Consider the following 142569-nt stretch of genomic DNA (forward strand, 5'->3'; position numbering starts at 1 on the left):
ATTGAGTAGGACTTGGAATATAGAGTGCAGACATTTGACTGAAGCGTACTGATTTTCCTCACCTGCTGTCTGTATTAATTACTGGATTACAATACCATGAGAACTACTGCCATTGAGCATGGTTTGCAGCAGCCTACAGTACAGCTTTAACCATTTTGTGTGATTTCTTGCAAAGAGCTATCAGAGAAGACAATAGATACATTTTACTGATTTCAGGTTGGAGAAGTTTTAAGCAATAGGGAGATGTCAACACAGGGTGAGGAAGATGATTGTGAAAAGGAAATGCTTTCTTTAGAGCCCTGTCTCAGCCAGGTTGCAGGAACATCTATAAGGCGTTTGAAATAATGCAAAGAAGGGTTTGTTTTTTTTTTTTTTTTTCTCAGTGCTGAAAACTCTCCAAAACAAAGAGACACAGATTGACGTTTCCTCCCCCACTCCTGCACAGTGGCTGATTTCGGGAAACACTTGGGCAGCTACAGGGGGTCATGGCGTGGCCAGGCTTCTTTGGGGTTTGTAAAGAAACACCCAGGGGCAACTCAAGCGTGAAGCAAGAGCTCAGCTCTTAACAGGGATATTGTTTGTGGCTCTGTTACTGGAAAATGCAGTGACCTTAACAAGGTCAAAGTTGTGTAGACACAGCAATTACGAAACCCAGAAGGGGGTGGAGTGAGATACCGGAGGCATAAAAGCATCAGCAGGTAGCCCCCACAGCACTGCTCTTCCAACTGGCAGGACAAACCAAAGATGAGGTGAGTCCATGGTTCTGCCACTTCCCTCCTTGCCTTGCTCATGTCATCTTTCTCTGTGCACATCTTGTACCCACGGGACAGCTCAGGTATGGGGGGAACCAAAGGAGAGATGGAAATCAAGAACAAAGAAATAGGGCCACTGGGCTAAACTATAGCAAATTAAGGGGTTTAGTTTAGCGTGCTAAATCTTCTGCTTTTCTGCGTCCATGAGAATGTGACTTACTCTAAACAATATCTTTTTCCTCGAGGTTACAAAATTTTCATCTTTACAGGGGATGCCAGAGGCTCCCATAGTAGGCTTTCTGGTATTTAAGATGTGTTTATTAGCAGATTTTTTTTTGGTTGTTTTAAAAAATGTGTAAGACCAATAGTAACACATTTGAGTGACCCAATTAAGGCACTGAGATTTTATCAAAGCAAAAAAACCCAAAAAAAACAAACCTTTTTTAAAGGTTGAAATAACAAGACTACATACTTAACTAAGCAATCTCTGTACGGTTGGCTTCTGTCAGCGAAACGATTACCTGGTAGTGTCGCCTATGCGTCAATGCCCATGTCTACGGTCATGCTTTCAGGAAGCCCGTTATCTTCCTGGTGACCTTTTGGTGTTTTGGGGTTTCCTAAAGGCAAATCATCATAAATAGGAAAACCATAAATTCTGTATATTTAAAACATCTACTTATGGAAAAAATTAAAAAGCCTAGGGAATAGCATAAGAAATCCCTACTTTTCTGTCTTCAAGTTACCCACACTTTATTAACTATTATCCTGTAGCCCAGCACCTTTGGTGTCTGAGGCTTTTTTTTTTTTTTTTTTTTTCAGGAGAGCTCATTTATTATTAGCAACTTAATGTTTCCTAAATGCTGCCAGAAATTGAGGCCCACATGCCTATGTACCTTCCTATCTTGGTGGTTCCTCTCTGAGGCTCATGTAGAATTCCCAGCAGCACGTACCACACTGGAACCCAAGTGGACTGTGTATATGGGTGCTGGCAGGAGGCAACTTCTTGGTTCTAACACTTCCATGTAGCTTCTTCTCTGGCTGGCTAATGGGAGGGGTGTGTGTGTGTGTGTGTGTGTGTGTGTGTGTGTAGCAAGGAGACCAGTTGTGCACCCCTTCTTGTCCTGTCTCTGCAGAGCCCTGGGAGCTGTTGTTGCCCTCCTGTTCTGGGGGCAGCTTTTCGCAGTGGACACTGGCAATGAGGCCACAGATAACACAGGTAGGTCTTTGGGTTTGGGTGGGAGCCGGATGTCCCAGCACTGCTGGGTCTCATTGACCCTATCACATCTGCACCCTCTCTTTGGGAAGAGCCACTTCCTCCTTCTCATCTTAACCTCTGGTATTTCAGTCCCATGAAGAACACTGGAGAGCCATCCAGAAAAAAGGGGAGATGGCCTTCCCTTTGGCTTCCATTTGACGTGGAGGGCAGTTGATACGCAGAACAGCTTCTTCTCAACTCTTTTCATGGGTCTCTGGGATGAGTTTCTGAACATGAACCGCCTCTTCCTATTGCATTTCCTTTGCAGAGGTCAGCCTTCCAAAGCCCCCAGAGATTGAGAATGGCTATGCGGAGCACTTTGTTCGCTACCAGTGTAATCCCCTCTATAAACTGCGCACCGAAGGAGACGGTAAGACCTGGACCATGTCCCTGCACCCTCCTCCATCCCGGCCTTTCCATGATGAGTGGGGCCAAGGGTGATGGGCCAGAAAACTTACATGTTCTCCTTGGAACCAGAAGAGGTAGATTCTAATAGCGATTTTGTCACCAGTAGCTGTGGCCTTTTGGGCAAATTAACTTTAGCTCCAAGTTTTCTCCTTTGTTAAGGGGAGGTGATAACATGTAGCCTACTCATCTCAGAGTGAGATCTACATCTCCAAAAGGAGATGTGGTAAAAAAAACCAAAAAAAACAAAAAACAAACAACCAAGGGTGGTGCCAGTGATGACAAGGGGTGGTCCTTACTAGTGAGTACTGTGTTCCCAGCACTGTTCTAAGTTCTTGATGTATATCTGCTCACTTAGTTCTTACAAAACCCTCTGAAGAGATACTGTTACTCTCATTTTGCTGATGAGGACACTGAGGTACAGACAGGCTGAATAACTTGCTCAAGTTCAGGTAGCCTGTAAGGTGAACAGGCAGAATTTGAACCCTGGTTCCTACTCTGTAGTGTGTCTCCATGACAACAAATCTGTCCTGCTGGGCTTCACTGCCCCCCCCCCCCCCCCCCCCCCCCGCACTTGGCTTCTAGTACACTGCTCTTCCCTTCCTCCCTCCCTCCCTTCCCCTCTCTTTCTCTGATTCTCTTTAAACACCTCCTCTCTTCATGCTGGGTCCAGATTCAGTGTCTTTTAACTCTTTTCTATCCTTTTGTTTCAGGAGAGTATACATTAAACAGTGAGAAGCACTGGACAAACAAGGCCATTGGAGAGAAACTTCCCGAATGTGAAGCAGGTAGGAAGCCAGGGGCCCTGGGAAGCTGACCAAAGGTAGGTGTTGAGAGTCTAGTGTGTGGGCAGGCACATCCTTCCTAAGTGGCTTCCTCTGAGCATCACAGGGCCAAGATGAGGGACCTGGGAGAACCCAAAATGGCCAGGCTGATAAGTGAGCATTTGGGTGATGGCTCTCCAAAAAAGTGCACTAAGGATCTCCTTCATTTGGGTCTTTGGGGTATTGACTGAATCCACTGTCCACATTGCCCCCAGAGAATCAGAAGGCCCTATGTATACAGAGAGGCCGCCTAGGCAGCCCAGGGTCAAGTGTACAGCCAGCTCCAGGAAGAACTAGTCATGGGAGGACAGAACAAAAAGAAATCCATGGAAGTATGAGGCAGCAGGTTGGAGACGGGTTAGGACTTCTAGTTCCTGTTATTAGGAAAAGCTACTGCTCCTTCCCTTTCCCTCCTGGGACGGGAGGATTCTGTCTGCCCTCTTCTATGACTAGTGGTGTAGAATCACTAAGCTGCCTTCTAGCTAAAATCTGAGTTCCAGCCAACGCTGCAACAGATGGCTCTTTATTTAGGGAGAATGAATTTTTATAGCTTCTCACCCTCACAATGACTTTTAGGGAAAGTCTCAGCATTGAGATTTGAAAATCTCAGCACTACTTGTTTTTTTTCATGAGTTAGAAAAGCAGGAAATAGAACTGTGCCCTACTGATGTAAACAACTTTATAAAAAAGAGCCACTTTAAACTGTCAACAATGGAAATGGGGGGAGCAGGTGGTAAGGCAAGGAGTGTAAATATTCCTAGCTGTGCAGAAATTAACACAACAGTTTAGACAGCAGCAATTGCCAATGCTTTGCCCCTCTTTCCTACACTGGGAGACTCACATTTCTGCTCCTGACTTTCTTGCTTTCCTTGACAGTGTGTGGAAAGCCCAAGAACCCGGTGGACCAGGTGCAGCGGATCATGGGTGGATCAGTGGATGCCAAAGGCAGCTTCCCCTGGCAGGCTAAGATGGTCTCCCACCATAATCTCACCTCGGGGGCCACACTGATCAGTGAACAGTGGCTGTTGACCACGGCTAAAAATCTCTTCCTGGGCCATAAAGATGATGCAAAAGCAAAAGACATTGCCCCAACTTTAAAACTCTATGTGGGGAAAAATCAGCCTGTGGAGATTGAGAAGGTGGTTCTCCACCCTGACTACTCCAACGTAGACATCGGGCTCATCAAACTCAAACAGAAGGTGCCCATTGATGAGAGAGTAATGCCCATCTGTCTACCTTCAAAAGATTATGCAGAAGTGGGGCGTGTGGGCTATGTGTCTGGATGGGGGCGAAATACCAACTTTAATTTCACTGAGCTACTGAAGTACGTCATGCTGCCTGTGGCTGATCAAGAGAATTGTGTGAAGCACTACGAAGGCAGCACAGTGCCTGAGAAGAAGTCATCGAAGAGTCCTGTAGGGGTGCAGCCCATACTGAATGAGCACACCTTCTGTGCTGGCTTGTCTGAGTTTCAGGAAGATACTTGCTACGGTGACGCTGGCAGTGCGTTTGCCGTTCACGATGAGGACGACAACACCTGGTATGCAGCTGGAATCCTGAGCTTTGATAAGAGCTGTAGGGTTGCTGAGTATGGCGTGTACGTGAAAGTGCCCTCCATCCTGGCCTGGATTCAGGAAACCACAGCTGGCAACTAATGCTGTCTGGCTGGGAGCCCTAGCCTGACAGCAAGACTTTACTCTGGAGGAGAGGAAACTAGATGGGAGGAGAGGGGATAAAATGGGGTATGAAGCAGTGCTGAGTCAATCAATAAAGGGATTTCTTTTGAGTCATTTCTGTGCTGTTTTTAGCCTCAGGCCTTTTTTAATCTCTCATTTATGGTACAGCAGCAGCTAAGTGGTATAGAGTCTACTAGGAGTGTGGCAGAAAACACCCCAAGCCAACTCAAAATCCGTAAGATGAAACAAACTTTCCCACCCTGGGGATCATACTCATTGACTGAGTGCCTACCAAACAGCAGGCCTCAGAAAGGTCACTGTTACCCTGGTTTCATAGACAAGAAAACAGACTTGGAGAAGTTAAGTGATTTGTTTAAGGCCATACAGCTTAGATAGTGAGTCTGAATTCACTTTGAACCCAGGTCTGTCTGGATATGAACTTCAGCTCTCTACATGGTATCCTCTTCTTTGAAGTGTGTTAGGGGAAAGAGTGCGGGCTGATGAGGAAGAGGCTAGCTCAACGTGGGATGAAAACAAGGGTTTTGGCACAGGCAGTATTTTATTATTTGTGCTCCAACACACCAGCACTTCAGAAAACAAAGTAAGATGGAGTAAAGGCAGGCAGGACTTCTGGACTTGCTGAGTCCAGATCATAGTGTGGCCACATGTTTGCCAAGTGCCTTCACTTCCCTGCCATCGGTCCCTGGTTTCCTTCCAGAGGGGCTTAAAACAGCTGATCCCTAACATCCCTATGAACATTCTGGAACTTGGTAAAGAGTTACAAGTCTCTTCCTCAATAGGGTATGCTTTTCCCAGTTGGAAGAAACCTATCCTTTACTGGGAGCCAAATGCAAGCCACCTGAGTCTTCCCTTTCACAAAGACAGGGTCTTGCTATTAAGGGTCTCCCAGAAGAAAGGTTTCAGAACCCCTGTAAACAGAAGGCTCTTCTTCTAACTTCTTCTATTCCTTCCTGCTGTTTAAGCCTTCAGTACACTGACCTTTCATTAATGTACCTTTGTGTCCTATGAAAATATGGCCTCTCCTTCTCATGGTATAAAATGCTGATGTCAGTATTCTCGCACCAGGATCTGCCCTTCACTGTGAAGTTGTCCTCAGGTGTACTCTCTAGATCCATCCACACTTTTCAACAGGTTAGAGCTAGTAGAGACCAATGAAGATCTTGCATCTATATTCTAAAAGCTGTGAAAGAATAGCCAGAAACTGAAGAATTATACACACACATAAACAAAATATCTCTCAATACAGTTCTTTTTCAGTTGGTATAGCTTTAGCACTAAATTTTCTTGAAGAAAAAACACTCCACTTGTCTTGAAGAACTATCTGATTGCACTAAGTGGCTTCTGGCCACTGTCCCGAAGAAAAACAGTAAGAAAAAACTTTCAGCATTTTCTCAATTCACTTATCATTTCCAGCTTCCTCCCCAGCAGCACCTCCTGCCCTCCTGGTCTACCCCTTGGATTTTAGTGAAACTGAACTCCGCGTGGCTCTCTGAACATGTTCTGCTGTCTCCAGCATCTGGGCTTCTTCCTCCTGGCACCCTCTCCTGAATGCCTCTCCCTTTCCACACAAGTACGTCCTACCCTCCTTTGAGGTTTGGGCATTGTCTCCACTAAAAAGCCTTCTCCCATTCAGGAGTCACTTGTATTTCTGTAGCATGGAGCACAGGGAAGGGCATTTGGTATGAACTCAATCAATACTTGTGGAATGGAAAGTAACTAAGATAGGAACAAAAACAATAAAAAAAAAAAAGGGGGTGCCTGGGTGGCTCAGTCGGTTAAGCATCCGACTTGAGCTCAGGTCACGATCTCACAGTCTGTGAGTTCGAGCCCCGTGTCGGGCTCTGTGCTGACAGCTCAGAGCCTGGAGCCTACTTCAGATTCTGTGTCTCCCTCTCTCTCTGACCCTCCCCCGTTCATGCTCTGTCTCTGTCTCAAAAATAAATAAAAACATTAAAAAAAATTTAAAAAAAATCAGGACTTCAGAGAAACATTCCCTAAAGACCTCAGGAAGAAAGAAGATATGAGAATTTTATGCATGCAAGTTCTAAGTTTTTGTTGGTATCTGAGCACCTACCACATGTCAAACACTGTGTGACTGAAGTTGTGACAGAAAATCCAACTAACAGTGATAGGCAATGAAGACATTTTATTCTTTCTGGAGGGAGGCAGGTTTAGAGTTCACTAAGCAGCTCAATAGCATCATCAAAGACCCAGGTTTTTATTGTTCTTCTCCACACATTCACGTTTCATCCCGGGGCTGGTCCTAATGGTCCTGGGATGGCTGCTACGGTTCCACGTCGTATCCCTGGAGCGGCTCTCTCCTGTCGTCAGCAAAGGATGCAAAAACCCACAGTGGCCTTCCTTCTCTGCCACGTCAATGAGAATCAGGACGGGTGGTCATCTCTTCTTGCAGAAAAGGCTTGTAAAGGAAGCGCCCACTAAGGGGAGAATGAACTTGCAGAGACAGTGTTGGTCTGCACAGAGCTGGGACATCAGCGTCTGGCAAGCAAATCCACGTCTGGCCCACTGCCCTCTGGGTCTGCATCTATTCTTTTGTTCTACAAAGTCAGTATCCAGAGGCCCAGCGAGGTTTTGAGAGAAGCAGGGACTTGTCAAGTGGTGGCAGGTTATGCCAGGGCTGCTGGCAGAGCAAGAATTCTTCATAAAGTTATTAAAATGGGCAAATACCACAAAGATGTTATTTCTAACAATTCTGACATCTCTTTCCAGTCTTGAGTCCTTGAAGTAAAATCCTCTGCTTCAGAAAGTGGCAGAACTTGGACTTCTGGGAGAAATCTGCTGCTACTTACTAATTTGTTTAGCTCAAATTGGGTGCTGGATGGTAAAGGTTCAATGTCCCATTTCTTGGGCAATTTAATAAAAGCTAGTCAAATGAGCAAACTGGGATACTGTTTTAAAAGTTCAAGCCAGATGGGGCACCTGGGTGGCTAAGTCAGTTAAGCGTCCGACTTTGGCTCAGGTCATGATCTCACAGTTTGTGAGTTCGAGCCCTGCGTTGGGCTCTGTGCTGACAGCTCAGAGCCGGGAGCCTGCTTCAGATTGTGTCTCCCTCTGTCTCTGCCACTCCCCAGCTTGCAATCTCTCTCTCAAAAAATAAAAATAAATAAATAAAAGTTTAAACCAGAAAGTTTCCAAAATAAAACATTTTTTCACTATCTGTAGAGAAACATTTATTCCAAGAGAAACTGAGATAACAGGGACTGGAGACAGGAGAGCATGAAATAAATACATGAGTGGAGAAACGGGTGAGGGGGAGGGTGTGTGTGTGGGTACATTTAGGGTAAAAAAAATAAGTACTTCTGCTCTTACGGGAAATGATTTTCTATTTTACTTGTATATCAAAGTCAACATAAATATACTAGCCAATGTTTAGAAGGATTCTGTATCATCTTAAGGAATAAAGAGAAGCACAATAAAAATTAAAAAAAAAATCACGCTGGGGAAATTGACCCCGGTGGTCTTGACTGCTCTGGGGTTTGCAGGGAATAGACATTTAAGCATCTCTGCCCATCGCAGTGCCAGCGTGGTCTTCTACTTGCGGGTGGGGTATTTTCTACCCAAGTCAGCACTCTTCTCTGCTGGGATGCTGAACACATTTTCGAAGGACTCCAGGAAAACGGCACAGCTGGGTTCAGGTACTGTTTCTTTTTTTTTTTTTTTTTCCCAACATTTATTTATTTATTTTTGGGACAGAGAGAGACAGAGCATGAACGGGGGAGGGGCAGAGAGAGGGAGACACAGAATCGGAAACAAGCTCCAGGCTCTGAGCCATCAGCCCAGAGCCCGACGCGGGGCTCGAACTCCCGGACCGCGAGATCGTGACCTGGCTGAAGTCGGACGCTTAACCGACTGCGCCACCCAGGCGCCCCTCAGGTACTGTTTCAAGATGTGCTTTTTTCTTCAACTTTGATAGTCATGAATGCGTTAAATGTCTTGATAGAGAAGGTCATATTTGGGAATATTCTTGGGATCAATAGGACTTTGGACAATAAGCTTTCCCCTCATTGCTCCTCGATAAATTACTTCAACCAAATCTATGAAGTCTTGCTTGGTTTTGAAACTTCCCACAAACTTAGTGTGATCGGGAGACCTAGAGAGCACGGGAGAAAAACAACCACGCTCAGAACTTTTAGCGATTTCTCACTGCAGACCTTCAGGATAAACAAAATGAAGCACAGTTCTGATACTTTCTGTTCCTGAGGGAGACTTCAGACATAAAGCCTAACATTGATTTCTCCGTTTGTGAGTACAGGGCCCATTTGATACAGGATTAAACGCAGAGCCATGGGCCACTGGAAGGGCATGTGAGCCCTACCAGGTGAAGAGCCTTCCCTTCAAAATCTACCTCAATTTCTTCTCAGTTCCTTATCAAGTAGAATTCCCTGGGTGTTGGGATGGGCATAGTTGGTTGCCGCTGCTGTTGGCCTTGCCGTGAAGAACCCGTTAACTGGTCACCGTCTCTGAGTTCCCCTCACTTATACTTTTGAGTGGGGGGGTACAAAATCGTTTTTTTTTTTCCCTATTTCAAACATCGGTTATGTTTATTACAGAAATTTTTTAGAAAAAAACATTACCAGTGAGGTCAAAGGCCGCATTTTGGTACATATTCTTCCAAAGTGTGTGTGTGTGTGTGTGTACACACACGTGTGTACACACGTGTGTTTTTTTCAAAATCATGGTAATTATATCATGCAAACTATTTTGTAATGTTCCAACTAACATAAAACCTATTTCTTTCAAAGTCATTAAACTTGTATTTACAACATCATATGAAACTGACATCTAGTGTCCTTCTGTGAACATCTAGTTTCTTTCCAAGTATTTTGCTTTCTAAATAATGGTGGGATGAATATTTAGGCAGCCAATTTTGCCCACTTTCATGATTATTTCCCTTTAGATAAATTCTTGGAAATGCAATTGCTAGGTTGAAATTTTTACATATTTAAGTTGGCAAATAGTGTCATAAATCACATTTTAAAAAGACTGCACCAGGGGGGTGCCTGGGTGGCTCAGTCGGTTAAAAGTCCCAGGTCATGATCTCATGGTTGTGAGCCCTGTGAGGGGCTCCACATTGGGCATGGAGCCTGCTTAAGATTCTCTCTCTCTCCCTCCCTCTGCCCCTCCCTATCTTGAGCATGCTCTCAAAAAAAAAAAAAAAAGATTGCATCAAATTAACTTCTATCACCTGTATCCTAGGAGAATAAACAGCTTTAAAATAAAACAGGTAATGGTTAATGCACTTTCAAGTAGATAATGACAAAACAGATACAAAGATCTAAACAAGCAGACACCTGAACCACAGTGAGAAGGGTTAAGAATTATGGACACACTGAAAATACATGTTGAGTGCTAGGATGCTGACTGGATACAATGGAAGATGTTAAAGATTTCATGGTGCTTATTCTTGACAGAATTGAAGAATGACATCAGAATTCTCTGAGTAGCAGAAGATAGGACACTTGGCTAGAGAGAAACATGTCTCAGTTTGCCGGAAGGAACACTTCTTTCATAAATGCAGCCTACCAGTCCCAAAAGTTTAAGAACAATGACACATTTTGTATTAAATGAAATTCCTAAGAAACTTTTAAAAAAGCTGTTCTATATTTTCTACACCAAAGGGTATTTAGTGCTGCACAAACTGTTCAATTGTTTCCTACTTACGTAGGAGGTTAACATTTGCCAATCATACTGGATACACTGTCATTTTTGTGCCAAAGTTTCACATGACCAAGGAGTGGGTCACCTGAGGACACAGCACCAACACAGGGCTCACAGAGCCACCCTCATAGGCAGGTGAGTTACTGGAACTGCTTGGTTGAAAGAACCCCTCCCAGCTGCAATGACTTCAGGTCAATCTAACTTACCCATAATCCACTTTCATGTGCTGCCCATTGAAGAAGAACACAGTAGATGGAATATAACTGATGTCAAAATAGTGCGTGTAAACGGGAGTTTGGTCCACATCTACCAGATATATAGCAGCCATTTTACTCAGGTCAGAAGACGTCTTAGAAAGCTGCAAATAGAGACATGCAGGTTACAATGAGAGAGGCAGCTAAATCTCCCCTGAGTTCCACATTAGACACAATGTAACCTTATCATTCAGACAGGGCCCTGGGTAAACTGTGTAAACTGTGTGAATACATTTCTCTCTCTTTTTTTTTCAATTGATTTTTGGTTGTAAAAAGCTTTTATAAACTTCTTATAGATTTATGAAATCCATGTTCGCTTAAAAACAACTCAGAAATACACACGGCAGACACTGAAATTCCCCCCAATCTTCTGCCTTCCAATCCCCCCTTAAATGATAATCATAATAAAAACAGTGAAGGCTTGTCTGGCGGGTTATTACACGTTAAGTGTCCAAAGTGCTTTATGCTTATTAACTCATTTGGTCCTTACAACATTCATATGAGGTTATTATAGTCCCCACTTCTTAGATGAGGAAACTGGGTAATCTGCCCCTGGTCACACAACTTAAGCAGTACAGCTGGGATTTGAACTTGGGCAGCTTGGCTTCAGTCTATACTCTTGGCCTCTGATACTCCCTTCCCTCTATGGCTGAGGGTATAATCCTCTGGCCCATTCCTCCCTCAGATTAACACATCAGCATTCATTTTTCATCACAGAAATAAAGATTCTTATACTGGATCCACACTGTGTGTGGCAGCAATAGAAATGGTGTGAAGAGGTGTTAGTTCTGGGATCAGTCTCTCTCTATAACAGAGACAAGAATAACCACATTTTGTCCCATACTCCCCTCCCTACTCATCAGAGTATGAAGACGTGTTATGAAATCAGATTACCATCAGGCACACACTGGAGGCACCACACTGGAAAAGCTTATTTGCAGGCAGAGAAAAAGAAGTTCGAACCCCAGCTCTGCAAGTTACTGGTCTGTCCTGTGGGAAGTCACCTGACGTCCCTGGCATTCATCTCCCTGTGTGGGAGTAGTAACAGTGATGGTAATTATTCCACTGTTGTGAGCACAGAGTAAATAAGTGCTTCTGGTCCTCTACTGCTCTGTTGGTGAAACTGAACTTGGATGGCTACTGGTGGGGAGGGACGTCTAGGACAGATTCAGCAGGATCATGGGTCTGGGGGCTTAGCTCAGGGCAGGCACATGACCAGCTCCTAGTGAAAGCGTGCCAGCAAATGAAAAGCAGTATCTCCAGGCCCGGCCACTGCCTTTCATGCACTTTGTAGATGTTGAAGTGAGAACGTACAGATTTTTAATAAAAACCATTTATTTAAAGAATTCACTTACAATATCATCTAGCTGCAGACAGACTGGATCCTCATCTCTCCCAAATCGGAGAACTAATACCTTCTCTGCAGTACTTTTTATTGCTTGGTCTACTTCTTTTTTGCTAGTTAGCTTGGGCAACAGGAAGCTCATCTTGCCATAATCCAAATATTTATCCTGTCAGTCCTGAAATACAGCTGCAATATTTAAAGACAGATTAAGTGCATGAGTCCTAATTAAAAAAAAAAAAATAATTTTGTAGTAGTTAATACACATATATTTTATTCTCAGAGGAAAGAAATAGTTTCATACAACATAGTATCACAACAGTAAAAAAAAAAAAAAACAACACACTAAATGCACAAACTGCTGGCAAGTCCACCAGCTTGAAAAGAAACATAAATACAAAAAGGCGTACTGTGGGGGCGCCTGGGTAGCTCAGTCGGTTGAGCGTCCGACTTCAGCTCGGGTCATGATCTCGTGGTCCGTGAGTTCGAGCCCCGTGTCGGGCTCTGTGCTGACAGCTCAGAGCCCGGGGCCTGTTTCAGATTCTGTGCCTCCCTCTCTCTCTGACCCTCCCCCATTCATGCTCTGTCTCTCTCTGTCTCAAAAATAAATAAACATTAAAAAAAAAATTTCAAAAAGGCGTACTGTGAAAAATCTCCCTCCCTCTCTCCGCCCTCAACTGGCCCTGTTAGTACTGGCCTGTTTCTCCCCACACAGCAGGTAGCTACTTTCATTAGTTTCTCATGTATCTTCCAGTTTTGTTATGCATTTACAAAAACATACAAATGTGCATTCCTATGTTTTTTCCCCCTTTTACCCCAAAGACAGGCTATTCTATCTGCCAGGGTTCTAGCAGGAGAAAGATAACATTCTCAAATTTGGTAATTTCGAAAGATTTTCACTAAGGCAGGGTACAGGCACACACCAGGTACAGTGCTGTACTCGGGCTAGTAAGAGCAGGGCGCCGTTCCCACCCTGAGGCCTGAAGGAGCTATAGCAGGGAGTAGTTAGCACAAGTGTGTGGTGGGGAACGCCGGGTGGAGAAGGCTGTCATATAGGAGGTCAGCCTGCAGTTAAGGGATGCAGCCACTCTTCTCCGTCTGTCTGATCTCCTCCTACTGTGCCCACTGGGTGACTCACACTGGAACCAGAGGGCAGGGGAGATGCAGAGGGCATCCAAGTCTCGTGGTCCTGGAGCAGTCTAGAGAAGGAAAGAGTGCATCTGGAGAGGCAAATGACAGCTGTCCGGCACACATACTTTACCCACTCTTCTTCACTTTGCGCTTTTTTACTTAGCATGCATAGACCTTCCCATATCTATACACACGTTGTCACAGAGACATACTATTTCACACACGCACCACACTTTTAAAACCGTCTTTTACTGATGAAGTATTATCATGAGCCCCCACCCCCACGTGACAAACAGATAGATTAAGAGTGTGTGTGAAAACCACAAAATAAACAAATCATAGGGGCGCCTGGGTGGCTCAGTCGGTTAAGCAGCGGACTTCGGCTCAGGTCATGATCTCGCGGTCCGTGGGTTCGAGCCCCACGTCGGGCTCTGTGCTGACAGCTCAGAGCCTGGAGCCTGTTTCGGATTCTGTGTCTCCCTCTCTCTGACCCTCCCCCGTTCATGCTCTCTCTCTGTCTCAAAAATAAATAAACGTTAAAAAAAAATTTAAAAAAAAATAAATCATAAAATACTCAGATAAAAGGGAACTAATCCAATTCCCTCATTTTATAGACTTGTTTGCTTATAGTTTTGGTTCTAGCTACAGCACGGACTAGAATCAAAGCCACCAAATTTCTTTCCTTCTAAAGTTTTTAATTTTATTTTAGAGGGAGAGAGAGAGCATGCAAGCGGGGGAGAGAGAATCTTAAGCAAGCTCCACACTCAGCACGGAGCCCATCATGGGGCTCGATCCCACGACTCTGGGATCATGACCTGAGCCGAAATCAAGAGATGGATGCTTAACTGCCTGAGCCATGCAGGTGCCCCCAAGCCACCAAATTTCTAGTGCAGTGTTCCTTCTGCTATAATAAGCTCCTGTTCTTATGGTTGAGAAACTCTATTTTTGAGTCCATCCAGAAGAACTCCACCGGGGTACTGATATTTATATTTGGCCCCCAAGTTGGCTAATGCTATGAAAAGGGAGGATTTCTTTATGTGTGTGTGTGTGACAAGTCACATTTTAAGACAAGAGTTAATAAAAATGTATATAGGAAATGAAATTGTTCCTGTAATAAGTCATACTTTAGACAGGCAAGCTGATTGCTAGGAAGGACTTCATCAAATGTCAGTAGCAGAAAAAATTACTGATAAAAGGGAAAGTCAAAGTGAGGATGGATCTATCCCACCCTAGAATTCAAACAGCAACTCCAGTTCTGATAAAGAGGAGGAAAACTAAAGCCACACCTAAGAAAATGTTCATAGCAAGGGATACCAACAGAGACTTCACAAAAGAAGAGGTACAAATAGGCAAAAATATTTGGAAAGTTAAGCTTTACTAGTAAACAAAGAAAAGCAAATGGAAGATTATTTAACAAAGCCATTAAGTTGGTAAAGGTAAAACAATATTGCAAGAGTGTGAATAAAGGGCCACACATTCTTACTTGCTGCTGGAATGCAGAGAAGCAAAAACTTTTCCAGAAAGAAAACAATTTGAGCAACAACTCCATTTCTGAGAATTGACACGTCCACAATGATTTATTACATTCTTAAGGTGAAAAACTGAAAACAACTTAAATAGCCCAAAATAGGAGATTGGAAAAAAAATGATAGTACAGTCCTGGAACATACTATTACACAGCTGCTAAATACTGTTACAGATGAACATTTCACATACTGAAAAGTTCTCATGATAAATAAGTTACAAAAAAGTATATAAAGTGTGATCCCACTGCTGTACAAAACCTAATACAAATGTAAACATTTACACAGAAATAACTAGAAATAAATATCCCAAAACACATAGTGGTTATCTCTGACAGTGAACAGACAGGTGACTTTTATTTACATCGGAGTGAGAGTCTTCTTCCAAACTATTCGATATACATACATACTTAATATATATATATGCTTAATGATGCCTGTGGTCGGGCTGCTCCTGGCCCACAAGTGCTAGGGAAAACGACACCTACTTTCTTTGTACAAGTCACCTCCTTCTCTTCCACTTGACTGTTCGCAACCCCGACCACTTCTCCGAAATGTCGGCACACAGGCGGTTCCCGTCTCCTACACCAAAAGCAGCGACCCTAACTCAAAGTAACCCAGGAGCTGCTGCCCACCAACTCTGGCGGACCATTTATAAAACCGGAAACGGAAAAAGAATACTCACTGGCAAGTAGATAAACTTGCGGTCCTTCCCCTCAATAGTCCCACAAGCCGACGAGATTATTCGTTACTCTAGTCACCGCCCACTTTGCCCGCCTTTGACAGGAAGCCTAGCGTCACTTCCGCCCTTATTAAACATGACCGACCTCCTTCCCTTTCTTCTTAGAGCCGAGGCGGGGCCTCGCCTTTCAGGCTAACTATGATTGGTCGCGATGAGACTCGGAAATGTCTCTGACCAGGGTTCCAGAGGAGGATACTCTAGCGTTGAGTGCTTGGTTGCTTTCTATACCACACTTGGCGCCAGGAACTGGCGGTTTCCGGGCTGCTCTCGATGGTTATCTCTGGACGGATAGAGGGGATCGCGCAGGGTATTATGGGACAATAATGGCCGCGCTCAAGGTTTGGGATTGGCTTTCTGAGGCGATCTGAGTGAGGGGTGGCGGTGCCGGCGCCCCGAAATCTGGGACAGGAGGTCCCAAGAGTCGGATTTGGTGAGGTGAGTGTCCTTTCTTTCTTCTTGACCTGACCTTCGCCAATTACGGCAGCTCCAAGCGGCGGATATGGGTCCTTCGCTCAGGTTCCGGTCCGAGTTTGTGGTCTCGTCCCTGTCACCCAATTTGCCTTTCTTACCCTTGGGATGCTGCACCGGTCCGGGCTTTCCTGTCCTTTCTCCTTGATCTGGTCAGTACTGCTGCCTGGCTGCCCAGGGGTCATCCTGCACCCTTCTTTAGGCCTCTGCATTGGCCCCCTCCCAAGCAGAGGCCGAGCTAAGTAGGGCTCCTTGTGTCTTTCTTCTCTGTCATAGTGGTATCTTTACTATGTGATCTCCTCTACTAGAATGTCAACTCCAAGAGGGCGTGATTTTTGCCTCTTTTGTTCTTTGTTCTTTTCCTATTGCCCAGAACAGTGATTGGGTCACAGAAGGTATTCGATGAAAAATTGTTGAATGAGTAAATCTAGTCTTTCTAAATTTTCTATTCTTAATTGGCTTCTTTGTCACTAATCATTCTCCAGAATCCAGTCCTGTTAATTCCTTATTTGTTCTCAGCAGCTAGTTAAGTCCTATCAGACTCCTTGTCTTGTGCTATTGGTATCTTCCTTTGCTGTCTCTAGATATGTTTGTTTTCCTGTTCTCCATTAATCAGTTTAAATTCATTCATTCATTCATTTATTCACCAAACTTTATTTCACTAGGTGCTGGCTGTAGTAATAGCAAGATAGACAAGGTTCTCTTTGGCAATCTAGGAGTATATTTTTTAGTTCCTGCTACTGTTGAGCATAGCATATATATGTTTACCTTCCTGTTTAGATTTCCTCACATGCACAGAAGTCACCAATATGCAGCTCTGTCTTTTCTCTTCTGCCTGATGGCATTTTTCAAAATGCAACTCTTGTGTCTGTGTTGATATTATGTTTGGCAATATTTCTCTGTAGAGCCGTGCATGTTAATTAGAACTGGGCAAAACATCCTGGATTCTGGTGGTACCCTACACCTTGACAGTTCCTTTGCTTCACTGACTTACTGAAAGAGGAGAATTATCCAAGCACCTAGAATCGGTGTATAAGTGGATGGTGTGTAATGGGACGTAAAGAGGAATGAATTTGATACACGTTGAGTGTCAGAAAATCTTATAATCACCTTAATACTTTTCAGGAAACCATTTCATAACCTAGTGTTTCTTGTTAATATTTTTGGTGAACATGGATTGTTATTAAACAAGATCCCAACTGCCGGGAGGTAATTCTTTTCTACAAAACACAGCTGGTCCAAAAAAATCCACTAGTATATGGATCACATAGTATATGGTAGCTTTATACCCCAGCATGTCTACTCTGCTGTATCTGTAGTTTAAAGGGAGGGAGAGGTAGAAGGGCTCATGTAGAAAATGTTGAGCCCCGATTAGTACAGAGAAGCATGGCAAATAAAATAACGTGACAGTTACTTTTATGTATGGCTTTATGGTTACAGAGAGCTTTCGCATACACTTTCTTGTGGGATTCTTATAATAATTCCGTGGACTAAATAAAGCAAAAAATATTTCTGTTTCACAGGTACAGAAATTATGCCTAACCAAATATTAAGTTATCTGCTTACAATCATACAAGTAGAAAATATCAAAAGCTTGCATTCTAATTGAGGATTCTGACTTCAAATCTAGTGGTATTTCCCCTACAGTGCCTTTCTAGATGCCATCATGTTCTAGTAAGTGTCCTTCGTGAGGACTGTGCTTGCCTGGTATCCTCTTGGATCCCGGTGTTTGGTGGGTGTGTGAATGTGTGTCTGTTTCTGATGTGTATCAGAGTGGGAGTAGGAGGATCTTTTGAGATTGTCAGTGACATAATGGAAAGATTTTGGCAAGAGGTAGCTAAGCAAATCCTGGTCTTGATGGGGAGGTTAACTCCCTGAATATCCCTGTAACTTCAGTTATCCTGGGATATAGCAGAGCTATACCTTTTCTCCTTTTATATCCAATACAAAATGGGTTGTCTTCCTTCCACAGAAATCCCAGAGCCTGTCATGGAGGACACCAGCGAGGATGCCTCGATCCATCGATTGGAAGGCACTGATCTGGACTCTCAGGTTGGTGGTCTTATTTGTAAGACTAAAAGTGCAGCCAGTGAACAGCATGTTTTCAAGGCCCCTGCCCCCCGCCCTTCCTTGCTGGGACTGGACTTGTTGGCTTCCCTGAAACGAAGGGAGCGAGAGGAGAAGGACGATGGAGAGGACAAGAAGAAGTCCAGAATCTCTTCCTACAAGGACTGGGAAGAGAGCAAAGATGACCAGAGAGATGCTGAGGAGGAAGATAGTGACCAAGCTGGCCGACATAGCCGAAAAGACAGGTAAAGGCTTTTGGATGGGTTGACCAAAAGGGAATGAGAATGGAGGCCAGGGAATAACATCCCATGTTGATTTCTGTTTTCTTGTTGGACATATAGATCTTTATGGTTTTATTATGATTCTGTAGTATTGAAGTAGATAGGAACTGATATTTTCTTCAGATGTGTGGGGAACATTCAAAGGTGACTAAAGAGTAGAGCACAAAGATTAGAAATGATTTGGGTTGTTGCCATCAGTAAGCCTGTAGGGAGATTAAGTGGAAAAGGTCAGGTCACCCAGCCAGCCCCCCTTTGGAGGCAAGGTTTTTCTCCTAAGGAGGGGCGTTTTACCACTTGCCCTCTCTGTTTCAGGCATTATCGATCTGCTCGGGTAGAGACTCCATCCCATCCTGGTGGTGTGAGTGAAGAGTTTTGGGAACGCAGTCGGCAGAGAGAGCGGGAGCGGCGGGAACATGGCGTCTATGCCTCGTCCAAAGAAGAAAAGGATCGGAAGAAAGAGAGATCACGGGATCGAGACTCTGACCGCAAGAGAGACAGAGGTAACCAGCCCAGCCTAGTTCCTGTAGCCCAGTAAGCATTTGAGTGGACATATCAGCTTCTTTCCTGTTGCAGGAATTTTTCTAATGCCTGATAATTAGGGAGCCCTGTTGGTGTTGATAGTGTTGGGGTTGGGAATAGCAGGCTGTTTAAGAGCTGTCACTTGCAGCATAGCTGCTTTGCTTGAGTGTGTAGTTCTCGTTTAATTATGAAAATTGGTGATAAAGGCAATACCAGGCAGTGTGTATAAGAAACCAGAATTTACACTGGTGTTGGTGACAGAGAAAGGACAGTGCTGTGAAGCAAAGCTGGACATAGAATCCAACGCTGGCTTTGCTCAGTATTATTTAAATTTTATAGCTTATAGATTGGTAACCATTAACAGCTATTCATTGTAGACTTATAACTATTGTTTTTTGAATTCTTGCAGGAAAATAACTGTTACTGTGAGTTTGAAACTTTGTAGCCAGTAACTATTTTTTCCCCCTGAAAGAATGGGGATATGTGAGTTTCAGGAGCCCATGGATCGCATTAGAGCAGTGCAGGTTGCACCTGTGAGTGAGTGGGAAGGCCTGTCCTTTCTCTAGGGTGAAGATGGGTGGAAGTTAGGATGGGACACACATTTTCTAAGCTCTGCACGTGACTCTTGACAGATGAGAGGGATAGAAGCAGACACAGCAGCAGATCTGAGCGGGATGGAGGGTCAGAGCGCAGCAGAAGAAATGAACCAGAGAGCCCGAGACACCGACCTAAAGGTAGACCGAGCCGTTGCTTGTGGTGATTTGTCAGGGGTCAGTGTATACAAGGCAGCGTCCTCAGTTGATATGCCGTGGGCAGAGTCAACTGCTGGTTCCACTATGAACTTCTTGGAATACTTGGTTCTGAGTCAGGTTGGAAGGCCCTGGACCTCTCTGTTGAGACGGATATGCTCCTCTAAGTTGGTAGGCCAGTGGACTGAATGGCCAGTTTTCCAAATGGCAGGAAAGAATAGGGAGCTGGGGAACAGAAGAATTGATTAAAAATAATTATTTAGGGGTACCTGGGTGGCTCAGTCGGCTAAGCATCCAACTTTGGCTCAAGTCATGATCTCATGGTTCATGGGTTTGAGCCCCGCGTCGGACTCTGTGCCGGCAGTGTGGAGCCTGCTTGAGATTCATCCTCTCTCTCTCTCTCTCTCTCTCTCTCACTCTCACTCTCACTCTCACTCTCTCTGCTCCTCCCCCACTTGTGCACACACAACACACACTCAAAATAAATAAATAAACTTAAAAAAGTTGTTTATATTTAAGAGGAGTATGTTTGCTGAGAGAAATTGGATATTCTTCAAGATGTTGTAAACACATTAAAAAAAAGAAAAGTGTTATAAATACGTGAAAACTGGCCTATTAAAATCCAGATACCTTAAAAATTGTCAAGATTGTGTTACAAGTAGATATCAAGTCTATCGATAGTGAAAGAAAGAGATTTGGGGAATTCACTTTTGGCTGATAGCCCTAGAGCCGTGTCCCAGTGAAGTTAGAGGTTTCCGGTGGATGTGTTCTTTGTCGCCCCAGATGCAGCTACCCCTTCAAGGTCTACCTGGGAGGAAGAGGACAGTGGCTGTGGTTCCTCAAGGCGCTCGCAGTGGGAATCGCCTTCCCCGACACCTTCCTATCGAGATTCTGAGCGGAGCCATCGGCAGTCCAGTCGAGATCGCGATAGGTGATGTTCTGGGCAGAGCAGCCCAGTTTCTCTGGGTGGGTGGCAAAGGGTGGACGTGATGAGGGCAAAGGGATCTGGGCTGGGGGAACAGATGGCAGCTGGGGAACATGTCTCAGCTTAGTGACTTAGTGATGCTGGTTACACGGTCTCCCAGGTCTGTGAGGAGCAGGTACTCAGATGACACACCTCTGCCAACCCCATCCTACAAATACAACGAATGGGCCGATGACAGGAGACACTTGGGGTCCACACCCCGTCTGTCCAGGGGCCGAGGTAAGGCAGGGGGAGGGAGGGGGACAGGGAAGCGGGATCACTTGTCCCAGTGAGGCTGAGCAAAGCTGCGCTTCTGGAGCTGTGCGGTTTTGCAGGGCTCTTGGTGGGGCTGGGGGTGTTTGGACTGACCTGCTGCGTGTTCTCCTTCAGGAAGACGGGAGGATGGCGAAGAAGGAATTTCATTTGACACAGAAGAGGAACGGCAGCAGTGGGAAGATGACCAGAGGGTAAAAACCTTATGTCTTTGAGGCACCGAATGAGGAGTGGTGGACCTCCATGGGTGAATGGGCCACGAGTGACGCTCTAGTGGAATTGGACTTCGATGAGGGCAGTTAGCACTGGACAGTCTCTAGAGCCGAGCTGGATTCAGTCCCGAAGCCTTGGAGTCTCTCCAGAGGCACAGGCTCCTCTGTGAAACTTCTCACCTGCCACTGGCAGACCTGTTTTAGTTAAGCGTTGGTGCCACCGTGTGGTGAATGTAAGAAGTGCCGTCACGATGGGCGGCCACATAGTCCGTTCCCGCCTGTGTCCTCCACATGGCTCGTCCTAGAGCACATGGTCTTCCTCCTGCACCTCCCACAAACATTGCTCCACCACACCAGTGACTTCTCACCAGACACCTCCCCTCTGGTCTTGTCTTGCACATAAACTCGATCTGTTCTTTGTTTTCACCGCTCTGTCACATCGCTGCAGCAAGCTGACCGGGACTGGTACATGATGGATGAGGGATACGATGAGTTCCACAACCCCCTGGCCTACTCCTCTGAGGACTACGTGAGGAGGCGGGAGCAGCACCTGCATAAACAGAAGCAGAAGCGCATTTCTGCTCAGCGGAGGCAGATCAATGAGGTGGGCTGCTGGCGGTAGCTGGAGTGAACCCGGCTGGCGTTGGGCATGTGGGAGAAGTGCGGGCCTTGTGCACATGGTGGCAGCGCAGCTGGCCTCTCATCGCTGAAGTATTGGGTGTCGCTGTGCCTCTAGAGTGTGAGGAGGGTGGGCGTAGAACCTTTCAGTAGTTATCTCCTAACATCTCTCTCTCTTGTAGTCCTCCTTCCATGCTGGGATGGGAACTAGTAGGGTGTTCTTTGTGTCTCTGCGTGGGGCCGTGGACGCTTGCCATTTGTGTGTCTGTATAGAGGTTCTGACTCACATATAAAGGGCTGCTGCTTGGAAAAAATGTCGCTGGTGGTTTGGGATCAGTCACTTTTCTTTCTTAGGAGCCACAGGGTACAGAGGCCTGTGACATGTCTACGGCCCAGGCCTCGCGTGGCCCTTCTCTCAGGACTTGATGTGTGGACTCTCCCAGTGACCTTTCAGATGCCTTGTGGTTGCAGTCTGAGCACGGCCCCCCGTTGTGTTCTCATAGGATAATGAGCGCTGGGAGACCAACCGCATGCTCACCAGTGGAGTGGTCCATCGTCTAGAGGTGGACGAAGACTTTGAGGAGGACAGCGCAGCCAAGGTGCATCTGATGGTGCACAACCTGGTTCCTCCCTTCCTTGACGGACGCATCGTCTTCACCAAGCAGGTGAGGCCGCTGGGGCCTGAGAGAAGAAAGCTCAGATAGAATTGAGCTGAGAGTGGGGGGAAAAAAAGAGGAAAAAAAAGCCCCCATCCCAATAGGATAGAAATCCTTTCATTTATTAGGGCTGTCATGAAGTGGACCTTCCTGTTGAATGTAACAATCAGTGGAGAATTCCTCTTTTTCCCCAACCTACAGCCAGAGCCTGTGATTCCAGTCAAGGATGCTACTTCTGACCTGGCCATTATTGCCCGGAAAGGCAGTCAAACAGTGCGGAAGCACAGGGAGCAGAAGGAACGCAAAAAGGTTGGTTTCTTGTCCTTTGGGGCCTGGGAGTCTGTTTTTTCTCTTTTTAGAAATTGCATGAGATCTCATGGGTAGAGGTCCTCTTGGAAGTTCGAGGACACTCACACAGCAAGAACCAGCTGTTGGAGGAGGGCTTCGTGTTCCTCCACCAAGGCCTTTGTTAAGACAACCACAGGGCCCTATGCTCTGGTGGCTTGAGGTAGAAGAAGGGAATGTGGGCGCCGGGCCACTGCGGCTTTGTGGGAATTTACCACCTGCTAGATGGAGCCTCCTGTGCAAGTGGGATTGGTTTGCCTTGGACCACAGTCGTGTTACACGATGGAGCAGACTTTCCGTATTTTTTTTAGGCTCAACACAAACACTGGGAACTGGCTGGAACCAAGCTGGGAGATATAATGGGTGTCAAAAAAGAGGAAGAGCCCGATAAAGCGCTGACAGAAGACGGTAAAGTGGACTATAGGTAGGAGTCTTGGTCAGCAGTGGGCTGTCTCCTGAGCCTGGGGCCCTCAAGGACACTTGCTGGGGAACTGAGAGAATTTGTGGCTCATGAACAGAAAAATTAGGTCACTTTGGATCTTCTAGTCTGTTCTCATCCCTTCCTCCTGGTCTCTCTTCTACCATCTTCAGCTTTTCCTAGATATTATTCCTGCCACCACCACTACTACTGCTATAGGAGTGACCTCAGTGCCTGTCAGCGTTAAATGCCTCACAGATACTGACTGAATTCTCAGCGACAGTCCCACGAGATAGGTGCTCTCCTTCCCATTTTTTTGTGTGTAGAGGATGAGACCCAGGGAGGTTAAGTAACTTGTTTGAGGTCACCCAGCTGTAAATGGAGCGATGCTCAGACCCAGACATTGTAGCTTTGGAGCCTGGTGTCTTAGTCATGGTGCTGAAGTGCACTTCTGATGTTCAGTGTTGGAAGGTAGGCTTTGCCCCCTTAGATTTCAGTTTAATGGAAGGAAGAACCACTTTTAACAGTGTTTTGAAAATAGGAAAGGTTGTTTTTACCAGGGAGTGGCTTCCCTGTTCATAGAGGTATTTAAGCAGATGATAGATAGCTGCTTGTTGGGGTTCACACGTTGGGTAGATGGCTGGACTCAAATGTCCCTCCTGAATCTCATCCTTTGAACATACTGAAGTCTTACTGAACTGGCATCCAAGTGAATAATTCCCTGCACCCCTCTGAGAAATAACCCAAATGAGAAGTCAGTACTGATGGTCAGCCCTTGTTTATAAATGTAATCCCATAGGCATTAATTGTTAGCTGACTGAGAGTGACGGAGAAATTAGAATAGGAAGCCTGACAGGGTGTGGGGGGAGGTCTGAAAGGGGGACAGGACTCTCGGGAGAGTGGCGGGCAGCAGACATGTGGACGCCCACTGGCAGCACTGAACCGCTCTCTCTTTGCAGTCTTGGGAAAATTACAAAATTTTTTGGAGTCTAGGCGTGTATACATGTGTCAGATATTTGTGTGCTTTCAGTAGAAGCTGGAGGTCACTACTAAGTGGGACTATTTTTTCTCACAATTCTTTGAAAATGAAGCTTTACAGACCATGCCATCCGCCATCCTGCCAGGAGGAGAGAGGAGGTCTGACCCTGGTCAGGACTCTGTAGCCATGACTTCTCCATTTAGCCTTTCGAGCATTGAGCATTGTGCTGGGTATTCTGTACAAGATAATTACCTGGTGATCTCAGTTCCTCTTCTGGTTGAGCTTTTTGGGGCAGAGAACTGGCCCATTTGTTAACCTGAACTCCTCTGAGTCATACTTAGTTTTCTTTGCCCAGGGAATGTTGGGTATGTTGTGGATGATGGTTCTCAGACCGCAGTTCTAGTCCGTTAGGCCAGAGGAGACGAGAAACATCTTGGATCACCTGGCTGCTCTAGTGTCTCAAAGATTTCTTGCGTCTTGTTGAGGTGGGTCTTGTTCTTGGGTGTAGGAAGAAGGACAGTAACCCAGTCAGGAAAAACAGTGTGGGAAATTGTGCAGGGTGCTTAGGCTGCTGTGTGTTCTCAGGACGGAGCAGAAGTTTGCGGATCACATGAAGAAAAAGAGTGAAGCTAGCAGCGAATTTGCCAAAAAGAAGTCGATTCTGGAGCAGAGGCAGTACCTGCCCATCTTTGCTGTGCAGCAGGAGCTACTCACTATTATCAGGTAACTTGTCTAGGAATTCCAGTGTTGACTGGGTGTCCCTTGGGTCCCTTGTGTTTACTCAGTAGCTCTTTTACTTTGGGCTATTGCATCTGGTAGAGAAGGGAGAGAATTTTTTCTTACCTGACCTCCATACCCTGGGCTACTTTGCATGAAGTAATAAGCAAAACGACTTTGCTCTGTTATATTTCATTTGTTTAAACCTCACCATTTTCTTTTTTTTTTTTTAAATGTTTTATTTATTTATTTTGAGAGAGGCGGGGGGCATGAGCAGGGAGGGGCAGAGAGAGAGAGAATCCTAAGCAGGCTCTGTGCTGTCCACACAGAGCCTAATGTGGGGCTCAATCTCACAAACCATGAGGTCATGATCTGAGCTGAAACCAAGACTTGGATGCTTAACTGACTGAGCCACCTAGGCACCCCTAAACCTTACCATCTTCTAGACATTGTAGGGGGTGTCTTCATTCGGGGCTGTTTTCCCAGGGAAATCTGTCTTTAAGCAGGCGTGCTCCTTGGATAGCCAGACATAGGCATAGGAGGTGGCAGCGTCTTGTTGGAGAATTGGAGGTGGCCATCCGCCTGACCTGATTTGCCCTTCGTCTTCTTTCCCTTGTAGAGATAACAGCATCGTGATTGTGGTTGGAGAAACAGGGAGCGGTAAGACCACCCAGCTGACACAGTACTTGCATGAAGACGGTTACACGGACTACGGGATGATTGGGTGCACCCAGCCTCGGCGTGTGGCTGCCATGTCGGTGGCCAAGAGAGTCAGTGAAGAAATGGGAGGAAGCCTTGGTGAGGAGGTGAGTGGGCACGAGGGCTGAGCTGTACAGCTTCCGTCCTTTTGAGCTGACCTCCTAAGGCCTGGGCCCAGCATGGGGTATGCGGGCAGTGAGCTGGGGCCCAGAGCTTCTGAGCTGTCTCTCCCTGACTTTCAGGTGGGTTATGCCATCCGCTTTGAAGACTGCACCTCAGAAAACACCTTGATCAAATACATGACTGACGGGATCCTGCTCCGGGAGTCCCTCCGGGAAGCAGACTTGGATCACTATAGTGCCATCATCATGGACGAGGCTCACGAGCGCTCCCTCAACACTGATGTGCTCTTTGGGCTGCTGCGGGAGGTGAGGGCTGTGGGGCACAGTCTGTCTGCACCCGTGGGGCTTTGATGCATGCCCTGTTGGTAGTTCATGACCGAGGTACTTCGGGTGGGCTGGGGTCTTGCCTGGGGGATCCAAGAGGGTCTCTGACAGGCCTGAGTTTGCTGAGGCCTCCAGGTTGCCAGGTTGAGACCTGGGTTGTAGTTTATTCTGTTCTTGCTCAGCCAAGAGACTCCGGGTTCTCTTGGCCGTGGCTCTATGGGTTTGGTCCTCAGGACTGTTAGGAATCTAATGTGCCCATCTGTCAGCTTCAGCTTGTTTCATCTGTGAGTAATGTTGCTGAGATTGGAGGGAGGGAGCCAAGTGTTCCAAATCTATAGGGAAGCCTCGGACTGACCTCTTCTCCCAGGTGGTGGCTAGGCGCTCAGACCTGAAGCTCATTGTCACATCGGCTACTATGGATGCAGAGAAATTTGCTGCCTTTTTCGGGAATGTTCCCATCTTCCACATCCCTGGTCGTACCTTCCCTGTTGACATTCTCTTCAGCAAGGTACTGAGGCCTCCTTTTTGAACCATTCCTGACCTCTGATGAGAAGTCAGTTGGAGGGCATGGGGTAGGGAACTGAGCCAGGAAAGGTTTTTGGGGTTACTGTGGGGCAGATGGGGCACTCTAGCTCTAGGTCTGAGACACAAAGGAGTGTACTCGGGGGAGGTCTAGTTTTATTCTTTCATTAGAGCAGCAGTGCAGGGTCCAGAGAGGGCAGTCAGGCCCATCTGTAGCCCCGAAAGTCCACTGGCTCTATCCCTATACCAGTGACTGACCACCAGTTCCTGAGGGATGTCCAGCCTGCATTTCTCTCGATGCTTCCCTTTGACCATGTCTCTGACTGGTGTTGCAGACGCCGCAGGAGGATTATGTGGAGGCCGCGGTGAAGCAGTCCTTACAGGTGCACCTGTCGGGGGCCCCCGGGGATATCCTTATCTTCATGCCTGGCCAAGAGGACATTGAGGTGCGTGCCTTGGTCATGACCATGATGAGCAGGTAGGATCCTACATATGGGAGTTTGGGGCTCTGGTATCTCATGGCTCTTCTCTGTGCCCTCAGGTGACCTCAGACCAGATTGTGGAACATCTGGAGGAACTAGAGAATGCACCTGCCTTGGCTGTGCTGCCCATCTACTCCCAGCTGCCTTCTGATCTCCAGGCCAAAATTTTCCAGAAGGTGTGATAGCAAGAATATCTGTCTTGGGTACCCACCTTTGGGTCTCCCTGGATTTTCCCAAGGGAGGACTAGAGAGAGGGGTGGGGTGTGCTCTTTGCCCTGTGGAGTCTTTCCTACCTGAGGGCCTACAGCCTTCCCTCTTTGTACATCCTGCCTGGTTCTAGGCTCCAGATGGAGTTCGGAAGTGTATCGTTGCCACCAACATTGCCGAGACATCTCTGACTGTCGATGGCATCATGTTTGTTATTGACTCTGGTTATTGCAAGTTAAAGGTAAGAAAAGACACAGGCACTAGGGCCCTGGGCCTTCACCTGAAGCTAACTCAATGTAGTAGGTGGTGGGAAGGCAGGCCCTGGGTCTTTAGCCCTTAAACGAGGGATGGACTTGGATTTAAGAGGCTAACATTTGAGTGCTGATTTTGCTGTGCACTTGATTGACTTAATCTTTGTGATAACGCCATGAGTTAGATGATTTAATAACTCTGTGCAGATCCACAGAGCTGGTATTTGTGGGGAAATTTCTTAAGGTTCCTGGTTTCAAAAGGATGGCTGCCAGGGCACCAAGGTGGCTCGGTGGGTTAAGCGACTGACTTGTTAGCTCAGGTCTTGATCTTAGGGTCATGAGTTCACACCCCGTAGTGGGCTCAACACTGGGCATGAAGCCTACTTAAAAAGGAAAAAGGATGGCTGTCTGCATTGCTAAAACACTGTACTCTGTGCTGCGTAGCAACCAGGGTTTGTCTGTCTTTGTCTCAAGGTTGCCTCCCTCTTTCCCCTTACTCTATGCTTAATCAGCTCTTTATTGTCCCCTCCTAGGTCTTCAACCCCAGGATTGGCATGGATGCTCTACAGATCTATCCCATCAGCCAGGCCAATGCCAACCAGAGGTCAGGGCGAGCCGGCAGGACGGGCCCAGGTCAGTGTTTCAGGTAGGAGCCCTGTGCTAGCCTGCTCTCTGGGGCAGCGCTGGGATTGCTGAGTGTGGAGCCCAGGCTGGGGCAGTGGGGACTGGACTGTGATCCAGCAGAGGGATGCTGGCTCTAGGATCCCTGAGGCTCGGGACTGATGGTGGGGCTGCCACTTGGTGGTTTGCTCCTCATATGCTGCTGAGCCAAAGAGTAGCCTTTCCAGATGGCTTGGAGGTCTGAGCACCTTTGGGTGTCAGGCAGTCCCATGTTGAACGTACCTGCACCTGAAGACTCTCACAGGCTAAGTCTGAGCAGATTATATCTTGGCTCCTGTTACACTTCTGCAGTTAATTTTTCTGATTTTCGTGTTTTAAAAAATAACGTATTTGCTACAGAAATTCAGAAAATACAGAAGAGCATAAAGAAAACAAAACCGAGCCATAAATCTCGTCCCAGGCTCATTGGTTCCAGAATTGAAACAAATATGTAGGAGACTCCAGCAGAAGAGTCAATTGGCAGGACTGATTTGAATGGGTAGAAATCTGGGATTCAGAGAGAACAAGGCAGGTGGGGGAAGAAATGAGAACTTGTCCTCCCTGCCTGTGGCTTTCTTCCGTACTGACCTCTGTGGGGTGCAGGTGCAGGTGCAGGGCAAAGCTGGGGTAGCATTGGGTCTTCCACTGCAGGGACCCCTGCGCGGGCAGCTGGGCCCCGAGGCGGTAGATGCAGCAGAGTGTGGTCTTCTTCCCGGCAGGCTCTACACCCAGAGCGCCTACAAGAACGAGCTCCTGACGACCACGGTGCCCGAGATCCAGAGGACTAACCTGGCCAACGTGGTGCTGCTGCTGAAGTCCCTCGGGGTGCAGGACCTGCTGCAGTTCCACTTCATGGACCCGCCCCCCGAGGACAACATGCTCAACTCCATGTATCAGCTCTGGATCCTTGGGGCCCTGGACAACACAGGTGCCGAGCCCCGGGAGCTGGAGATGGGGGTGGTGGTGGTGGTGCTCACGGGCTCTGGCGGTCAGTTTCGCTCCTCGTTTACTTCACTGTGTCCACCGAATGTCTGGATTCGCTCCTCTCCCAGGTGGGCTGACCTCGACTGGGCGGCTGATGGTAGAGTTCCCGCTGGACCCCGCCCTGTCCAAGATGCTCATCGTGTCCTGTGACATGGGCTGCAGCTCCGAGATCCTGCTCATTGTGTCCATGCTCTCGGTGCCAGCCATCTTCTACAGGCCCAAGGTTGGTGGTGGTGGCCACTCTGCTCTCCTTGAAGCTGCAGGGGGCTTTACCGGGTTGAGGAAGGGTTAGAGAGGACTGGTTTCTTTCTGTATCATTAAAATGGAACAGAGGCATGGGAGTCAAAGTTTCCAAAGAGTGGTATTACTGCTTTCTGTTAAGCAGGTTGGGGTAGGGGAAAGCATGGGCTAGATCAGTGGTTTTCAGGTGATTTGGAAATTTCTTATCGTCTGGTATAGTTGTGCCTGCGCTGTCATGTTTTAGAGTAGATGTTTTGTCAGAAGCTACGTTATTTTCCCTGAATCGTTAGGGTAACACACTGATGTGTTTAAAGCTGTGCGTGCAGGCAGGTAACAGTGTGAAAAGCTCCGGGATCCTTGCAGTGGGCCTGGACTCCCCGTGCTTACAGTAAGGGTCCTTTTTCCTTCCTAGGGCCGAGAGGAGGAGAGTGATCAAATCCGGGAGAAGTTTGCTGTCCCCGAGAGTGATCATTTGACCTACCTGAATGTCTACCTGCAGTGGAAGAATAATAATTACTCCACCATCTGGTGTAATGATCATTTCATCCATGCCAAGGCCATGCGGAAGGTGGGGGCAGTCGCCCAGATAAGCAGGATGTTGGGGTGAGGTGGGGAGGCAGGAGAAGGCGGGCTTCATCCTTGCCTGCCCTGTGTCCTTCTCTAGGTCCGGGAGGTGCGGGCTCAGCTCAAGGACATCATGGTACAGCAGCGGATGAGCCTGGCCTCATGTGGCACTGACTGGGACATCGTCAGGAAGTGTATCTGTGCTGCCTATTTCCACCAGGCAGCCAAGCTCAAGGTGAGCCCAGAGGAGCCTGAGGGAGTTGTGGCCCTTTCCCGGCCTGATAATCATACCAGCGAGGAGTTCTTTCATTCTCATTGTACAGTCCTATAGACCTGGGTTTTCCCCACCAAGGCTTTTGTCAAGACCTGGGATGGAGTGGCTGCCCAGATGAGCAGTATTGTCCTGATGTGGCCACCTTTTGTGTCTCTGCCCTAGGGAATTGGGGAGTATGTGAATATCCGGACAGGGATGCCCTGCCACTTGCACCCCACCAGCTCCCTCTTTGGAATGGGCTACACCCCAGACTACATAGTGTATCACGAGCTGGTCATGACCACCAAGGTGAGTCTTCTCTGACGCAGTTTACTTGACGTGGGCCTACCTGGCTGGGCTGGGCCTTTGTAACCCTTCATTGCCTTCCTGTGTGAGCTTTGAGCCTGGGAGACTTGAGGCCACATGTGTTGCTTTGAGACGAATTGAGAGATTTGAGGATTTGAGGATGCTTACTTGGAATTAACCTTCAGATGCCAGTGACCTCAGCTATGCCAGCAGGATTGTTTGTTACTTGCTGCCAGGGATGAGCAACCCCTGTTGGTGTCATTAGAAAGGCTTTCTGGGGAGCCTGGGTGGCTCAGTTGGTTAAGTGTCTGACTTCAGCTCGGGTCATGATCTCACGGTTTGTGAGTTCAGGCCCCACATTGGGCTCTGTGCTGACAGCTCAGAGCCTGGAATCTGCTTCGGATTGTGTCTCCCTCTCACTCTGCCCCTCCCCTGCTCGCACTCTGTCTCTGTCTCAAAAATAAATAAACATTTAAAAATTAAAAAAAAAAAAAAAAGGCTTTCTGAGGGGTTAGGCCTTTTCTCTTGGATACTGGGCGTGGGGGAGGGGCCTTTTTTCAAGCATGGAGGGATTTGGAAGAAAGGATTAAAATTCCAGTGTCTGGGGCTTATGTCTGCCTTTTTCAGCCTCACAGGGCTGGGGGTCAGGCCCTTCCCACGTAGGTCCCGATTGTGGAACTACTCGGTGAGGGACGGCCCAAAGCATTGGCCTTCCTGTGACCACCGCTTTGTGACCCTTCTGCCTGCAGGAGTACATGCAGTGTGTCACTGCTGTGGATGGAGAGTGGCTGGCGGAGCTGGGCCCCATGTTCTACAGCGTCAAACAGGCGGGAAAGTCTCGGCAGGTAAGCATCCCGCGCTCGCCACAGAGGTTCTGTTTGCCCGTGGGACCCATTTTTCGCACAGCCCGGGATTGAAGACACATCCTCACCTGACCCCTGTCCTCCTTACTTCTCTCTCAAACATAAAAGCTGTGATGGAGCCAGGTTGGTATGGTAGATTTTCGCCCATCTGCTCCAGTTGCTTGGTCGGATGAGCCTTTTAAAAAAAACCTTATTATTGAAAAGTCCAAATATTCATAGAAGTATAAAAAACAGTATAGGGAGCTGTCATGTATTCCTTACTGAATCTCCATAATGTTCAGCATGTTGGTCAGACCTATTTGGCTTATTCCTCCTCTTCTCCATATGCTAATTTTTTTTCTTAGAAAAAATTTTAAAGCCTCTCTCTGACACTTTATTTCACCAATAAATACTTGAGTAAACATCTCTAAAAAGACTGGTTTTTAAAATGTAACCTTTTTGCCATTATCACTCAACAGAATTAATCCTTAATGTCTTCCAGTCCTTATTCATATTTTGTCATTTGTTTCAAAGATAAACTCATATGATTTGATTTGCTCAAATCAGAATCTGAATGTTACAGTTAGTTGGTATATGTGTAAGTGTTATGTTCTAGAATGTGCTCTGTTCTCATTCTTTATTATGGCATTGATTACTTGGAGAGACTAGGTCACTTGTAGAATATTCCATTTTCTGTATTTGGCCGATTGCTTTTTGTGATGGCGTTTAACTTGTGCCTCTGTCCCATGTTCTTTCTGTAAACTAGTAATTAATCCAAAAGCCTGATAAGATTCAGGTTCAGCTGTGTTGGGCAAAGATGCATAAATGTGTGCAGTGCCGTGAACTTCCTTTTAGATCCTATCAGGAAGCACGTAAGGGCTGGTGGCCCCACTTTTGGGGATGCTGAGAGTGGTCAGTGGTTCTGCCTGATTCCTCCAGGATAGATTGTCTCCCTGCCACTCCACCTCCTCATGGTCTTCGCGTACGTGGATGGCTGCTGCCTCGAGCTGTCCTTCAGGGCTTCAGACTGTGGGGGGCTTTCCTTCCTCTCTTGTATGTACTGTCCACACTGGGTCTGTGCACACCTTCCTTATGTCTGTTCTTCCCAGCCAGCTGATCGTGTCTTCCCTATTTCTTGTACTTCCTGGCATTACTGTGAACTTGGTAAGAGAGTGAAAGTACTTACGGAATTGATTGGAGAGCTGAGACACGATAGGGTTAGGACTGAATCGTGTCGTGTCTGTCTTGAATCAACAAACCGGCCTCAAAAGAATAGATGGCCTTGGTGTTGGGGCAGGGAGCCACGTGGCCCCGCCTCTGGTTGCTGGCACTGTGTACACGGCACCTGGCTTGTGGTGGGGAGATGGGTGGGACAAGGCTCTCCACCTGCTGGTGGTGGTCCCCAGTACCTCGCCCTCCCTTTTCTAGGAGAACCGCCGACGGGCCAAAGAGGAAGCCTCTGCCATGGAGGAAGAGATGGCACTGGCTGAGGAGCAGCTGCGAGCCCGCCGGCAGGAGCAAGAAAAGCGCAGCCCTCTGGGCAGTGTCAGGTGGGCTGCGGCCTCGGGACCCTGGCTGGGATGGTGCCTGCCCCTGGGAGGCTCTGGGGAGCAGCCCGATAGACTGAGCAGGTCCCCAAGCAGGCCGGTGATCTAAAATTTGAGTGTGTGGAGCTGAGCTGGTCACAGAAGTTGACTGGTTCCATGGAGGCATGGGAGGAGTTCCAGACATACTCTCAAGGGGCAGTGATACATCTGCAGCTCCTGGTCATTGTCATGTTGTACTGAGGCCTGCAGTGGGCTGGAGAAGTAGGCAGGGCTTATAGCTCTACCGACAGGCTAGGGCTTGGAAATCACGTGGAGACGGGAGGAGAGTCTTGGGCTTCTGTGTCTGCTGGTGCCTGGAGTCAGGTCAGACTTCACAGGTGAAGGGCACAGTTCTCCACAAGACTGCCTTCACTTCAGGGGCACCTGGGTGGCTCAGCCAGTCAAGTGTTCAACTGGAGCTTGGGTCGTGATCTCGCACTCTCTGAGCTCAAGCCCTGTGTCAGGCTCTGTGCTGACAGTTTGGAGCCTGGAACCTGCTTCAGATTCTGTGTCTCCCTCTCTCTCTCTGCCCCTCCCCTGCTCACGCTCTGTCTCTCTCTGAAAAAAAAAAAAAAAAAAAAAAAAAAAAAAAAAAAAAAAAAGACTGCCTTTACTTCAGACACCAGCTATAACTTGGGGTGTGCTAAAGATCCCTCTCACTTCTGACCACCTTGCTACATATTTGGGGATCTGCATGGACTCCCCCGCCATTTGATAACTTGCTAGAATAAGTTGCTAGAATAAGTTGCTAGAATAACTCACAGAACTCAGGAAAGTACTGTGTTTGAGATTACAATTTTATTATAGCCAAAGGTTACAAATCAGCACCAAGGGAGAGATGCATAGAGTGAGGTCTGGGATGGTCCCAAGTGAGAAGCTTCCGTTGTCCTCGGGGCCGCATTACCCTCCTGGCCCATTGGTGTGTGATAGTATGCACAGAGCATTGCTAGCCAGGGAAGTTTCAGCGTCCAGAGCTTTATTGGGGTTTCATTACATAGTCACGAATGGTTGAGTATGTATCCATGTGATTGACTCAGTCTCCAGCTTCCTTTCCATAGAGGCTGAGCTGATATCGTGAGTCTCAAAGTATAGCCTTCTGGTCACGTACTTGGTTTTTCTTTAAAAAAAATTTTTTTTAACGTTTATTTATTTTTGAGACAGAGAGAGACAGAGCATGAACGGGGGAGGGTCAGAGAGAGGGAGACACAGAATCCGAAACAGGCTCCAGGCTCTGAGCTGTCAGCACAGAGCCTGACGCGGGGCTCAAACCCACGGACCGCAAGATCATGACCTGAGCCGAAGTCGGCCGCTTAACCGACTGAGCCACCCAGGCGTCCCACGTACTTGGTCTTTCTAGCTGGGCCAGCCCTTACCCTGAGTCCTCTTGTTAGGATAAACTATCACATGTTACCATGTGTAACAGAGACACTCAATCCCTCTGGAAATCTTGAGGTTTTAGAGATGACCTCCCAGGACTGGGGACTAGGGCCAGCCAGATTCTTTATTAGAAGGTGGAGTGGCCGTCTGGTGAGGTGGCTGGAAGACTGCTTCCATAGTTCACCTGGGAGGCATGAAAGGAATTGTTAAAAAATTTAGCTGCCAACAGTCCTTGGTGGGTATCAGAGTCAGGTGGTGCTGTTACTCTGCTCCCCATCACAAATGGGGATGGCAGCAGGGGGGAAATGTGCTGGGGGAGAAGACCGTTCAGCCCCAAAGCCTGCTCACACACAGAAAGAGCAAGGCCTCAGGCTCCTTGCTGTGCTGTGCATCCTGGTTGGCGTGAGTAGCAGTATGATTCCTCACCCCTCTTTCCGTGTCTCCAGGTCTACAAAAATCTACACTCCAGGTCGGAAGGAGCAAGGGGAACCCATGACCCCTCGCCGCACGCCAGCCCGCTTTGGGCTCTGAGCCGAGGCTCTCCCTGCAGAGGATGCAGCGTGTGTTGAGTCCTGAGCCCTGTGGCCAGAGCATCCGGGGCCTGCCAACAAAACCCTTTCATCTGCGCACTTTCGTCTGTGTACATCACAGCCCCCGGGGAAGCTCCTGCAGGGGCCAGCTCTATAACAGAGGGAGTGGCAGTTCCTTGGTGCAGGGGTGCAGGTCAGGGTGCGGAGCAGCGAGAGCTGCCAAGGCAGTGAGAGCTGGCCAGACCCACTGTGTCCAAATAAACCATTCCTGGGACGCTTGGTGTATAAATGACTTGGCCGTAACTATGGTTTTTTAAAATTCTGTGTAAAGCAGCAAAATAGACCTACGGGGAATTGTAATTTGGTTATAATTCAGGATTTGGAAATAAATTTATTGTTTGTAAAACGTTATTGCATTTTGGACTGTTCCTTTTTCCCTCGCTGCCCTAAATTACATAATGATAGAAGATGGGCAAGACGCCGACTGGACTTTCTTTAGGTGGCTCCTTCTAAAATCTCACCTCACCTTATTTCTGTTCTCCAGGCAGTCCTCTTAGAAGAGGGTTGGCAGGGTGGGACACAGCTGGCAGGGACAGATAATGGCCTGGGGCACTAGGCGGGCCAAACTCTGAGGGCGCCTCACTGTTCCCAAGGCTGGTGGGCAGGACAAGGCTGGCCAATGGCCAAGTGGGAGGGAGGTGAGTAGCCATGTGCCCTCTTCCCTTCCCCAGGTGTGGGTTGGCTGCTCTCTTGCTCAGAATGGCAGAAGTTTGCTCTGCGTGTGTAAGGGTGCTGTATTGGCAAAACTAGTGTAACATACTCCTTCTTGATTTTTGTGTAAAGGATGATCCTTGCGCTGAAATCACTAAGCTTTTCTCTTGTTAAGCAGCCTGTATCTGCTGAGGTGGCTCTTTGGGTATTTGGCCCTTTGCATCACGCATGGTCTTTATTTTGTGATCCCCTGGGGTTGGGCTTCTGCTGGGTGTGCTGGTTGCAAGGTTCTGTGTCAGGGCTGAATCACTGCTGGGGTTGGCTTGGGGCTCAGAAGCACCTTGATCCCAGGCCAGCACTCAGCTCCAGCCCCGTGGGTCATGCTGCTATTACTTCTATTCCCTTTCTCACTTTGTTCCTGGGATGTGAATTTAAAATTTAAGTCAATTTTACAGATGAATTTGGAAGCTTGGCTTTGCCAGCCAGCACCAGCTATCACCTCCACTTCCATTCTTTTTACCTCTAACTGCCTTTATTGGGAATTCAGGTAGAAACAGATTTTTCATGGCTCTGGAGTGAAGAAAGGGCTTCTGGCTGCCCCTCTGGGAAGGCTTCTAATCATGGCACCGAGTTGAAGGGCTAGCAGAAGGTGTCTACCTGCTCTGTGGAAAGAAGCTGGGTATGTGATCTATTTACAGATGTGGGCTTGGGATGCAGAAGAACGGGGGGAAATGGAGGTTCCAGTGAATGGCTTTGTTACTAACACACAGGCTGTGACCTTGGTCATGAACTTACCTTCCGATTCCTTAGATCACAAACATGAAGCCAGAGATGATGAAAACCATGGGTCAACCCAAACTTCTCATTTAAAAACAAGGAGCACCTGCAAGGACACCTGCCACACCAGGTGCCACAGGGTGCTTGGGGAGGCTCCCCACCCCCCAGCAGCACTTCCCAAATCTGTTTTGGTGTTGGAACTTCTGCACAAGAGTCTGTCTGGACCTCTGTCTCTAATATTTTCTTTTAAATTATGGATGCTTTCTATTCAGATCCACCTTAAAGTTCCTTCCCACTTTAATATTCTGATTCTTACACCTCTTCCTCAGATAATAACTGATTTCTGCCCCCAGGGATACAAAAGCATGTCTTTGACAAAAACCCTGAAGGGGATTCTGGATATTGGCTTTTAGGTTTTCTCCTGGTGTGAAGGAACAGTGAGGCTGTTGAACTGGACATCTTTCTCGGGGCCCCCTGTTGCTCTCAGTCATGGGCATCTATCCTTAAATGCCTAGTTGATGGTACTTTAGACACATGTCAGCAGTTGTGGGTCTTGGGCTGAGATGGGGGTTCATTCTGGGGACTCCAGAGCTTGTTTGCAAGGTCTTGTCTATGGCAGGAAACTTCCTCTTCAGTTGGGCTGTGGAGAGAAGGCTCAAAAGACAAGTGCTTAGGGGGCAACATGGTGATGCCAATGAACTTCTCCTTCCCTTTAGTAAGACAGCCTGAGGGGGCTGATGTTTGCTCTGGGTTTCTTCAGCTCAGTGGAGAAAATTATACTCCAGGTGGATCCAAGAGAATCTGTTGCAAAGGATTCTGTGGGCCCAGATATCAGAATCTGAGTGACATCTTCTCAATGGGTGGCTGAAGCACTAATTTTTTTTTTTTGTTACTTTTTAGGACAGTTTCCAGTGTGCAGCAAAATTGAGCAGGAAGTACAGAAATTTCCCATATACCCACTGCTCCCACACACGCATAGCCTCCCCCACCATCAACATCCCCCACCAGAGTGGTTCACTTGTTACGACTGATGAACCTACATTGGCACATTATCCCACCGAACTCATAGTTTACATTAGGCTTCACTCTTGGTGGTACATATTTGATGCATTTGAACAAATTTATAATGAACAAGTGTCCACCATCGCTATATCCTACAGAGACCATTTCTAATATCAGCTATTCAAAGTACCTTTTAGAAACCCCTTTGGTTATTTCTTAAAGAATTATAATTAGGCAACACTCAACTTCCCTGCCCTTTGTCTTATCTTTAGAGAAACTACATTTCTATAAGTTCAACTCCTCTACCCCATCAGATCTCCTCCCTAGCTGGGCTCACAGGGCCAGATGGCTGGGGTGACATATCTGTGTTTTCCTGCTCTGCCCTTTGCTCCCCGTAACCCACTACCTGCCATGCTCTGGTGTAGTCACCCCACAGGAAGTGAAAGATAACTTTGAAAAAATGTACAACATTCAAAGTATCCAGCTATTGGGGTGCCCTGGGTGGTTCAGTCAGTTGAGCATCCAACTCTTGATCTTGGTCAGGTCATGATCTCACAATTGTGAGATTGAGCCCCATGTTGGGCTCCATGCTGGGTGTGGAGCCTGCTTGAGATTCTCTCTCACTTTCCCTCTCTTAAAAAAAAAAAGTATCCAGCTATTATTATCTTGGCCAAAATATATGAAATCTTTTCTTTTTTTTTTTAATTTATTTTTTTAATATTTATTTATTTTTGAGACAGAGAGAGACAGAGCATGAACAGGGGAGGGGCAGAGAGAGAGGGAGACACAGAATCTGAAACAGGCTCCAGGCTCTGAGCTGTCAGCACAGAGCCCGACGCAGGGCTCGAACTCACGGACCGTGAGATCATGACCTGAGCCGAAGTCGGATGCTTAATCGACCGAGCCACCAGGTGCCCCTGAAACTTTTTCATAAATATAGAGACTAAATGTCTTTTTTAGTGGATTGTAGTAGGGATTTTAACGACACTGAACTTTTGTTTGAGTGAATGGGCTACAGGGTAGAAGCAGGAAACCATTTCATTAGTACCAGATTCTTCAGTCTTTGTTTACTCTGGAAAATACATCCTTACTCTAAACCCAATGGGGGTACATAGTTAAAAATAAACATAAACAAACAAACAACACTGTCACAGCAGAGACTGTCAGAGATGCCCGTCACTCCTGCCTCAAACTGCACCTCTCGTATTTGCTTTTCCCAGGTATTGGTATGTGCATTCTATGCAACATGTTCCTATTTGGAATGAATTTTCTTGGTTTTTGTTTGGCTGCGGAGTGAGGCAAGAATATTTAAGAATCCTTACCAACCCCTTACCAAGGAAGTGGGTTTCTTCCTTCACTTCTCCTGTCCTCCACCCCAAGATGCAAGCTCTTTCATTTCTTTCTCTAACTTTATCTTAGTAGCTATTTCTGTCAATCTCCTACAGACTAGGAATATATATTCCAGACATATATTCAGTTTAACAAAATCTTGCCACAATAAAATAGTTTAGTTGTGCTTGGAGTTTGTTATAATGGAATTTTACTTGTACTGAGCTGGCTGGGGAGAAAAACAAAATATTAGAAGGAGAAATGGAATATGGCGGCCAAGGAGAAAGCAGATGCTTCTCTCTCCCTCTTCCATTTGGAAAATGTATCACTCATTTCTCTTCCTTTCTTTTGGGTCTCAGGATCACATTCCTTTTTGAGGTCTTTAGATATTTTTTTTTCCTTAAAATTGCAGACAGATGGAAATAAAGAAGGAGTTAATTATCTCTTGTTGTTTTAAAAACTAATACAGGTAATCCAGAAGCTTGCTTTGGGAGTTAGAGCTTCCCCATATATGTGAGAGAGACTGTATCTTTTAGAATACTAAGAAAACAGGATGAACATGTTGCTGGGGGCTTGAGGGGGCAGAGATGTCTGCAAGACGCCGAGAGCTCACTGACACTGCTATGCTCATGTTTTTATTTTAGAGTTTGGGTCTGGAGATGGTAGTACGGTTCCAATGCTCACTCCACTGCAGAAAGTGGACAAAACTCAATAAAATGTTTGCATCTTGCAAAATAGGCTGGGACCTTGAGGCATTCCCATAAGAGCTGATCCAAGAGAGAGGGGCGGGAAATCACTGTCCTCTGAAAAACGTGCGTGGAAATGATGCTCAGGGCAAAGGCGCTGATTCTAGCAATATGAGGAACCTGAGGGAACAGGGAGGAAATGATAGTCTTGATTTGAGGAGAAATTAATGAGGTGATTCCTCAAGGACTGGCCTCATGGCCAGGCATCTCAGCTGTGGGGTGACTTCTTCCCTTGGGGGTAATATGGAGTCTATAGGTGACAGAAAAGGTAGCCGTGGACCCAGGCTGAACAGGGGACTGGGGTGCTCTTTTGGGGTTTTCCGAACATATTATGGGAGGAAGATGTCTATTCTGCCTGTTCCTTCCTTGTCCCTACACTTCCCAAAAGGGACTGGGTCAGGGAGAGGGATGGGTCTGACATATGATGCACTTGGGTATCATCAAAGAGTCTTAGATCAGAACGAGCCTTAATTCACTCACCTCTTCTCTCTACAGATGAGGAAACAATTATCTTTGGTCTAGAGTAGCTGAGCAAAAGATCTGTCCCCCAGCTCCCACTTTGAATTCCCAATGCAGTGATCTCTTGAAAAATAGCATCAGGCTGTTGCTATTTTTTTTTTTTTTTGAACCATGGGACTAAGTGAGATGATATCACATAAGTAGCAAAAGATAAATGGCAGAATACCTGAACAGTGGGGTATCCCGACAAACTTGGTGATGTCCATTCTTTGGTTCATGTCCTGGGACATCCCCCTCCAGCCCAAGGTGGCACACACTTTTCCCTTTGGTATGGGCTCCGTTTTGCTCGGGCATAGGGCTTTGGTGTATAGCCTTGGGTGCCCGGTTTTCACCTTCTTCTCCTCTATCTCAGTCTTCAGTTTCTTGTTTTCTTGCTGCAGATGGACCATTACATTGTGGAGGTGGCTGAGGAAAGGACAGAGGATGTTCAGTCTGCTTCAACTCCCGAGCCACTGTGTCATGTCAGCTCAGGGCCTGTTTTCCTATCTGTCATATGGGGATAATAAAGTCTGATCTGCCTTCTGTGCTTCATAGAAAGATCCAGTTTTACAAATGATAGAAATTGGATTTGAAGAGCCAGAAGGCTATTATGAACAATCACATGTGCTCGGGCTGTCCCGGCTGGCCATACCTGGGAAACACTCTCATCCAGTTCTGATGCCAAAGTCCAGGTTCTTTTGCCTTCCTTTGCTGGAAGGTTGAGAGCACAGGGGATCCCAGCTCTGTTGAGAGCTTGGACAAGTAACTTATCCCCATTTTACAGATGAGGAAATGGTGGCAGCAATGTAGGTGAGGTGAAAGAACTTAGCATATCTCCTGTGGCTCAATAAATGGTCATATTTCTCTAAACCAATGCTCAGGGCAGTGGGTGACAGTGGGCTCTGGAACTAGACTTCCTGAATTGGAATTCTGGCTCTGCCATTTACTATTCATGAGTTATTTAGCCTTTGGGTTCCTCTCTTTCTTCCCCCATGACAGTTTTTTACGGTTTTATGATTTTAATGGTACTGAACTCATGGTTTCTTATGAAGATTAAATAAATTAATACATATGAATCACTTAAATCAGTGTCTTACACAGGAAACTGACAAATAGTATTTGCATTATTATTATTATTAGAAGATGGTTTTCCTTCAAATGGGTTCACTTAAGAATGAGTTCTTTGTGAAACAGAACTTCCTGGAACTGGGCACAATATAAGAAAAAGGATGAAATGCTTTTTTCTGTTACCTTCAGATTCTTACAATTTTTCTTTCAGTTAATCCCTTTCAGAAAATGCTTTTGTCCTAGTGAAAAATTTCATGGTCTTTTCTAGAAGAAATCAAAGAATTAATTCCCAACTTCTCTGGGACTGTGGTTTGTCCTCTTGCTCTCTATAAACCTGGCTGGTGTCCAAGACACTTATTCCCTTGGAGCCCCACATGTCATTGCCATACTCCATATGCCACTGGGCCTGGAGGAGGGGTCCTCACCATGCCCTCATTCCCTGGCTCTCTGCTACTCTCTTTGGTCCACTTCTTTCAGCATTCCCAAGTGTCTTCGACATCCTGTACTTTCTGTCCAAGTCCTGGCCTCTCAGTTGCTTGACTTCTGTATTCCAATTATCTTATCTTCTCCTTAAACTCAGCCACCCTCCTAAGGTCACAGCTCAGAGCTTTCCAACTGGGGCTGAGATATGGACACCCCCAGCTCTTGGGGCAGCCACTGGTTGGTCAACTTTGTCATAAACAACCCATCCCAAATCCTTCCACTGTGCCAAACAAATGTGGTTATTTTCTTTTTTTTTTTTTTTTTTTTTTTTTTTTTTTTTTTTTCAACGTTTATTTATTTTTGGGACAGAGAGAGACAGAGCATGAACGGGGGAGGGGCAGAGAGAGAGGGAGACACAGAATCGGAAACAGGCTCCAGGCTCTGAGCCATCAGCCCAGAGCCTGACGCGGGGCTCGAACTCCCGGACCGCGAGATCGTGACCTGGCTGAAGTCGGACGCTTAACCGACTGCGCCACCCAGGCGCCCCAAATGTGGTTATTTTCTAAGTGTTCCCTGACAAAGGGTTGAGAAACATTGCCCTGGAGCTTATCATGACCTGTTACCTGTACCATCTCCAAAGTCTTGGTTTTAGACGTCCATATGTTCACTTCTGTTCCCAAACTTCCAACACTCCTCCTACACTGCACTCTGCTGACCCAGCTTTGACCAGGAGGGTGAAATAAGGCCACAGGGGAGGTTGGAGCAGCAAGTAGAAGGAACCTCCGTTCGCAAATGACCATGTGAGACAGAGGAACCCCACCACCTTGGACTGTTCACTTCCTAGGGATGTTCCTTCCATGTTCTACATTCCTTCATTCGGAGGTCTCTTTGTTACAGCAGCTTAGTCTCTACCCTAACTAGTAGTGTCTAACTTTCAGTTCATGTTTCCTTCTTAGAATTTTTGACCTCTGATAATCGCAGAAGGTAACAGTGAGAAGGGGCATAGGGACCATTAACCCCTTCCTGTATTGTGGGTGAGGGAACAAAGGCCCAAAGAGGTAGTGATGTGCCCAAGGTCACATAAATGTGGATTCAGTACTCAGAATCTTTCCAAAGCCCCAAATCTTTCCTGAGGTCAGATGCATGTATCTAATGGAAAAGCCAGCCCTGGCTCGTGCCTGACCCTTCTCCTTGGGGCCCAAGCAGCAGCCTGGGTGGTGTGGGACGACTTACTCTTTTTCTCCAGTTAGCTTGGCAATATATTTGACCTGTTCACGGAGCCTGTTTCCTAGTTTCTCGTTGGCGATCCTGTAATAAAATCCAAAAGAGAAACAGTTCCCAGACCTCCATGTAGAAGGGCATGAGCTGGATGGATTGGTTGTTGGTGTTTTCAGTAAGGTGTCTGCTGAACCCTAGACCCTGTTCATTACCCAGTCCCCAGAGCTAGAGCCTCCCTAGCACCTGGCAATTAAGGGGACCCTCCATTCTCAAACTCCCATGCAAGATCACCATGATCTCAGGTGATGTCAAGGGATTCAGGCAGCGAAGCCAGATTCCAGGTTGGGAAGAGGGACTATGACCCACAGCAAAGCATCTCTTTTATCTTGGAGCTGCTCTGTTTCCAAGTCAGCAGATCTTTCTGATTCTGACTGACTAGTTGAGGCCCCTCCATCTTATTCCCAGCCTCTGAATGTGGGCTGATACTGGATCCATGTCCCCAGAGGGCAGTGTGTGTACAGGTTCTCAGCTCAGCCCAGGCCCTGGAACCCTGCCTTACTTTTTTCTCCCTTACTTACTTCTGCTCTTTTGCCCATTGCTCCATGTTGGACATAATCTGATCATTCTCTTGGTGCAGCCTACAGGTAGTATCTTTAGGTGCAGACCTCTGGGGCACACAACAGGGCTTTGGTACAAGAAGAAAAGGAGATGGTTAGGGGTGGGAGCATAGGCCTGTCATCTCCTTACTTCTAAATCAGGCCTCTTCTCTCTTCCCGGAAGAAGAAACATTGATTCTGCCATCCAACCCCTAGGCCAGAGTTGGGACTGCCACAGCAGAACCTCTGCCTCCAGCAGTACAGGCACACAAGGTGGCATCTCTGCCAGGGCACCATTTACAGTAGAGACAAAGGACACATGTATGCTTACAATAATTATTTTTGGGCAAAGGCATTAAAACAGTTTGTTCTACAAAAGCAATACATTAAGCCGCTTTTTTTTTTTTTTTTAACAGATGGAAAAACAAATATCTTGAGGAATGGATGCCCTTTTTTTAATGCAAGCTAAGGCCCTGTGGCTACCCTGAGATATCCTGTGGCCTCCTACCATGCACTTCACTCCTCAGGGACCAGGGCATAGGGCATGCTCAAAGATCTCTTAGCAGATTCTACTACAGGGTAGGTGAAAGTGTCAGGATGGGCTCTGGAGGGGGACTGCCCTGTGGGTTATCTAAGTCAGGGCAGGTGGTATACCTGACAGGGAGATGGCACTCTCTTCCCTGGAATAGGCCTTTGTTCTGCTCAATATCGCTGTCAACAAAGGCACAGGAAGACAGTTGGGTTGAGACAACTGCTATGGGACTTAGAACATTGAGACCCTGCTTCACACTGAATAGAGTGTGGGCTGGGGGTGTCCTTGCCTAGCTCTTAGGTGCCCCCATCCCCACAAGGGCTGTTTGGTATCCTGGTGGTCGTGGATGTGTTGGGAGGGTCTGGGAGGAGGTGTCAGAAGCTGAGGAGTACCCACCTCTTTCTCGTCTGCCAGGAGGTTCTCCTTCAGGGCGGCCATTTCCTCCTGGAAGGCCCTAAGCTGCTCCTCTTTAGCTGCCAGCATCTTGAGGTCGCTCTGGTGCTGCTTCTGCCACTGCAGCACCTGGTTGCTCATCTCCTCCAGCTTCTTGTCGAAGGCATGCACCTGCTCAGGGGCGCAAAGTGAGAAGGGAGACCCCGGCTTGTGGCCCTGACCCCAGAGCACCCATGACAAGGCCTAAGAGAGCTTTCTCAGCTTTGGGGACTCCTCAGGGGGCAGTTTACTTCCAGTACCAGCAGAGGGCGCCCCCGCTCTGACCGTTGCCTCCTCTGCCTGAGGCTCGCTGAGCCAGCCAAGTGGAGGGAGGGAACCGGTCAGCCGAGGGGAATGGCTCAGTGCTAAAGAGATCGAGGGGCAAGAGGAGACCTTGGCGACCTGGAACAGGAAGGCAGCTTGAGCTCCTGACTGCTTCCTACCTCTAGCTCGCTCTGCTCATGGAACCCCTGCAGTTTTCTTAATTCCACGTTGAGCTTTTTCATCCTTTCCTCATAAGCAATGATTTCATCTTCCAGCTGAACTTTCCTCTCTTGGGCTTGTGCCAAGCTTCGGTGCAGGCTCTTGGTCTCCGAGGTCGCATGATTGAGCTTCCACAAAGACAAAGGGGATGAGAACGGCTGTCAAAGCCATTTAGCCCTTTCTGTTGGGTGCTGAATGGAGAAGCATTCCAGTCCCTCCCCATCCTCTCTGTTCAGGGTGGCAGAGACACCCAGTCACTTGCCTAGGGTCCCAGAGAGGGGTGGGAAGTGACAATGGTTGGTTTTCTACATCCTCCCTTTCTTCCTGTTTCCTCTTTTTCCAATTCTATGAACTGATCAGCTAGGCATGATTGGTACTGAGTGGGGCACAAATTACCCAGACAATCTAGGTTTTGGGAAAACCTCGCCCCTGGGTCACTTGTGGCCAGAAAGACTGATTGGATTTGGCCTCCATCTTTGCCTCCCCTTCTTCCCCTCAAAAGAAGCCTCATTAAGAGGAAGCAGGCCTTCTCTGGAAGGATCTCACAGCTTGTGCAAGGGTTTGCAGATGGTCATGGTGGCAGCCAGTCACTCAGGGGATTGACTCTTACATCTCTCATGCTACTCAGATGTTTCTTTGCCCAAAACAGTCCTGGAGATGAGAGGGTATGGCTTACCTTCTCCAGAGCTTGTGTCAGGTCATCTTGGCAGGCGAGTGACTTTCTGGATAATTCCTCATAGGCTTCTTTACTGACCATGGTCTGGAGATATTGCTTCTCTTTCTGCACAGTCTTGTCCAGCTGGACCTGCAGACTCTCTAAGGCCTCCTTCTGAAGGACTAGCTTTAGGGAGGGGAAATATCACTGTCAAGATTTATGCCAGTAGAGGCATTCTCTGTCTGTAGGAAATGGATAAGAGCTGGGCTCTCTTCTCTCTGCACTAGCCTGCAGAGCAGTCTGTGATAAGGCCTACACCCTCCTCTCACTGTTATAAAAGGAACAGCTGCCTTTCCAGGCTCTTCTTCACCCCTCCCCTGACACTTCCCTTCTAAGTTAGCAAGTCCCCCAGATACAAAGAGTACTGGCAGTACTGGACCATGATGTATCAAGCACATGAATAGTCCCTTTCACAGACTCTGTAGCCTTTGATAAAGAGCTGGAACTCAATTCTAGGTTAAGAGACATGATACAACATTTCATTTGTACATTTTGTGCCTTTCTTAGTTCCTGACATAATCCACTAGACTTGCTACACCATGAGAGTGGGACTGTGTGTGCTTCCTTCACTGCTGTATCACTACTGCCTATATAGCTCAGGGCATGGCACATAATATGTGCTCAGTAAATACAAAATAATTTTTTTGATTGAATGTAATATTATACACAGCAATGTTTGGAATTAGGGATACACTGAACATATAGTTATGGTAGAAGTGTGTTTAAAAACCAAAGTCCTTGTTGTAAACTTAGTATTCATGCCAAAGCTAAAAGGAATTAAGATCTGGAGTTAGAGGTCCAGGTTCTGTCATTTACTTAATCTCTCTTAGCCTCAGTTTCCTCTTCTGCAAACCAGGATACTTTCAATGGTTTTGTAGAGTTTTGGTGATGATCAAATGAGATTATGTAGGTAAAAAGGGCTTAGTAAGGTATACATTACTATATAGCTGTATGATCATGAACATACTAAGTAACTAGCCATCTTATTAAATTTTTCTAAGTACAGGGCAGAGATCTACTTCCAAGTCCAGAAATAGGAGAGAGACCTTAGAAATTCACATGCCCAACTTCTGTTCTTTGGTATTTTATATGTTCTTTAGTATTTCAATATACCCACATCTTCTATGTGGCCATATACACAGAAACACACTCTGTTGAGTTTTCTTCAGTAGCTGCTCAGGGCTTGAAGTTTATTATTGTTTAAGATGGAATTTTGAGTATCTTTGACTCTAGGAATTAGTGAGATGAGAAGTGTTAGATTGTACTTCTGACCCTATATTTACATGTCCTGGGAGTGAAACCATTTCTAAAGATAGAATAATTTGGTCTTCTGGAAAAAGAAGTGCATCTTTTTTGGGGACTTCTGAAAACATGAAGTCATCTGGGTCTCCCCAGTAAACCAGGGGAATCACTGTATGTGATTCATTGTAAGTTTTCAATAAATGGTGGCCAAATCAAGATGTGTAACCACAGAGGTGAGATATTGAAAAGAAGGGTGGGACATAAATCACAATGATGCTAGAAGCTAAAATAGAAGCTTAATTAAATTAATTTTGTATTATTTATTTATATGTAATAAATATGTATTATTTATTATTTATATTATTTATTTATTTATTGCTTTATTTATTTTTTAAAATTTTACCAGCAAAAGATGGGTTTATTTGGGAATGAAAGAGAATTGCAATCCAGGACAAACAAGCTGTGGCAAAACCATAGGCAAGTCTGGGGGACAAAGGAGAGATATGCTTTTTTAAGGAGAAAGGGGTAAGTTGGGAAGGCTGTTAAGAACTAAAAGCCCACTGGAGTTTGGAGGCTCTATTTTAAATTTCTCTAACATCAGTGGTTTAGCTTGGAGAAAGGTACTGGAGACATATACGTAGTTATACATAAATTATAGAATCAAGGAGTTTTGATAAGAGTTCTCATAAAGATATACTCTCTCCCTGGCTAAAGGCATTAGGCCCGGAAGGTTTTACAGGTGAGTTCCACTAAGTCATCCTGATTCCTCTCTTCTCACATTCAGTCCATTGTTAGTCTGGTTAATTTTGCTGCCAAAACACATCATGAATTTGCTAAAATTCTAGCTTGAATGGCAATAGCCTCCTCACTTCCATACCTACTCCTCTCTGCAATCCATTTCCACACATTAGTCACAGTTATGTTTTGAAAACTTAGATCAAATCACCTCACCTGCTCTTCTGAGGAAATGTCATCAATGTCCTTTCATTGCTCTAATAATAAAACCCCAAATTGCCTAATAGAGACCATAATGTCCACCCCTATGTTTCTACTTTCATCCTATACCAATATCCTCCTCGATTACTACACTTCCTTCATACTGGCCTTATTTTACTTCCTAGAATAGTCCAAGTATTGTATTAAAAGAGTAATACATGACACACAGTTAGGACTCATACTAGGAATGTAATGATGGGCCCAAATTAGGATCAATTAATTAATTTCATTCACCACATTATAAAGATCATACTGAAACAGATGGGTTCCATTAATGTTCAAAGCAAGAAAAGGATCCTACTGTTGAACACTAAATTATAGGTACTATCTAATGCAATAAGGAAAAAAAAAGAATAAATATTACAAAAGTTTAGAGAATTGTTGTTGCTTGCAAATGACATAACCATCCACCTAAAAAATCCATGAGAAACAACTGAAAAATTATTACTGCTTAGAAGTGAGTTCAGTAAAATGTCCAAATACATAATAAATATATAAAATAAATTAGCTTTCTTATTAACAGTAATTAATTATAAAATATGGTGGAAAAATGTCCTAGAATCAAACAGATGAAAAAAAAATCTCAGGATCTATTGCTTTCAGATGGGAAATTTGAAAATTAAGACATGGAGTGCTGATGAAAGAAAATGCATTTTAGAATGTGAAACTAAACCTCTTTCTAATGACTGTTTCAATTGATAATACGTCTACTATATGTGAGGTATGCTTTTAAAAAGTTGAACATGCTTACACACCAAAAAAACCCCTCTAGCCTCCTGGTTTCCATCAAAGGAATTCTGAAATTAATACTTTTTACTTCTAATGGCTATCTTTCTTTTGGCAAACGTGATAACAGGTGCATATTAAATATTTAGGTAATACCCCTTATATTTAGGGAGGTTCCTTAGGGATCTCAGTAATTCAAAGATCAACTCTGGACCACAGCAAAGGAGAGATTTATATCGCTGGGGGACAAAACTCCAGAAACGTCAGCCTCTGTGTTGTCTAATATGGTAGCCACTAGCCACATGAGGCTAGTTACATTTAAATAAAACTAAAATTAGTTAATATTAAAATTAAAAATTCAGTTCCTGGGGCGCCTGGATGGCTCAGTTGGTTGAGCGACTGACTTTAGCTCAGGTCATTATCTTGCAGTTTGTGGGTTCGACCCCTGTGTCAGGCTCTGTGCTGACAGCTCGGAGCCTGGTGTCTGCTTCAGATTCTGTGTCTCCATCTCTCTCTGCCCTTCCCCGTTCTGTCTGTCTCTCTCTCTCTCAAAAATAAATAAACATTCAAACAATTAAAAAAAAATTCAGATGGGGCGCCTGGGTGGCGCAGTCGGTTAAGCGTCCGACTTCAGCCAGGTCACGATCTCGCAGTCCGTGAGTTCGAGCCCCGCGTCAGGCTCTGGGCTGATGGCTCGGAGCCTGGAGCCTGTTTCCGATTCTGTGTCTCCCTCTCTCTCTGCCCCTCCCCCGTTCATGCTCTGTCTCTCTCTGTCCCAAAAATAAATAAAAACGTTGAAAAAAAAAAACTTAAAAAAAAAAATTCAGTTCCTTAGTCATACTAATCCCTATTCCAAGCACTCAACAGCCACATGTGGCTAGTAGATACAGTATACAAGAGAGCTCTAATATAGAATGTTTCCATCATCACAGAAAGTTCTATTGGGCAGTGCTATTACTTTTTTAAATTATTTTTTAAATGTTTATTTATTTTTAAGAGAGAGAGAGACAGAGTGTGAGTGGGGGAGGGCAGAGAGAGAGGGAGACACAGAATCTGAAGTAGGTTCCAGGCTCTGCATTGTTAGCACAGAGCCTGATGTGGGGCTCGAACTCATGAACAGAGAGATCATGACCTGAGCTGAAGTCAGACGCTTAACTGACTGAGCCACCCAGGCGCCACTAGGCAGTGCTATTCTTATACTTTGCATAGTCCATAGTCTTTTAAGGTTAACATTTTTTCTTCTTAAATTATAAAAGAATGACGGCTGCTTGGTCTTTCATTTGCAACCCAAGAGACCACCTATCAAGACGCTGTATTTGTTTCTTGCAGAAAGATGAAATATATTCAGTTGGGGGAAAGTATTGACATTCATGATGAAGGGGAAAGAGGTTAGTGTTGGAGCTAGATGATCCAGGTTCAAATACTGGTCCAGCTCATCACTTAGTAATCAGTTACTTTGAGCCTCAGCCTTTCTTTCCTCTGTAAAATGAGGATCATAGAACTCTATATGTTGCGGGGAGTAAAGCAGATGGAAGGCATGTGAAGGACTTAAATAGACAGTCAATAAATGATGCCTGATGTCAAGCACAGTACCTTGCATACGTTAGGTACCATTTACATTTTTCTTTCCTCTTCATTTGTGTGATGATAAAGAACTGTCTCTCTTTCCATCCCCTTTTTGAGCTTTGGCACTATTTTTGGAAGTGTACCCTAGCAAAGCGCTCCAAGCCATGGACTCACCCAACTCCGGTCTGAAATGCTGTAGTGGAATACTTGTTGCCAAAGCCCAGGTAGTTTGGGAGCTCCAGCAGATATTAAATAAGACCTTCTACATGTGGAAGAAACATTTCTTTGGCTGAGCAAATGGGTGCGGAAGGGTTACGACTTCAAGGAGAGAAGTGGATCTACAGGCACCATGGATGATGCACGTGGGCTGGGCCGTTAGCTGTGTTTCCGTGGTGGAGGAGAGACAGGTCTGATTTCAGGTCAAGGGTCACAGCATTTAACTTTCTTACTCCCTCGGGGTTTCTGCCAACTCACCTCATTATTTAGCTCTTGGATCATTTGCTGGGAGGCGTTTTGTTTGCTGAGAGAGGAATCCAGTTGCGTGGAATATTGCATTAACTGTGCTTTGACATTCTCATTTTCCTCCTCCAATATTCTCAGATTTTCCTTTGTCTGCTCCCCCATTAGAGAACAAAGCCCAGAAAAGAGGTGTTACCTCAGATTCCTTTAGAAGCCTGCTCCCCCTTCCCAGCCTGTAGCTCCATCCTGCAGCCTGCCTTCTCTTGGGCCTTCTCTCTCCTCCTCACTTGCCTTTCTCACCTTCCCTCCCCCTTCTCTCCTGAGATTTGAGTCCCCATGGCCTCTGTATCCTACTAGGCTCAGTGGGGCTCAAGTCTTGCCCGGGTTCATGACCCAGCTCTTCTTGGGTTCTCCTTCTCACCATCTTTTCTTTCCTTTTTTCCTCTTGTCGGAATGTCTCCAGCTCTTGCTCCAGCAACTTCTCCTGTTCTTTGCTCTTTTTCAACTGCTCCCGTTTCTCCTCCAGTAATCTTGTTACCTCCTGAAGCTCCTCTTCTAGATTGCTTTTGGCGGAGGCTTGCTCCCTATGCTGAGAAGTAAAGAGACTGGCCTGAAAGACAGTCTTAAGGCTCTACGCTTTTGAAACAAAACAAAACACAAAACAAAACAAAACCCCCTTCCCCTGACAATTGTATAAAGGGAATGGCTGAAATAAACATGAGGGCAACTCCTTGGTTATTTAGCATAGATAATAACAGATTCCTTTGATGTTCAGCATTTTTTTTTGTTCAATTAGATATACCAACTTATTTTATTTATAGATCTAGTTCCCACAGCATCAGCCTTCTCTCCCACTTACTCACTAAATCTTTCCACATAAAAACCTCTTTGAATAAAGTTTTTAAAAAAATCTTAGAAAAGCACAGAAAGAATAATTCAGAGATCAAAGACTTTAAAATGACTGACAAGGATGGCTTTTGAATCCTATAAAAAAAAACCCAACATTGTCCTCTGACTGTTTTTAAGCTTAGCCCTTGAACACGCTTATTATTGGTCATGGGAACTAGAGCTGACAGGCTGGCTTAGCTTTCTAACACAAACTCTGGACAATGAGTTTGAATGGATTGGTGGTGGCATCTTCCCAAATAAAGACTAATATATTTAATCTGGAGCAGAGCAAATGCTTGAGCTGGCAGCCTGCTTGCCTTTTATACCTGGTGTTGAAGGAGTTTTAGACGATCTAGCAGGTCAGTCAGCTTCGCGTCCTGCTCAGCTGTTGTCTTCTGAAACTGCCTCTTTTCCTTCTCCGAATGTTCAAGCTTCCTCCGGGCCTCAGAGAGTTCTGACGTCAGCTCCTCTATCCGTTTCCTAAAGCAACATGGCAACAACAGGAGGACAGACTCAGTGTTTATGTTGGCGGATCATGAGCCACCCGCACGGGGCTTGCTGGCCCATTCCCGGGCAGCTGCCGCGGTGTCCCGGCTGGCTCGCAACGGACAGAGCCTCTCTCTAGAGGTGGCGTGGTGGTACCTGTTGGGTGCGAGTTCCTCTCCGGCCATCAAGGAATCCTTCTGCAGCTTCTGAAGTTCTCTCTGCAGCTCCTGGATGGTCTCCGTCTTCTGCTTCTCCATGAATAGGTAGCTTTGCAGTTTCCTCTGGGAATCCTCTAGGTTACTCTTTGCCAGAAGGGCCTCTTCTTTATACTGGGCTGCTTGCTGAGCTGCAGAACACAGGGGACAAGACAGGCACATGTGCATGTGAGGAGGGAGTGTGCATGAAGACCAGACTCCCAAATAAGACCAGTCTGTTCCTTCATTTTGTGCCCTACCTCAATTTCCAACCTGCTCTCATTTCTCTCCATTTCATTATCACTCCTAAGGAACTCTGCTAAATTATCCGTCTTCAGCTATCCCCCAGCCATGGCCTGCTTCTGGACTAAAGTTCAACAAATCAGTATAAACTGCTTGGTATCTCTTATGTGACTCATCCTGTCATTATGGACAAATCCTGACCCTAATGGAGTTTAGAGTCTAGTCAGGGAGACAGACTGGCCCACACGACATAGAGGACACAGTAAGCGTGCACTCACTGTGAACTCCTGTGAAGCAAGATTGGTGGGGATGGACTTATGGAGGAATAGAGGTTGCGCTGAGCCTGAGAATAAGGAGGAGGAAAGGAATTCCAGATGAGGGGATTGTTAGAGCAAACACATGGGAAGGGAACAGGGGAGGCATGTGGGAAGAGGATGGGAAGAGACTGGTTTGATTGGAAAGAAAAGTGGGAAGGGGTGCCGGGAGACAGCTGAGCAGGTACACGGACAAGAGAGGGCTTTGGAGGACTTGGAAAGCCAGAGAGAATGTTCAGAGTTAATTTAGTGGGTTCTTGAGCAGGGACCTGGCATAAAGAAAAGACTATTTTAGGAAAACTAGAATGTATTAAATGGGGAAAGACTTCCTACAAATATCTTTTTAGTCCATTCCTTTGCCCCCACTGGGTGTAAAGGGAGAAACCTCAAATACGTTGCTTACCGGAGTTTCTCTACACCAGAATATGCTCCTATATACTAAAGTTTCTACTCTTGTTTGTAACTTCAACCTCACCCTAGTCTCTGTTTTTCAGCCTTGGAGACCGGAAGAAAGATGGTATCACTTCAGAAATAATTATATAACTTGGAAGAAGAAGGAAGATTTTCTGTTTTTAAGCAGGGAAGAGAACAGTTTCAGTTTTGGGAATGAAGAATTAGAGGGCTAAAGCCCAGAGCGGGCTGCTCTCCAAAATGAGTGACCACAGGTGCCAAGTCAGGGTGGGGGCTCTAGGTTCTAGAGTTGTCCAGAGAACTAGAGCAGAGGGAGGAGGGCAGAATGTAAGGGGCAGGTGACTACTGCCAGAGAAGGAGGGAAAAGAGGAAACAGTGGTGACGTTTGTGAAAGAAGGGACCTGTTATGTCTCCAAAGCTGGGAAACAATGGTTGAATGTGGGAGCCCAACCACACACAGACACACACTGTTACAGGAGGGGAGGAAGGAGGCTACACTTGGGACCCTTTCTTCCCCCGAAATTGATATGTCACTCACATAACATAAAATTGAACTCCTTAAAGCATACAGGTCCGTGGCTTCTGGAATACTCTCAAAGGTGTGCAACCATAATCAGTGTCTAATTTCTGATCATTTTTCATCACCCCAAGAAGAACCCCTTACCCAGGGCAACAAGTTATCGGCCACCTCTGAGAAAGCAGTCTCAGCAGTGGAGCAAGGACACAATTGACAGTGCAGGCTGCACAGAAAGGATGCGTTTGGAGGCAAAAAAAAGGGGAGAGAATGTGTCTAAACCAGGGAGAGGAGAGGTAAATTGTATGATGAAGGTCCTGGAGAAGATGGGGAGGAAAGCAGTGCACTGAAGCAGAATATGGAGACCTGTCCTCCCCAGGATGGGGAGAGGAGAAGACCTTCACCTGAGGCAGTTGGGAAGGCGGCAGGCATGTGAGCTCAGTAGTCCACTTTCCCACTTAGGGGTGCGTGCAGGAGCTCGAGAGGGCATTGTGATCCTTGGGAGATGTACCCTGAGGTCACTGAAGGTTTGGAGTGAAGAAGTGGAGGAAGGAGAGGAAAGTGGCCCGTTAGAGAAAAAAGGGACTGCTCTGGCCCTGTGGGTTTGAAGTGTGCTGGGGACAGGGACACCACCTGCCGGGGCCTCACCAATCAGCTTCTGTTGCTGTTGAGCATCTTCAAGACAGTCCTTCAGCTTCTGGATCTCAGCCTGCAGGGCTCCACACTCTGCCTTGAACTTATCTTGCTTCACCTCCTGGATGGTGATTTCAAGTTCTGTTGTCATTCGTTGCTGCTTCTCCAACTCCATTTCCTTTTTCATGAGGCTGTTCTGAACCTGGGCCAATTCCTTCTCAAGCTCGTGTAACATCTCATCTTTCTCTTGGAGGATCTGAGGAAAGCAAAATGTGGATGCTGATAGAGGCCTCAGTAGTGCCCTGGTGAGGCCAGTTAGAGATTGTCTAGAGTCCTCTCCAGCTGCCGTCTTCTCTTGTGTGGACATCACAGTAGTCTCCTACCTCTGCTTCCTGCCTTAACTCAGGCTGCTCTCAACGCAGCAGCCAGGGAAGGGGTGGAGGGTGGGGGGTCTCTGAAAGTTTAAGTCAGATGTCGTTCTGCCTCTACTCAAACCCTCCGCTAGCCGCATTCACTTAGTAAAAGGCCAAAGTCCTCACAATGACCTCCCAGGATGCTCATGATCTGGTCTGACCTCACCTCATGGCACCCCTACCCTTCTTGCCTTCAGCCTATCTCCTAGAATATTCTAAGCAGACTGCCGTATAAGGGGGTTCTTGCACTTGCTACTCCCTCTGCCTGGAATATTCTTCCTTAAGACCTTTGCCTGGGTGGCTCCCTCACTTCATTCAAATCTCTGCCCAAATGTTACCTTATCACAGAGGCCTTCCCTGACCACCCTGTGTGAAATAGCCACAAAGCTGTTGTAAGAATTTATCAGTACCTGATATTGGCATTATATTATATATGAGTTCTATGATTTGTTTATCGTCTGTCTCTTGGGATTAGAATGTAACCTCCAGGGGAGTAGGGATGTTGCATGTGTTATTATATTCTTTTTAAAAATGTTTACTTATTTATTTTGAGAGAGAGAGAGAGAGAGAGAGAGAGAGAGAGAGACAGAGAGGGGAAGAGCTTGAGCATGGAAGGGGCAGAGAGAGAGAGGGAGAGAGAGAATCCCAAGCAGACTCCAGGCCATCAGTGCAGAGCCTGACAAAGGCCTCAATCCCAGGAACGTGAGATCATGACCTGAGCTGAAACGGAGTCAGACGCTTAACCAGCTGAGCCACCCAGCTGGCTGGGTGCTTGGCATACCACAGGAACTCAAAAATATTTGTTGACTGAATATATGAATGACTCAAAGCTATTTACCCAGACTCCTTGCCTCTTGTGGTCATCTCTCTGATATTTCCATTTTGACTAATGGATCCCCTCTAGACCTTCAAATGGGAGGTTTGAATGACCAGCCAGTCAAGGGGTTGGATGATTTCTATTAGCTCTGATGGAAGTTTAGAGTTGGAATAGCACTGACTACACAAGCTTGCATTGGTTTCACAACCTTTCTGTCCTTACTTCCATTTGTAGGCTTTTCCAGGACCTTGACTTATGTTGGCAATTATAGATCTTCCAAGGCATAGTTCCATTAGTATTTTCAAACTGCCTGATTTGCATATTCATAAGATATTTGTCATTTTATAAATTGAAATTTCTTGAAATTCATAAGTTTACCTTACAGAATTTTTTTTTAAAATATGAAATTTATTGTCAGATTGGTTTCCACACAACACTCAGTGCTCATCCCAACAGGTGCCCTCCTCAATACCCGTCACCCACCCTCCCCTCCCTCCCACCTCCCGTCAACCCTCAGTTTATTCTCAGTTTTTAAGAGTCTCTTATGCTTTGGCTCCCTCCCTCTCTAACTTTTATTTTTGTTCTTCCTTCCCCTCCCCCATGGTCTTCCATTAAGTTTCTCAGGATCCACATAAGAGTGAAAACATATGGTATCTGTCTTTCTCTGTATGACTTATTTCACTTAGCATAACACTCTCCAGTTCCATCCATGTTGCTATAAAAGGCCATATTTCATTCCAGAATTTCTTTCCACTATCAAGTACAAACAAAAGTATTTTATTTATTTATTATGTGCTATGATAAATCCCAAAGAAGTGCTCAGAATTGCCTCTGGGCCTAAGGACGCCACAGTCTCACTGCTCCTGTGTTGATGGTCCCTGGGCTGTCACAGGGCATGGGTACAGAGCTGCAGGGCCTGCTCTGGCCGGGGTCCAGCCTCTCACCTGTCCCACTGGTGGCTCTACCCAGAGGGCTCCTCTTGCCTTACCTTGTCTTTCTTCAAACCCAGCTTCTGGGTCTCAGTGAACTGGATCTGTAGCTCTTGCAGCCGCCGTTGCAGGATGATGACCTCCTTATCCTTCCTCTCCATGTGGGCGGATGTCTCCTCCCGCAGCCCGTGCAGGTCCAGCTCCAGCTTCATCATGTCTACAGCGGGATGGGGCATGTGCTTCTCGCTCAGAGGGGGGCTCCGGCTTCCTTCTGCCTCCCTCCCAGCCCCCACTGCTCCCTGGCTCACCCTTCATGATGTTCTTCTTCTGTTCGGACACGGCCTCTAGCTCCATGCGCAGGTCCTTCACCAGGTTCTGGTATTCCTCCACGTGCAGGCACTGGCTGTCTTTCTGCTCCTGCAAGTGCTTCAGTATCTGGGCGGATGGGAAAGGAGCAGGGCGGGATGAGGATATGGGGGAACAGTGCTTTCTAAAATGCTGACTCTCAGGGAACCTGGGTGGCTCAGTCGGTTAGGCATCCCACTGATTTTGGTTCAGGTCCTGATCTTACATTTGTGGGATTGACCCCATGTTGGGCTTTGTGCTGACAGTGCAGAGCCTGCTTGGGATTCTCTCTCTCCCTCCCTCTCTGCACCTCCCCCTGCTCTCTCTCTCTCTCTCTCTCTCTCTCTCTCTCTCTCACACACACACACACACACACACACATACACTCTCTCTCTCTCTCTCTCTCTCTCTTTCTGTCTCAAAATAAATAAACAAACATTTAAGTTGCCAAATGTCTAGAACTGATGAATCCAGAGAAACAGAGAAGAATAGTAGGTGCCAGGGGCTGAGGGAAGGAGGATGGGGAGTGACTGCTCGTGGATATGGGATTTCTTTTTAGAGTGATACAAATATTCTGGAATTAGTGGGGATGGTGGCCCAACCTTGTGACTATTTTTAAACCACTGAACTGTATACTTTAAACAGTGAGTTTTAAAGTATGTCAATTATATCTCAATTTAAAAATATTAAAATAATAAAAAAATGTGGCAGACTTAGCATCCTCATGTAGAATGTGCACAAAAGCCTCCAGCCCTTCTGCCCTGTAACAATCAAAAGTCACTGATGGAGCACCTACTATGTACTAGGCCCTGTCTCCTTCTGCCCTGTAACAATTGACAGTCATTGATGGGGCACCTACTATGTGCTAGGCACTATCCTAAGTGCTGGGGACAGTGGAACAAAAAACCCCACAGACATGAATCCTTGCTGCCATTGAGCTGACCTTACAGTGGGGTGAGACAGACAAAGAGCCTAAGTAGTCACTTGCAGACAATGTTAACAGTTGATAGGTGCTATGGAAGAAACAGAGCAGCAAGAGGGGAATGGGGGTGTATGGGGGGATGGGGTTGTCATTATAAATAGAATGGACAGGTTGGCCCCACTGAGAAGGTGTCTCTGAGCAGGGAGTGAGCCATGCTGTAGTGTCTCTAGGTATCTGCAGACAGGGGAACTAGCTGGTGACCAGACTTTGGGGAGAGAACATGGGGAGGTCATGTGGTTAGAGGGATAGGTGATGGAGAGAGTAGGGGGACATGAGGTGAGAGGTCAGTGGGTGGTAGCATCATGGGGGGCTTGTAGTCCTCGGGCAAGGACTTTGGCTTTTTACCCCGAAGCAGGAGGCTGTAACTAAGAGAAGGTAGGAAGATGTGGTTGAGGAGGAGCAGTTAGTCATCTGGACATCAAGGGAGAGCTATGTGATTTCAGAGTTGTCAGGAAGAGGAGACTGCAGCATGAAGGTGGGCAGGGCAGGGGACAGCTGGAGGAATATAGGGTAATCACCATATGATCCAGGTGTGGGCACTGCAGAGGCTCAAAAGCTCACTCTATGGGGTGCCAGAGTGGCTCAGTTGGTTAGGTGTCTGACTTGGGCTCAGGTCACAATCTTGTGGTTTATGAGTTCAAGCCCTGGATAAGGCTCTGAGCCAACAGTGCAAAGCCTTCTTGGGATTCTCTCTCTCTCTCTCTCTCTCTCTCTCTCTCTCTCTCTCTGCCTCTACCCCACCTGCTCTCTTTGTGCGCTCTCTCTCTCTAAATAAATAAATAAACTTAAAACAAAAAGGCTCACTCTATGCCAGGCCAGCTGGGACCTGGATAGTGCCATTCCTAATAGAACATCCAGGTAACATGAAAGCTTTGGATAGGACACATAAAATGGCAGTGGAAAGTATAGTCTGTTTCATAGGGAAGTCTGCATCAATTTAAAAAATGTAGTGGTAAAAAGGCATTAGTGTTTCATTGATATAGAGTTTTGGTTTTGCAAGATGAGAATGTTCTAAAGATCTGTTGCACAACAATGTGAATATAACTTAACATGACTAAAATGTATACTTAAATGTGATTAAGATGGCAAATTTAATGTTATATGTATTTTTGCCATTATAAAAAATAAGAGTATGGGAGAAATAAAGACATTTTTCAGACAAAAAAAAAAAAAAAAAAACAACCCAGGAGTGTTATGAGATCTTGCTGTAGGTCAGGACGTGAATAATATGGAACTGACCTTTAAAATAAATATTGACAGATGTCCAAGGAAGAACTCCAAAATTCAATACTGATCCTTCATTCATTTAAACTTTCTGGTGTCAGAAAGTCCTGGAAAGAGAAGAGTCTCCATCCCTCCAGTAGAGGACTCTTGGAGAGGTTATATGTGTTGTTCACTCTCCCTGCTACCTGCCTTTGCCTACCCACAGTATGGCCTCAGGTGGCTGGCTTTGCCTTGGATCCCAGGTTCAGGTATGACTGACTTAAGATCTCACCAAGGAAATGCAAACTGGTGCAGCCACTGTGGAAAACAGTATGGAGGTTCCTTAAAAACTTTTTTTTATTAGATTTTTCAATGTTTATTTATTTTTGAGACAGAGAGAGAGATAGTGTCTGAGCAGGGGAGGGGCAGAGACAGAGACACACACAGAATCTGAAGCTAGCTCCAGGCTCTGGGCTGTCAGCACAGAGCCTGATGTGGGGCTCAAACCCATGAACCACGAGATCAGGAGCTCAGCTGAAGTTGGACGCTTAACCAACTGAGCCACCCAGGCACTCCTGAGGTTCCTGAAAAACTTAAAAATAGAACTGTCTTATGATCCAGCAATTGCACTACTGGGTATTTACCCAAAGAATACAAGGAGAGTAATTCAAAGGGATACATGCACTCCTATGTTTATAGCAGCATTATTTACAATTAGCTGAGATACAGAAGCAGCCCAAATGACCATCAACTGATGAATGGATAAAGAAGATATGGTATATTCCATATACAATGGAATATTATTCAACCACAAAAAAGAATGAAATCTTGCCAGTTGCAACGACATGGATAGAACGAGAGGGTATAATGCTCAGCAAAATATGTTGGTCAGAGAAAGTCAAATGCCATGATTTCACTCATATTTGGAATTTAAGAAACAAGACAAATAAGCAAAGGGGAAAAGAGATAGAGATAGAGATAAAGAGAATCAAAAAACAGATTCTTAATTATAGAGTACAAACTGAAGAGGGGAGGTGGGTGAGGGAGTGGGTTAATAAATAGGTGATGGGGATTAAGGAGTGCACTTGTCATGATAAGCACCAACTGATGTACAGAATTATTGAATCACTGTATTGTATACTTAAAATTAATATAATGTTGTGTGTTAACTAACCGGAATGAAAATAAAAACTTAAGGGGCACCTGGGCGGCTCAGTTGGTTAAACATCTGACTCTCGGGTTTTGGTTCAGGTCATGACATGTCTGGTCTAACAGTGCAGAGCCTGCTTGGGATTCTCTCTCTCCCTCTCTCTCTCTCCCCTTCCCTCGCTCTCTCTCTCTCTCAAAATAAATAAACATCAAAAAAAAAAGTAACTTAAAAAAAAAGATCTCACCTAGGAGAGCACTGAACCTAGCTTTGGCTACTAGTTGGTCAAATCTTGCTATTTGTTTACATGGTTTAAATGCTTATTCACTGTTAGAAACAATTTTTGAGGTGGCTTTGAATTTTGAAAATAATGAGTTTTTGAAAAAAAGGACTGATTGTGAATAGATAATCTTCCCTAAATTTGGTACTCTTCAACTCCAACCAGAAACTAGAAAGCTGAATGGTCCTTTTGAACCTAGCAAGCCAAGAGGAGTCTCTGTCTTATTTAGGAGTACTGTTGAAAGGGGGTTAAGAAGCAGGTGCAATTCCAAAATTCAGCCACAAAATTGAATACTGCCAGACACATTCGTTGGGACTTGGCATACATTGCATACAGTATCTTTGTGACAGGGCCAACCAAGGTCACACAAATACAGAAATGAAAAATAAGCAAGAAAACCCAGAATCAAACTCAACTCCACTCGACACCCCAGGCACAAATAAGCAAAAGTTCGCCTACCTTTTTAATGTCTTCACAATCTTCTGAGGAGCTAGGAGGATGTCTGTGTGTGGCTGTATAGGAAGCAAAATCTGCTTGTAATTTTATCAAAGCCTCTTCACGCTCCAGAACCTGCGTATAAGTGGAGGTCAGTCATGCTGGGTGATCAACAGAATGTGATTATTACTAGACTAATGTTGCAGGGTGTTCCTTTTTTCAGCCTAAGTTCATTGTAATATTCCTGTGTGCTTAGTTCAGAGAAAGAATTAGGTTCTCAATCTTACATTAAGGTTCAGTAAGGCATAGGCAGTGGTTTGTCTCAAGTCTGTCAGTGGCCACATTTTGGACTCCCTCCTGAACCTCTGTGTGGTCTAGTTTATGAGGCAGAAGGTTCTTTAAAAACTGTGATGGAAAAACATACTTGATGTATCAGAGGACAGGATTCAAAGTTCAAGAATTAAAGAAGGAAGTTTCTTATGCAGTGGGTGGATGTGTATGTACTTTAAAAAAATTTTATTTTTTTTTATTTAAAAAAATTTTTTTTTCAACGTTTTTTATTTATTTTTGGGACAGAGAGAGACAGAGCATGAACAGGGGAGGGGCAGAGAGAGAAGGAGACACAGAATCGGAAGCAGGCTCCAGGCTCTGAGCCATCAGCCCAGAGCCCGACACGGGGCTAGAACTCACAGACTGCAAGATCGTGACCTGGCTGAAGTCGGACGCTCAACCGACTGCGCCACCCAGGCGCCCCACTTTAAAAAAATTTTAAAAAGCATGAAAATTTTGTTCTTGTTGGTTGAAAATAATTCAAACAAAACCCAAATCATCAAAAATAAGTGAAATCTCCTCTCCATTTAGTCTCCCTTCTCTCCCTTCCACTAGGGGGCAGTGGGTACTATGGGCAATTTACTGTACGTACTTCCATAATATGATCAAAGAGTTTAAAAAACAAAAGTGGAACTCAACTATTCATAGTATTTTGCAACCTTTCTCAACAATATATCACAAACATCCTTCTACACAGTCCTTACAGATCTACTTAATACTTTTTCTTGGCTGCATATTACTCTACAGTATGGATATCTCTTTAACCATTTTAAAAAAATTTCTTCAACCATCTCCCTATTGATGAACACTTAGGTTGTTGTGTGAGAGATTTTAAGTCTCTTTAGAATCTTGAACTTAGTGTGGGTTCGGGGGATGCATCCATGGAGAATATGAACAAAAGGTGGGGGCAAGTATAATTAAGATATTTGAGGAGTCTTGGGGAAAGAGATTACTTTAGGTGACTCTTTTTCCCTCCTTTCTTTCTTCATGGCATTATTTTTGGTGTCTCAGAAAAATGTTCTAGAAGTCACTTACCAAAGCATTACTGCAGGCTAGTTTATTTCGAAGTTCCTGGATTAGATCATCCTGTTCAGAGACCTTTTGCCAGACTTCAGACAGTCGTTTCAGGGTCTCCTGATGCTCTTGAATCATGCAGGAAGAAGTATATATACGCACCTTTGAATGGTCACCCTTATTCTCAGGGTCCTGGGATATTTAGAAATAATGGGTTGGTTTTGTTCATGATATCTGAGTTAACTTCAGAATAACAGAAGCATGGAAAATCTCTTTGCTCTATATTCTAAAAGTTTATGTTCATATATGTGAATCATATCTCCCTAAGTTAAAGGAAAAAATTAACCAGTGCATACACATGGTGAAAACTTCAAACAGTTCATAAGAGGATACACTGAAAAGTTAGTCTTCCATCTTGACCCTCCATGACCCAGTTCTCTTCTTCTATGACAGTCTGTGTTACCAGTTTTGGGGGGTATCCTTCCAGGGATATTTTATGTATATACATATATACACATCGGTATATAAACTGAGTTGGCACTTCAGAGTAATGGGAAAGAGGTTCAACAAATCAAGTTGGGACAGCTGGAGACCCCTTTTGGAAAACACAAAGTTATGTATATCTATATTTATCTATCTACCTATATATGTAGATTCTCTCTCTCTCTCTCTATCCATCTATATCAATTCCAAATAGACTAAAGATAAAAACATGGAAGTACAAATCTACAAAAGTGCTAAAAAGAAAATGAGGTAAACTTTTATGATCTTGGGGGTAGAGAAGGTCTTCCTAAGCATGAAATCAAACCTCGAATCTATCAAGGAGGCCTCAGAGATTTAACTCCATAAAAATTTAAAATTTCTGTATAGTGGCGTGCCTGGGTGGCTCAGTCAGTTAAGCATCCAACTTCGGCTCAGGTCATGATCTCACAGTTCATGAGTTCAAGTCCCGCATCAGGTTCTGTGTTGACAGCTTAGAGCCTGGAGCCTGCTTCAAACTCTATGTCTCCCTCTCTCTCTGCCCTCCCCCGTTCATGCTCTCTCCTTCAAAAATAAATAAAAACACTAAAAATTTTTTTTAAAACAATAAAAAAATTTTCTATATAGTGACAAATACCATTAGTAAAGTAAAATGAAAAGGTACAAACTGGGAGAAGGTATTTGTCACATATGTAATACAGCACTATTACACGTAGTATATTAAGAAGTTCCTGTAAGTTGATACACAGAAGACTAAATACCCAATTAAAAAATAGGTTAAGGATTTAAATAAGTAATTCATCAAACAGATATCCATATGACCAAAATACTCATGAGCAGTGTTCAATATTTGTCAGCATGGAGGTGTGGGCACTGTGATGTGCCTCCCAGGCTGGGAGGTCTGCCCTGAGACAGCCCTCAGTTGTCAGCCCTTTTTGGGGATTGCCTGGGCTGAAGAAAATTGCTTTGCCCAAAGTCATGCCTCTTCCTAGGGGCAGCTCACACTCAAAACTGATCAACATGGAGCTACACGGTTAGCTCCTTTCCCCCAATTTGGGCCCCTTTTGAAGGTCTGTTCAGCCCCAGAGCTCCCCACAGGGTTGGCTAAGGCCTTTGTTGGGACTGCATCACAGCTCAGCTTCTCCCCCTGCTCAACCTTGCTTCCTTCTCCTTCCTGTCACAGGTGCTGATACCCAGGGATCTGCCTACCAAAATGTACTGCTTGCCAATTTGTCTCAGAGTCTGCTTGGTGGGGAGCCCAACCTGCAACTGTCAGAATTAAAGGAAATGAAAACTGTAATGAAAAACTTTTCTTTTTCCCATGCATCAGGTTAGCAAAATGTAAAAAGACTGAAAACATAACCATGGGAGTGAGAGGAAGTAAGCTCCCTTTATTATTGTTGGTGAAGGTGTAAACTGGGAGAACCTTTTTGACATTCAATTTAGAAGTATCTTTAAACATTAAAAATAAGCATATCCTTTGACTCAGCAATCCTACTTCAGGAAATTATCCCATAGGAATAAGGATGTTCATTATAGCTTGTTTGTAATAGACAAAATAGGTCAGTAGATGGTATAGTCATACCATAGAATACAAGGAAATGGAAATTGTCAAGATCTACATTTAAAAGGCAAGGTGGAGAACCACATTTATGAAATGACCCATTTATATAAAAAGAAAATCCTAACCATTTATATATGTAACTGTGTAACAAAAGACTGAGGAAGATTCCCAACAGATTTTTCAAATGATTACCTAAGGGGAGGAGGGGGGGGGGGTAGAGGAGGCTGAAGGCAGGCTTTCAAGTTTAATCTCTGTAATTCTGTCTAGAGAGCCTACATTGTTGTATTACTTGTGTAATTAAAAAAAGCAATTAAAGGAAAAAAAAGGGGATTCAGGCATTTTGGCTCTTCTTTGTTATCTTTTATGGGTTTCTCCCCGTTTGACCCTGAGGTATGGTATGCATGAGTCCTGTGACCTACATGAGCCCCCCAGCCAGAACCCCCCCCATGAGAACATGGAAGATTTGAGAGTCCAGTTATTAGAAATGCTGCATCTTTATATTAATTAAGGAGCTTCAAAATTCCTAGGGAGGAATCTTAAAGGAGATGTAAAGGTTGGAAATTGAAAGCTGAGGGCTCCAACACTGAAGGGAGGGAACGACATCTGGTTGAAGGTTTGGGTTTCCCTCAGAGGAAGCAGGGACTGTTAGCAGGGACAACCAGGAAGCACGTCCACTTGCTGGAGTGCCTGGTCTGAGTGGTCTGGGGTGAGTCCTACCTGACTGACAATCCCGCTGAGCTCCCCCTCCAACATCTTCACTTGGCACTCCAGTAACTCAATGTTGCTTAGGGAAGTCTGGTATTTATCCCTGTAGAGGTTTAGGCTCCTTTCTAGGGAGATGATCTTGTCCTCGGCCAAAGCAAGTTGCTCCTGTGCCAAATGGAGCTTCTCCCCTGTGTTCTTATTATGATTTCCCATTTCCTCCTCATAGAGAATCACCTGTTGGTGTAGGAATGAAACCACACTCAACTCATGGAGGCATCTCATGAGGAAAGAGCACAGCTATCAGACCCCACGTAGAGGAGTCTTATGTCTTAACTAGAAGCCCAGATGTTCAGAATAGGCCCAGCACAGATTTAAAAGCTATGATATACAATATCAGAATGTTAATGATTAGAAATAGAAAAAAAGATGGTCCTATTTGGATGGTAAACTTCTTAAAGGCAGGGGCCATTTTCTATTTCCCATTCTGCCTGGTATGTAGTAAAAACTCAATAACAACTTGTCAGTTGATTAATATGAATGCATTTCTATAGCTCCATTTTTTTAAGGGCTTGAAATGCCAGTATTCTTTCCTTCCCAGGTATTCTCTAGAGATCAATTTAGAAAAAGTGGAGCCCCTCATGCACACAGCAAAGTTCCTGAGAGACCATGGGGGAACAACCCCAAATTCCTCTGGGACTTGAACAATTCTTATCTAGATTCCTTTCCTTCCTAATCAGTTAATTAGTCAACCAACTGACAGGTATTTATTGAGTGCTCATAAGCAATGTCTTGGGTGTTGAGGGGATATGTTGAGGGGATAATTTGGGGGAATATGTAATTTATAACTAGCAAACAACTGTCTAGAGTTGAGTGTGCTAGGTTGTATGGCTAGAGTTATATGTATTGAAGGAGAAAAGAGCGGGAGGGTCATCAAGGAATGTTTCATCTTGGTTCAAATAGTTCAGTGTAGAAAGTGGATAGAACGCATTCTGTAAGTCTAAGCTATTTATTGCCATTTGAAGTTACTCTTAGGAAAAGGTCACTTCGTTTGAGATGTTTATTAGATAAGGGAAAGAGGAAAGGAATATTTATGTTTAAATGTCTATAACCGAAGCTGTCAGTGACTTGCTCACATCCCCTTGGCACTCACCATTCCTTTGCATGCTAAATGCATTCCAACCACAAACATCTTCAACTCATTGCCTGAGGGATGCTCTGGCCTCAGGAGCCCACTCAAGCAGAGGAGAAAGACAAGGCAGGTTACAAGTACTGGGGAGTTAAAAGCCTCAGGTGCATCCTTCCACCACTGACTGGGTGGGTTGGCATGGGATCACCATGTTCTACACTTTCTCCCAGGGTTCTCCAGAGGGCATGAACCCCAGGTGCCCACAGCAGGGGTCTTGTGATTTTCTTTATGGGCTTCCTGCCTTTCTTTGACTCACTTCCCCACTCTCTCTCCGGGATCACCTCCTGAATAAACTACTTCCATTCATTTCCTTGTCGTAGGCTCTGCTGTTGGGAAACACAACCTTCCACAAAGTTTAATGCTACTGAGTAACAAAGCATTGAGGAAACTTGGCAGAATGTTGAGAGAAATTTTTTCCAATGCTTTCCTTGTGTGAGATCTTTGTCAGTGACTGCTACTTGCCAGATCCCACATCAACTCTCCCCCTCCTCCTTCATAGTTGAAACTTGACTTCATTTGGGACGGCAGTGCACCTCACTAAAATACATTTCCTTGGCTTTCTAGAAACTAGCTGTAGCCATATGACTAACTCTGGCCCATGATGCATAAATGAAAGTGTTGTGTGGGGCTTCTGGAAGGTGTCCTTAAAAGAGAAGAGTGTCTTTTCCTCTCCTCCTCCTCCCTTGCCCCCATCCTGATTATTTGCCCCCATCACAGGATGTGAAGTTTGGAGCTCCAGCAGCCATCTTAGGAGACCTAAAAAATGGAAGTCTGGAGCTGATGATGGTGGACCCAAAAGATAGGACCCTAGAATTGCAGTTCCCGAAATAGTCCTAGACCATCCACCTCCAGCCATCTTAGCACTATCCTAGAGAGTCTCTGGAATTTTATCTCAAAAGGCAAAGGAAGAAAATACCAGGGGAGGCCGCCTGTCTCATTACATAGAACCTATAGTTTTTACTGCTGCTAGTGCTACCACTGCTTAACTGGCTTAAATTCTATAGTTTTGGTCTTTGGAATTGACTCGGGATTCTACAAGGATGCTCTTTCTGGATTAAAAAATACTATCCTCGCACATGAATAGAAATGAATGTACAGAATATACTTAAGTCTCTATGATCTAAAACTCCAGTCTGAAAAAATGACCAATCTGGTACTCTCAGTGATTGACTCAGACTCAATGTCTGGTTATCTTATCAACTATCAAAGTGCTAAAAATTTATATATTATCAAAATCTGATTTTTCTAAAAATGGTTCATTTAATGGATTTTATGCCTCTTTTTTATAACCCTCAGAGACCTAGAGTCTTTTGCATTTAAATTGCAATGGTAATAGGATGGAAATGATGGACCTATATGCACACCACACATACACACACCGTGTGCCCCACATGTATCGTTAGTGGAGCTCTCATTTATGCCATTCTGTTCAGTTCCCTCTGTTTGGTTTCAAAAAGAATGAGAATTAAAGAGGGAACATTGATAAAACCTGCTCAGGATATTGGGAAGTTCTCTGTAAGCCCACTGTCTGTTTTCTAGTAGGTACGACCTGATTTCTGTAGGTACATGGGCAAGGAGACATTTCCATAGTTATTCTATGTATACCTCATCTTCTTTTAGTTTGCAGTGATGGTGGAGAAGCACCAGGTCAGAAGTCTGCTTTTCTAGGACGGACTGATACTGTAGGAGGGAACAGTAAGAAGTCTGCAGCTCTTCTGTGCGAAACTCCAGTTCTTGCTGGAGAGCAAGCAATTTTTTCTTGAGTTGTTGGAGTTGCCTCAGATGGCACTGCTTACTGGGCTCAAACTCCATCCGCGGCTCCTTGAATGCTAGCACTTGCTTCTTATTCTGCAATTGAGATCAAATATATGGAAAGAACTTTAGGTTGTCGCTCAGTTTGCATTCATTCTTTGATTTTTTTCACTTGTCCAACAATTCACATCCATCTATAGTCATCCTTTCATCCACAGAACACTTACTAAACACTTCACTGTATTCACAATGAAAAATCATTTTATATTTCCATCCTGTAAGGAGGATTTGAAAGAAAAAAAACCTAGGTCTTTCTTACTATTTGGATCTACCAGTCGTATTATTTGGGCCAGAAGAAAAAAACATACAGCTAAAGAATCTAGAAAGTAGTATAAAGATACACATGTTAATATGGGTTTGTTTGTTTGGTCTTCAATTTAAAAATAACCTAACTGACCTAGAATGTAGTGAATTTCTGGTCAGTGTTCTTGGACTGAACTCGATTATTAAAAATGCTCAGATAAAAAGGTAAACTTGGGGCGCCTGGGTGGCTCAGTCGGTTAAGCGGCCGACTTCGGCTCAGGTCATGATCTTGCAGTCCGTGAGTTTGAGCCCCGCGTCAGGCTCTGTGCTGACAGCTCAGAGCCTGGAGCCTGTTTCAGATTCTGTGTCTCCCTCTCTCTGACACTCCCCCGTTCATGCTCTGTCTCTCTCTGTCTCAAAAATAAATAAACGTCAAAAAAAAATTAAAAAAAAAGGTAAACTTGGGGAAACAGCTTTTTGGAATGCTGGGAAATGGGAGGCAGAGCTATCATTCAGGGACATCTGGGCACAGACTCTGTTGTCTCCTCCTGAAGGAAGATGTGACCCTGTAGATGCTGAGTGTGTGTGTGTATGTATGTGTGTGAGAGACACACACAGAGAGACACACACAAAGAGAAATAGAGAGAGAGAGAGAGAGAGAGAGAGAGAGAGAGAGAGAGATCTCTTCCTGCTAATCCACAGTCAACTTGAAAAGCTGCTATAGACCCATCTTATGTTTTGACTCAATCATTCAATAAACATACACTGAGCACCTGCTTTGTATCAGGTATACTGCTGGTAGGATGTATCCCTGAGGTATTTATTACAGTACAGTTGAGGTCTTTGCACTCAAGTTTCTATATTTGCTTGCCCAACATCCTTGATGACATATGAAAGAGAGGTGGATGAAGAGGGTGGCCCATGGGCATTCCTTAACTCCCATTTCTGCTTATTATCCTCCTATTCATTCTTTAAAACTGTCCAATTCTTGCTTTCCTTGTTTTCCCTGCAAAGTTGCCTTTGCACCAATACTATACACTTTACTGGCATGTCTTTAATATGGCATTTCACATTCCAACTTGCATTGTAGTGACCTCTGTATATCTTAACTTCTAATTAGATTATAAACTCCTGGAGGCCGGGGCCATGTCTGCTTCTATAGGACATAGAGATTTATACACAGTTAGGTATTAAAGGAAAGTAGGAAGTAAAACAGAGAACAGACAATATCATTGGCTCCCAAAATTGTGAGCTTGTGGTCTTGGGCTAATTAACAGAGTACTTTCAAAATTTTTAAAAAATTAACATTTTTTTTACAGGGTTATTGAAGTATACTTTATATATCATAAAATTCAACCATTGTAAGTGTACAGTTCAATGATTTGTTGAAAATTTATATAGTTGTGCAACCATTTTACAATCTGGTTTTAGAACATCTCCATCACCTCAGAAAATTCTCTCATGCCCATTTGTCACTCCTGTTCCTACCCCAGCTCCAGGCAACCACTAATCTGCTTTCTGCCTCTATGGATTTGCCCTTTCTAGACATTTCATATAAATGGAATTGTATGTCATCTTTTGTGTCTGTCTTCTTTCACTTAGCATAATGTTTTTGAGGTTCATCCAGGCTATAGAAAGAATCAGTATTTTGTTCTTTTTTTTTATTGCTGAATAGTATGAATATACCATATTTTGTTTATCTGTTCACCAGTTGATAGATATTTGGATTGTTTCAGCTTTTTGGCTATCCTGAATAATGCTGCTATGAGCAGTAACATAGTAGCCATCTGCAGATGTGATATTTTCCTTTAATTTGTTTAGCAAACATTATGGTGTACCTACTATGTGTCAAGCACGGTACCAGGTATTGGGGATATAGAAGCATATAAAACAGAATACCTGCCTTCATGCATTTTTCATCTAGTGGGGAGGGGGGAGTCAGCAAATTAAGTAAGTAAATAATGTAGTGTATTAAAAGGAAAAAGTGCTATGGAAGAGAGTAAAGCAGGGGAGAGGGATGAAGAATGCTTGCATGGAGGGAACTGTAATTTTGAATTAAGAATTTTAACGGAGGACCAAATTGAGAAGGTGGTATTTGAGCTAAGATTTGAAGGAGGCAGGGAAAGAGCCTGGTGGGAATCTGCAGCAGGAACATTCCAGGGAGACATAACGGCTTGGGCTAGGGCTTGGGCTACAGCTTGGGCTAGGGCTTGGAGGTGGGAGGTGCCTGGTGGTGTCTGAGGAATCACTTTGTTCTGGCTGGAGCAGAGAATGGGGGAGAGTGGTACCAGATGAGGTGAGAAAGAAAGAGAGGTGAGGTCCTTTCAGGGCCACATAGTCCATTCTAAAAACTTTAACTTTTCCTTTCAGTGAGATAAAAGGTCATTGGAAGGTACTGAACAGACAAGTGAAATGATATCCTTTAGATGTTACAAAGGCCCAGATGTTACACACTGCCCATTCTACTGAAAATCAACTGTAGGGAGGCAAAGACTGAAGCAGAGAGACCAGCAAAGAGGCTGCTACAAGAATCCAGGCAAGAAGGGATGGTGGCATGGACCAAGGTGGAAGTTGGGAGAAATGGCTGGATTGTAAATATGTTTTGAAAATAGATTCCATAGGATTGGTTGCTGTGTTGGATGGTCGGAGATGATGATCATCCAAAGCAAATTGACTCCAAGGTTTTGGTCTGAGTAACTGGAGAGACTGAAGTTTAATGAGATTAATTTTGTGAGAACTGGGACTGAAAAGAGGGAAAACTTTCTCTAGTGAGAGTGAGTGGGGTGGCTCAGGTAAGAGAAGGGAAGCTCAGCCCAGCTCAAAAGGAGAAAGACAAAAGCTAATTGTGTCAGTTCATTCTGAATGAGAAGACTGAAAATGGACCATTGTGGTCACCAGCAAAAGAAATCCTAGACAAAGACAAGCCAAACTTTTGGCCTGAATATCTGGTGTATGTGGCTGAAGGGAAGTTAATGATGACTTCTTTCTTAAGCCAAACAAAGCTAAATTTTGTATTTACTCTGTGCAGCTATAATTGCCAACATTTAGATGGAATATTTTTAGTTAAGTGTTCTCATTCTTTTCAAAATAAGAATGTTGCTATTCTTGGGGTGCCTGGGTGGCTCAGTCGGTTAAGCATCCAACTTCGGCTCAGGTCATAATCTCATGGTTCGTGGGTTTGGGGCCTGCAATGGGCTCTGTGCTGATAGCTCAGAGCCTGGAGCCTGCTTCGGATTCTGGGTCTCCCTCTCTCTCTACCCTTCTGTCCCCTCCCCCACCCCCAATAAATAAACATTAAAAAATTTTTTTTAAATGTTGCTATTCTCAGAACTCATCGATGAATGAGGTTCAAAGAGAAGGGATTTGGGAGTGGTATGTGGGTGTGTGTGCATGCACACATACATGGATAGGGGGATGTTCTCAACTGCCGAAGTCTTCTGTCTCTGCAGGTAAGCTGGGGGTGGAAAGCTACTTGGAAAAAGACATGGTAAAGAATAAATATTAAATGTGGCTAGAGCCAAAACAAGGGGGTGAACATCCTGGGGTAGGGTCAATTCAGAGGGCTTATTTTAGTGAAGCAGATAACCAACAAAATCCTTATCAAATTTTTCCCAAATTCAGTTTTTCTTGGCTTTGTTGAAGTTGATTTGATCTCTGAAAATTATAAAAACTGGATTCCTGGTCCCTCCAGTACTTGTGTGTAACTGTTGATTTGGACCTGCCTCTCTACTGATGGATATATATGACCCAGTTGAAAACAAACTGTGCTCTCTTCACTGTTCATTCTTTCTTAGTTTCCCCTTATTTCCATGTTCCTATTTTCTCTTCATCACACAAAAGAATGAAAGAAGTGCTCTTTGTTCATCTTTTTTTAAAGTCAAACTTTTTCTTTAGGGTTTCCCCTCCTAGAATGTGGTACATCATCTCATCTTAGGTGTGTTCATAATTGTTCTGTGGCTTGAAAGCCTCCTGTAGATAAAGAATGTCATTTCCTATGTGTATAAAGCTCAGCAAACTGTTAGTGATACTGGTGAACTGTTAGTTCCAATTTCTCTTCCCCAGAGGTCATGTTGAGTCTTCTGGGTTTAATTTTGGTTTGAGGTAACATGATAGGCCAACCAGATGATGAGAGTTCATTCAAATCTTCCAGTACAGGGAAAACATAATGCCTGGCCAAATTTGTCTGGTTTTGAAGATCCAAAGAACTGCCCATATCTGCAGAGAAACTAGAGTTTCCTTGATGAGAATTTTAAACATTTGTACACTATAGATACCAATGTGTTTAGAGGTCAAATTTCAAAGTCTTGGAGAAATGCCTGGAATTGTTTGAGACCTATTAAATTTCTACTTATTTATTCTTAAGTATTCAAAAGATTATTTTGTCTTAATTCTAAATTAATAGAAAATGACATGTTATGGATGAAGTCTGCATTTCACTTATAGATGTGCCAAAGAGCAGTATGAGAAAGGCATCAGTGCATTTTCTACTGCCTCTTTGTCTTCTTCTTCTTTTTTTTTTTTTAAGTTTTCTTTCTAGTGAAGACATAGATATTTTATGAGATTCTGCTTTGACCTTTAAACTGAGATTTGGAGAAAATAAGCAAGTTGGAAGTAATCTTCTGGAAGTAAGATTAGTTCTTGAAGTTACCATTCAGAGTTGAATGGTTCCAGAAGGCTGTCAGGTCCACCATGTTTCTCAGACAGATTTCTATCCAGGCCTCAGGTGTTTTAAAAGATGGAGAGCACTGGCCACCTGTAGGAACCTGTTGCCATATTTAGTCAATTTCTCAGCCCTACTTATGGTCAAAGAGATTATAGCTATTGCTCTTTCCTTGCCTATGTGGCTACTTGATCACAGAAGGAAATTAATTGGCCTGGCATGATTTGCCTTTTGAGAAGTCACTTTGGTTTCTACCCAATACTTTGTGCTTTTCAAGTTGATGCTAATTGATTGATGTTAAGTTCTATATTTTCCCTGATATTGAAGTTAAGCTGACAGGTCTATAATTACCAGGATTGTCCTTTTTCCCTTTTTAAAAAGATGAGCACTTCATTTACCCTTTTTCAGTCTACAGGGACTTTCTTTATCCTCTTGAGTTCTCAAAAATAATCGCTAGCAGCTATGTAATAACACCTGCCAATTCCTTAAGTACTCTTCAAAGTATGTCATCAGGTCCTGCTGATTTGCCTAAAGCCGGCTTTTCAAAATACTTTTTAACCATTTTATTCCCTATTCTAGTTTGCACTCTCTTCTGTTTCAGGTTGGCATTGCTCTGATAACTGGATCCCTGCTGCCTTTTCCCCTTCATTTAAGAACTGAAACTCTCATCTTTCCCCAGTCATTGTCATGAACTTCTTTATTTTAGAGGTGTTAAGCGAGGTATTTTCTCTGTAACTCTAGTTTAGCCTTTTATCACTAGATTAGTTTATCTGTTACTTTTCATATCTTCTACAAGTTACATTTCTTGTACTTTCTTGTATTGGTAGAGTGTAAAACTGTGTGTTTAAGTGACATGCATTTCTTTTGGATACATCTTCATGGTTCAGACATTTTTCTTATCAGTGATCTCTGCTTATCAGAGATTCCCTTTAAAGAAAAAAACCTCTTTATTTTGGAATAGTTTTAGATGTACAGAAAAATTGCAAAAGTAGTATATAGAATTCCCATATGCTCTTTACCTGTCTTCTCCTAACACTAACATTTTACATAACTATAGTACATTTGTCCAGCTAGAAAATTAACATTGGTAGATTACTATTAAACTACATACTTTATTCGGGTTTTATCTGTTTTCCCACTAATTTTTTTTTTCTGTTCGAGGATCCAATCCCAGATTCCACAAGGCATTTAGCAGTTCCACATAACAAATTGTTTTTCATTCCCAATGACTCAATGTCAGTCATATTTCTGTGCCATAATTTCCATCAAGGATGTATTAACCTGTATTCAACTGGTTATTTTTATTTTCAGAAATCAAATTTCTTGCCCAGTTTTATGCTAAGAATAGTGTCCTACGTCCACTTCAAAGATGAGTTTGATAATCTAAGCTCTACTGAAAATCAGGGTGTTCTCCCCAGGCCACCACCGGGGCCAAAGGGGCCTGGGAAATTGCACAGAAAGACCTTTCTTTTTCTAATTTGATCATTCTTTTATTATGATACCTCTGTTGTTCTTTTCTCCTTTCACGTTAATTGAAAGGTTCCTGGGCAGGTTCAGGACTACAGTGAGGCAAGTGCAGATTTTAGGAAGGCATTCAGTCTCCAGGTTGGCACTTGAGGGTGAGTGCCCTATAACATTTGTACCCTTGGTACCTCATTTGCTTTAGCTATCTCTGTTCCTGGGTTTTGGAGCATGACATATTCTTGATTTACTAGGTTACCCACCCCCTGCCTGCGATCTCTGTAGTTACATGTTAATATCTGATGTAGTATTTTAATTTTGTCTCCTAATTCTAGTTCTTAATTATGACCTCTGGTTTATTTCTCCAGATCTTTGTTAGATAGTAGTCAAAAATTTCAGAAAGTCTTGGGTTTTCCCCTCTGTTCCCATATTACATTTCCTTGTAGAAGGCAGATCTTGCAGGGATTTTCTGAGTGGATGAGTATAAGTCTACATCTAATTGTGTATTTGTATGCGCAGTCTCCAATTTAAATTCTGCACTAAGTGCTAGGAAAAAAAGAGAGCCTGTTTTAAAGCTTATTTCAAGCTGTTAGACCTTCTTCTGGGCAATTAGAATAATAAAATGCGATTTAATACCTTTCTCCTTCCAAGTTGCTAGGTACATTTATAAGCCACATGGCTATCCCTGACTGGGGGAATAAATAAACTTGTGACAGCAATGGTGGGAATATCAAAAAATGTTAATATTTAGAAAGAAGTAAATTATGATAATATTCTTCCTGAGATCCATTTAGGAAAACCAATGGATTTTTCTATGTTTGTGACCTCCTGGAGAAAGGACAGTAACGCTCAGTAGGATAAGGTGGGATTGCTTTGTTGGTAACATTTTTAGGACTTTGTAGAGGAAAAATCTGTGGTTTCGACAGAGAGGTAGTAAGTCCTGAAAGAAGTCTAATAGACCCAATTAAGAGAGACCAGACCACAAATATTGAAGAAGACAGTGGAGTCTTACACAGTCTTACACAGCTAAGGCTAACTAGGGGGTCTAGCAGCAGATCTATGCAACCAGTAGCTGCTTCATGTTTGCCAAGGACTCAAGTCCCTAAAAAGATATGAAGACTGCAAATAAGGCATCTTATAAACCCAAAGTTTTCAGAGAGCTATGGGAAAATATCTTCCAGCTGGCTTCCCAGCTTCTGGGGATAAATTTAGAGATGGGTTTACAGAGCCTAGAACTAGAGTTTCCAAAAAGAGAAAACCTCAGGCTTAATTGTTGCCTCAGCTGGTGAACTGCCTAGCCTACAGGTAAGTATTAGTTCAAAAAAGATAATCACGCCAGGGGAAGATGATCATGCCATTGCTCATACATGTGCAGGACAAGTGTTACTGAGTGTCTTGGCTTGCACACCTCCAGAAGCAAGCTCTGTGGCATGGGACTGAGTGTTAAATAGTAGTTTATGTGGGAAGTGATCTTGGGGAATTCAGGTAGGTGGGTGGAGAAATGAGACAAGGAAGGGGGTGTTATCAAGCTAGTTACCATTGTGGGTAGCTGGTGCAGGATCCCATTGAGGAACTCCAGGACAGAGCAAAGAGCATGCCTGGAGTATTCTATGACTGAGGGCCAAGAGACATACATTATTTATCCATTTCCCCATCAGTCGTTGGTTGAGGGCTGCTTTTGGGGGCATTAGCCATTCCACATTTGAGCTTCTCTGGTGATTGGGTTCCTGCATCTAGAAGAAAAGCTTGTAGGCAGAGAGCTGCAGATGTGGCAATAAAGATCACCTGCTGTGCTGATGATCATTGACACCTCTAAGCGAGTGGGACAGTTGTTATTTTCATGGTTGACTTAGAAGTTTGTCTAACATCCATTAGGAGATGCTACTCTCCTTATATAATTAGGATTTGGTTTTTTCAGGTCTTTTCTGGCCTCAGATGCTGTAAATCCAGGTGTAAAAGGCCAGATAAGGAAAAGACAGGGCCTCAAATGTAGATGACCTTGGAGATAGCTAAATGAAAAAGTTCTGATGGCAGGGATGGGGTGTTCGTGTGTGTGTGTGTGTGTGTGTGTGTGAAAGAGAGAGAGAGCAAGAGAGAGCAAGAGAGTGAGAGAGTGCATGTATTTAATTCTGCTCAATAAATGCTCTTGAATGACTAGTGGAAGAGTTTTCCATTATTGTTCCTGCCTAAGGAAGCAGAGGTGGAAGTTGAGGGAGCAGAGGTGGGTAGTAGCTGCTGAATCCCTTACGCGGTTGCTACTCATCATTGCCTCCTCCACACAGAGTTGGTTCTCCTGCAAGGTCTTCCCCTGTCTCTTGCAGACATCATGCAGATTTTTGATGTCAACTTGCAGGCTCAAGAGCTTGCTGTTCAGGCCGCTCACTTCTCGGTCTCTCTCCCCCACCTAGGCAGTCAGAAAAAACACGAGCATTAATTATAAACTATCAAGAAAATGCTTACTTTCGTTCACTTAACTGGTTGACAGAGACTTTAAATTTGCTGGAAATTTGTCCATCAACTCTTAGCTGTTATTACTCATCCAGTGTAACATTTACACAGTATCCATTTGCGAGGTGTCTGAGTGCTCTGCATTATTCAGACAATTACTTATTTACATTAATTAATCTTCACCCACTGCTGTGGGTACATCACAGACACTTCCTCTGTTTTTCAAGAGGAAGTCAGTGCCTAGAATAATTCCAGGCACCTCACAGACTGTCTATAAATATTAATGGTTCTGCCACTGATGAAATGAACATAGCGAGATGTCAAATGAACTTGTCAGGACTATAGTGAATCAGTGATGGAGTTGATGTGGATTCTGAAGTGTTTTAACTTTCTCTTCTACCCACTAATCCAACAGACGTCCTTCACCTGTAAACTGAGTGCTTTTCTGTGGAGACGTACACCAATGAGAATAAAAGTAAAATCCCTGGGCTGGTTGCATAAAATAATCTGTCTTTGATTATGAGTGAAAAAGATTAGCTAATTACAGCTAGGTCAGAATGGAAATTAATGATAGAGATCAAAATAAAGTGTGCGGAGCCTAGTAACTTGGGTGGAGTTGGGGGTGTAGAGCTGTGGTAAGAGAGTGTGTGCTCCATCACACTAGGATGCCACCGTCCACTCTCACTGTTGTGGGTGGCAACAGTATAGAAAGAAATTAGGAAGAAGCCCTTTGTGAACCTATCCAGTGCTTTAGTCCTGTCACCATGCAGACTTTTCATAACACTCAAGAGGATAGACACTACCACTTCTGAGTTTTAGATGTTGGAACTGAGTCCGGTACTTTTATGGTACATGATTATCCAAAGCAGGCTCTTAGGCAAGGATTCCCAGCATCTATTAAAGAAACACTCCCAAGAGAAATCAACCAGGAAGTGAAGGAAGCAAGACAGGAAAAGAAGAAGAAACCAAGGAAGGGCACTATTTCAGACAAAGTTCTCAAGGCAGTAGCTTTTGCCTGATCCCACAGGGAACTCTGGAGTGTAAGTTACACCTCCGGAGTTTGTCCTGATTAGTTGCAAAAGCTGGGCTGTTAGACTCATTATCAGCCAGTCAACGGCTAAGGGCTACCCCATGGGATATAATCTCCCAAGGACTTCCAGCTCTCTGCTCTTATGAGCAAAGTGACCCCAATAGCCCAAGGGCAATTCTTCTAAGAGCGTTTCAGGTACAAAAGCATACAGAAGCCATGGGTGCACAAAAATGGTAAAGTGATCCAAACGACAGTGCCCAGGGTCTCATAGCTGGTTGGCAGCAGAATGAGGAGAGGTCTGCTCTCTTGACCCTGTAGCCAGTGATCTGCCACCATACCCCACTGATTGCTCTGGCTTCTTAAATACATGAGCTACATAACACTCATCCCCAGGGGAGCTGGAGACCTGATATGGACATCATAAATCAAGCCTTACTGGACAGGTCAGTTTAAGAGACCTCTGCACAAGGCCGAGGGGGGCCAGAGGATAACCACGAGAATCGGACACCGCAATGTCAGAGTATTCGGAATTCAGAAGGTTTCCCAGAAGTGCTGCTGTCTCAGCTGATTTATTTCTTCATTTCCATTTAGTACCTGGATTTTTTTTTTTACCACTTTACAGTTTAATTAGGTTAACGGCATGGCTCTGTCATTAAAAGGATTTCATTATCTCAAAACTCTCTCTCTTCCTCTCTTGCTCCTGTCCCTCGTTCCTCACTTTCAGAAAAATAACAGTGGATGTCAACTGCCCCAAGCATGTAATTACCATTACAACAATTTACCAGGGACTCTCTTAAGAGAATGTGTGCAGAGCAGTTAAAAAAAAAAGAATGGTGTACGGACACTGTTTTCTAACTAGAAAAAATCCTTGACTCGACCTGGAGCCGAAGTTTGATTCCAGTTCTTTAAATTCCTTTTCTCATTGCTGCCTCACTGGGAATAGGGAATAGAGGCTCTCTGGGTATTGAGACCCTAGGGATCTTCTCCCCCTGTTGCCACAGGACTCTTTCTTTGGCATCTATGAGCAGATTAGGCGACAATACAATGCCTGCTTTATAGAGTGTCACGTGCCCCATACTCTTGCTTTAATGCTGAATATACACATCTTAAGGTGAGGACCATGTCACCGGATTGTTCCATATGGAGCCTGGCACACTGTGGACTCATTAACAAAGTAGCAGTGATATACATCTTGAGCTTCTCCAACTTAAAAGCTAAATGCCTTCTCTTTGTCAGGCCAATAAAAAACCCCTCTCCCTCTACTTTTAGATGTCTTCTGAGCAGAAGACCTGCTTGCCACCATTCTAATGCACCAACAGGACTTCAGAATTGGATCTTTAATGTAGATGATCTCATCTAATTTGGACATTAGCTTTGACTCAGAGTGTCTGAGGCAATTTCTTCATTCAGAAAACAAGAGGTTTGGAATAAATAATTCTTAGAGGATTCTGCAAACCAACTGAATAACAAATGTGTTTTGTTGGATGTCAAATGAAATTTGCTTTTGAAATCAAAACTAGGGGCGTCTGTGTGGCTCATTCAGTTGAGTGTCTGACTCTTAGTTTCAGCTCAAGTCATGATCCTAGGGTCATGGGATTGAGCCTCAAGTCGGGCTCCGTACTGAGCGTGGAGCCTGCTTAATTCTCTCTCTCCTTCTCTCTCTCTCTCTCAAGTTAGGCTCTGTACTGAGCGTGGAGCCTGTTTAATTCTTTCTCTTTCCCTCTCTCCCTCCCTCTGCCCTTCTCCCGCACTCACTCTCTCTAAAATTAAAAAAAACCCAAAAAACCAAACAAAGAAACCCCTAACCATTCACTCTGAAAGTCAAAATCATACAGGGTTTTTTTTTATTCATCAGAACAGGCATGGAAATGCTAGGAGAGCAACGAGCTGACTCCCATGAACAACAAAAGATTTTTACTGTAGGCAGTTGTAAGAAGAGGATGTGCTCACCTCAGAACTCCAGAAATGCAAGTGTTTCTGAGGTTCCAGGAAACTTAATTTCTTGCTAATATCTTGCACAGAGGTCAGTGTACACTATTTCTAATCCTATCTACTTTATGAAGGCTAAATTCCAGGCAGATGCCTTTTGAGTATCAATATGTGGCAGGAATTGATTTAATCTGACATTTCATCAATCAAAGCTCTGTAACCAGTACTGGGGCATGAGAGGAACTGAGATTCATAATGCTGACCTGCAGGCACCATCTGATCCTGCCCTAGATCTGAAGTCATTAACGATGGCTGAAATCACAAGCCTCTGCTGCTGGGTGAGTTTTCACTCACAAGCCATGCATTTATATACCCTGGTTTTACTTATACGAGGTTGGAATCTGGTCACCATTTGAAGGCATATGACATCAGCAGCAGCTACCAACCACAGGCAAAATGGTGAGGGCTGATACTGCAGTTGCAATGCTGATAGTTATTGGAAAACAGATTATTTACTGAAGCAAATCTTCTGTATTGATTAAATGGGTCTTTTTCAAAGAGAATGTCTTCTCGAACATACATTTCAAAAGCTCGGAAGAAATTTTGCTCTAGACTTCAAAGTACTGACAAATGGTTTCATGCTTCTTTTTGGGGGAAGCTGATGTGAAACTGAAGCTTGTGATTCAGAAGTAGTCTCAGAAGTCAAGACCATTACAAAGATTTAAGATGGCAGCATTCTATGAAGGATTTGGCACTCAAACAAGAAACCTCAGGTGGTGGATTCCAGAGTAATTTTGGAGTCAACCAACGATACCATAAAGGTCATCATCTTTGGGAAATTATGTTTTTTATCTGAGGATAAAGACAAATATTTAACAAACAATGGAAACCACGACTACCATTCAATATGTATAAATTTCTAGTGAGAATTATGTTTTAAAATTATCATTGCTTCAGGAATGAAGCATTTTACTATGTAATAGTAGAGTTTACAGTCATATACAGTAATTTCAAGCACTGTTATCAATCTTACTAACTTTATTCCTGAGTTTACATTTCCCTCAATAGAAACATTGCAGATTTTGATTACTTATAATGGGAATTAATGGGCACTTATACAAAGTTTTGCCTGTGAGCAAAAATTTTGGAACCAATTTTATTCATCTAGTGAAGAATGAGTATAATTTTATTGTGTTCTAAGTTCTTTAAAAATTGGCACACTACATAAATATATGGTTTAGGATACACATGGCATATGACAGAGGTCAGCCACCTATGGGCTGATTTTTATGGCACTTGGGCCATTGCTACATACTTTTCTCCATCATACCCTTGGACAAATTATTTCACTAGAGAGTAAGCTCCACAAGAACAAGGATATTTCTCTATTTTGTTCACTGCTTTATGCCCACCCCCTAGAACTATGCCTGGCACATCTAAGGCAGGCCAACGATATAAGTTGAATGAAGAAATGCCCTTCTAGAAAATCCATGCCAGATCCTTGTTCCCTGAAGAATATGCAGCAAATTCTGTACAGCTTCCTGCAGTAATGCAGCAGGAAAGTGTTCATTAGAAGAAGGTCTGTTAAAAGCATAAGTCATGTGGGACAATCCTATGCTAACCTAAACATCCGCCTTAAAAGCTTTCTGGAACAAGTGAGGGAATAGGTAAACACAGTTTGGCCAAAATATTAGACTAATTAGAACACTCCATTTCCATACCATTCCAGATAAAGAACAATGTTGGCAACAATAGTTAAGATCTATTAAACACTTCTTATGTCCTGAGCATTGGTGTTTTACACACAGTATCTTACTCAATCCTCACAGCAAGCCTTTGAAAAGGGTGCTAATTATTCATATTCTACGTAAGGGGAAGTAAGGGGAAGGAAGCTCAGAGAGGGTAAGTAACATGCCCAATATTATAGTGCTATTAGATGTGGATGACGACCCACTTTGTTCAAGTCTGGGCTCTTAAATGCTATGGTCTGCTGCCTACATCTCTGTGATATTTTGGGATGCTTATTACTGGAGTTTGAAGTTAACTGTAACAAAGGTTCGACTCCATGTGTGTAGAAGAGTTAGGAGTCTTACCTCATCTTTCATTTCCTTGGCACCTCTCAATTCTTCTTTAAGCTTTAGCATTTTCTGAGCTTTGTTATAAACCTGCAAAAGTCCAAGAATTTAAGATGGCAAAAATCGAAATAAGCCTGGCCCTTTAAAGGTTTTCCCATCTGGATGTGTGCTCTCAGCAGGGAGCCTGGAAAAATTTCCCGAACTGTTAGCAATACCTACTTGTCTGCCCATCTGTGTTTTCAAAAGCGTGTTAAAACCTTTACCAGAAAGACAGGACCAAGGATTTACAGGTTTCCCCCAAAACCAACACTTGGTGGGCCAAAGAGTTTCTGAATTCATAGTTTCTTGGAAAGCAAAATATTGAGATCTTACTTTCTAGATTTCTCACTATTCAATGGCTCAAATATAGTTAACATTATGCACTAATTATGAACCAGACAGAATGTGCACAACCCAACTTCATTCTCAGGATAACCCCACTATCCTTGTTTTACAGAGGAGGAAACTGAAGTCCAGAGAGGCTAAGTGACTTACCCAAGGTCACACAGGCTGTCTTACTATTCCATGAGGAGCTGTCATTAACTTATAACTATTAATTTGGAGATATCTGATGATGTGGTTTTTTCAAAGCATCAAGTTACTGTATGTTGGTGCTTATAAAGTTATGTAGAAACTCATAGAGTGCTGAGAATTATCTATATAAAAAGCCTCAAAGAAAACCAAAGATTTTTGCACATGTGTGTGCATAACTACAGGATAATGTGTTTGAGGTCATAACGAACTGACTTATTAAAATAATCCAATTTATCATGTTTTTCATTCTAAGACTAAAGGAGATTTCCGCCAGGCACTTACCTGCAGAATAGTTCCAAGAATGAGAAGCTATCAAAATACTCATTCTTTGTAATGAACCACATCCCCCACCCCTAATATAAGCCAAGAGGAAGAAAGAATGCTGGTGAGACATGGAATTTGGAATGTTTTATGGGGTTGTATTCTGATATGTTGCATTGTTTACCCTCTTTAGTCTTCGTGCACAGAGGTGCATCATGGGAGTGGGGGTGTAGCTCAGGCTTCCCCAGTAGGGAGAGGCCAGGTGATGCTGCAGTGACAGACAGCCCCCAAATTTCAGTGACTTAAAACCATGAACGTTTACTTCTCACTGTGCTACATGCCCTTTATGAGTCGGCTGGGGCTGTTCCTCATTGTCCTCAGCTGGTAGAACCTCTGTCATCTAGTATGTTGCCTGTTGCCATGGCAGCAGAGGGGTAACATACAGGGTCTTAGAGTGGAAGTGACACACTTCACTTCGGCTCACATTTCATTGGCCAAAACAAGTCACGTGGTCATGCCTAACATCTTCCTTTATCCCCTAAAGGAAGTATTGGTGACCATCACAAATGATGTCCACACTAGGTGTCTCAGCCAGATGGACTGCTGTAACAAAGTATCACAAACAGGGTAGCTTATAAACAACAGAAATTTCTCACAGTTCTGGAGGCTGAGAGATCCTTGACCAAGTCCCCAGCAAGTTAGGTGTTTGGTGATGACCTTCTTCAGAGACAGCTGTGTGTGTGTGTGTGTGTGTGTGTGTGTGTGTGTGTGTGTTTCCTGTAACTTTACATGGCTAAAAGGGCAAGGGACCTATGTGGAGTCTCTTTTAGAAGAAAACTAATCCATCTCATGACCTAATCACATCCCAAAGTCCCCACTTCCTAATACCATCATTTTGGGAATTAGAATTTCAACACATGAGTTGGGGGGGGGGGACATAAACATTTAAACTAGAAGATTAAAAGTAATGTGGCATAAAAACACTAAGCAAGGCTCTAGGCCACCAAGCTTCTAAACCTAGTTTAGCACCCATGTCAAGGAATGGCCTTTGGAATGAAAGGTACTCATCTATCTGAGGCTTTGTTTCTGGCTCTATAAACTGAGGTTGGGGGGTTGAATTAAATGACCATTGTCTCTAAGGTTTACTGATTCAATGTTCTACCATGATGCACATGTTTCTTTAGTATAACCAGCCTAAGCATCACACAAAAGTTGGAATGGGACAAATATATCCTGGAGAATAGTATTCCTCCAAAGGCAGGGGTGTCTGGGTGGTTCAGTTGGTTAAGTGTCCAACTCTTCATTTCAGCTCAGGTCATGATGTCACGGTTCACAAGATCAAGCCCTGCATCGGGCTCTGCGCTGCCAGCATGGAGCATGCTTGGGATTCTCTCTCTCCCTCTCTCTGCCCCTCCCCTGCTCTCTCTCTCTCTCTCAAAATAAATACATAAATATTAAAAAAAAATATTCCTCTACAGGCAGACCTGCAGGATGGTCTGGAGATGACTCGTAAATCAAATAAAATCTTATCCCAAGGACAGAAAGGACTGTCTAGATTGTGATGGTTTTGTCAACTATGGAGTTACACAACTAGCTGCAAGGGCCAAGAATGTTTGGAAGGAGAAGTGTAAGGCATAGGGCCTCATATTTACATGAAAAGATATTGGACTTCACTAAGTAAAGTAAGTTAGAAGAAAAGAAAGAGAGAACTAAGTTGTGTGTCTCCATGAAGGAGACATGGGAATCCTGTGAGTCATTAACAACAGCAGTGGGCAATTTGGAATTGCTTATGGTGAAAAAAATGGAAGGGTTATATGATAAATTTTCAGTGCATTTGACAGTAATGTTTGCCAGATGGGTAAGGAAGAGTGCTTTGAAGGAGCCTCAAATGCTTTATAAAATGATCATGTGGAACCTTCACAGTGCTCTCTGAGGAGTGTGGCTGGACCAATATTTTGTAGAGGACAGAACTCATAATGGAGGGAGGGCTCCCTACCTGATCTGTGGGTACAGATCTCTGGGCCAAGGACTTGAATGTCTTCTCTCTTTTCAAAGCCTCATTCTATGTCTTCTGTATCTCTTTTGAAATCGCCACTTCTTCATGCCTCATCTCTTCCACTGGCACGTCCAATTCTGCTGCATCTGCCCAGGGAATTGCTTTCTTGTATTCAAAAGTCCTGCCCTCTTCCCCCCCTGCCCCAGCAGGCCTTCTCTTCATGACGGCTATGACCAGAAAAACAAACAAACAAATAAACAATTTTAGTGAAACCAGAAACTCAGTCAGAGTATCCAGTGATGTTTTGTGCTTCCTGGTTGGCCTCAGCTCACACTCAGAGCACCTTCCAGATTCTCAAGAAACACCTAGCATTGTACCTCACGTGAGTCACTAGTTTAGCACGTATGAACTCAGATGTGTAAAGAAAAAGTAACTTTTTTTATTACTCAACCTGGTTACTGAGCCTCATTCCAACAAATGGCAGAAACAGCATCTTAGCTATTTCTGAGAAAGTGCCATCATTTTCAGGTTAAAAGTAAATCAGTTAACATCTCCCTCCACCTCTTTACCTCCTCTTCAGAGTACACCTAAATTTTGGGGTCCTAGGTTGGAGTCTGGCATCAGAGGAGGCTCTGGTCCATGGTCATGGACATCTCTCCCAGATTGAGTGTGCTAACAGTGTCCTGGTCAACAGGCTGGATTTATTGAATCTTCCTCATACTGTGGGCTTTGGGGCTGCTGGCCCTGTTTCATTTTCCAAGGATGTTCCTAATGCATAGAGAAAGACAGACAGACAGACAGACACACACACACACACACACACACACACACACACACACACACACGAGATTCGTCTCAGGATTTCTCTTATTAGACCTGTCCTAACATCATTCTACATTTTGTCTGGAAAGGTGTTAAGATGAAGGGGATAGGATCCTAAGGTTTTGCTCACTTTCCTGCCTCCCATTCCTGGTATTGATCAAAAGTCTCTTTGGCCCCTGCTTTGCTAAACCTATCTGGGGTTCTATTGTTTCCCCAGCTCTTTCCCACCTCATCAATCTCACCAGAGTCTAATTCTCTTGCTTATGCTCAAATTCCCCTCTCCTTCCTCTTTCCTAATTCAGAGAGGCTTTGTTTTGTTTTTGGGAGAGGAAGGAAAAAGAGTACAAGTGAATGAGTTCAATGAAATACAGGTTGAGCAAGCAGGATGGGAAACATATGTTAGTATTTCATACACCATCTACCCTCATGAGGTTACACAAATGCCATAACCACAGATTGCTGATGCTGGTTTTCTCCCCAAGGAGCTAGTACTCCCTGGGTATATCGATGGACTACAAGCCTTAGAAAACCAAACTTCCAGTTATAAGGTAAATAAGAATGGGGGATGTAATATACAACACGATGACTATAGTTAACATTGCTGTATGGTCTATTTGAAAGTTGAGAGTAAATCCTAAGAGTTTTCATTACAAGGAAAAAATCCTCTTTTTTTTTTTTTAGATGATCTTAACTAATCATGGTAATCACTTCACAACATATGTAAATCAAGCCATTATGCTTTACACATTAAGCTTATAGAGTGCTGTGTGTCAGGAAGAAAATGAGTTTTAAAAATAAAGTTAAAGTTATCCTTGGGGGTTAATCAAAATGAGTATATTTACCTGCACTCAGCCATAAGTCTTTCCTTTATTCTTGCTGGGTTTTATATTTTTCTCCAATGTTCCACCTCCTACTAATGTAAAAGGTGTGATGAATCCTAGGGCTCTTAATTATTGAAATAATGAGATGATGTTCAATATTTCATCTATTTTTTAAAAATGTTTTAAAAATGTTTATTTCTTTTTGAGAGAGAGAGAGACAGAGAGACAGAGAGAGAGAGAGAGAGAGAGAGAGAGAGAGACCGAGCATGAGCAGGGGAGGGGGAGAGTGAGAGGAGACACAGAATCTGAAGCAGGCTCCAGGCTCTGAGCTGTCAGCACAGAGCCTGAAGCAGGGCTCAAACTCACAAACTGTGAGATCATGACCTGAGCCAAAGTCTGATGCTTAACCAACTGAGCCACCCAGGCACCCCAATATTTCCTCTATTTTCAAAAAATATGTGATCACCATGAATTGGTAGGAATGTTCCTTGTACAATCAATTATTTCCACCCAGAATGTATGGATGGAGCCATAGTCTGCAGAGGCTTGGCATGAACAGAGTTTGCCTATTTGGATACAAAGAGAAAAATCCCTGACCATGTAAGGGCATATCTGATAGGGGAAGATGGCAGGAGGAGATGATGCTGGAGATGGTTTTGCCAGGGTTTCAGGTTCTGCACCATAACTTAGTGAGTAGGGACCTGACACCAATGTCACAAATTGAGTTATAGTCCAACCCCAGGACCAAGGCTTTCCTGGAGAGGAAACATGGTTAGTTGGGTCTTCCCAGAAGGAGACTTTGTAATGGCAGAAGAAATGAGGGTCCAGGAGGAACAAGAGAAGGTGTTCCAGGATTTAATAGCCTCACTGTCACAGGTGAAATTCTCTACCCATGGGTCTCTTCTTTGGTACTTAAAAAAAAATGTTTATTTATTGTGTGAGAGAGAGAGAGAGCACACGGAAGCAGTGGAGGGGCAGAGAGAGAGAAAGAGGGAGAAAGAGGGAGACAGATAATCCCAAGCAGGCTCTGTACTGTCAGCACAGAGCCCCACAAGGGGCTCAAGCCCATGAACTGTGATATCATGACCCAAGCCAAAATCAAGAGTCAGATGCTTAACCAACTAAACCATCCAGGAGCCCCCGTTTTTTCAATTAAAACATTTTTTCTTTTAATTTTAAAGAGAGAGAGTGCAAGAAGGGGAGGGGGCAGAGGGCAAGAGAGAATCTTAAGCTTATGTTCAGTGTGGAGACTCACATGGGGCTTGATCCCACGACCCTTTGATCATGACCTGAGTCAAAATCAAGAGTCAGATGTTCAACCGACTGAGCCATCCAGGTGCCCCTTCTTTGGTACTTTTCACAGAAGCTATCAATTGCCTATTCCAAAATTCATACTTCTTCTTTTCCTCAGTAACAGAACCCTAATTTTGTTGGGTGTCTATGTGCTCATCCAAAAGTCTATGAAATGAACAAAGGGAAAAAAAGAGACAAACCAAAAAACAGACTCTTAACTATACAGCACAAACAGATGGTTACCAGGGAAGGCAGGTGGGAGGATGGGTGAAACAGATGAAAGGGCATTAAGAGTACACTTATCTTGGGGTGCCTGGGTGGCTCAGTTGGTTGAGTGTCTGACTTTGGCCCAGGTCAAGATCTCAAAGTGCGTGGGTTTGAGGCCCGCATCAGGCTTGCTGCTTTCAGTGGGTCTGCTCAGCCTGTCAGCTTTGGATCCTCCTTCCCCCCCTCTCTCTGCCCCTTCCCCATTTGTGCTGTCTCTGTCTCAAAACATAAATAAAACATTAAAAAAAAAAAGGAGTGCACTTAACTTGATGACTGCGTAATATATGGAATTATTGAATCAGTATATTGTACGTCTGAAACTAATATGACACTGTATGTTAACTACACTTAAAATAAAAATAAATAAAAGACTACCTACCCCAGACTCTCTTGGAGCTAGGTCTGGCTGCATGTCTAAGTTTTAGTCACTGAGATGTAAGAGGAAATACTGTGGGAAGCTTCCAGAAACTCTTCTTCTTCTTATTTTTTTAAAAGTTTTTATTTTTTATTTTTGAGGGAGAGACAGAGAGATCAGCGGTGGGGCAGAGAGAGGGACACACAGAGACTACCGAGCATATGGGGCCCGAACCCACGAACTGTGAGATCATGACCTGAGCTGAAACCAAGAGCCAGACGCTGAACCGACTGAGCCACCCGGGCACCCCCAGAAACTCTTCTTAATTAGTAGTACTGCCCAGCATTTTGCCCCCTCCTCCCTCCTGATTTAACCCAGCAGCCATTTGGAACATGAGGAAATGGTCACAGAGACAGAACAGAAAGTGCCTAAGCCCCTGAATGGTGTGAAACCACCATACTAGGCCTGGACAGAGAGTACAATTTCTTTCTTAAGTCACTTTGGACTTTTTCGTTTCATTCAGCGGAATCTAATGCAATTAAGTGGACAAAGTATCCTTATTTATGATCCTCTCAGAGATACCTTTCTACAACTCACTCCCCATTTTTAGCACCTCCACAAGTTGCTTCTACTGTATAGTTTGGAACCCCATTTCATTATGGACCAACTTTTATCCACAGATGCTTCTTCCTCTCCTTGATAGTGGTTTTCTTGACTCGGTTTTCTCTTGATATATCAGCTCTTTGTTTTCACTGGTTTTTTTTTTTTAAGTTTATTTATTTTTAGAGGGGTGGGGGAGGGGCAGAGAGGGAGGGAGCCCAACACAGGGCTCCATCTCATGACTGTGAAATTATGACCTGAGATGAAACCAAGAGTTGGCCATTTAACCGACTGAGCCATGCAGGTAACCCTGCCTTCACTCATTCTTTTTTTCCTCTTGATGTATGGAGTAGGGGGATCCAGAGTGGGGAAGAGAGTGACATACTCTATCCTCCTACTGACACCAGTAGTATTTCCATGCCATTTAGTAAAATTTCCTCTTTTGAAGTACACACTCTTCTAATCTTGGTTGCCATTATGATTGACTGACATGGCAAAAACTCTCCCACCTGATTGCTTAGTATCTTTATTTATAAATGAGAAATCTTCTTTCTGCTTGTCCAAAAATCACACACCTTCAAGCCCCAACTCAACTGCCATTTCTGTCATCTTCCCTCCAGCCACATGTAATATTAACATTTGTATGCCAACTGCTATATGTCACGTGTAGGCACTGTTATCAACATAAAATAACAGAGTTAATCCTACAGCAGCCTTGCCAGGTAGGTAACCCCTCATACTCTTAAAGAACTTTATCTGTACTTCTTTTAACACAACACAACCTGCCTTTATTATGGTTATTTGTGATTTGCCTTGTCTCTCCACAAGAGTGGCTGTGGTCTACTCTGGTGAAAGATGAGGAACGTAGGACCTTTCTGAAATAATTATAGATTTCCAGAAAGTTGCAAAAATAGTTGACAGAGTTCCTATGTATCCTTTCTCTGGCTTCCCAATGTTAGTATCTTACAGAATGTCAATATGCCTTATTACTCATGATGTCAACCTTGGTCATTTGGTTATGCTGGTGTCTGCCGAGTTCATCCACTATACATTTATACTATTTTCCCCATTATAATTAATAACTTTTTAAGATGGGGGAGATACTTTGAGAGTACATAAATATCCTGTTTTTTTTTTCCTGAAACTCTCACCCATTATTTTTAGCAAGGCTGATCTTGCTTGCAACGATTATTGCTAGAGTGTTGTAATAGGGATTTTATATTTCCTTTATTCCTTCTACATTTATTCATCGGAATTCCCCTCTCCCCCATTTAATTATTTATTTATTTACATCCATATAAACTCATGGCTATATATTTTATTTCATGGGTTATGATCTAATATTATTATTTACTTTGTTGCTCAAATGGTCCAACTTTGGCCATTGGGAGCTCTTTCTTTTAAAAAAATTTTTTAAAAAAATCTTTATTTATTTTTGAGAGAGAGCATGTGAGCAGGGAGAAGCAGAGAGAGAGGGAGATACAGAATCCAAAGCAGGTTCCAGGCTCTGAGCTGTCAGCACAGAGCCTGATGTGGGGCTCAAACTCACAAACTGTGAGATCACGACCTGAGCCAAAGTCGGACGCTTAACTGACTGAGCCACCCGGGAGCCCTGGGAGCTCTTTCAGTTTGGTTCCCGTGTCCTTTCAACAAGTCCCTGTCCTTTCTTGAGTACTTCCTTGCTTTTTGGCATCACACACCGCTCCAGGCTCATCTTGTATTTTCCTTGCCCCAGACACTTCTCTATGGAGTCAGGCTTCCTATTTTGACTCAAGTTCTATGACCTTGGGCAAATTAACATCTCTGAGTCTCAGTTTTCTCACTTGAGAAAAACTGGAGTAATAGCATCTCCCTTGCAGGGTTGTGATGAGGATTAAAGAAATCACATGTATAAAATAGGGGTAAGGTTAAAAATTTTTTAATGTTTTTTTTTCCCTTTACCCTCTTTAGCATAGATTCTGCTTTTTGAGTTGCCCCAGGCTGTCTTCTTCCTGGTACTGTGCAATAAGATTCTTGCCTTGAGAAAGGATTTTCTAAATTCCTTTACCTACTCTCCCCATGTTACCCCACTTGCCTCTTCCCAGAATTTCAAAGCATTCAATGAAAAAGCCAAGGCCTTTTGGAGGCGATATTTTCAACTGGCATTTGCTTCAGATGCCTGCTCTCCAGCAGGAGAGGGGTTAAATACTTTGGGATAACTTCCGCACCGAACTGCCTAGTCTCTTAGGTTCAGCTCAGCAATCAAACTGCATAACCTAATAGAGCCCCTGGTGCTACGGGAAACCCAAGACACTGATTTATATTTTAATATCAGTAATTTCCACAAGAGCAACATTTCTGAGTGTCATTTTACAATTTCTGTCAAATGCCAGCTCAGTTTTTCTTAATTCTGTTTATTGTGACTGAAATTTGCAACCTCATCCACAATGCAGATTCTTGGCTCCCAGGAGAGAAGAGCATTTCCATGTTTCTCTGGAATGGGAGGGATGGGGATAGGAGCAGAAAGGGGCCTATAAAATAATTGGAAATGTAAACGAAGCACTGTTTATTAAGAATGGTTATGAAGTATTTTTAGTTAAAACGAAATGAGGTGTGTGTGGGGAAACAGTACCCAACAAACTGTAAAAATGACCAGCAAAAGAGGTGCTTGAGATCCAAACTGGAATCTTTCCTCTTCCAGAATGGAGAACTGTTCTATACACTGCAAAATTGAGAAAAGGGAACCAATGTGGGGAATATTTGGCTGCATTTACTGTAAGAGGGTTGCTGTGGCCATTAGCACTGTAGCAGGTTGTAAAGCGCTTTGGGATCCTGAAGGATCAAAGGTGCATGGCTACATAAATGCCAGATGTTGCCATTAGGAAGAAGGAGCCTGGTTCTCTCCTGTATTCTTTGAACATCTCATAAAAGTTAAGAACAAAGCTGGTGCTGTTGGCACCAAACCATATCTACTCAGCGTGCTGACGGGGTGGGAGTGCTTCCTGAGGCCCCTGGCTGCAGATGTGTGCCCTTGAACGCCCAGTGCCGTCCACTCGTTCCCTGTGGGCCTGCAGCTCCAGTTTCTGCATCAGTGCTTTTCTGGACGGTAATGAGCAACCTCCTGTAAGAGCTCAACATAATGCTCCTCTTTGAGGCCTGAAATTTAGCATTGGCTCCAGAGGATCTCTCTTTTGCTTGTTACAGAAAGCCAGCCAAGAGTCTGAGGCAGGGCACCGGTAACCGCGAAGCTTCTTAGGAGACCGCTCGGGGCCTTTTCCCAAACAGGAATGTTGTTGTCTCTGTAATCCTTTTCTCCAAAGCCACAGCTCCCTGTAGGTCAGAGTGAGCTCCAAACCATTTGCTAAGACCTTGTGCTTTTCACCAGCATCCTTCCGTTTCTGTACACTCCAGATCCAACATCATGTCTCATTGCCAAACCTCTGGCAGAAGCCGTGTTGAGTTTCTCAGTGGAGCTATCGACCACATTGACTGAAGCCGCAGCAACGTGTTTCTCCCCGTCCAAAAGGGTAAAAATAACAGGAACAAGTTGTCGGAAATGAAATTTCAATTCATCCACGCCCTTTCTACACTTCTGCTGCGACTCCCAAGCAGGGATCAATAGTGTTTAGACAGCCAAGGAGATTTTTTCCCCTCTTAAAGCACCAGATCAATAGTAAAAAAAAAAAAAAAAAGAAAAAAAAAAAAAAGAAAAATCCTCCAGCCCTCTGTATGTGTTGTAGTAAATGTGAACAAATCAGAGGCCTTCGGCTAAACGGATTGACTGAAGGCAGCAGCAGTCCGGCGCTTTGTAACTGAGAGCACATCAACCGCCCAAGTGGCAATGAGGGAGGAAAGCCGCCAGGCTCCAGCGAACCCCGGTGCTCCCACAGTTCCGGTAACAAGGAAGCTTGAAAGGGAATTTCTGTCTCCAAAACGAAGGGAAGGAATGAAAACTTTTCTGGGCGTCACAGCATGTGGGCGTGACTTAAAAAAAATTAGAAATAGCCGGAACCATTCATGGAAATGCGTTTTGTAAGAAGACAGTTTGGACTGTGGGGTACTCCCCACTTCCTCTCCATCTTGTCTTTTGCTTTTTAAATTTTTCTTTTCTTTTCTTTCTTTCTTTCTTTCTTTCTTTCTTTCTTTCTTTCTTTCTTTCTTTTTATTAAAGTGCTCAGCTATGTGTGGCTTATTCTCATTGCTTATTGAGGTTTCTTCCCATATGCTATCCAGCTCTCAGACATCCCCACCTGGAAAGATCCTGAAGGCTGAATTTCTGTCACAGGTCATTTCTCCACTCATCTGGTTTCCTCCTTTGTCCTCACTGATCTCTGAGGCCTGTTCTAGCTCGTCCTTATAATCCCATTATTCATGTGAGGGAGAAACTGGGTCAAAGCTCAATTCTGATTTTCCTCAAATGATTTATTTACCCACGAGCAACTTCTCCTCTTGCTATGAAAATGTCTGTATTTTATCACATTCCTTTTCCCCCCACCAGAGACCAATAATACAGTGTGGGGATATTCACATGGATAGTCCAGTCATTAGAGCGACTTCCAGATTGGATTGGGTCTTTGTGCTTCAAGAAGCAGGGGACTAGCAGATTGCAGCTGTAATTATGGTGTGAGAAGCCGAAGAATTCTGAAGTGGGTTGTCATAAAACAATTCCTTAATTTCATTTGGAAAAGCCAACCCAAGGACTCAAAAGACTGCCACACAGCTGGTGCTACTTTGTAAGATTAAAAATTATTTAGGTTGCAAAATCCAAAGGTGAACTGTTATGAACATGTGTACATCAGTCTTTAGTATAAAAGACTCATTTTTCTTTCTTTCCTTCTGTCTTTCTTCCTTTCTTTCATTTATTTATTTATTTATTTATTTATTTATTTATTTATTTATCTTGAGACAGAGAGAGAGAGAGAGAGAGAGAGAGAGAGAGAGCATGCAGGGGAGGGGCAGAGAGAGAATCCCAAGCAGGTTCTGTGCTGTCATTGCAGAGCCTGACTCAGGGTTTGATCCCATGAACCATGAGGTCATGACCTGAGTTGATATCAAGAGTTGGATGCTTAACCGGCTGAGCCCAGATGCCCCAAAAAACTTATTATTCTTTTTTTTAATGTTTATTTATTTTTGAGAGAGAGAGAGAGAGAGAGAGAGAGAGAGAGAGCGAGCGCTCGTGGGTGTGCTCATGCTCATGAGTGTGGGAGGGGCAGAAAGAGAAGGAGAAATGGAATCAGAAGCAGGCTCCAGGCTTTGGGCTGTCAGCACACAGCCCTATGTGGGGCTCAAACTCATGAAGTGTGAGATCATGACCTGAGCCAAAGTCAGATACTTAACCGACTGAGCCACCCAGGTGACCCAAAAGAGTTATTATTCTTATGATTATTGTATTAATTTCTACAATGAATTAAGATTTCATTTGAAAAGAAACATTGGTTAAAGCTAGTATAGGAGCATATAAAAGCGATAGTATGTCAACATGTACTAGTTTAGACAATACAGGTTTAGTTAAATGTCTATAATCATAGATAAAAGAAATGATTGTTACTGATTATGTCATAAACAGAAACTTTTCTGGGAGTAAGTTCCTGTCTTGTATGAGCCCATATTTTAGACCAGACCTGTTCTGGTTACAGTTACAGTCACTGGCATATCTTGAAGGTATCCTAGGAGAGAGATACGCCTCAGTCACTTCAAATAGTTAAGAGGTCAGGTGGTAGTAGAAAAAGCCCCTCTCAGTGGAGAGAGAAATAGGGACTATAAATATTAATTTATTCAGTAATTAAAAAGTGCAAAGAACCCAGTATGCATCAGGTGAAGCAGAAATGAACAATGACAAATGTAACTACAAGAGTACTGGTGCCATAAAACAGCCCCCTTCCCTCCCGCAGGGGCTTCACGCAATGAGTGGCCTAGTGACTGCAGCCTCTCCCTTTCTAATGATTCTTCTTATTAGCATTTTAAAAGTTTAAGCATTTGAATATATAATGTAGTCAAGTGGTTCCAAAATGTGCAAAGGCATGGACTGGGTTTCCATTTTCCGCTCATTTCTAGTCTCTATCCTTCCTGCCTCTGGTCCAAGCCCCACGAGGTCAGCCAGCTCACCTGCCCTCCGGCCTCCGGTGGGTGTGGCCAATGCAGAGCACCAGCAGATCAGAGGGAGGGAGGGCTGTGCCATATTTGCACATTCGCCTTCAGATCTGGCCCTGGCAGGTATCCAGCAGTGACTGAGGCTGGTGTCACACTTCTGTCAAGGCCCCTTCTGAGCCACTCTTCTGCCCATTTTGGGTAGGTTTGCTCCAGCACTGGCCCTTGGGGTCTGGGATGGTCCAGGTCTACTCTTACTGGACCCGGGCATTGCACGATGACTTGTGGCTTTCTCACCTCCTGCCCACATCTTTATACCTGATCCCTTTATAAAACATTCCATGTATTACTCAGCTTGAGTGTGCCATGTACTCCCTACCAGGACGCTGATTAATATTGTAAGTGGTGGAAAGTCCCATTCGCTGTCCTGTTAGTGTCCTAGGGCTGGTGTAACAGAGTACTACAAACTGGGTGGTTAAACAGTAAAAATTTGTTGTCTTATATTTGTGGAGGTTAGGAGTCCAAGATCCAGGTGTGGGCATGGTTGGTGCCTTCTGAGGAGGGCCAGGAGGGGCGGAGAATCTGTTCTGTGCCTCTTACCTAGCTTCTGGTGGTCTGCCCCCACCCCTCCCATCTCAGCATTTATGTTCACATGCTGTTCTCTCTGTGTGCAAGTCTGTCTCCAAATTTCCCTTGTATAAGGACACTAGTCTTATTGGATTAGGGGCCCACCCTACTCCAGTATGACCTCATCCTAACTAATTACATCTGCAGTGACCCTATTTTCAAATAAGGTCACATTGTCAGGTACTGGGGGTTAGGACTTCAACATATGAATTTTGGGGGACATAATTCAAACCATAACAGCATTTAAATATGCTCAAGTATCTTGTATTACACCAAAAAAAAAGCCTCTCCTGACCTCCATCTATTGTCTGCTCTCTCCTTCCCACACCTCCCCACTATCTCCATGAATAAATTGTTTGCATTTGCTGTTTTTATTTTTCTTCCACCACCCTCCCTCCTCCTGCCTCCACCCACCTACTCACCCACCCAGTGGCAGCAACACTGATTGGCCAAGGTCAAACTTTTGTTGTCATATCCAATGGGCTTTTCTTGGTCTTTATTGTATTTGACAAACTTGACATCAGGGGCCACCTCCTCCTTCTAGAAATACTCTCTGTCCTTGGTTTCTGAGAAAAGCTCAAGTCTTCCACCTGCTTTTCTGACTGCTTCTCAATGTCTTTGGCAAGTAAAGTACCTCTTCTATCCATTCCTGAAATGGTCTCCAAGGATCTCCCTTGTCTTGTCCTCCTCTCTCCTTCTACACCCTCTCTGATCTGTTTTATCCATTGTCCTGATTTCAGTTACTGTTCATGTGAGGTTGCTCCCAGAACAAAATCTCTAGCACACATCTCCATTTGGAGCTCCAGATCTATTTATGCAACTACCATCTAGACAGCAATTCTTGATTGTTCCACAGATTTCTGCAGTTCAGCATCTCCAAAATGAAACTCAGTCCTCTACTCCAAACCTGCTACTCCTCCTGTGTCACCTATTTTATTTACTTAACAAACACACAAGCATTTATTACGTGCCAGGCACTATTCTGAGCACGTCACTATTAACTCATGTATGTAATCTGTGTTAATGACTCTATGAATAAATACTCTGGTTATCTTTATTGTAGATGGGGAAATGAGACACAGAGAGATTAAGTAACTTACCCAGGACTACACAGCAGTAAGTGGTAAAGCAGGGATTCAAACCCAGGTAGCCCAACTCTGGACTACCTGGACTTTGTCCTCGGAACTACTATTACACGTTGCCTCAGTGAAAGGTACCACAATTTATTCCATCTATTCAAGCCCAGAAATGCAAGCGCCATCTTGAATCTCCTCTCGTTCCTTCCCTCCCCCTCCCCCACTCTCTCTTATCAACTCCTAGTCCTCTCATCTCACCATTCACTGAGTTCTGCCTGTTGTATCTTCTAAATAAATCTTTTAATTGGCCCCCTTCTCCTCATCCCCCATGACCCTGCCTATTCCTTCAGCAATTAGAGATATGATCATGTCATTTACTTGCTTAAAACCTTTCAATAATTCTCCACCGTTCTCATGATAGAAAACAGATTCTTAAAATGGTTTATGAGGCCTCCTTGATCTGCGCCCTGCTTTCCTGACCCTTGCTGCCCTTCTTCGTATTCCCCACTCTGGCTCTATTGAACTGTGTGCAGCTTCTCAGACATACCCTGAATCTTATGCCCATGCTGCTTCTGCTATATGCTATCATTTCATTTCCCTCTTTCCATCAGCTTTGGGCTCACTCTGGCTGCTGCCTCTGGACTCAGGATAAATATAATTTTCTCTACAAAGCCTTCTCTGGTTCCCAAAGCCAGGGTGCTTCCTCCGAGCATGTGGTCCTGCCCTTATCCCCTGAACAACCCCAACAAGGCAATCATCACACTATATTAGAATTTTAAGTGTACTTGTCTGTATTTCTCTCTACACTGTGAACTCCATAGGTCAAGGGACTATATTTTTCTTGTTCACCAGCTTATCTCAAGTGAGTAGACAAGTACCTGGTACATAGCAGATGCTCAGTAATAGTTACTGAGAGAATAAAGAGCCGATTAATTAGTTTGTAGTGAGAAATCACCATCACGTGAGCCAGAATACTCACAGTCCATACTTTGTAGTGAGCAATTACCATCATGCGAGCCAGAGTACTCCTAGTCCATATATCTAACACACTTTCTGACCAACATCAGAAACCAAAGAGGTTTTTGGGTGACAGAATCAGAACCAAGGACACTTAAAGAGTCTAATGTTGAATGGCAACTGGGTAGGACAGCATCATGTAACTGTCTCAGACAGCGAAGTCTCACCAATGCGGCTGGTACTGTCAATCTGTTGGCCAAGGTTCCCTCTCTCCTCGACATCCCTAGAAGGGGTCCAGATATCATTCCCTCTGTGACTATGTTTTTCCTCCCCCTCTGCACGATCAGACTGATAAGCTCTTTCCTTAAATGGGTTACTCTGATACAGTCAGGTTGTGCAGATCTGAGACCTATTCTGTCTCTCTAAGGTGACTCTGGGTATGGTTCAGCTCTTTTAGAACAATCTTTCTCTCAATTACAAGTTCCAGGGGAAGCCTCCTTGTAATCTACTGGCAGACAATCCCAAAACTACTGTAGTTCAGAAGTGTAGTGGATCACTTCCCTTTGGAACAATCAAAAAAGACTTTTTGGGGACAGTTGCATTTGATCTTGCCTTTGATTCTGGTAAGGGCAGATGGGCTATGTTCTAGTAAAGCTAGAGCTAGTAAAGCAGGAGAGGCAGGGCTGTGAAAAGCTTTAGATGCTAGGATGTAGAGTCTGGAATTCATCTAGAAGCAATGGGGAGGCAATAGGGAGCAGCAGAGAGGCAACTCAGAGTAGGTGGAGTGACACTTTGAGAGTTGCTTCAGGCAGATTAGCCTGGCTTCTGTGTATAGGAGAGAGGGTGGATAAAAGTAGGAGGAGGAGGAGAAGGCCCCGAGAGCAAGACAAGAATTAGGAGATGATCATTCTCAAATAAAAACAGCTGGCTGAACAGAGGTGCTAGATAAGAAATGTTTCTTTAATTTGCCACTATAATGGTACAATATTATATCCAAATATATAAACACATCATACTGAAGCTTATTAAACACTGATAAAAGCAAACAAAAGAGCTTCATTTCTGAAGACATATATACTAAGGCCGGGGTGAGATTTAAAATTTCCCCTTTGGGACAATAGTCTATTTCTTGAATGACTTATTTTTTTCAATCACTAGGTGAATCTACAGATCATATCTGGTTACAGTGGGCTCCAAAGAACTGTCCACATTCATCTGGGTTAAGCTAGAGTAGTCTGAGATACTAGTCAAATAGTGGACGCTTGGAGACCTTTTTGATCTAAATAACTTCTGTTGTAGTGGGATCCACCCTGTACCCTGTAGGATTATATGTCCAGCATTTTATTTATCACCCTAAAGGGCTGAGGTGAGGTAAAGGTAGGGCTGGATTTGGATGCTGGGTAGGGGACGGGCAGGTAGACTATCAAGCCCATTTATATTTCAGTCTTTTCCTGTAGCTGTTCTCCAGTGATCAAGTCATGGAGGGAAGGGAGAGTGAGGTGGTTACATATGGGCGCTGCTATTGTTATGTTGGAAAATACTTTTTGATGAACAGTCATTTCCCTCCACTGCCAGAGGGTGTTGATAATGAGCAAATTACCTTTTACTCCCTCTGGTGTGGATGTGAAATTGGCTGTTAATAGAGTTGCTAATGCTACCGGGTTAGCATGTGATTGTTCTATTTTAAGCCAATTTAAGGTATATTTGGGGAGTAGCCAATCAGACATCTCGCTAAGAATATGGGCCCAACTGCGGCATTTAATATCAAGAAACCTGCCTCACCCACAGATGTGGCTGTGAGTGGAAAGTGCTGAACATGCTGTCATTAACATGAAATGTTTTAATACAATGTCTTTTTTCCTTTGTAGGTACAAGAATGGTCTCATTAGGCAAACACCAAATGTTTGTAACATAGGATGGGGCCCATTTCAAACCCCAATAATATGGAATCCTATCAGCCAATGATGTACTTTGTTTAATCTAACAATGGGTTAATATTGGTCATTTCATTACTGCTCGTTATGCAGTGAAAGCTTACTAGAAAATGAAATGTTCAGAAATTAGTTGAAAGGAGCAAAAAAGGTGAGAGATTTTACCGAGTTATATGTTCAATTGGGCTAATTAAAGGCACAGATGCATTAGTAGGTTATAGGAACATCTTTGATTTCTAAAGATGCTTGCCTAGAGGGGGATGGTGTATTGTATCACATGTGGCATTGTTAGCGTCAAGGGAAGGAAGCACAGCTTTTCTCTCTTACATTCCCCCTGGCCCTCTTTCTACAGCACCTATTGCGACCTGGAACCTGGTGGCTGAACTGAGTGTAATACTTAGGGAAGTTTCTTGATTAAACAGAATACTCTTGAACAAAGCACGGTTGATTTGTGATTTTTGTGTTTTATTGGCTTTTCTCGCTTTAAATGTAAAGCTCATTAACTACACACAAAGAACGAAACAGGTATGAAGGATGGAAAATAAAACTCAACCTATGTGATACAGAAAGGTACTGTTTGTGCCATTCTGGTTTGGATTAGCCGGGCTTGGCACTACTATGACTCCTGTCACCTGATCAGTTTACGGGGCTGAAGAAATTGTGGGACTGGAAAGTGCTGGTGCCTTATAACACCTCACCCTCACCCCCTGCCAAAATGCCTTCCAAGGAAATTCTAGGCTCATGATCTCTGAGTTGCCATAAAGATCGGCGGCTGTGGAAAGCTCATCCTGTATGATCTTCTACTCATTTAACGATATTTCTGAGAGCTGCCTTGTGCCTGTTTGGAATCCAGAAGGGACTGGGACACAGTTCCCGACCAAGGGAGCTCAGAGTATACAGGGAGACACTTATCTAAAAACAATATATAGTGATAGGAAGGCTGGTAAGAGGTGATTAAAAGTTTCAGCATTTGGAAAATACTTTCAGAGTTGACTTCCCCCCCCCCCCCCCCCCCCCCCCCCGCCACACACACATGGTACTTAACAATGTTTCAGGCACTGCTCTAAACACTTTAAAAATATTAACTCATTAATCCTCATAACAATCTTTGGAGGCAGATACTATTACTATCTTCATGCTATAGTTGGGGAAATTAAGGCGCAAAAAGGTTAAGTAACTTGCCCAAGGTCACATAGCTAGCTCATCAGTGCAGAGTCAGCATTTGAACCCCCACCATCTGGCTCCAGAATCCATGCCCTCAGCCACTACACGCTGCCTTCATTTAAGCCAGTCCCTGGAAGATGAGATTTAAGCAGAAGAGAGAAGGGGAATGTGTGAAATGAGGATTTCAGGGTCAGCATTCCAGGCAAAGAGCCCTCGTGTGTGGTTGCATGCGGCCCACGAGAAGAGCCCACGGTGGTCACAGTAACAGGATAAGTGGGGGTGCTGTTTGTGGTGCGAGTACCAATACTGGAGGGGTGGGCAAAGAGAGAGGGAGCTGGCCAGGAGAGTGGAGAAGGGTCCCACAGAAAGAAAACCAGTAAAGAGACCTCCCTAAAGGGGAGAAGGCAGACAAATGATCATAGGGTCCAAGGTGTACCTGCTACAGAAGTTTAAGTAAGATGAGGAAAATCAGGCAGCAGGAGGCCACTGCTGACCTTTGTGTCCCTGTGGCTAGAGCAAAGGACTGAAATTGCCCACAGTTGACCAGAAGTTTCTGAGAGGAGAGAGTCGCGTGAATGTTTTTCTAGAAGTTTTATAGTAAAGGGAAGACAGGAAAGAGAGAAGAAAGGGAACAGAAGGGAAGACAGTGAGCTTAGCTAAGGATCAGAGAAGGGGAAAGCAGAGAGTGAGAGGTGAGAGAGAGGTGGGGTGAGGGAAGCATCGGGGTTGGAGATATTTGAGGTTTGGAAATTCTTGCCCCAAACCTCAACCTGAAGCACTATCTCGAGAATAACTTATTCTATTATTACTTTATTTTATTTTATTTTTTTAAATTTACATCCAAGTTAGTTAGCTTATAGTGCAACAATGATTTCAGGAGTAGATTCCTTAATGCCCCTTACTCATTTAGACCATCCCTCCTCCCACAACCCCTCCAGGAACCCTCTGTTTCTTCTCTATATTTAAGAATCTCTTATGTTTTGTCCCCCTCCCTGTTTTTATATTATTTTTGCTTCCCTTCCCTTGTGTTCATCTGTGTCGTAAAGTGCTCATATGAGTGAAGTCTTATGATATTTGTCTTTCGCTGACTAATTTTGTTTAGCGTAATACCCTCTAATTCCATCCACATAATTGCAAGTGGCATATTATTATTTTAATTGTTGTTATATCGATTATTATCAGGATTTTTTAGGCAGTGGAACATAACATACAAAGGTTCAGATGCTATTTAAGACAGGGGGCTTTATAAAACATCCGAGGCTATGAGGACTTTGAAAGAAGACTTGCATGTCCCTAGCAGATTACCAGACAGAGAGCAGGTTCTCAGAATGTGTTTGTTGAATGAATAAATGGGTTTTATTTACATTTTTATTGTGAATATTATAAAAAAAAGAATATGGCACTGATTTTAAAACACTCAGAAACACAGTCATAAAAACTAACATTTTATGGACTGCAAGTCATTTTATGGAAATGTTGCAAATACATATATCTATCCTGCCCGAGGCCTTGAAGTAATAGGACCATTATAGGATTTCTCATTGGGTCATCAAAAAAGTTTCTGATCTCATATTCCTGCTACTTTACAGGCAGAATCTGTATTTTATTAAAGGTGGGAAAAATAAATTGTTCTTGAAGCATAGGGTATAGTTAAAGGTGTTAAGAAAATGTAAAACAATTTTACTAGTGTCTTGACTACTAATTTGGATAAATGTTTATTCTCAAATTGTTCCAGCATTGTCTTTCTCTTTCCAGAAAGGTCAGGCATATGCCACTAAAAATACATTCAGTACATTTGAGAATATTTTTCAAGTGATTTATTGGGGTAATGTATGGACTATTTATTTAAATATATCTCTTATTTCCAGTAATGCCACAACCTCATTAGAAGTGACTTGGCTCATTGCTTAAGCAAAATGATTTCGCTATTTAGGACTTCTCCTTTAAAAATAGGCTATTTTCCTCTAACCATTTACCAGAATTCGGGATCTATTTTTAGAAAAGAACACGAGAATGGGTAAGGTCATAGTCCTGAGCCTTAGGGAATTCCTCTCGAAGTTGTGTCTGTTGTACATTCTGCTTCATTTTTCTCCCTTGCCGATTCTCCAGAGTGGAGGGAATTCTCCACTTGAGATGTGGGGGTACAGCCCTTCTCTGGGGAATTGTGGAATCCTCGGGAGAGGCTCTGTTCTGTATTTTCGGTGGCAGGCACCCAGCCAGAAAACTATGCGGCCTGGTTTTAGCAGTGAAAAATCGCTTGTGCTCTCTGGGGACATCAGAGCACTATTTGACATATTAGCAAATGAAATTTGCTAACTAGTGAATGTGCAATACATAATCACCTCTCTGTGGTTGATCCATTCAGATGCTCAGAACATATATGGAATGATAATAGGTGTGATCCCTCTGGGATCTGAAACATTCCTGGCGTGGCATCTATGAGTTCCCTCTGTTCCATTCTTCTGACCCTGCCTTCCCCCTCAGAGATAACCAACACCCTAAATTTTGTGATTATTATTTATCTGAGAAAAAAGCTTTTATCCCATATGTATGTACCCCCCTGGCAATATGTTAATTATGTTTACTTGCTTTTGGGCTTTATAAAAATTTTATCATCCTGTACTTAATCTTTTGCAACTTGCTATTTTCATTTGAAGTGGTTTCTGAGATTCATCCGTGTGGTTGTATTTATCTGTGGCTCATCCCTTTCACTGCCATGTGATGGTCTAGTGTGGGAATATGGCACAGTTTACTCATCTTTCTTCCTGGGGATGTACAGGTAGGTTGTAGTCAGCTCCTTAGTTAGGGCAGGACAGGGCTGCTGTATGCATTCCTGGGCCTTCTCAGGCACTTATGCGAGTGTTTCTCCCACGTGTAGGTCCAGTTCAAAGGCTTGTGAAAGTTTAACTTCATAAGATAGTGCCGGGTTGTTCTTTTCAATAGTGCTGTTTGAATTTCTTACCCAGCTTTATGAAAAATATGACAATGCAGCTATGATTCGAAAAGAAAGGGAGTCACAGGCAGGCAGCCAGGCAGGCAGGCAGGACACATGGGAGGGAGAGAGGAAGAGAAAAGAGAATTCCTCCAAACTGGTTCAGGTCAATCTAGAAAAAAAAATACATAAATTTCCGCAGGTGTTTTTTTCTATCTAATCAAATTCAGCTGTTATGAGATGTTTAAAATGTTATTGAATTGAAAGATTAAAATATTTGTTAAATGCAGTTGGTGTGTGTATTGAGGGAATGGGCACTTTCATTTATTGTTCGTGGAGTGTTAATTGCCTTCTTTCTTGAAAGTAATTTAGCAATATGGAACAAAAGTCCTAAAGAAGGACAATTGACTTGGCAATTCCCCTTATGGGATTTTATTCTAAGGGAAGAAAAGAGTAAGTCTACGAAGATGTTTGTTTAAGGATGTTAACTGCAGAGTTAGTGATAGCAAAATGGAAGTAGGGGAACTAATCTAAATGTCCAGAAGTTGTTGGTTAAACGACCATGCAGCATTTTAGAATAATGGAAGGATGTGTGCATTACAGTATGTGGGAAAAAGACCAATTATATTATATGTATATGGGCCATCCTACATATAGGACCCATCCAATTTTTATAAAAATGACTTCTATATTTTTATGGGAAAAGTTATGCATGCAAATACGGCAAATTTTATAAGCAATGGCAGGATTTTAGGTGATGATTATTATTGCTTCTCTGTATTCTTTGCTTTTTTTTAAAACCAGACTAATATATTACTTATTTGATTAAATTAATAACGTGTTGCAGTCTACTTATTAAAGAGAGAGGGTGGGGATTTTTGTTTTTGCCGACACTCCTTTATCCATCTGTGGACTATCCTTAGAAATTTTAGCATTATAGATGGGCACCTAGTAGGAAGGCTTTCTCTCCCTTTCTCTCTGGGGATGTGAACTGATTTTATACAGCTTAAAAACCAAAAAAATATAATTATACAACCCCCAAATGCATTCTACTGAACAAAAGGTCGAATATCTGTAGTGCTCCTGATCATATGTCCCAGCTCCAGCCCGTCAGCTTGGATCATAGAAACCTGCACCAGCTACCCCTCCCTCGAGGTTTTCCTCTGGGTAGATGAATATTTCTAATCACATTTGTCATTACAACATCCCCATGAGGTGGGGGAGAGTATATAGCAGCAGGTATAATAATTATCAGGGCTGCTTTTTTTTTATTTGGTGTAAGACTGGTCAAATATTTTCATTTTATAATCCTTGGTCTCTTGGAATCTTTGAAAATAATGGCCAGTAGTTCAGCAAGTTCATTAACTAATTCCCTTAAGATTGGGGAATTGTGTGTTATCTGGACCTGCTGATTTACATATTGTACCATGTTTTTAAGTATTCCCTTACCTGGTTTATTTCAACGTCTATATTTAAAGTCTTCATTATTTCCTAATTATCTATGCTCCCTTCCTTTATTTTTGTTAAAGACCAATTTAATAGAGCAGCTTGGTATCTCTGTCACTCAGAGTCATCATTAATTTCACTCGCCTTCTCATTTATTAGTCCAGTCACTTCATTGCCCATGCTTTTCCCTCCCCAGCCCGTTTTCCTTGCCTTTAACCTCTTTGGTGGTGTTAACTCATTCTCGGCTGCTCTTATCTTTCTTACCTTGACAAGCTTTAGAAAGTTTGTGCGTTCACTTTTTTTTTTTTTGGCTCTTCCTCATCCTTTCTCTGTTTCCACAGTGGGGCATGCATTCTTCCATCCTTAGATCTTTTCAAGGTTCTTTGTCAAGCGGCTCCTTGCATTTTTTATTCAAGGTATGCTGGGCCTTTGTGGCTTAACTGTGATTTGAAAACTTTGTGCCCTTGCCTGTAGTGCTATCTGGGTTTCCTAATTCACCCAAATTGGATTTCTGAAGATCCTTGAATTTGAGCAAGTTCCTTAATGTTTTTAAATACAGAGACCAGGTCATATCGCCAGGGCAGTGGTGTCTCATGGTCAACAGCATCAAAGACCATTTACAGGAAGGAGAGAGTCAGCACAGATGTGAGGTCATTGTTCATGCCTTGGGCAGGATATAGACATTTTCAGACCCAAATCCATCCTTGACAAAGAAGCCAAAGTGCTGTTGGTTTTCCAGGTTGTTGACATTGATCTTGGTTTCCTGGGCAGAGAACATACCACTGATGGCAGGCAGCTTGCTGTTTAGAAAGGCAAGATTAATAAATGCTGCTTGGAGTCCCTCTTTCTAGTTTACAATAATTAATGGAATGAGAACAAGTGCTAGATTTTACACTCATCAATTTAGATGCACCACTCCACAGGGTTCCTTCATTCTCTGTTTTTGATAGTGTCCATGTGCAGACATGGTGATCCGCTGGCAAACATATGATCTTGAGACAGCTTCCCTTTGAGTCTGTGGTAGCCATAGAGTCAGGCTGCTCAGGTCTCCCTTTAAGAGAGAACCTGCCAGAAGGAGTGCAGTTAGCTGGCAGCTATGAGCATCTCCAGGGAAGCTCCAGGCCAATGACCAGGCCCAGTGGTAACACCAGGGCCCACCTTTTCTAGCCAGTGTAGGACTCCTCTGCAGATGATCTTTTTGTACCAGACTGCCCTGTTGGGCTGGCCAAATCCTTCTCCAGCCGCACAGCAGCCTGAAGTTCTCCCTACCCCATCTTCCTTCCTTCCCCTTCTTCTTTTCACAGATGTCTGACCTGTGTGGTGGTCTCAAGGCTCTCCCTGCCTACTCCTACTCCCTTTCTCCTTTATCTTTTACAGGTGTTAACTGTACTAAGTGTCTTGCATGTCTAACCTCATCTCAGCATCTGCTTCTTGGAGGACCTGAAATGACACAAGGACCCATCCCCCTTTAACCTTGTTAACTCCTCCTTCTTCACCCAGCCTCCCTGGCAGGAGCTTAGTCATACTCTATTTTATGGTGCTTGGTGGAAAACCCAAATGCTACAAAGTCACAGAATGCATTTTAGGCTAAACAAAAACAAAATTGGGTATCATCTCCAGTCTGGGATTATATATACTCGTACTCTTACTCATTAATATGGATAATTGATCTCTTTACAGTTTGATCAAATTGGACAGTTCCCAGGAAAAGAGCTTGTACTTAAACCACAGGATCACTAGGTGACGCTGCTGCCCCACACAAAGGGGAGAGGCTGAGCTAGGCTTGGTCAGAACCATTTTGGGCTTGAGGTCCTGCCGTTTCCTTGGCTGGATAGGGCCTACAGGTCTGTAATCTCCTACAGAAGCTGAAAAAGTAATTTCTGGATCCATGAGTCCAGGCTCTAGAAGGGCTTATTAAATCTCCCTCTCTGTCTCTGTCTCTGTCTTTCTCTGTGTCTCTGTCTCTCTTTCAGTGCTTACAGAACTGTGTGTGTGTGTGTGTGCGTGTGTGTGTGCATGTGTGAAGGAGTTCTTGGGAACTTCGACTTGATTCAAGAACTAAACATGGCTGCTCTAATTTCCCCAAGTGCCCACCCTTGGATTTGACTTCTCACCCTTTGGATCAACAAACACTCCAGAAAGTTCGTCAATCCATGCTCCCAGATCTGAGAGAACCATCAATCTGAGTGGCGTTGACATCAAAGTCTTTATCTAGAGTTCCTCAACAGAGTGGCATGTCCAGGCACCACTCAATTATACTAGGAGGAGAGGGTACAGGGGCTACTTCTATGTTTGGTGTCTTCTCTGCCGAATGCAGAACACACACCCACCCTGGTCAGGATTCTGGCTTTAGTGCTGCCATCTTTTATGCTGCCTCCCCTACCTTTCTACACGCACAGTCAGCAATTTGTACACATAACACCTGTCTTGTAAATCCTCATAGACAAAGCTGCTGAGTGGGACTAAAAATTTAACCCTGCAATTCACCCCCACCCCATTCCTAAATAGTTCCATCTGTTTTACATGCCCAATACTCCTTTCTTAAAGTTTCTGGGTTGGCACATTAGTTAACCTGAGTTTTAAGAAGTTGTTTTCTTACACATGCAATGACTATTTGGTTGCACAGAAAATACTTTCATATTTAGAAGACTGAATTCATTCATGTTTTCATTGGGGAATCTCCAGAACTACAACCATCAATCCATTCTTTACTTTTCTTTAATATTGCCCAATCTTTTTTTTTGTCACATTTTACACCAGTAATGGTAAGGAATTTCCCAGGAGACTTCTGGCTCGGTGCCTTATATAGAGACATTAGGAGTATGTCAGTGGGATAATTTTTGAAAGATAGCCCTAATATTGTTAATAGGTCCACAATCCAAGTACAGTGCCACTCAAATTTGCTTGGTAGTAAGCATACGGATTTCTAGGCCCAACCCCCTGGAGATTCTGACTTAGTAGGTCTGGGGAATATACTCAGGAATATGTCTCTAAAACAAGCAGCCCAGTGACTCTTACAATGAGGAAAATTCAGAAAACTGTGTCCCACCAACAAAGTGGGTTGTAGCTATGAATCATGATTCAATTCCAATCAGACACAGCAGAAGCCACCATGTAAAAAAAGATTCTGGAGATTTTAAAAGCTGGAGAGAGAACCATCTGTGAGTCATGGGATGCCCTCACCAGGTAATTGGGCACCTCGGGTCATCACAGCCACCTGGAAACTTCTGATAGTGAAAGCATTGGGGAATCTTTTATTAACATATTTAATGTGCTTGACTAAGGGGAAAAAGTGGAGGAAGCCAGGAGCCCTTGTTGGCAATCTCTCTCCATGTAGTGCATGGCAAAGAAACAATGCTTGCTTTCTCAGGAAAGGTTTTCTTTAACCCTTGACTGTCTTTCTCTGGGGAGAAGCCAGTGGGTGTATACAAGCTTAAACAATAGTTTTAGTGAAGGGGTTGAGGGTCCCTGGGACCCTGTGGGCAGTGCCTGGAAGGTATACACAGAAAGCCTCACAGACCTCTGTCAGGGAACATGGTTATGGCTTCTATGAGAGTGCAGTCTGCTGTGTTCTGTCCCAGGCCGCCCTCTGCCTCTCCTGGGGTTGGCTTGGGAATATCTAGGGGCTCTGGAATATGCATCCACCCAGTGAGAGAGCTCTCCACTCTTTCATCATGGCTGAGGGGTGAGTGCTGCTCCTTCCTGGCTGAGGGCTGACTCAGAGAAGCAGTGCAAAACCTTAGTGGGAAGCTGCAGTTAGAACCATGTGCCTCAAAGAACCAAGTGGAAACTTTGATTCTTAGGTTTTCCAGGCCACTTCTGTCACTTTGCACTCAGGCTGACATCACACCTGCACACACACCACAGTCGGTAAGATTTTATCTTGCCCCCACCTTCCTAAAGTTGGCCACCCCACGGGGAGTGTTTTTGTTTGGTGGCAACAGCTAAGTGAAAATGCAGCCATCTCGCCTCGTCTGCAGATAAATCATTCTGCATCGGGGTATACCTTTTTGTTTTCTATCCCTGAAAGAGTCTGGGGGTGGCTTTTTTTTTTTGCCTTTTTCATAAATAAATATTTTAACTGGAAATTTCCAAGCATATGACAGGCCTAGAATGTGAACTTGAATGTACTGTAATAGAAATCATCAGTTGCCATGGCGACGTGTTCCAAGAGCAGATTGCACCGAGTCACATGGGCAGAGTGCTCAGTAATACTAACACATCAGAGAGCGGGGCCACTTAACCTCAATCGCTTCTAGCTATTGTGCAGAATGCAATTGAATTTATTCCTAATTTCTGCCAGTGCTAAGGAACAAAATTTCCCTGCAGATTTTAATCTTACTCAGGCAGCCCCAGCCAGTGCTCAGACACTACTCCGCACCAATATTCAGCCAAGCTACTCACCCACTTTACAGCTCTATTTTCTTATTCTTATTTTTAATAATAGCTTCCCTCTCCCTGCTGGATCCCGAGCGTCCCCCTGCCCTGGGGAGAACTCCCCCCCTCTTTTCTGAATGGCTGCATGGTTTGGTTTCTCTGAGTCCATTCTGCTAATACAAGGAACATAGCTTTCATAATAATACTGGTTAAAAAAAAATGACAGGGCTCCACTCTCAGCAATAGCTTTTTCTCCCCCCACCCCAAACCTGTTCTGAAATATAATTCCCACTGGCTCTGGGCTGCACCTTGGAATGGCACAATTAACAGCCCCATCATAAGAGGGCAAACTGGTGGATCAGTGAATAATGGAATCAAAGTGTGTATTTTCAGTCCCTGTCACAGTCCCCTCCCCCTCCACACATACCCACCCTCCCCCAGCCAGGACAGCAACACAGATTAGCAGGAGGTACAACCGCCGATCACAGAACACTCATTTCAGAGCTTATCCGCTCTTATGAAGGCTGATAAATCAGAGTCTCTCATATGGACAGTCTCAAGTTAGCAGCATCATCGATCTCTCCAGCCCCTTTTAAGTTATTTGTCTTATTCACTTCCAAAGATGATATCAGAGATGCCAAATGAGCCTTTGTTTTCTGTGCTCTTGCTCTTCCCAGGGTGAGTTGCTGTGGTGTTGTGGGGAGCAAAGAGGCATGCTTCCAGGGCCCAGTTCTTTGTTTCCAACCCAAGGTCACCTCTCCCCCATCTGTTCAGGTGTTTTCAGTGGTCTGCCTGTGTTTTGAGGCACAAGGCAGTGTTCTCCCTGGCCAAGTCTTTGCACAGCCCTACCACTGATGACCTCCCTCTTTTACGAATGTCACTTTAAAAAGGACGTAAAACCTGCTTTAACAGCTAAATGAAGACAAGGCAGAGTCCAGCCCTTAGAAACTCCATGTTGAAGGTCAAGCAAAAGGAAACTTAAAAACATAGGAAGATGATAAGAAAGGTCTTTTGAGGGGAAAAAAAAGGGGGATGGTTTCTGCAGTGTCTTCCTTTAAGTGGGTACTTCCCTCTAATAAGGGGGGAAAATGTAGCTGCAAATCACTTACCTAGCTAGTAACACTGTTCTAATGCTGTGCTGGAATAGGAAACGTGGAGAGAAGCACAGAAGAGAAGGAATGGCAGTGTGGAACTAGGACACGCTGCTGGTGGTTGTTGCTGACTCTACCCAGAGAGCATGGTGACTATGGAAATCTTCATGGAGTCTGCAAGAGAAAAGTAGCCAGAGAGGAAATGAAGAGAAGTATTGCAATGAATTCTATATCAGCAATGTGACATTTGGATCTGGAGAGAGGAAACCGCATGCCAAGCTGTTGGTAGCACAACATGGCTCTAGGCCTGCCTTGCTGCTCCAGAGCCTCTGGGAGGCCTTTGCCAAACCCCTTCACCCCACCCCTGCCTCTCCACAGGGCAGGGGCAGGGGGGTGGGTATTCTCAGGTAGAGCCAACCCTTTAGCTTTCCTCAGGGCCTTTACATCAGCTCCAGCTCTCCCTGGAGAGGGGAGGAAGCCCTGTCCTCATAACTGGCAAATCGTGCAGCTAGTCACAAAACTGAACATGTTTTCTAATCAAACTTGGTTTGATTTATTCTGGAGCATCATTTCCATGCTTAGCAGTTTAAAATATTTGCTGACCCTCTTCCTAGAGCTGTTCAAGCAAGCAATTAGAAGAACCTTGGAAGATTCCAGGAGGATGTCTAATCTGTATCTAGCCATGTCCCTTTAGGCAGAGGGGTCTTCTGGATCCTTTACCTATACAGAGGTATGTGGCTAGGGACCACTGAGCTTCATGGCCTCTGACTGAAAAAACATGGTGAGAGAATGTCAGGAAAAAGTCTAAGAATTTTATCCCTGATGAATTTCATTAAAGGGAAGGGCAATCTGTGCTATTATGCTAATACCTACAATAGCGATTTTACTATGTTCATTAATCTATAGTCAAGGAATAACATTATTATAGTTCTTATAGCTTTTCAAAGTACTTGCATAATGTTAGCTTATTTGAACTGCACAGCAATACTGTGATATAGGGGGGACATATTTCACAGATGAGAAATTAGGATGTAGAAAAGTTGGGGCTCGGACAAAATCATGCAGAGTAAGGATAAAAGCTAGATCTCAGGACACTTAATGCAGTGTTCTTTCCACCACCCTTGGACAGGCTGAGGGCCAGAGTTCCTGCGTTTTCTGTGGGAAATAGCCCCCAAAGCCTCCTTCCTGCACAATTTGCTATTGTCAGATCTTCAGAAAGAACCAGCCCATGGGTGAATGGATGGAGGTTTGTGCTTGAGCAGAAGGTAACCATCTGCGGGTTGACAACGAAGGGGCCAACTACCTCTGAACAAGGTTGATGTGGATTCTACTCACTAGAGTTTTCCAGGTCAGATGGAGACAATGCAATCCAGTCCAATCTCCTCTTTTGGGCATCATGGATCCTGGTGACAAATGAGAAGGCAGATCTCCTTTGCAAGAAGCCTCCTGTATAAATCTGCCTAAGAAGCAGTGACCCTCAGAGGGAAGGTGTCATTTGACCAAGTTGACTCTGCCAAAATACAAACCACTGCATCTTTAGCTATCTGGTAATGGAAGAACTAGAAATATTTACCCTGCCCTGTGCCTTCGTCCTCTAGAACATCTTCTCTACCTGTCCTTAGTGGTATAGGCACAGGGTCAGAAATGGATAGAGAATCAGGGATGTCAGGTAGAGACATTACCTAGTGATAAAAACAAACCAACAAACAAACCAACAAACAAGCAGAGTTTTAACAATGGCTTTTGAGATGGCTGGTGGAAAAAAAAGTCCCTGTATTGCTTCAGACTTTTATGGATCCTATGAACCTCTATTACAGAAGTAACCTGAACATGGCAGGATACTATTTAGATATATCAATCTATTTTCTCTTTCTTTCTTTTCCTCTTTTCCTTCCCTTCCTACAAACAAGTAATTTGATTGGTCATTGCCTCAGGGAGCATTCCACAAGGCAGAGTGGAAGTCTTTCTGGCTTCCATATTACTAAAGCTTGAGTTCTTAAGGCAAAGGTTCCATTTGGGTATTAGCAGCCCTAAGAGGGGTTTTGGAAATGTGTGCCATGAGTTTTATTGGTAGTTCAAAAGACTGGAAGGTGTTGCCCACATTTTGTTCTCTAGGGCTAGAGATGATAAATGTCCAATAATGAATGGGCAGGAATGGTCCTGCACCAAATGCCTATGGTGGCCTCCCTGTCAATTTTGGAGAGGGGATTTAGTAGCATAGTCCTAGGGTCCTGAAGAACATGAAGGCAGAAGAATTCCCCAGGGCCTCAACGAGATTTCCTTAAAGCTGGGAAGAGTGAAAGGGGAGGACAGATAAGAGGAAGGGGAGAAGTAGAGAAAAGTCTGTGAATCCTATCTGAAGAAGGGACTTACTCCCTGAGGCCTGACGATGTGTCTACCTAAGGGGCAAGACCTCAGAGTGAGGTGCATGCATGGCACATCTAGGCCAGATGTTCTTAACCTTGGCACAGTTGGCATTTTGGTCCACATAATTCTTTGTTGTGTGACAGCACAGAGTTTTGGCTTCCATAGAATACCTATGAAGATTGGGTGTACATCTAAAATGTACCACGCTATCTGGTGTCCTCCCTGTTTCTTGCATTGGGAAGGCAAGGCAATGATCCACTAGTGACGGACTCTGCTTGAAGGAAACAGCTCACGTCTTAGTTGGGCATTCTCTACCAGGCCTCAGGGGTTAGCAGACTGCCTGTGGGCCCCAATTCTGCATGCTGCTGGTGACATATACAGAGAATGTCATTTGTGGGGTCCCTGGGTGCTTAAGCTGGATTATGGTCCTCTGTCTGGTTGACTATATACTTACTCTTATTTATTGTTGCACAGTCTAAATAACTCCTTGTTCCCATCCCACCCTTGGGAAAGATTTACAGAGCTCTCCAGATTGTCATAGAATCCTAATTCGTGAGTACATCATTGCTTTTCCAACTCTTTTCCCAGCACTGCTTCAACACTGACCTGGAAACGTATGGTGGGAAAGCTGACATTTGGCTCTGTCTCTTCAGTTCTCAGACTTTCCCTTGAGAGGGTGATGAGATACTAATTTGAGTTAATAATTTTATGCTGAACGGTTACCCTTAGAACAGTGCATTATGGATTTAAATTTAAATTGGAGTTTGAGAGGTGTTAAAGTTAGAGGAAATATGTCCACATTTTCATTATAGGTACTCCTCCTTTCAGAGATCTTCAACACTTCCCACAATATATCTGGTTTCTAATTCCATTAGAATCATGTATGCCTCCTCTGAATATGATTGTTAGGAACAAACAGCAATTCTCAGAGTAATTCTCTCCAAAGAGAGATATTCATAAAGAAGAATTCAACCAAAGCTGCCAATACCAGTCCTTTAACAGTGAAGTTGGTCAAGCTGAATTTCTAGCTTATATTCAACCACAACATTTACTTTTTCCTCTGGGCTTATTTTCATCCTAGAAAAGGGTTAATATTTATTAATTACCCACTATATGGCTAACCACCTTTCTTTATATACATTATCTCAACTCATTAGAAAATACTTTCAAAGCTCATTGTTTTCGTCAGATATAAATCAGAAGACTAGATATACTGAAAGGCCACTAACTCTACAAGGTAGGTTGTGGCCGAGTGGCAGAGTACTCTGGTTGTTCAGAGAGGCTGAATCTCAAGGATGAGGTGCTAATGAAGGCTTTCACAGAGGTGGTTCCTCCAAGAAAGTCTTCCAAATCCTTTTCCTCATTTTCCTACACCTAACTAAACTCTCCTATCCTGGAATTTTCACACCAATTTATTTCACCTGATACCTTGTACAAGAGTTATTTATTAATGTTTTATCTCCCCTTTAGAGAGAAGATTGCCTCTTTCACTTGTCCACCTGTGGATGCCCTGACTAGGAGCTTGTACGCAGAAGGTAGAGTGGGTGAGTAGAGATTCTTGAATGAATGAATGAATGAGTGAGTGACTTGATATGGGATTTGAGCTGACTCTTGAAGGACAGGCAAAAATCAGTAAATAAACAAATGGGCAAACAATCAGTCATTATAAATTGGAAACCATTCTGGCTAGCATCCATCTGGAGTCCTTACTGAAGTTTTTCTCTAGCCGTGCTAAGAACCATGTGTTTTTTCTCCTCTATAGGTCCCACCCTGACACTCATTAGAATTGTTTTCAAGTAGCGTGGACTTTAGCCACATCCAGGCTTTATTGGGGTAGGGAGTTGGCACTTCATTGCAGAGATCCCATTACTTCCCCATAGGAGGCTGTCACTTCTCCAAAGTGCGCTACCTCTGGTGCCAATCTCTCACTCAGGCATTCTCCTCCTGACTGCTGCGAGCACATAGGCATGCTGCATATCACCTGCTCCTCTGGCTCTTGACAATCTCCTTCCTTTGTTTCCAAATCCTACGCAAATTGCTTGGTTGACAATCAAAGGCCGCTAACATCAAACAGCTGCTATAGACAGGTGTGTTCTACAGTTACCTGCTGTTTGCTTTCCTCAGCAGGGACTGATATGACAAACAAAACCAGGAGCTGGGTGCCACCTTCCTACTAGCATTTTTCAGACTTGGAAATTCACCCTAAAAATAGCCTTCCTCAGGTCCTCATCAGTGTGTGGCTGGATGGGATGCTGTACAGCCCCCCACCCCCACCCCAAGCTTACTGAAGTTCTTTGCAAAATGCTAGGAATCACAGTAGCTACATCCAAGCAAAGAGGTCGCATAGTTCTAGAACTCTTGATTTATAAAAGACACCCAGGAGCCTTAAAGTATTTTCCAGACTTTTCTTTCTTGTTAATGTGATTACATGAATGTTGTTTCCTGCTTTCTACTTTTAGCAGTCTTCCCATAGGTCTCAGGTTTTGACTTTTGAAAGTTGCTCTATCCTGGAGTGTAACTGATCTGCCATGATTGGGGGGTGCGAGGGCATGGCAGGTTGGGGGAGGAACGGATTCCCATTTCTAACACTCCTTCCTATTATGCTCTGTTAAGTTAGCAGCTGGCATTTTCCATATTCTCTTTTTTATTCACTAGGTGCTTTTACACCTAGGGTTCTGGATGTGATTTAAGTTGTGCCAGTTAGATGTACCCACATGAACTGTGGAAGGTGACATGGGCGGAGCCCATATTTTCTGGGCCCATTGTTTCTCTGGCAGCACCTTCATGGCTGTGTTGGGATTTCAGTGGTGGTCATTTCCTGACTGTCCTGCTCCCTGATCATGGTGGCATCCTGATCACAAACCAAGCAGCAGTTTCCTCGGGGGTCTGGTGCTCAGAGTCACTCCTAAAAGCTTCACCTAGTGTCTGTCTCTTCAGCTTTCCTGGTAATTTTGTAAGTCATTTGATATCCCACTGTAACTTGCTAAAGTGAATTCTCTTCTCTATGACTGACCCTTAATCAAAACCGAGGACAATTGGTCTAGACATTCATCCCCCACTGCTTGACAGGGTGCACTGAGGTAATTGGCTAGCTGGCAGGGGTGAGAGACTCAGGCTGGCAGCTGGGAGAGAGGAGGAGCAATGTTCTCTAGGGAAGACCCTGTCTCCCTCAGTGCCTTCCTCGCTTGGGATGATCTTTCCTTCACCACAATATTCCTCCTGCTTTGAGGGCCTTTTCCCAAGCTGGAAGCAGTTTTTGCTTCTCTGAACTCCATGAACACTCAGGACACTTCTCTTATGAAATGATGTACACATAAGCTCATGATAACATTTGAGACAAGAATGAAAGGATGGAGGAGAGGATGTATGCACAGCTATGCTCCCCAGCTGCAGCCTGATCTACCATTTTCCATCATTTGCCTTCACATGGATTTTGGGGCCTTTCAAAGACCTCATACCAGTTTAAATGATGGTATCAGAGCAGTAGCACTGCCCAGTTGAACTTTCTGTGATGATGGAAATGTTCTACATCTACACTGTCCAATGGGGGAGCCCCTAGCACCGGTGACTATTAGGCACTTGAAATGTGGCTGGTATGACTGAATAACTGAATTAAAAAATTTTTTTTTAACATTTATTCATTTTTGAGAGCCAGAAAGAGACAGAGCATGAGTGTGGGGAGGGACAGAGAGAGAGGGAGACGCAGAATCTGAAGCAGGCTCCAGGCTCTGAGTTATCAGCATAGAGCCTGATGTGGGATTCAAACTCACGGATGCGAGATCATGACCTGAGCTGAAGTTGGATGCTTAACTGACTGAGCCACCCAGGTGCCCCTGAAGAACTGAATTTTAAATTTTTGCTTGGTTTAAATTAAACTGAATTTAAGGAGCCACAGTGGCTAGTGGCTGTCATATTGGACACCACACGAGAATACACAATGTTTTGAGTGGCATATGGGCCCCTCTGTATTAACTATTCATTCTGTTATAGCAGGCCAGGCTCCTCTAAATGTCATTTTCAGTGCTTATGGGCTGGGAATTTGCCTTTCTGGCCCAGGACCAGGGCTTAAAGCTTAGGAGAAAGATAGAGAAGTGGAAGCTTCATGGGGAGACTTTACAAACAGATTAGCTTTCAAATACTCTTTTCCGTAATTTTTAAAAGTGATCTGACTCTTTAGAAATGAATGACATTTCCTACTTCTTGTACCACTGGAGTGCAGCGCTGTGGCAGCACAGAGGCAGAATGTCGCTGGAAGAATTGTTTGGCCACATGTTGAGTGGATCCCCTGCCACGGATCAGCATTGAATGATGACTCCTTTTAAAAAGATCATCAGTGCACCTGGGTGGCTCAGTCAGTTAAGTGTCTGACTTCGGCTCAGGTCATGATCTCACCGCTTATGTGTTTAAGCCCTGTATCGGGCTCTGTGCTGACAGCTCAGAGCCTGGAGCCTGCTTCAGAATCTGTGTCTCCCTGTCTCTCTCTGCCCCTCCCTTGTTCGCACTCTGTCTCTGTCTCTCACTCTCAAAAATAAATAAAACATTAAAATTTTTTTTAATGTAAAAAGATAATCAGTTTCTCATCAAGACATCTCCCCTTCTCTTTAGCATCTCCTACAGCAACTGCAAGTGTGTGTCCAATTGCACTGGATGTCAAGGATGAAAACAAACCTTGGTGGGCATCCTGGATTGCTGTGGGTAGGTTTAGCCCAACACATTTTTGTCTTGGCCACTTTGTTGGCTCTTACTACACACACAGAAGGGTCTGATGCAAGGCCAGGATGGGGATCAAGGCAGGACACACAGAGCATAGTGCACATGGTGAGCACACCTCTGTGGTCACCTGGCTGCAGAGTGGCCACTTTTCATTAAGTTTTGAAAAGGTATATTCAGAACGTGCCCTTTTATTTACAGTGATATCTTTCATAGAATTCTGAGAAATTGGTATTTCAGATCCTAAGAGAAGACAGTTCTTGGATTTAGTCATTTCTGCAATAAATCTGCCAGAGGAGGATATAATCACCAACCACACTAAGTACTACTTACTTCATTCCACTAAGTACTCATATCCTTACTTTAAAAAGTAGAGAATTCTCTCACATATGCATTTTTTTTTATGCTGGGCACATAGATTTACACACAGACAAAAGTCATACATCCATGGTCACAACTTTTGAATCTAGAATTTAGTGACAATAGTGAAATCATCTAAATATCGGCTTGATCCTGGGTTATCGCCAAACAACCTGGGGTGGACCTCTGGGAAGATAAGCACACCTGCTTGGCCTGGGAAGGGATCAGAACCTGGAATTCTGGATGTAAAGTTCAGGTGCTTCCCTGGCATGTTAAATGGCTTTACCAAGAGAGGTGCTGCTGCACATTCAGTTGGAAAGCTTTCCTCTCTCCTCCCTGCCCACTCTACCTGTCACCCACCTCCCTTGCTGTGCAGAGTCTTACATGCCCAGGTGTAATTCCACCTACAAAAAGTGAGAGTTTCTGTGTGGTTCACTTGGAGGGAGGAGAGGAAGCACAGGACTGACAATTTCTCTCCTTGTTCACCTTCTCCAAATTCCTCCTTCTCTTTCTCCTATAACTGTATTTTTTCCCATGTTCTAAATCCCCATTTCTCTCCATCTCTTCCCGGCTAACCACATGAGACTTGCTCTCACCCAGGGCTCGGCTGACTTTAATCAGGAAGTTGATAATGTACTGTAATAAGCCTCTCAAACATCTCCTCTAAGAATAAACATAAAGAATTAACTTTTTATTATGTAAAATATCAAATACACACAAAGGTTGAGAGAGGAGTATAATGAATCGCCCACTTCAACAAAGATCAATAGTTTGCCATTCTTTCTTCGTCCATTTCACATTTACTTTTTTTTTTTGGCTTGAGTTTTTTTTTTTTAAAGAAAATCTAAATCATCATATCATTTCTCCAACAAACACTTCAGTAATTATCCCTAACAGTTAAGAACTTAAAAAATATCATTGTCCTGCCTAGCAAAATTCACAGAAATTCCTTGCTGTCATCAATATTTAGATAGCTGGCCCTACCTTTTGCCTTTTGAGAGGGCAATGAGGCAGTACATTTCAAGATCTGAGGTGCCTACACCCTTTGACTATGTGTTCCACGTGTAGAAATTTATCTTAGCATATACTACATCCACTGAACTATGCAGAGATAGCATGGTTTATGATAGCTTCAAATGGAAAACAACCTAAATGTTCATTCATAGGGGTTGATTGGGGCAATTAAAAGAAGATGGTAGCTATTTGCTGCTTTGATATGAAAAGCTACCTAAGTAGCTTATTGAGTAGAAAACAATAGCAGGGAGAATATATAGGAAACATCTGGGAAGGACTTGGGGGGAGAGAGTGAAAATGAGAGACGAATGAAATTCCACTTTTCACCTCATACCTTCTTATGCATTTTGAGTTTTTACCAGGAAGGTGTATTACTTTTAGAGTTAATAAAATATAGTTAAATAGTTAATAAAAAAAGTGTATTCTCATTAGGACAAGTCTGAGGAACTCTGATTTTATGTTTCTGGTGGTTTCTTATGTAAATATTATGGTAGAGATTACTAGTATGCTTGCATATCTGGTTCTATTCTTCCTCTTCACCGAGGACCATGACATTCCTCTGGACCGCTGTAGTTAGGCAGAACCATGTGACTAGTTCTAGTCACTAAAGTACGTGTGGAAATACTGTATGTCATGTCCAGGCTCAGGCATTTAAGAGTTAATGTGCCACCTCTGTGCTCTCTTGCTGTCTGCCATGGTCACTCTAGGAACCTCCTGTTGAGATGGCATTGTACCCAAAGAGAGGCAACGCATGGAAGGCCCCTAATGTTCAGACTTTGTATGAACAAGAAGAAAGCATTTGTTGTATTAAGCTACTAGATTTCTGGGTTTGTTACCTCAGCTTTATTGATCTTGTCCTGACTAAATTGGTAATGACAATAGAACCATTGGAGGTGCATAAGAAACAGGCTTCCACAGATTGCAGTACATGCCCTGGTGACATTGTGTGAAGTGATTATAAACCTTTCCCACTAACTAATGTTGGGATAATCATGCATTTGAGCTGCAAGAAAGGTAAGTACAGTTCCTAGGTACAGAATTCATATCCATCATTTGGCCATGGTGGTGACTTCCCTGAGAACGTTTGCCCAACCAGGAAGAATGTTCTCGGGCTTGTAACTTAACACTTAAGTCCAATGGTGTATTTCTGGTCTATCATCTCTGAGCCTCCTTGGCTCAAGAACAATGAAGCAGGAGCCATGGCAGCTCAGCCCTGCCTATTATCCTTGATGCCCCACGGCATAACATAAGCAGGTGAACTTTAGAAGAATAAGACATTCTGAGGGTCTCAGTGTCCTCCTTTCCCCAATGTTCTAGGGTAAATGCTTATGAAGGTAGAAGCTTCAGTGACAACAATCAGGGAGCCAGAAAAGAAATCTCACTGCTTTGCTTTGCCTCAGTTCCAATCAAACTAAAAATGAAAGAATGTTCTCACTAGATAACTGCTTGCTTTTGGAAGATGGGATGGAGTTCTAAAGAAGGGAGTGACAGTGACTTGGAGGGTATGACAGCCACAGGACAAATCCAGAGGCACAAGAGATCTGAGCCCCAAATCTAGCTATGTAGCCTGAGGCAAATTATTTAGTCTCTCAGAGCCTTAGTTTCATTTTATGGGTTAAGAGAGTGAAAGGAGATGATGCATGTAACAGTCCTTATAGAGTGACTGGCAAATAGGCAGAACCAAAGGCACTTCCAGGTAGGGAGCCTCCATGACCTGCATCCATTTTACAACTTTTGGAGGTGAGCCAAGGTCAGGGGAGCACCAGGGAGCCCACTCACTCATAGCTGTGATATGGACACTTGAGGAGGGCAGCTCCACGGGGGTAATTCCAATACTGCATTGGCAGCTCATCACCAGGAACAATGCCATCATGACTAAAACTCAGAGAACCTTTAGAATGAGCAGTTACACTGGTCTAACCATTTTCGGCTAAGCCTTATGACAGTCTTGTGGGTGTGACTATTGTCATTTCCATCTTGCAGATGATGAAACTGAGGCCCCAAGAGGTTAAGGGATTTGCCCAAGTCCACACAGCCTGTATGTGGTAGAACTAGGATTCAAAACCCAGGGAGTTTGATTTGAGAGTCCACACTGGTAAATACTATCTCCCTAAGTACCCCTCTCAGCTAACTCAATGTGACTGTGGCTAATAGTAACAACTGCAAAACAGGCTAAGAAATGTTTAGCTCCCTAAAAGTTTTATAGTAAACTTCATGTGAGTTGTTTTTCACCCTGATTATAGGTGATAGGTACAGGCAATCCTGTACAGCATGGCTCCAATTACCTGGCATTCTATTTTGTCCTCCTCGTCAGCATGGAATGGGGGATCGGATGGCAGAGAGGCTTAGAGGCTCAGCAAAGAAGTCTGGGATTTGCCTTTAGTCACTGGAGGTGATTAAAGGGACAGACGTAATAAAATAATGTCCGCTACTATTAATCTGGCCGTGGTATGCAGGATGAAGGAGAAGAGAGGCTGAAGACAAGGGGCCAATGAGAATGATGGCTGTTATGGGAATGACGGCTGGACTAGGATTGAAGCAGAAGGAATGAAAAGAAGGTGGTGTCTGGAAGTGAAAGGAAAAACCAACAGGACTTGGTGATGAATTGGATCCTGGGGTAGGGGAAGCAGACACATGTTTTTAGCTGCAGGAAAAGATGATTTTGAGGGAAAGCAGGTAAACACACTGAATTTTAGGTGAGATGGGAACACTGAGGAGTAGTGGCTAATACAGGTGGTAGGAGATACTGGGATGGAAGGCAGAGGAAACCCAGAATTATGATTTAGTAGAGAAGTGGGAAGTGCAGTGGTGGGAACTGGAGAAGGTTGTAAAAGCAGGACTGTGAACCAAGAAATGAGGAGAGGAAGGAGGAGCCTGTGAGAGGCGTCAACAAAGAGACAGGTGCAGACCAGCCTATAGAACCTGACTAAAAGACCATTGGTGACATCTGAGAGTCTAGTTTCAATAATGCTGAATTAGTCATGGTTCTCCAGAGAAACAATCAATTTTATATGTATATGTATATAAATACCTATTTACAGATATGATTTATTATATATAATGTATATATGATATACATATGATCTATTATAAACAATTGGCTCACATAATTACAGAGGCTAAGAAGCCCCAATACCTGTGGTGGGCACGTTGGAGACCCAGAAGAGCTGATGTGTAAGCTCAAGTCCAAAGACCTGAGATTCAGGAGAGCAGATGGCATAAATTCCAATTCAAAAGCCACCCAGCTAGAGACCCAGAAGAGCTGTTTCAGTCTGAGTCTGAAGGCTGGAAAAGACCAATACTGCAACTCAGGCAAGAGAAGTTCTCTCGTGCTTAGTCTTTTTCTTCTATTTAGGCCTTCATTTGACTGGTTGAGGCCCACCTACACTAGGGAGAGAGATCTGCTTTGCTCAGTGTACCAGTTCAAATCTGAATCTGGATCAGTCTACCAGTTCAAATCTGAATCTCATCCAGAAACACCCTACCGACATGCCTAGAACGTTTGACCAAATGTCTAAGCAGCCCATGGCCCAATCAAAGTGACACATAAAATTAACCATCACAAGTGCCCTGAAGTCAGTTTTTGGGGCACAAAATGAGGAATGTGTGGTGGGGAGAAGGAGGCAGGAAGACATAACCACCTGCTTGAGAATGTTGGCAGTCAAAAGGAAGAGAAAAATCACAAGCTGTCCTGAAGGGGCAGCAAGGGCAGCCCAGATTTCTTTAAATAATAGAGGAGACCTTTAGACTTGACTTTCCTTTGCTAATCCATACGGACATTCATTTAATTTTTTTCCCCAAAAGGTTATTGAATTGAATATACAATTTCCATTCTAACTATGTTTGCCCAAAGGTAAGTTTGTTAGTTTGCATTTTTGGCAGGCATGCCAAGTATTGGCAGAAAAAGATGGCTCAGAAATAATCTGGGGCAAAGGAAAAAACCCAGCCCATGATCTAAAACGTGTTGTGCATAAAAGTGCACGCTGCTCATTAAGGTAATCAAAGTTAATTGTTCTATATTATTTGTGGCTTTTTGTCATTGATGCAGAAGGGATCTGTTTCTTGCCAGCATGTGTCAATATACCTTAGCATTAACTTAAATGCAAGGAAATACACCTTCTAAGACTTGGTGCCAGATGAGTCAGAAGGAATAAAGGAAACTGCAGTTTGGTTGACTGGGCCAGGTGGCAAGTCAGCCATGGCACAGTGACATGTCCCTGTCCCAGACTGCACCTAATCAATGCTCCATCAAGAGAGAGCTAGAGAGCAATGCAATGCTTACAATGGAGGAAGTCAGACACTATAAATCCTTAAGAGTAAATAGTAACAAAATCCTTTTTGAGTCAGAGGCCATTTGCTAGACTCCTACTTCCATGTTTCACCAGTGCTGTCCCTTTCTCCCACACACCTCTGCTGTTAAATAGATCCCACATAGCCAGCTGGGCCTGGGCACCAAGTCCTGGTCAGCCTTCTTCCTGGAAATGGCATTTCTCTCCTCTCATCACTTAACCTTTTTTTTAAAAATGTTTATTTATTTTTGAGAGAGAGAGAGAGAGAGAGAGAGAGCGCGTGCGCGAGTGAGCATGAGTGGGGGAGGGGCAGAGAGAAAGGGAGACAGAATCCAAAGCAGGCTCCAGGCTCTGAGCCGTCAGCACACAGCCTGATGTGGGGCTTGAACCCACAAACTGTGAGATCATGACCTGAGCTGAAGTCAGACACTTAATCGACTGAGCCACCCAGGTGCCCCTCATCACTTAACCTCTTAAAACGGACCACGCAAATACCTCTCTGACAGTGTTTGTGTCCAGAAAGTCACGTGTGGGATGCCTGGGTGGCACAGTTGGTTAAGCGTCGGACTTCAGCCAGGTCACGATCTCGCGGTCCGGGAGTTTGAGCCCCGCGTCGGGCTCTGGGCTGATGGCTCAGAGCCTGGAGCCTGTTTCCGATTCTGTGTCTCCCTCTCTCTCTGCCCCTCCCCTGTTCATGCTCTTTCTCTCTCTGTCCCAAAAATAAATAAACGTTGAAAAAAAAAATTTAAAAAAAAAAAAAAAAGAAAGAAAGTCACGTGCGTATTGTACCTGGCCAAACATGCCCATTAACTGTCACTGCTCAGTACTGTGCTGTTTCTTTACTTTTATTTAACAGAGGGTCTGCTCTGTATTTCTGGTTGAGATCCACTCATTGATCTACAATGATGCCCCACACATATTTTCGGGGTTATCACTCTATATTTATTATTATCATATCACAAGCCTGCCTCACAGATATTGCAGGTTCTGCTCCAGAACACCACAATAACGCTAATATCATAATAAGGTTTTTTTGATCATAATAATGATTTTTTTTGGTTTTCCAGTGTATGTAAAAGTTATGTTTTCACCATACTGTAGTCTATTAAGTGTGCAATAGCATTATGTCTAAGACAGAACATACATGACAATGGGTGCCTCTGTCAGTTAAGCACCCAGCTCTTGATTTCGGCTCAGGTCATGATCTCACGGTTCATGAGATTGAGCCCCGCATCGGGCTCTGTGCTGACAGTGTGGATCCTGCTTGGGATTGCCTTTCTCCTTCTCTCTCTCTCTCAAAATAAATAAATAAATAAATAAATAAATAAATAAATAAATAAATGTACATAACAAAACAATTACAACAGTAACATCAAAGATCACTGATCATAGATCACCATAACAATAAAAAACAATAATAATGAAAAAGTTTGAAATATTGTGAGAATTACCAAAATGTGACACAGAGATATGAAGTGAGCAAATGCTTTTGGAAAAAGGACACTGTGCTTGATGCAGGGCTGCCATAAAACTTCAATTTGTAAAAAAAAAAAAAAAATGCAATATCTATGAAGCTAAATAAAGCAAAGTGCAATGAAACGAGTGCTCCTGTACACGTAAGTACTCAACAAATGCTATTGTTAGATTTGAGTATAATTAATTATTTTAATTATAATTATAATTATATAATTATAATATTATTATTAATTATCATTAATAATTATTTTAATAATTAATAATTATTAATAATTGAAGAAAAAGCACAGTGCAATAAAATGAAGTATGCCTGTACACATAGGTGCTCAATAAATGCTCTTGTTAAATTGAGTGTAAGTTATTATTAGAGTATAAAAATATAATTGAAGAAAAAGATTATAGTTAACCATTCTATTATTACATACTTCAAAGTTGCTAAGAAACTAGATCTTAAATGTTCTCACCACATGTAAAAACATGGACACAATGGAGGTGTTAACTAACACTACAACAGTAATCATGTTGCAATATATAAATGTACCAAATTGACACATTGTGTATCAAACTTATACAATGTTATACATCAAATATAATCTCAATAATAAAAATAGATATATATATATATAATCCCCCCAAAAGAAAGAAATCACTATATATCACACATATGATACGATAGTAATAGCTAGTGAAATCTTTTTTAATTATATATTTTTTACACTATTACAATTTAATTACATTCAAATGTCTCACAAGAGCATTTATTGAGCACCTATGTGCTATTAGTTAAGACCCGTGAGATACAGAACAGCTACAAGATGTAATCCTGGCCTTCAGTCTGACTACACACAAATTGGGGAAACAGACCCATACACAAGGAGTAACAGTGAAACGCCCTCTCTGGGTTGACCATGGAGGCACATGCAGGAGACTGGGAGGCAGGAGGGCATTGCTTCCCTGCTTCAGCGTCTCTGGGAAGGTCATATCCTTCTATGACTGCAGTTTCTGCTGGGCCACTCTCCTAGTTCTCACTGGCTCTGGTCACACTATGTCTCCATTGTTCCTTCCATTCCAGGGGCAATAACAACTTCCTACTATTGTTGGGCACCTCTGAGCAACTCACCTTTCCTTGCCTCTTCTCTTAATCCCGTCCCTTCCTCTCTCAGTAGCCCCTACCTTCAATTCTCCTCATCTGTACCACTGGGAGTGGATTTTGTTTGCTGCTGGGACCCTGACTGATACAGTGAAACTTAAGAAGTTGCAGGTAGGGGGTTGGTTTGCTTTTTTGGTAGAGATTCTAACGTGTCAACCAGAACAAATACTTGTTTCACAGAGGAGAAGGGGGTTGCCCTTCCCCAGGAGGAGGGAGGAGGAGCTTTGAAAGGTACTCACTGAGAGGAAAAAGCAAGGGCTTGAAGTGAACAAGTTGGTGTTGGGTGTAGACAAGTCTGATTTGTGCAGCTAATTTTTAGACTTTAAAAAGTTAAATAAATCCTCCCTGGAAGCTTGTATTTCCTGAACTGCCACTTGTTTAAAAAGAGAGCTACATCAAAGCCCCAGGCACCTGAATTCCCCAAAACCCAAACTTCACAGGGACACTGCAGCTCCTCAATTAGGAGGAGGACTGGAGGTGAGCAAGGAATCCTTCCTGCTTTACTTACTCCTGGCAGAATATTCTCTTTCAAGCTTTGCTAATTGAAATTAAAGAGCTTCCATGTTTGGACAGGGACAAAAAAGGCTCCATTTTTCAGCCTTCTTTGATATAAGGCTCAGGCTGCAAGGAAACCAGGGGCGATTTCACTCCCATGGCTACTGAGTGTCCCCATGGTGACACAAAACAAGACAGAGTGTTGAAGAGGTGAAGTGTTTCCAACTACAGCAAAAGCAGTGTTATCCAGGCGTTCACAGGACAAAGGACACATTAAGTTAGCCTTATAGCCACTTTCACTGAAATGATCCAGGAGCTAACTCTTCTCAGTGCCCCAAATTACTGAGATATCTACTACCTTGTGCTGGAAGGGGCTAGAAACAATGAAAGGGGAAAGAAAAATGCTTGCCAATGATCCTTTGCTAATTAAGTCCCTCTCCAGGTAGGAAGGGTGGCAAGGGGTGGTTTTACCACCCTAAGGACCATTTATTAGTAAAAGGATGCTGAAGAAAAAAGAATTTCTACAACATGTTTAATAAGGATGTGCTAAGTTCTTTCAGAGAAGTTATCCTTTTCAATCCCCACAGCAAAGTGATGATTCGGGTCTTATGAAACAAAGTAGACTTTGAGCTAGGGGGCTGAAGTTTGTGTGTTGTTTTACCAGAAAAAACTTGTGTGCTTTTAGGTCTCCGTGCCTCAGTTTCTTCAAATAGAAAATGAAAACAATGCCTAATCCTCATAGGTGACAGATAATCAATTTAAGCAGATGGATTTCCTTGGATGGAAAGTTCAGTCTATGTCAGGAAATAACAATTGTTAATGTGAATAGAAATAATGAAATCATGTGGGCTAAAAGCACAAGAGAATGCGTAGATGAATACTCAAGTAGTATCGATACCAATGTATGAACAATGAATAACTGAAATTTAAGAGCTTTTACTAAGCATAGCTGTTTTGTGTGTATGTGTTTTGGGGGGCAGTGGGCAGGTGTTTGGTTAACTCACAGTTATAAATTCTCTTTGGAAGTAGCATAAGAGGGGCACCTGGGTGGCTCATTCGTTGAGTGTTCTACTTTGGCTCAGGTCTTGATCTCATGGTTTGTGAGTCTGAGCCCCGTCAGGCTCTGCTCTGATAGCTTGGAGCCTGGATTCTGCTTTGGATTCTGTGTCTCCCTCTCTCTCTCTGCCCCTTCCCTGCTTGTGCTCTCTCTCCCTCTCTCAAAAATAAATAAGTAAACTTAAATTTAAAAAAAAAATTAAAAGGAAATGGCATAAGAAATGAAAACCAGTCAGGTCTCTGTGCTTAAGTGCTGCATAATCAGGGAGGGTTTCCTGATCATACTAAGAAATAGTACCCTTGTCACTCATTTTCCTTTACCCTACTTTATTTTATAGACTTATTAATTTATTATCTATCTTTCCCAACCAGAACATAGGATCCAAGAGGAAAGAGATTGTGTCTGTTTTGTTCACTGTGGACTCTTCAATACCTACAAAGGTGCTTGGTACATAGTAGGTACTCAGTAATGACTGAATTAATTTAATAATGATATGATATATAAAACTCAGTGTTAGATATTTTCCCAATTATTTTTGTAGTAAAATACACAAAACATAAAATTTATGATTGTAATTTTGTATAATGTTTTTATTTATTTATTTATTTTTATGAGCAGGGGAGATAAATATTCTCTTTATCCTCATGAGCAGGGGAGAAGGGCAACGCGAGAGAGAGGAGAATCTTAAACAGGCTCCACACTCAGCATGGGAGTTAAATGCAGGGCTTGAACCCAAGATTCTGGGGTTGTGACCTGAGCTGAAATCAAGAGTTGGATGCTCAACCTACTGAGCCACCAGGGTGTCCCTACCATGTTAATTATTTTTAAGTGTACAGCTCAGTGGTATTAAGTAAATTCATAATTTTGTGCTACCTAAACCACCATCCATCTCCAAAAGTCTTTTAAACTTATGAAACTGAAACTCTGTACACCCATGAAACAATAATTCCCCATTCCCCCTCCCTCCAGCCCCTACCATTCCACTTTCTGTCTCTATGACTTTCACTACTCTAAATACCTTATAGAAGTGGAATCATACATATTTGTCTTTGACTGGCTTATTTCACACAGCATATGTCCTGAAGGATCATCCATGCGATAGCATATGTCAGAATTTCCTATCTTTTAAATATATTTTTAAAATACTTATTGAGTTTTGAGGGAGAGAGAGAGAGCACAAGCGAGGAAGGGGCATAGAGAGAGGGAAACAGAGGCTTTGAAGCGGGCTCTGCACTCACAAAAGAGAGCCTGAAGTGGGGCTCGAACTCACAAACCATGAGATCATGACCTAAGCCGAAGTCGGATGCTAAACTGACTGAGCCACACAGGTGCCCCTCCTTTCTTTTAAGGCAGAATTGATACATATTTTGGTCCATACAAAAGTTTTTGAATAGAGGGTAATGTGAAATATCTCAACATTCCATCCAATCTTCTGAAAATGTGCTTTATGAAAATGGTAGCAATATTAAGTGTAAACCTCACTGCAAAATAAACTCAGTGAAGAAATATCCACTTGCTATAATATTAAGGGTGGGGTAAAAAGCACATGTGAATATTAACCTATGTGACAGAAGTGGACTATAGAAGATTTAAGGATAAAATAGAATAGTTAAGTCACAATCGGCATTTTCTACTCATAACGGTCTGAATGGTAAGTGAAAAATGTTCTATATTGTGTCACCCAACATGGTAAAGGTTTTGCCTGGCAGTGGGGACCCACTTTTACCTAGTGGATATCCACACTTAGATCTCTTATTCTAAAGAGTTCTCAGGCTTCCAGAACTCAGTAAATGACATTCCATTCATCCAAGGTGATCTTAAAATCCTAAAATAAGACAGATAGGACTCCTGATTTAAAATAGGAGATTAACTATGTGTGTTTATCTCTGCTTACATCTGAGACCTTATTAAAAATGATTGTAGAGGGATTTTTAAAAAGATATAAATCCGCTGCAGAAAGAGAATGAAAGAGGTGGTCCAACAGAAAAGAAAGTTAAATGAGTTTTAGAAGTTAGAATGGGGTGACTCATTTAGCAAATAAAAGAAGCCACAGTCTAAAAAGTTAATTTAGAGAATGGTATGGATAAAGGGCTTGGGATTTAGGCACAGGTACCAGATAAAATCAGTGACTAGCAAAGTTGGCCTTCCTCCTGCCCCCAAGTCTTGATGCAGAGAGTACCAGCAACAACACATCTCTTCTCCAGGCAGATTAGAAGTTTGTTCTCTGGGTAAACTAAATGGCTCTAAGGACTAGACTTCTGCACACTAGCCTTCTCCATCTGGTAACCCTAAAGTGAAGACCATTAGTTGGCAAGCCCTGCTCCCACTCCCAAATAAAGTCCCCCCTGTTTAGAATCGCACATTGAAGGGGTGCCTGGGTAGCTCAGTTGGTTAAGCAGCCGACTTTAGTTCAGGTCATGATCTCACGGTTTGTGGATTTGAGCCCCACAATGGGCAGTCTGCTGTCAGCAGAGAGCCTGCTTCAGATCCTCTGTCTCCCTCTCTCTTTCTCTGCCCCTCCTCATATGCTCTCTCTCTCAAAAATAAATAAACATTAAAAAATTTTTTAAAAAGAATCTCACATTTCAATCCTTGACAGGCAAGAATTTTTTAGGAAATCCCTAAAGGAAGAGGAAAACATAGACAAAAAAGTATGAACATTAAGGAAATAGAGACAACATAGGGAACAGAAAAAAAATTTTAAAAGAAAGAAAAAACCGCTAGTTTGTATCTGTAGGAGGATTTGAGAAGATATTATTATACAAGGGAGTATTTGGAAAATAAAGAGTTCTTAGAATTTAAAAATATAATTTCTGAAGTTAAAAAAGTGTGGTAGAGAGTTGGAATATAACATCAAGAAAATCACCCAGAAATTATAGTGAGAAGCAGTAGAAAATATGAGAGAGCAGAGAGGATACATAGGCTATGTCTCTCCAGAAGAGGTTGGCAATTAATGACCCATAAGCCAAATATAGCCCATAGCCTGTTTTTGTATGTCCCTTAACCTAAGAATGCTTTTTAAGTCTGTAAAGGGTTGTACATAGAAAAAAAAAAAGGAATATGTGACAGAGGTCATATATGGCTCCCAAAGCCTAAAATGTTTACCATTTGACCCTTTACAAAAAACATTTTCTGACCACTGATTTAGAAGGCCAACTAATCCAACTAATAAGAATTCTAGGAAAAGAAGAGAGAAAGTGGAAAGAGGAAGTCATCAAAGAATTATACAAGGACAATTGTCCTTGTATGGACATGACTCTCAGGTTGAAAAGGTACAGAGTATCCAGAACAATAAACAAAGACTAGGTTTTTACCAAAGAACATCATTGTGAAACTTCAGAACATCTAGGATAAAGAGAAGATCCTGAAAGTTTCCAGAGGGGATAGAAAAATAGGTCACTTACAGAGGAATGAGAGACTGCTCAGATATATTGGCATTAGGAAAAAAAAAAAAAGTAAGGCCTTACAAATCCTGATTTTTAAACTTGAATTCTATACCTGGCCAGATATTAGGAATAATTAATACAAATACATTTCAGACATGAACAGACTTAGAAAATTTACCTTCTCAGTGCCTTTGTTAGGGAGCAGTAGCTGTAGATATGCTCTCCTAAAATGAGAGAGTAAACCAAGAAAGGAGATGGTGGGATCCAGGAAACAAAGACTCCAATGCAGGAAAATGGTAAAGGGAACTCTCAGGATGTTGGCCGAGTCAGAACTAGAGATTAACTGGTCTATATTAGAGCAAGAAGGAGAAAGAGAACTCCTGGAAAAAAGTAAAAGGGTGTGGTGGGTAGCTTCTAAAATGATTTTTAATGATTTCAGACATCTGGTAGTCATGCCCTGTAGAACTCTCTCCTCTTGAGGATGGGCTGGGCCTAGTGATGTGCTTCTAATAAACAGAATACAGTAAAATTGAGAGGATGCTACTATCACGATGAGGGTATAAATAGATTCTGACTTCCATCTTATTCTTTATCTCTTGCTCTGATAAAAGCCAGGTGCCATGTTGTGAGCTATCCGGTGGAGAATGTCTGGTAAGAAACATTGAGGAATAATCCTTGCCAAAGCCCATGAGGAACTTGCTAACAACCTCTTGAACGAATTTGGAAACAGATCATCTCCTAGTTGAATCATGAGATAGTCATCAGTCCTGGCTGACACCTTAGCTGTGGCCTTGTGAGTAATCCTGAGCCAGAGGACCCAACTAATTCAAGTCTGATTCTTTTCCCACAGAAATTTGACATAATAAATTGCTTGTGTTAAGCCACAACGTTTTGGGACAATTTGTTACACAGTCATAGGTACTAATACTAGGGAGTTGAATGTGAACCTAATATGGAGCATTTGAGGGAAAAATGTCAAGGACAAGTAGGTAACAAACTTTGCATTTAAATAAAGAGCAAAGAGAAATTTCCAGAAAAATCCCAAAGCTGCACTGGAACTTGAATCATAATTCAATTTAAATGCAATCATAATTTACCACTTGGCTTAACAGTGAACAGTATAAACATAAGCACACTGCTGTAAATATTGAACACATAATTAAAAACAGGAGTGATACAAGGTGGAATAAGGGAACTAAATTCTTACTTATGGTAACATGAAGTATCTGGTTAATTTCTAACATTGCAAGGACAAAGTAGCTGTTGAATACATTATTTATAAATATGGAAGTAACTATCAGAAGAAACAGCTAAAAAACTGAAGACATTTGGACAATCCTCAAAATGTTTAGGGGAAATAAGTGACAACCTTGAATTTTCTGCTCGATTAATTATCATCAAAAAAGCAAGGTGATAACAAGATATTTCCAGACATATAAAAAGTAAGAGTTTGTCTTAGACCCTTGCTGAAAGAACCAATAAAGAACATTGTTTCAAGAAGGTAAATTAAATCAGAAGAGAGGAGGATGTGGGAAGCAACAGTGAGCAAAATAAAGTGAAACATGTTGGTAAACTAAAGAAATACTAATTATATAAACAAAAAACCAAACAAAACCAAACAAAACCAACCAACCAACCAACCAACCAACCAACCAACCAACCAACCAACAAAACCCCATTTGGCTTTTTAAAAAAGATAGCCAAACTAAAATACTAAAAAGTCCTAACAGGGAAGATGGGTGGAAGAAGGTAGGAAGGCATTTAATGTATCTTAACTGTTTTGGTCAGGAAGAGGATGAAGATAATAATTAACTGCTATTGTTTACCAGTATCTGTTCTTTTTCCCCCAAATTTTTATTTAAATTCTATTTAGTTAACATATAGTGCAATATTGGTTTCAGGAGAATTCAGTGATTCATCACTTACATATGACACCTGGTGCTCATTATATCAATTGTCCTCCTTAATGCCCATCCCCCACCCCAGCCCTTCATCAACCCTCAGTTTGTTCTCTAAGAGTCTTTTATGATTTGTTTCCCTCACTTTTTCCCCCTCCCAATGTTCATCTGTTTTGTTTCTTAAATTCCACATAGTGAAATCATATGGTATTTGTCTTTCTGTGACTTCTTTTGCTTAGCATAATACACTCCAGCTCCATTCATGTCATTGCAAATGGCAATATTTCATTGTTTTTGATGGCTGAATAATATCCCATTGTATATACACACTGTATTATATATATACATTGTATGTATATATGTTTACATGTATACATACATATAACACACACACACACATACACACACACACACCACATCTTCTTCCAGTATCTGTTTTTTTCTTTTCTTCTTCTGCATACAACCAAAGCACCTAAGCTCCCTTACATACAGGTGGGACTACGTGATTGAGTCTGGGCCAATGGCCTAGGGGTGGGTGTGGAAGTGATATATATACCTCTTGCAATCCTGGCCCCCCAAATACCCCACATTGTCCTCCATACTCTTTCTTTCCTTCTTGGTCAGCTGAGTGCAGAGTATACAATGCTAAGGATTCCCAGGAAATCCCAGGGGACATAGAGCCACCAGGTGGAAGACTCATATCCCAGAATCGGTCAGTACCCGTAGGAGAGTTGCACTATTACAAAAATCTGCATGAACTTTCCATTAGGCAGAAACAATTTTATTGTGTTAAGCTGCTAGGATATTGTTACCATAGCTTGGCCTATCCTGTTTTGACTAATACAGAAGCTGGTACCTTGAAGTGAGCTGCTGCCTTGATGAAAACAACAACAACAACAACAACAAACTAAAAGTATGTGGCATTGGCTTAGTGGTCAGGCAGTGGGCGGCAAGGATGCTGTTTTCAGTGACTAGAAAGATGAAACCCATGGTATACAGTGGTAAAACATGATAAAACTGTCATTTGTGGCAGCTTAGTAGTCATAAACTCTCCTAAGCTGGAAGCTCTAGAGGAAGAATCTAGAAAATAGACTATTTGTAATATGTTTTGATTTTTATTGGCTGCCTTTGCTAAGCTATTATTACAAGAAGGAGATGAACTCAGGAGAGAATCAGCAGGTCTGTAAAGCAAAAGTAAATGGGATCAAAAGAGTCCAGACATTTGCAAAGTCAAAGTCAACAGGTTGAAAAAGCTCACTTCTTACAGATCCCAAACAGTAGAGGATGTGTGACAAAGACCTGGTGAAGCCTCCCTGCAACACAGCTTGTGGCAAAGACCAGATTGAAGGTCTCATCTTCCCATTGATGGTTCCAGATGGCCTCAAGCCAGTTGCTATTAAATTGAGAGAGACTGGCATGAGGACAAAGAAGCAGGAAAATGAGGCAGGGTTGAAAATAATCTCTAGGAAATAACGTTGGTTGTAATTATTGGCTCATGCAAGTGACTGGGAAGCAAATAGACCAGAAGCCTACATTAGTTTTTGAAAGAACTTTACTGTTAAAGAAACCATGAGTCCAGATTAAAGAAGCCTTTAACTACTTGAGATCTTTAGTCTCCTCAGCATAAGCAGAGAACAGTGATCTATAGACCAAGGGATTTCTTCCCATAGATCAAGACTGGGTCCTTGTCAGCACAGGAGACCTTCATAATGTCAGCCCCATAGGATTCTAGCATTTGTTAAAAATGAGTGACTGTAGTATATCCCATTTTTGTTCCTTTTCTGATTGGGAGTATTTAATTACAGTTCCTGCCCTGCTTCACTATAGTATGTAGGGTGAGGTGGGGAGGTGGGCAGAGAAGATAACTTCTTCTTTTAGTTCCTTGGTTGCCAGGCCAAAAAGAATTACATCTGACCTGATAGAGAAATTTGTGCATTATTGAGAGATCCTGGACTTTGAGCCAGAATGTAGTTACTGTACGGGACTTTGGGTTATCCCCTTTGGGTGGGTATGTTCTCCATGTGGGAAGAAAAAAGAAAATGATACTTGGTGACCAGAAGGATAGACTATGAAAGAGACTGCTAGTGCTCATCAATATCCAGTTTTCTTCTTCTTGGATACATAGCTATACTGATTACATTGTAATCCCTGCATCTAGGTGAAACCATTTGATTGAGTTCTGGGCAATACAGCATAGGTAGAAGCAGCAGTATGACGGTAAGTGTTTAACAATGGGTGTCCATAAAACAACATATGCATAGGTACTTGAGTTTATTATAAATTTGCTGATATAAAGGAGGTGTAGCACATTATTTATCATTAATAACAATCACATTAAAAATATGCAATACTCTATTGTAATTTCCATATAGGCAATTGATTCTCTCAGAATGCTTTTGTTGATTTTTACTGAACTCTTGTAGCCAACCTATGGTTACAATTGATGAATGAATACAGTTCTAACATAAATATTGGTTGATATATTCTTTTACATTATTGAGTAACTGAAATAATGAAGACATATGTCAGAATTTGCTTGTTCATCAGTAATACGGGCAACTTCTTTGCTGAATCAGTTGACAGTTATCAAATACTAGAAGAATATTTCCTCCATATTTTGTGCTATTCACAATGTAATGACTACAGATACAACATGCTTTTAATGAATCTAGATATTTAATACTTTCTCTATAGCTTCTAAAAGTCCCTAGACAATCAACAAAGGTAGTAACCAAACCCTGATTTATAGTGTTTGCCAATTTCCATGATGTAAATACTCTACCATTGTCTATTTCAAACACCCAACATGATCGTATTGAAGATGGAGTCCGGAAGACATGAACCATCCTATAGTATTCTATAGTATTTCCCACTTATAGATACAATAGTAAAATGTAGAAAAATAGGAAGTTTGAATAATTATTACCTTTGATTTTCTTTTATTTTAAAAATTGTTTGTTTATATAATTTAACTTTTAATAATGTCTGTGTTTAATAGCCAACTTGCAAAATGCCTGAAAATGTAATAGGTAGCTCTTGAGAGCTGCAATGAGCTGGTTCTAGCATATCCAGGGATGAGGTATGCCACTTACACACCTGACTTCTAAAATGTGCAGCAGAGCCCTTCATATACCCTCTCTTCACTCACTGGCCAGCTCACTGCAGGGGGCCCGGTGAAAGACTCCAACAATGCCTTAGGGGACAGCAGAACCTAGGTCTCTGAGTCACTAGGGATAAGATCAGAAGTGCCATCCCACTAAAAATATCTACCTTAAACATTGTGTGATCAAAATATGAATGTTCATTGCATCAAGTCTCTGAAATTTGAGGTTGTTTGTTATAGCAAAACCTATCATGACTAGTATATGTTACTAGAAAAATTTAAACATTAAAAAATAAAATGAGGGATTTACATAATTATAGTATTAAAAATAACTCAAATATAGAGGTCAATATAAGAAATAATAGTAATGTTATGTAATATTCAAGGTCAAGCCATCTTCAACATTACATCTAAAACTATTGATATTGCCTGCTCATCTTGGTTTTCATCCACTGGTGATCTCTGTTCTTTCCCTGTATAAATCTAGGGCTTAAAAGTATCTCAAAAGCAACGCTTCTGATGTCAGAGCTTCATGTATAGTTTATTAATTTATTGACAAATATTTGGGGTAAAAGACCAGAATCTCACAGTTGTAGATAAATCTTTGCTATTTGTCAGAAAGCTTTAAAAAAACATCCTTCAGCTTTAACATAATGCTTGAAAGATCCTGTTTTAACTGTTAAGGCCACTAGATATTAAGGTCTGCATCTGGGTACAGAATCTTGTCTGAACCAATCATCCCCTAAAGCTAGACTCTGCAGTCTTTTTTCAGGGAGTATTCTGACAATACTTAAATGAAGCACAAGGAATCAGTGGGAAACACACTAAAAAGATATTTTAATGGCAATTAAGAAATGTGGCATCCCTGGGTGGCTCGGTCGGTTGAGTGTCAGACTTCAGTTCAGGTCATGATCACTCGGTTTGTGAGTTCGAGCCCCAAGTTGGGCTTTGCACTGATAGTGTGGAGCCTGCTTCAGATTCTCTGTCCCCCTCTCTCTCTGCCCCAACCCCACTAGTGCTCTCTCTCTTTCTCTCTCAAAGATAAATAAACATTTAAAAAATAAAAAAAAAAGAAATTAAGAAATGTCCAGCAATAAATCAAGGGAGTCTACCAGAAAGCAGAAACGCCTTGAAAAACTATTTTCTCCTGAGCTGAAATGTTCTTAAAAATTTTTAACATAAACATCTCACCCTCAGGTTGAAGTGTTCTTTAAAATTTCAAATATGAACATCTAACTTAGAGTGCAAAACAATCCAGGAAGTAGAGTAGGTAACAGATTTGAAGGAAACACATTTCTATAGATGTCTTATTCCTACATTCATTCACCAGATGTTCACTAGGTATCTACCAGGTGCAAGATATGCACCAAGCAGAAGCCATAGTGGTGAATAAGCCTCCATGGAGGAAGTAGCATGGAATTGCTATATGGGAGTCAGGAAAAGAGCATCCCAAGCTTAGCAAATGGCTTGAAGAGAGTACATGGCATATTCGAGAAATGATTAATGTATTAAGGAGTCAAACTGTATGAATGACATACTGAGGATTCTGGACTAAGTTTTGCATACAAGGAGGGAATCACTGTAGGGTTTTTGCTTGTGTTAGAAAGACAGCTCCCTGGCACTTTAAAGAGCTACAGGGCAGAGGCAAGGACTTGCAGAAGACAACTTGGAGGCTTTTGCAATAGTTTAGGTGAGAGACAGGGATCTGACACAGCACTGTGGGAATGGAACAGAAGAGACAGCCATGAAGATGGGGGGACTGGCTGATTGAATGTGCATGTGTTGGGGCTGTGAGGACAGGGCTGTAGCACAGAAGACTCCCATGTCTGGAGCCTCTGGGAGTTGCCCAATGGGGGCACCTTTATTCAAGATGGGAAAGGTGAGGTGAGGACATGCACTCAGTTTTGGACACGCTGAGATGGAGAGGTCATTGGGCAGATCCAGAAGGATATAGGATACTCTGGGATACATCCTCAACTTTCCACTTTGTGGATAAGTCAATTGAATACATATTTGTTGAGTCTCTACTACTTGCCAAGAGAAGAATCTGGGTCTTGGCCACATCAAGGTTCATGGCCCAGGAAGTTCCCTAGTAAAAGCAGCCTTCTGTTTCACAGAAAGCTTACTCAAAGAGGGAACTTAGTAGAGGAATTAAAGAAGTGCATGCAAATCTTCCAGATTAATTAAGATTTTTTTACATTTATAACACTCCATGCTAATGTAAGAATGAATAACCAGATATACTCATGTATTACTGTTGGAAGTAAATGGGCATAACTCTTTGGAAACTAACTTGGAAATGTATTTCAAGAGCCTTAAAAAAGATTATACTCTTTAAATCAGTAATTCCTCAGGCTATTCCAAAGGAAATAGTCCCTAATTTTAAAAAAGCTTTCCGTAAAAAGATGTTCATCACAGAAGTATTTGTATTATCAGTTTGAGAATTAGCTTAGATGCTCAGTTACACTGGAATGGTTCAATAAATTATGACAAATATGTTAGATGGAATATTAAAGAGCCATTAAAAACAACGTTTGAAAGAAGTTTGTTACTTATGTTACAATATTAAATGAGAAAAAATGATATTTGGTATCATCACAATTGCAAAAATAAAACCAAAAGCCCATGAATAGAAATGAACAGTGTCTAGAAGGAAACACCACAATTTTAATAGTGGCCTTTTTCAGGCACTAGAACCTGGTTTTCCCTTATTTGATACATTCTTTTGCATTTCCCAAATTTTCTATCATAAGCATTTAATGAACATTTAATCAGGAAAATAAGCTCTAACTAGCAAATCAGAATGAAAACTGATGAGGACTTAGTGGAGGCTGTCTTTGGAATTAAAAGGGCTCAGAGAGGGCATGGAGACAGGGCTCCAGCACTTTGTCCTGAACCCTGTAGAGACACTGAGGGGACCAGGGTCTCTGAACAAATGGCCAGATGCTAAGACACCCCTCACGTTGTTTTTTCCACTGGTATTTACCCCTACCGACTGACTACTTTAGGAAACGTTAGGCCACCTACTACTTTCTGGACATCATCGCTCAGGGCTACTAACTGTTTCCCCCAACTTGCAGTTTTCTGGGGATTGTACCTTTTTTCCCTTCGAGCTCCTCAGACTCCGAGAGCCCAGAGCAGGTGGGGGAGGGTGGCAAGAGGCATGCGATTGCTCTGAGACACGCCATAAGCCCATAAAGTCTGAAAGGTTAAGCAAAGACTGAGGCATGAAGAGTGAAAATTCTCCATTCACCAATAATCTCCCCCCTCTCTCAACTCGTCTTAAAATGGAAAGAAAGGGTGCAAGATGACATTAGGCACTTTAAAATATGCAAAATTAGGAGCTGGTGCAGACCTCATTAACACCCGCCTCCAACATCATTAAGATGTTTCCAAGAAAATTAATTGAGAGACTCATTAAAAATAAATTAAGAAAAATGTGTTGCAGAGCGCCTGCACTCAGCTCATAAATCACAGCTCAGAGCTCCGGCCCGCTGCTCCGGCAATTAACTCCAACCTATTTGTTTTATCCTGACTGTGAAAATTAGAAAGCAGACGTGGAGATTAGATTAGGGACGTCTGTCAAGCGGAACTTGAAGTGAATATTTTAGGATACAAAATGGAAACCAGGAAAACAAAGAAAGCAGAGATTTCATTCTGAGGAGCTTGTCTTTGAAAAGTGACAGGCAGATGAAGGGTGTTAGAGGGAGAGGGTGGGGAAGGAATACACAGGCTGGGGGCGGGGGCGGGCAGGAAGGGCGGGAGTGACAAAAGAAGAGACATTTGAACTATTCTGACCAGGAAGAGCACAAAATGCGTTTGCATTATAAACATAAACAGATCCACATATCTGTAAAGATGGCATTGAGACATAAAATAGATGTTCCTGATGATACTTGCCTGTATCATATTTTAATGTTTAGACATATAGCCATTTGGCCTCACCACTCAAGACAGTTACTGGTCTCCTACAATATGTTACATATCAATGATGACTACCTGCTCCTCTATATGATGTGAAATACGTCAATCCCTTGTGTGTATCTCTCATTCAACAACACAGCCAATAGTTATTGAGCAGTGGCACTTTGTTGGCCTCCTTCACCTATGTGATCTCATTTAACTTTAATATCTCCAAAGAGGAAAACCATTTTAGAAGATGTGGAAACTGAGGCTCAAGGTAAAGCAATATGCATGGGAGTTGCTTGGTTGATATGTGGCAGAGCTGAGACTGCAGCCCAATGTTTTAAATCTAAGACCGGTGCAGCCCTTAGTGACACAGCTTCTTTTCATTCATAAGTACATATTGGGCCACTGTATTTTTCAAACCTCAAACTGAGAAAGTCTTTTTGTTCTTCTCTTCATCTCTTTAGTTTCTCCTTCCACAAATACTTCTTCCATACCCACAATATCCCAGGCACACATTACCAGGTTTAGGGAGTATAATAGGGGACTTGCTGAATGCAGAAGGACAGGCCCTGGAGAAATCACTGCAAACGTGTGGGCTGCTGCAAATGACATGATCAGAAGACTGTGCACAGGGAGCCAGAGACTGTGCTCATCATTCGGGTCATTTACTGAATGCCCACTATATACCAGCAGTGAGGACCCAGATATTGGACTACTGGCTCTCCTCCTTACTAGTTAGTCAGACCTTGGGTAAGTTATTTAACTTCTCAGTTTCCACATCTGTGCAATGGGGATGATACTAGTACCTACCTCAGGGGTTTATTGTGAGGATCAAAGGAGAAAATCCATTAGAAGCCCTTAGCAAAGTGCCTGGTTCAGAGTAAGCAGTGAGTAAATGTCAGCCATTATTATTCAGAGGTGACATTTAAGTTGGCTCTTGAAGAAGCAGTAGGAATTTAATCAGAACTTCATTTCTGGGGACAGCTGCAGCCTGATAGGTGGTATTTTAAATTATTTGGATTTTTCAGCTAGAAGGGGAGTGAATAATCTTGAGTGGATAATAAGACACAGGCCAGCCAGCCTGCAATGACACATAGCCTCACTGGGCCAAGGGTCTGGCTGCCTGGATTTTGATTAGGAGTGGGCTGCAGCAAGGCAAGGAACAGATATCAGCTTTGCTTCCTTTCCTCCAGAGCATCTCGGAGGCAATGGGGGGGGGAAACCACATGCACAAAGAAGAAAGGTTCAGGTTGAGGGGTGTATCACATCACAGGGTTTTTACAACTCCTTCCTATCTTGTCTAGGGAATAGTTACGGATCAGTTTGTGGAAGGGCAACAGTAGCCTTTGGAAATGCAGTGGTGATGAAGAGGATTGTAGTCTGTTTTTCATTTTGTTTTGGTCTAATAGTCAAAAGACTGAGTGGAAGTCTTAACCACAGGTCTGCTGGACCATCCTTATTTGTAAGGCTGTAATAACCCAGAAGAGACCACCTCCAAGCTGATACTCAGCTGGATGTTCCCATAAGGCCTTAAATGTTGTTTGCTGTTGGTGTTCCTTAGGACCAGTTAGTGATTGTGCTTTAAGGAATTATTCAGTATTTTGAGTATCACTCCTGCCAAAAAATAATGCTGGGCCAAGGCAAAGCTTGAGATATATGAAATTTGAGAATAAGATACTTCCTCGTTAGGTCACTTGCCCAAATCATAAGTGGGGGCCAACGAGAAGGACCTGGTGAGTATCCTGGATGGAAAAGGGACAGAAAATTTTTAGACCTACAAAAGACATGTCAAGGGAGGGCTGCCAGATGGTCAGAGGCAATAGGAAACTATCAGAGGACAGGGTTACAGGAGTTCCCTCCTAAAGTTGCAGAGCTTATTTTGAAAGGAATACGATATATGAAGAAAAACACATTGGAGGGGCGCCTGGGTGGCGCAGTCGGTTAAGCGTCCGACTTCAGCCAGGTCACGATCTCGCGGTCCGTGAGTTCGAGCCCCGTGTCAGGCTCTGGGCTGATGGCTCGGAGCCTGGAGCCTGTTTCCGATTCTGTGTCTCCCTCTCTCTCTGCCCCTCCCCCGTTCATGCTCTGTCTCTCTCTGTCCCAAAAATAAATAATTAAAAAAAAAAAAGTTGAGAAAAAAAGAAGAAAAACACATTGGAAAATTATTAGCTGGTATTAGAAATTCTCTTTTAAAAAGTTTCTCTCCCCCCACGCCCCCCCAAAAAATAAAAAAAAAGTTTGTCTCTCTACCTTAAAGCTTAGAAATCTATTGAAGGGCAAATACCTGGGAAAGGTAACATTGTAAGCTCTTACCAGACAAAATGAATTTCACACCCTTCCAGATGACAGACTTTGACAGTGGAAAGGAAGTAAGTGCACATGGCCCTGACAGCAGAAGAGGGGTACTGTGCTGAACTCTCTGAAGCTGTGAAAGTAAATCTAATCGTTTGCCAAGGGCTGGGCTGCTGATGGCAACATATGGGAAGGATCATCTCCAACTCTCTCCTCAACTTGGCCCCATGTCCAAATAGGTGCCATCTTCTGTGGATTCTACATCCTTCATATCTTGTGCATCCATTTCTTTTTTTCTATCCCCTTCTGAAAGAGGTTGGTTCCGTCTTCTTTGGGCTCTTACAAATGCCTCCTACTGAGATTCCTCTCCTCCATCCTCCCCTCTTATACTCCACTGACAGACTTGTCCTACAGCACAGATGTAATCATGTCACTCCTCTGCCCCAAGTCTTTGATACCTACAGAATAAAGTTCAAGCTTCTCAACTTGGCTACCTTGAATCTGGGTGCAAGTGATCTTTTCTGGTGTATCTTTCACTAAGTCCTCCTTTTCTAATTACACATTTTTGACTCTTGCCCAACCAGACTGCTCACTACTTCCCAAGCAAACTCTGTGTGTTTCCCATGCCTTTTACTCCTCCATTACTTGTGTCACACCTGCTTCAATTCATCTCTGCCTAGCAAATTTTTACCTCTTCTTCACAGCCCACTCCAAATGCTCATTTCCATAAAGCTTTATGACTGCTGCCCCACCACCTCAGAGAGAAGTAATTTGTTTTTAGAGTTTGCACAGTGCCTGCCAATACTTACTGAATGACTGAATAAACTTTCTCACAGCAATTATCACAATGTCTGTTACATCTCAGTTGGTTGCAATACGTGCATTGGTCTGTCACCTCA

The 142569-nt window shown here is 43.3% G+C and overlaps 4 protein-coding genes across 11 annotated transcripts; 2 read left to right on the forward strand and 2 right to left on the reverse strand.

The window, feature by feature from the left end:
- The first annotated feature begins 618 nt into the window (after positions 1-618).
- On the forward strand, positions 619-5026 carry LOC125153259 (haptoglobin). The gene is made up of 5 exons (XM_047836255.1): positions 619-749; positions 1886-1968; positions 2276-2377; positions 3126-3200; positions 4113-5026. The coding sequence occupies exons 1-5, from the start codon at positions 745-747 to the stop codon at positions 4889-4891; spliced, it is 1044 nt and encodes a 347-aa protein (XP_047692211.1). The 5' UTR covers positions 619-744; the 3' UTR covers positions 4892-5026.
- Positions 5027-7065: 2039 nt separating this feature from the next.
- TXNL4B (thioredoxin like 4B) lies at positions 7066-16219 on the reverse strand. Of its 5 annotated transcripts, XM_047836256.1 has the most exons (5): positions 15351-15517; positions 12222-12397; positions 10819-10970; positions 8834-9044; positions 7066-7876 (listed from the first exon to the last, which is right to left on the reverse strand). In XM_047836256.1, the coding sequence occupies exons 2-4, from the start codon at positions 12351-12353 to the stop codon at positions 8879-8881; spliced, it is 450 nt and encodes a 149-aa protein (XP_047692212.1). In that variant the 5' UTR covers positions 12354-12397; positions 15351-15517; the 3' UTR covers positions 7066-7876; positions 8834-8878. The 5 variants fall into 5 exon arrangements, with proteins under 5 accessions (XP_047692212.1, XP_047692216.1, XP_047692213.1 ...); XM_047836260.1 differs by lacking the exons at positions 7066-7876; positions 15351-15517 and adding an exon at positions 16174-16219 and having other exon boundaries at positions 8765-9044; positions 12222-12386; XM_047836257.1 differs by lacking the exons at positions 7066-7876; positions 15351-15517 and adding an exon at positions 15548-15632 and having other exon boundaries at positions 8765-9044.
- Positions 15786-35230, forward strand: DHX38 (DEAH-box helicase 38). The gene is made up of 27 exons (XM_047836228.1): positions 15786-16039; positions 18045-18384; positions 18733-18920; positions 19572-19673; positions 20472-20619; positions 20774-20892; positions 21043-21119; positions 21586-21741; positions 22259-22420; positions 22613-22720; positions 23068-23180; positions 24739-24876; positions 25490-25676; positions 25812-25997; positions 26383-26523; positions 26873-26983; positions 27079-27195; positions 27360-27467; positions 28011-28123; positions 28857-29065; positions 29190-29344; positions 29774-29929; positions 30026-30160; positions 30362-30487; positions 31234-31329; positions 32755-32876; positions 34736-35230. Exons 2-27 carry the CDS (start codon positions 18062-18064, stop codon positions 34818-34820), a joined length of 3681 nt encoding a protein of 1226 aa, XP_047692184.1. The 5' UTR covers positions 15786-16039; positions 18045-18061; the 3' UTR covers positions 34821-35230.
- Positions 33957-82610, reverse strand: PMFBP1 (polyamine modulated factor 1 binding protein 1). Of its 4 annotated transcripts, none has more exons than XM_047836231.1 (21): positions 82365-82610; positions 81528-81599; positions 76276-76431; positions 67457-67699; positions 64678-64899; positions 61938-62108; positions 60597-60707; positions 56489-56615; positions 56240-56397; positions 54037-54277; positions 51869-52058; positions 51553-51706; positions 50760-50927; positions 50354-50491; positions 45311-45475; positions 44595-44762; positions 44116-44283; positions 43170-43276; positions 42607-42681; positions 40070-40308; positions 33957-34029 (listed from the first exon to the last, which is right to left on the reverse strand). In XM_047836231.1, exons 2-21 carry the CDS (start codon positions 81576-81578, stop codon positions 34013-34015), a joined length of 3069 nt encoding a protein of 1022 aa, XP_047692187.1. In that variant the 5' UTR covers positions 81579-81599; positions 82365-82610; the 3' UTR covers positions 33957-34012. The 4 variants fall into 4 exon arrangements, with proteins under 4 accessions (XP_047692187.1, XP_047692185.1, XP_047692188.1 ...); XM_047836229.1 differs by lacking the exon at positions 33957-34029 and adding an exon at positions 36010-36192; XM_047836232.1 differs by lacking the exon at positions 33957-34029 and adding an exon at positions 38997-39037.
- Positions 82611-142569: the final 59959 nt, after the last annotated feature.

This window comes from Prionailurus viverrinus, chromosome E2 (genome assembly GCF_022837055.1).
Source record: "Prionailurus viverrinus isolate Anna chromosome E2, UM_Priviv_1.0, whole genome shotgun sequence".
Lineage (NCBI taxonomy): Eukaryota > Metazoa > Chordata > Mammalia > Carnivora > Felidae > Prionailurus > Prionailurus viverrinus.

Excerpts from the sequence above, each read along its gene's own strand:
- LOC125153259 (XM_047836255.1), top strand. Across the intron at positions 1,969-2,275 it reads TGAGGCCACAGATAACACAG|AGGTCAGCCTTCCAAAGCCC; the intron begins GTAGGTCTTTGG and ends TTTCCTTTGCAG. Across the intron at positions 2,378-3,125 it reads ACTGCGCACCGAAGGAGACG|GAGAGTATACATTAAACAGT; the intron begins GTAAGACCTGGA and ends CTTTTGTTTCAG.
- TXNL4B (XM_047836256.1), bottom strand. The coding sequence starts at position 12,353 with ATGAGCTTCCTGTTGCCCAAGCTAACTAGCAAAAAAGAAGTAGACCAA. Across the intron at positions 10,971-12,221 it reads GTCTGCAGCTAGATGATATT|CTTTCTAAGACGTCTTCTGA; the intron begins GTAAGTGAATTC and ends CTCTATTTGCAG. Across the intron at positions 9,045-10,818 it reads CACATGAAAGTGGATTATGG|GTCTCCCGATCACACTAAGT; the intron begins GTAAGTTAGATT and ends CGTGCTCTCTAG.
- DHX38 (XM_047836228.1), top strand. The coding sequence starts at position 18,062 with ATGGAGGACACCAGCGAGGATGCCTCGATCCATCGATTGGAAGGCACT. Across the intron at positions 23,181-24,738 it reads GACGGTAAAGTGGACTATAG|GACGGAGCAGAAGTTTGCGG; the intron begins GTAGGAGTCTTG and ends GTGTGTTCTCAG. Across the intron at positions 26,524-26,872 it reads TTGACATTCTCTTCAGCAAG|ACGCCGCAGGAGGATTATGT; the intron begins GTACTGAGGCCT and ends CTGGTGTTGCAG.
- PMFBP1 (XM_047836229.1), bottom strand. The coding sequence starts at position 81,578 with ATGCTAAAGCTTAAAGAAGAATTGAGAGGTGCCAAGGAAATGAAAGAT. Across the intron at positions 76,432-81,527 it reads CCAAGGAAATGAAAGATGAG|GTGGGGGAGAGAGACCGAGA; the intron begins GTAAGACTCCTA and ends CTGACTGCCTAG. Across the intron at positions 42,682-43,169 it reads CAATGGGCAAAAGAGCAGAA|GATCGCCAACGAGAAACTAG; the intron begins GTAAGTAAGGGA and ends ATTTTATTACAG.